The 106194-nt window shown below is 39.1% G+C and overlaps 2 protein-coding genes across 4 annotated transcripts; one reads left to right on the top strand and one right to left on the bottom strand.

The window, feature by feature from the left end:
- Positions 1-3211: 3211 nt before the first annotated feature.
- Positions 3212-34814, top strand: fgf16 (fibroblast growth factor 16). The gene is made up of 3 exons (XM_057850649.1): positions 3212-3820; positions 18029-18132; positions 34569-34814. The coding sequence occupies exons 1-3, from the start codon at positions 3499-3501 to the stop codon at positions 34812-34814; spliced, it is 672 nt and encodes a 223-aa protein (XP_057706632.1). The 5' UTR covers positions 3212-3498.
- Positions 34815-47993: 13179 nt separating this feature from the next.
- Positions 47994-101977, bottom strand: atrx (ATRX chromatin remodeler). Of its 3 annotated transcripts, XM_057850235.1 has the most exons (35): positions 101787-101977; positions 99185-99246; positions 99031-99077; positions 98830-98939; positions 98668-98748; positions 98080-98189; positions 97933-98000; positions 96992-97857; positions 95960-96868; positions 95411-95477; positions 92009-92142; positions 91751-91921; positions 91539-91659; positions 91355-91454; positions 90569-90745; positions 90284-90425; positions 88286-88395; positions 87517-87663; positions 87264-87441; positions 87033-87170; positions 86777-86952; positions 86582-86699; positions 83837-83967; positions 83597-83691; positions 83348-83487; positions 80983-81136; positions 80744-80844; positions 76288-76396; positions 76021-76198; positions 75604-75795; positions 62760-62909; positions 58883-58999; positions 55650-55745; positions 54556-54684; positions 47994-49165 (listed from the first exon to the last, which is right to left on the bottom strand). In XM_057850235.1, the coding sequence occupies exons 2-35, from the start codon at positions 99239-99241 to the stop codon at positions 48944-48946; spliced, it is 5841 nt and encodes a 1946-aa protein (XP_057706218.1). In that variant the 5' UTR covers positions 99242-99246; positions 101787-101977; the 3' UTR covers positions 47994-48943. The 3 variants fall into 3 exon arrangements, with proteins under 3 accessions (XP_057706218.1, XP_057706216.1, XP_057706217.1); XM_057850233.1 differs by having other exon boundaries at positions 95960-97857; XM_057850234.1 differs by having other exon boundaries at positions 80983-81133; positions 95960-97857.
- Between the last annotated feature and the right edge of the window lie 4217 nt (positions 101978-106194).

The following is a 106194-nucleotide window of genomic DNA, read 5'->3' as shown; positions in this document are numbered from 1 at the left end:
AATTATTAAGGCGTCGTTCACTAGCTGTCTAGCTTTGGAAAAAGTAGACGCTTCGGAGTGAGGACAGCATAGACAGATTTAAATGACAGTAGAGTGAAAAGCCCACTACAGTCTTTATGTACCATATGTTGAATGTATATATCCATCTTGTGTCTTATCTTTCCATTCCAACAATTTATTTTACAGAATATATATATAATTTACAGAAAAATATGGCATATTTTATAGATGGTTTGAATTGCGATTAATTGCGATTAATTACGATTAATTAATTTTTAAGCTGTAATTAACTCGATTAAAAATTTTAATCGTTTGACAACCCTAATCCAATTTAATGGCAAGTTTTTCCAGTCACTCACACCTTTGCGAAATGAAACCTCACCGTAGTGAGTGTGAAAATGGCGGCAGGCAAAACAGGAGACGGCATCCTTTTTGACTGAATATTCCAGCTAGGAATATTTGTAGTCATACATTGGAAATGAGCGTTTTTTTGTTTCCCATCATTTTTTAGGGGAATTCTAAATCAGGCTGTTTGGGACAACTATGCTTATGGCCAAGGACGTCGCCCATTGAATATGGTACGCCCGTTTGTGGTTCTATTGTACAATTTGTATCTTTAGAGGGGCAAACTGAAAGCCCGCTCACCATTTTGGCGGTGATCTTCGGCATTTCATGGTCCATATCTTCAATCTGGTTCCTGCTCAGTAGTTGTCGCTTTTGAAAGCTTAGTTTTGAAAAAAAAAAAAATCTATAAATATATGTATATCCATCTTGTTTCTTCTGTCCTCAGGTGGTTTTGGACAAGCAAAGCAAATACCCGTCTCTAATGTGCTAATGTATAGACTTCATAATCCCATTATCTGTTCAAAAATTAATTTGGGCCCATTTTAAAAATATTTTTTTGTCCATTTTATTCATCTTTGTTGTTTGTTTTATTGCTTTACAACTTTTAAAGACAGCATTTTACCGGCAAAGTCTTAATTTTAATTTTATATGTTGGAAAATCAATTACATGCAAGGACATTTTCGGCCACCGGGGGGGGGGGGGGGGGTGGACTTAATCTGCATATGTGAAACACTCTAAATTGTCCCTAGGGATGAGTGTTTGCGTGGCTGTTTGTCTTCCTGTGCCCTGTGATAGGCTGGCAACCAATTCAGGGTGTACCTGCCTACTGCTAATAGTTAGCTGGGATAGGCTCTAGCACCCCCGCAACCCTTGTGAGGATAAGCAGCTCGGAAGACGGATGAATGAATGAATTAGGGCTGTCCCAAATGAATAATTTTCTCCCAGTTAGTCAGCCAACTATGTTTACGATTAGTCGACTAATCTAATTTTTTATTTTTTATCTTTTTATTTATTTATTTATTTTACTAATGTAGCAATTAGCAATTTGAAATTGAATTTTTTTATGTCACTTATTAATTCACAAAAACATTTTGGAACACTTAAATTCTTTATCAAAGTACAAATAAACACGTTAGTAACAATTATAAATCACAAACAAAATGTAAAAATCTATTAGAGAAAATAACAGATGAACTTATAAAGTATAACTTTATTAACATTGTTTTGTTTGTAACAGAAAAGACAACGCGCATCAATTTGCCTGAATTTTTTTAAAAAAAGTCACATCCAAACTGTAAAAATACACTCAAGGTATATTTTTGACCATTTGATACTGAAAAATAAAATCAGTAAATAATAACAAATTCAAATTGATTAGAAACATTAACTCATGAGGTCAATATGCCAAAAAATTTGACCGAAAAAACAAAACTAAATAGAAGAACAAAAAAAAAAGTGTCTTTGGACAGAAGGACAGTTTCTATTTTCGCTGCTCCCAGTATCACCTCCAGTTTGCAATGATGTGGGGTTATTTTGCACTGAGCGTGCTAACAGTGCTCACTGGTTTACTGATATAACACTGACAAAGCGGGACGATTGCTGGCAATATTCGGCACGTTTTCGCTGAAAAACAACCAAGCAGTTTATCAATGAGATTGGGATCTTATGTCTTTAAGTGGCGTCTTAATTGACTTGGCTTCCGGCTGTCCGCTATAATCATTTTTAGACACAGTAAACAGTGGTCTTTCCTCGTCTACCACTGTATTAAATGTCAAAGCCAAAAGGCAAACGGCCCGAAAAAAGCGCACTCTCGGCGGCCGAGGGAGAACCGTGAGTGAGGGCGGTCGTCGTGACGATCCCAAGCCGAAAATGGCACTTCTCGGGCGGACACGTGAGAACCGGAGAAGACAGTGGGTCGCTGCGCGAGTCCGGCCGGAAAACGGCTTTCGAAAACGGTGCACAGCTCTCCAGCTCTCTGAGTCTCTTCCGTGTGCTGAGTGCTCTCGCTTACTTCAAAAATACTGCGTGCACTTTGAAAATGAGAGCGCCACTGCCACCCACTGAGTGGATGTGCAAGTACACTTTATTCTAGTACGGCAAAATAAATAAATAAATAAATAAAAGCATGTTCCCCGAGGTCACACGCGCCACCCCTGGCATCGCTCTGCGCCCCCCTGGGGGGGCACGCCCCACTATTTGAGAAGTACTGCTAACAGAATGTTAATTTCAATGCCATCTTGTTGATTTATTGTTATAATAAACAAATACAGTACTTATGTACAGTATGTTGAATGTTAATATCCGTCTTGTGTCTTATCTTTCCATTCCAACAATAACTTACAGAAAAATAGGGCTTATTTTATAGATGGTTTGAATTGCGATTAAGTATGACTAATTAATTTTTAAGCTGTGATTAACTCGATTAAAAATTTTAATCGTTTGACAGCCCTAAAATAAACCCTATTTTCTTTTTTTTTCTTTTTTTAACTTTTTAGTGGTGGATGAAGAGGGGGCACCAGTTGATATTTCAGTTTAGGCCTAGCAGCGGCCCTGAATTGTCTTACTTAAATCAGTCATTCGCTGCAGAGGTTCCACAGCAGTCGATACGAATGCGCTTCCCCCCCTTCACTCCCCTCCCTTTCTCGCCAGTAGTTGGCCCTACAAGTGGTTAAAGCTGCTGCCTGGTTGCAGCACATTGCAGACGTAGTGCAGAGGGGCGAGGAAGCACCTGCTTCCAAAGAGGAGGAGGAGAAGAAGGAGGAGAGAGAGAGAGAGAGAGAGAAAGAGAGAGAGAAGCTCCAGTTGTTGGCACTGACACTTGCGCGCAAGCTTGGATTGCAAATATGCACAAGTTATTTTCATCATCTTGTTGGGAAAGCAGGAGGTGTCGCGGCAGATGGAACACTTTTCCACAGGATGGTGTTTGAACGCACCTTAAATAAAGCGCACTTGCCACTGAGGAGAGGAGAATCTTTTCTGCACACTCTGGTTGGATGATCGGAAGAGCCCACGCTCGGAGTGAGAAGAGGATGCCAGCCAGGCGTGGCCAATGTGAAGAGATGTATATAATCCAGTCTTTTCCTTCTCATTAGCGCGCATATCAAAACGGATGAGGAGAGTCTGCATGGCTCGGACATTTTCACCACTTTTTCATGTTCCAAATGCCTTCGCTTAGTTTGAACCTGACGGCCGTGCACACCATGGCTGAGGTGGGGACTTTGTTCGGAGCGCTCGACTTGGATTTACAAAGTTTTCCTGCCTTCGGGAACGCGCCTCTGCAGCCGGAGTCGCCGCTGGGCTTGAACGAGCGCTTGGGGCAGATCGAAGGGGGGCTGCAGCGGGGCTCGCCCACCGACTTTGGACACCTTAAAGGCATCCTTAGAAGGCGGCAGCTGTACTGCAGGACCGGATTTCAACTGGAGATATTTCCAAATGGGACGGTTCACGGGACCAGGCAGGATCACAGCAGATTTGGTATGTCATTCAATTTATTGAGTGATTGAGCATGGCGCCAATTTCAAAATTTTAAGATCATTAGCTGACATTGACAGAGTTAGACGTCTAATCTATTTTAATTGATCATTTTCAGCCCCTCACAGTTGATATAGATTGGACATCTATTGCCGTCAATATCATCGGAGGATGGGCACAACATGTTGATGACCCCAAAACGCAGTGTCAGCAATAAAATTAACTTACAACAATATTCATAATAATAAGTTGACAATGAGTGTTTTTTGTTTCCCATCATTCTTGAGGGGAATTCTAAATCAGGCTGCTTAGGCAATACTTTACGCCACGATCGTCATCCATTGAATTTGGTAAGCCTGCCGGTGTCGTGCCAATGTAGTTACCCCAGTCAAAAATTGTATCCCCTGGGCGGAGCCATATGGAGGTAGATTTGTGTCTTTATTATTCAATTAAAAAATGTGTTTGAATGCAAAAAATAAATTTGACACTCAAAAATCTAAAAAAAAATGCACGTGAAAGCTATTTTTCTTTGATTATTTGTATTGTTTTTTATAATGTATTTATTTTATTGAAGTCAATTGTTTTTTGATTGAAGCAACTTTTTGATTGAAGTAATGTTGATTTATGTTTGGGTCACATTTTGGCTAGGACATTTTTCTCTATTATTCAATCAAAAATAAATTGCTTCAAATAAATATAGATTTTCAAAAAGAAAAGTCACTTCAATCAAAAAGGAATTTTTTTTTTTTTTTTTTTTTTTTTTTTTTTTAAATTATATGCAAAGCAAATGACTGTCTATGGTTTTCGAAAAATAATTTTGGTGCATTATTTTTGTTGTTGTTGTTCATTTCATTCATTTTGTTGCAGTTTTATTGCTTTACAACTTATATATAGGAAAGTCAATTACAGGCAATGACACTTTTCGCCCCCCCCCCCCCCCCCCCCCCACACACACACACACACACCTTAAAATCCGCTTATGGTCAATTTGTGTTTTCATCAAGGTTGTAGGTTTGGTCTCAAAATTGGTAGGGATGCTATAACAGCATAACCTGCATGTACACTTTTTGCTGGGGACGGGACATTAATGAGACCATACAGATTGGGTACATTTCTCAAAAATGGCTGGTTCCTACATAAAAATGAAAAAGTTAAAATTATTTTCATAGGGAGAAAGTCATTTTTAAAATGATTGCTTCATATAAAGGAAAATTAGAGTGGTTGCGCTTTTGAAGTTTTTTTTTTTCGGGGGGGGGGGGGGGTTAAAATATGCATAGGCTGCAAATAATTTTTTTTTTTTTTTTTGAATGATGTGGAAAATAAATACGTTTTAATTAATGAATAAATGCACAAAATGCACAGCTGGTTCAAAGTTGACAGTAAAAAACATACAGGAAGACTCCTCTCTAAGCAGCTTTCTACTCGAATTTTACAGGTTAGCAAATTCACATAGTTTAATGTTATGCTAACTCTGATGCAGGTTGGACTTTCAGTAGCAAAATTAGTGGTGTGTTCCCCACCTCCAAAACATTGACATCTTTTTACATTACTTACAGTGGCTGCTGCTGCTGCTGCTGCTGCTGGGAAAAAAAACTATTAATATCCCTCCTCTTCAAAGGGGGTGGAGGAGGCAGCATATTGACATGCATTTCTGTCGGGATTGTGTGAATGTGGGGGTTCTAGTCATCAGCCAATCAAATGTGCATTTGAGAGGAAAAAAATGGACTGGCACTACTAAATAGCAATTTAAAAGGGGTAAATGCAAGTCTGATCATAATGAAATGAATTCACTTAATAATGGTAGGATCAATTCTACCCTAACAACGCATTGGAAGACGATCTAAATTACCTTTATAGCTGGGTTGCTTAAAAAATGGCGGGGACAATTTGAGCCTCCTGAAAAGTTGGTAGTGTTATGTCCCTACCGTCCCTATGCAAACCTACGCCCTTGGTTTTCATTATCAATTTCTTTTACAAACTACCTCAAAACATACTGAGCTGGCAGTGAATGAGTTAAGCTAATGATAATTTGCAATCAAGGGCTTAGGTATGCATAGGGACGGTAGGGACATAACACTAGCAACTTTTCAGGATACTAAAATTGTCCCCACCACCTTTTAAGCAACCTTATTTGCATTATATAACTACTTCAGGTATATGGGTAATTTAGATGTCTTCCCATATGTTGCAAGGATAGAAATGATCCTTCCATTATTAAGTGAATAATTTTTATTATGTTCAGACTTACATTGACCTCTATTCACCTGCTGAATGTTTTCCCCTCAAATGCATGTTTGGTTGGCTAATGACTAGTCGTTTCATTAATTGCTAGTTATGGAATTTGGTAACACTTACAGTATTTGACAGTGGCGCCATAAGACTGTCATAAGACCATTATAATTCTGACATGACACTTCCATGAATGAATGAATTATCTCCTTTTTGAATGGAATGTAAAAAGATCCGAGCTGGACATAAATTGGGTTACTGACCTACTAGGAATTTGCCGTAAAATGACACTTGATGACATCTATCATAAGCATTCATTAATGCCCATGATAATGTCATGTCATTTTTATGACTGTCTTATGGCAGTTATTACGCTGCTGTCAAATAAAGTGTTACTTATTCATCTAAATACATTTTATTTTAAATTTTACAGCGGCATCATAGGACTGTAATAAGACCAAATGAACCACCATGATGCTTTGAACCAATTGGCTGCAAAGCTTCATTGCTTCAAGAAGTTTCTTTTGGCAATCACTGCTCCCTTGGGGGAGACAGTCAACCTCTGCTGTCACCTGCTTTCATCACTGCTGTTGTCCAACATGCCTCCAAGCATGCATTGCCGCGCTAAAGATGTAAAGAACAATCTAAATTCATGTTCTGTGCTAAATATTTATTCAGTTACTGTTCCAGTTGTTTCGTTAATTGCAAGTTATGGTATTTGGTAACATTTAATATGACAGTGGCGCCATAAGACTGTCATTACACAATCATAATTATGACATGACACTGTGATGAGCATTAATGAATGCTTATATTTAGTGTTATCCGGCAAATGATCTCATTTTTTAGTAGATGCAAAAGATCCGAGCTGAACATAAATAAAGTTAGTGACATAATTTGCCGGATGACACTTAATGACATCTGTCATAAGCATATGGTAATGGCAATGATAATGTCGTGTCAAAATTATGACGATCTCATGACAGTCTTATGACGCCGCTGTCAAATAAAGTGTTACCTAACAACCCAAATAAATCCACAAATAAGCCGCAATGGACTAAAAGCCGCATGATTCAAAATGAGGGAAAAAAGTAGCGGCTTATACTTAAAAAATTACGGTAATCGATTAATCATTTGATTAATTGTCCGATTATGGATTACAAAAGTAATCGTAAATTCAAGCCCTAGTCTATATTAGCTATATTAGCCTACAATCAAAATAACTAAGTTAGCTACAAATACATAATGAGCCTTCATGATTATGTTTTTATTTTCACTGCAATGCATCCTATAGAGAATGACGCACCATGTGACTCTGTTGTACGATGCCCCCTCAAGTTTAACTTCATTAGAATATTAATCAATTAGAAGAATGTTTGTGTCATGTTTGTCCTCCTATAGAAACCATATCAAAACAAAAATATATTTCCTTCCCCCATCTTTTTCCCATTTTCAAATATTTTTGAAAAAGCTCCATAGAGCCACTAGGGCAGCGCTAAACTGCCGCTGCTGGGCTGCTGACCCCGGACGAGGGGAACATGACTTTATACTTGGGTAAAAGGATACTCAAGAATCAACATTGGCCCGACAAGCCCCCCAACAAAACCGAACTAGTCAGCCACACTAAGCCACACGGTTGCTAACCATCATATGCTATTGTTGAGCCACAAATTGATTCATTACCTTATTACACTTCATCTTTCACACAGCCGCTGGAAACAAAAATGTCATTTAATCCATCTACAGGCACCGGGAAATCATGATTTTACAACACTGTGCGGGTGTGCGCTGGTCCTCGTGGGAAACGCAGTCATCCCTTAAGGCAAAACACTACTGCTTTTGTCCACCAACGTCGCTAAAATCGACCAATACTGAAAAGTTACCTAGTATAGTGTTGTATCAATGATGCAACTAGGGCTGCAGCTATCGATTATTTTAGTAGTCGATTAATCGAAAAACCATTAGTTCGAATAATCGAGTAATCGGATAAGGAACATGAAAAATTAAATTAACTGAGCTGAGCCTCAAACGATATTAAAAAAAAAAAAAAAAATGAGGATCTATGTACAACAAAAGAACAATTGGCAAACTTACATCGCAAAAATCCGCTAGTTCAAATGCTATAAAATGCTAAAACTTTTTTACAATGCTCTTAACAAATGGTTCAGACACATATTCCCACAAAAATAGGCTAAATATACCTATAAAATTAATTACGAATGCATTAAAAAAAAAAATTTAAAAATCCTCAAACAATATTTTGCTTATGTCGGTCTTAACAGGGAGCACCTGGATTCAGCCATGTGAACTGAGGCCGAATAGAAGGCAGTGTATCCACCCTAATCAATAAAACTAAATGCAAGCACTTTCAAAATAAACCATTACGTCACTTTAATTAAATGAATACTCGAATCAGCAAAATTTAATTTAATTTTTTTTCTAATCGAATACTCGAGTTAATCGATTTAATCGTTGCAGCTCTAAATGCAACAATAAAAAATTACAGAAACTAAGCTAACATTTTTATAATGAAGAATATGATAAATTGTTTAAAGGCTATAAAATAAGAAATAAAATCAGAATACAAGGATAAATGACAAAAACAAGTGGGAAACTCAGGAAAAACAATCTAATAAAATACTGAATTCAATACCCTAATACAAAAACATGGCGAGTCAACCATAGTCTTCCCAAACAGAACTATTCAAGTCATCTGGTGAAAATTCTTCTAGTTTTAATGTTGCGATATGTATCGCCAAGGGCGTAAGTTTGGTCTCAACAATGGTAGGGATGCTAAATCAATCAAATCAATGCAAAATAAATCTTAAATAATATCTTTCATATATATTGGTTTAGGTGAGGCACCATTCAATTCAAACCTTTGATTTGTCAAAAACTACTAAAGAAACATTTTGAAAACTTCCAGAGCAAATGTTTTATTTATTAGCAATTTTTAATTGCATTATTTGAGTATAAATTATTTTAATTTAAACAATAATTACAAACTTGTTAAATAATCTCTTAACTATCCAGGAATGCAAAAAATAAACATTTGTCTTAACATTGTCTGTCTAAATAAATAAATTAAATATAACTGAAAAAAAAACTCTTAGTCAGGGAATAACAAAAATAAAAATGGAGCCTTCCTTCCTTCTGCTTTTGTCCACAAGCACAGCCAAAATCAACAACAACAACAACAACAAAAGAAACATACAGTAAACTAAATAAAAATGAAAATTGGGGAGAAGGGGGTAAACCTCGGTTCACTACATTTCTCATAGTTTAATTAACATTATCAGTAGAAAACACATACAGGACACTTCTCTCTAAGCAGCATCCTGCTGCAAATTCACACAGTTTAAGGCTATGCTAACTCTGATGCAGGTCGGACTTTCAATAGTAAAATTAGTAGTGTGTTCCCCACCTCCACAACATTGACATCCTTTTGTGTTAATTATAGTGGCTGCTGCTGGATAAAAAAAAACAAAACTGTAATATCCCTCCTCTTCAAAGGGGGCGGAGGAGGCGGTATGTTGTTGAAATGTTGTCTGTCTCGGGGCTGTGTGCGTGTGTGTGGGTCAAGTCATCAGCCGATCAAACGTACGTTTAAGGGGAATAAAAATGGACTGGCACATTCAGCAAGTAAAAAGAGGTAAATGTTAGTCCGAATGTAATAAAAATAATTCACTTAATGATTCGATTTTTACAACATATGGGAAGACAATCTAAAGTACCTATAAAGCTGAACTCATTATATAATGCAAATAAGGTTGCCTAAAAGTTGGGCGGGACAAGTTGAGCATACTGAAAAGTCGGTCGTGTTATGTCCTTACCGGCCCTATGCAATCCTACGCCCTTATGTATCACAATATATCGCAAGCACCCAAAAAGTCGCAATATACCTGTTTTCCAGTATCGTTCAGCCCTAATTCATGGCACTGAAAGATGAGTTAAATAGACACTATTCTAGTGCGAAAAAATTAGTCTATGGTAAAATTGCGGTGGCAATCTACTGGTTCCTGTATTAAACAGTGACATCCTTTTAAAATGATATATCGATTCTTGGCGGGAGCATATCGATAACCTATTAGGGTACAAAGAACTGTGATATATCACCATATCGATATATTGTCACACTCCTATCATACATACTTTTGTGAGTATACAAACAATATACAGAAGCAAACATACAAATTATTTATTTGCAGGGGAGGCGACCCTCCCAATTAAATGAATATCCACTGGCGTCACTCTTGAGCTCTTTCCGTCCCCGGTGGAAATTCAGCCGTGCGTCACAGTCACCTGGCGTGCAGGAAAAAGCACGCCCACCCCTCCTAATAATCCCCTTTGGGCACTGGCCGCAGGTGTCTCTTCTCCTCGGCCGCAAACAAGTGCTGTATGCAGGTGCAAGCTGAAGCACAGGTAGCACTGGTAGGCTTCCAGCGGAGGCTTCCAAAAAACAGGACTGTGCGCATTAAAAAGATGGGTGGTCCGCATGTTTGTCTCTGGCCTGACTTAAGGTTCAGATGTGAGACCTTTTGTCAGACATGGCTCTGATTAAAAAGGCCCGCTGACAGTGTTTGGCACCCGGTGAGCTAGGGGGAAGATGGGACCCAGGTGGCCGCACGCCGGCCTCTGCCAGCTGGATCCTTTCTGACGACTAACCTTTGCGTCCCGGCATCCTGGCTTTTAATTTGACTGCCTGTTTCCCGCCCTTTGAAGTTCACGTACGCTTGCGCTAGGACATCCTGCGAGTCAGCATCGGAGGCGCGTGAGGCTCAGTTTCCTCGTAAAAGTCAATGCTAACTAGTGGAGTTTCTTTTTTGGGTACTGGGAAAAATCCTGGGTCACTAACCACTTAATGGACTACATGCTAGGGTTGTTCCGATCATGTTTGTTTTTTTGCTCCCGATCCGATCCGATCGTTTTAGTTTGAGTATCTGCTGATCCCGATATTTCCAGATCCGATTGCTTTTTTTTTTTTGCTCCCGATTCAATTCCAATCATTCCCAATATTTTTTCCCAATCATATACATTTTGGCAATGCATTAAGAAAAAAATGAATAAAACTCGGACGAATATATACATTCAACATACAGTACATAAGTACTGTATTTGTTTATTATGACAATAAATCCTCAAGATGGCATATACATTATTAACATTCTTTCTGTGAGAGGGATCCACGGATAGAAAGACTCGTAATTCTTAAAGGATAAATGTGACTTTGTATATTGTGACTAAATATTGCCATCTAGTGTATTTGTTGAGCTTTCAGTAAATGATACTGTAGCCATTTAACTGTTCTGCCCAAATGCATGATGGGCAGTGCAACCATGACTGTGCGTAGTGACACCAATTGATATATCTTCTCTACGTTGAGAAATAACATATGGTGTTAAGAAAAAGATCAACTACCACCTTTCTTCCCCACATTGCTTCCCACGATATTTTTAATTGTTAAGAGGGGATTTTAAGGCTTTAGCCAATTAAATAAAGGCTCCAAAGACTGCCTAAATTCACTCTACTCATTTTACACTGCCTTTTAGCTCTATATATAGGTAAAACGGCGTCTTTATAGATTGAACGCGACAATGCGTGAGTGGGTCGTGCAGCGCATGCGTTAATTGCATTAAATATTTTAACGTGATTAATTTTTTTAAAAAATGAATTACCGCTGTTAACGCGATAAATTTGACAGTCCTAATTTAAGCCAAAACTAAAGACTCTGGATGAGTGTAAGACATTTTGTCTGTATCGTGAAATACAATTAGAAAACGATTTAATAAAAAAATATATATATATTAAAAAAAGGCATGTCCGATATTTTTTTGCCGATTCCGATACTTTGAAAATGACGTGATCGGACATCTTTACTACATGCCAAACAATTTTTGTACAGTTCATACACATTTAAAGTAAAGATGGACGACTTAACTCAGAGTTAACTCACATATCAATTAACATAATTATTTTAATTGCATAATAAATCATTACGAGTTCATATAACTTAATTTTCGGACTATAGGGCGCACCTGATTATAAGCCGCCACCCACAAAATTTGACACGAATTCGGCATTTGTTCATAGATAAGCCGCACTGGACTATAAACCGCAACTTTCCTCACTGTATGTGATATTTACACCAAATATATTAACCCGTAGCACTTTTTTTGACAGCAGCATCATAAGACTGTCATGAGAACAAATGAACCACCATGAAGCTTTTGAACCAATTGGCTGTAAAGCTTCATTGCTTCAAGAAGCTTCATTTGGCATCAATCAACCTCTGCTGCCACCTGCTGTCAACACTGTGATCGTCCAACATGCTTCCTAGCATGCACTGCAGTGCTACAGATGCAAATAACAGAAAAATAAAGAATCAGAATTCATGTTCTGTGCTAATTATCTCTTCAGTTACTGTTCCACTTGTTTCAATAATTGCTAGTTATGGTATTTGGTAATAATATTGGCCCGAATATAAGACGGTGTTTTTTGCATTGAAATAAGACTGAAAAAGTGGGGGTCGTCTTATATTCGCGGTCTAGACGTTATACCCATTCACGATGCTAGATGGCGCCAGATATCATTGAAGCGATGTTCTGTCACGATAGATCTCAGCTACTCTCAAGTTTTTCCTTATTCAGTTTTGTTTTAAGACTACAGTTACAGTAAGACTTTACTTTGATGGTTAATGCAGTTATTGCAATTTTGTTGTTTTATCACAATAGATTAGTTTATTTACATTTCAAAAACCAGAAGCCATTCATTTACGAATGTGATTGCACTTTACTTTACATATTTAAATGTTCAGATATTAAGATTTGAATAAGCCAAAATAACACGCTTTTTCTCTCAAATATATTGTTATAATCATTTGTTTCAGATGTACTGTAATTATTTTCTGTATAAAAATTAATCTGGTGTTCAAAAAGTCTTTTTTCAAACTTGAGTCTTGAAAAAGAGGGGGTCGTCTTATAATCAGGGCCGTCTTATATTCGGGCCAACACGGTACTTCATTTGACAGTAGCGCCTTAAGACTGTCATAAGACAATCATAATTATGAAATGACAGTGCTATCAGCATTAATGAATCCTTCTGACAGTTGTCATTTTGTGTCATACGTTTGAATGGATGTAAAAGATCTGAGCTGGACATAAATGGAGTTAGTGACATAATCTGGTGGATGACACTTAATGACATCTGTCATAAGCATTCATAATGCCCATGATGATGGTCTTATGATGCTGGTGTCAACCAAAGTGTTGGCTATTAACCCAAATAAATCAACAAATAAGCCACACTGAACAATAAGCCGCAGGATTCAAAATGAGGGGGAAAAGTAGCGGTTTATATTCCGGAAATTACGGTAGATTAGTATTTCAATCCTATGACAGTACTTCTGCAAATTGGCTAGCAACCAATTCAGGTCATACCCCGCCTACCGCACATTGTTATCTGGGATAGGCTCCAGCACCCCGAGACCCACGCGAGGATAAGCAGAACAGAAGATATATGAATGAATGACTGTACATTCAAAATAAAAGTGTGCTAAATGCAACTGATAAATTAATTATTATACTGAATGTGATTAAATGTAATTAATCTCATGTTTAATTATTTTAACTCATTGTCTGCCATTGATCGACTGTGGGTAGAACACATCTTTTGAATCCAAAAAAATTTACAGAATGTGTTTAATCATAGTCTAAAACGATTAATTGCAATTAACATTAGCAGAGTTTGGTAGTAACGTGTTACATTTACTGTTACATTTACTTGACTATCTTTTTGAGAAAAATGTACTTCTAAGAGTAGTTTTCCTAAGCCATACTTTTACTTGAATAAATTTGTGAAGAAAAGACGTTACTGTTACTCCGCTATTTTGGACAACACAAGTCTTTACATTTTTCCTCTTTATTCTACATATTCGATTTATTAGTTTTTATGCCAGCGATGCCAAAAGTAGCACTACTAATTTCACCAATGAGACGTCGCAACAATAATCACATGACTCCATTACATCAATCAGACGCTAGCTTGCCATTCTATGATCACGCCACCCTGTTCAATCACATCACATCTGTAACGCACTGTAAAAAATGAAGTATTTGACATAGAGTACCATCGTCAAGATGACTCGAAAGCGTGGATTTTAATCTATTGACCACGGAAAACCAGAGATATGATACTTTTAATTTCATAATAGGAACTATGGAGGAACTATTCACTATTCAACTATTCCAACTAGAATGTATTTTCTCCACTAGAGGGCACTCATGCTCTTTGGATAAATTATACTTCAATTTTGTACTTTTTGGGGGGGTATTTTTTGGCTTTATGTGGTTATGTAATAGGTTATAGTACAGTACAGTATCATAATAACAGTTCATATAGATAACTTTAAACAAACAAACAAACAAAAAAATTGTTTTAAAAAAAATCAAACATCATAAGCAGTTACTCACAATGTTACTCAAAACTTGAGTATTCTTTTCACCATATACTTTTTTTGGGATGACTACATTTCCCTTACTTGAGTAATATTATTTTGAAATAACGCTACTCTTACTTGAGTAAAATTTTTGGCTACTCTATCCACCTCTGCTAAGTTCTGCACTGCCCGACAGCCAGCTAAGAATGAATGCACTTCCATAAACCACATGGCTTGGTCTTTTCTTGCTTTTATGGGAAGACACTTGTCTTAATATTGTGAAAGTACAACAGAAAAATACACATATTCAATACTCAATATACAACAAACACTTATTTACACAACTATTATACAGTGGGGAGAACAAGTATTTGATACACAGTCAATGGGAAAACCCATTGGCAGTGTATCAAATACTTGTTCTCCCCACTGTATGTATAGCATAGTACACTAGCTTGAGCTACTAAAGCATTAGCTGGATTCTATAACACAACTTATGAAGTTCTGTACATATGACCATTCACCACAGAAGTAAACTTATATTGCACATCCATATGTTATAGTAAACATAAAATACTTACATATATTTCCGAGGTGGAAACGTATCAGAAAGCATTCACGAATGTCAATGCTACCGCTAGACACTGCAATGTGTAAGTGATTGAACCAAACTACAGTAACAAAAAATAGATGCAGTGAATTTTTCTGACCAGCAGGTGGGAGCAATGCCCCGAAAAATGGTCAACTGATTTCCCATACTAGTGTGTAAATTGTAAAACCAGAACAGTACATATTATCGGTCCTATTATAAATGTTATTGGATTTATCGGGATGATGTCATAATTCCTATTATCGGACCGATAATTATCGGACCAATAATTATCGTGCACCAGTAGTGTTTACTAACCTTTAATTTTGTATAAATGCGAAATCATATTCGCGGTATTGCCTCGGAATCGGCAGCCACCGTCTGCAAACATGTTTTACCTCCTCCGTCTCTAACTTTTCCGTAGTCGATGTATTCCCATACCAGCGATTTTATTTTCTTCGATGGGGGAAAAAGTTCAGGAGTTTCACGATGATCCTGATCCATTCAAATCGACTGAAAGGCCAAACATCGGTTGAATCTAATAAAAATCGTACAAGACTGCGATAGTGGCCAATATCATATTTTCCAAACGATTAATATCGTCGTCAAATTGGCATTTTTGGACCCTTAGTTAACCCTTAGATGCACAAGTTACTGGACCCTACACTCTTCCATAAGTGGGTCAAAAATGACCCATATTAGAACCAAGGTGTTTTTATGCCCTTTTGGTGAAGAATAATCACTTGTATATTAATTAGTATGATATTTAGGGCCACACAAGAATTAGTTCATGCTTGAAATATATTTATGATTCAATTAACATTTTTTGGAAAAAAAAAAAGAATAAAATTTTAAAAAACTAAAAAAAAAAAACAGAACAGCAACAGACTTTATCCTTCCTTGTATTTTATCATCAATGATGAAGAGCTTCCATGCATCTTTTTGGTGAGACAGCGGTGCTAAGCCGTTGTGGAGGCACTGACCAATTGCTGAGGATATTGTGGCTCTGTGTTCTGCCCTGGGTGGAGGGTAATTCTCTCTAGTAAGAGCTGTACCAACTCATTCTGCTGGCCATGATGTGGACACTTTTTTCTTCAGAGGACACATTGGTGGAATCTCATGAGTCAGATTGATCCTGTTCAGTTGGATTTCCAGTTGGACAACTGCCACTGCCACCTGGACAATAGTCTGGGTGCTCATCATCAGAAATTTCGGACACTTGAGTCCAACCCGTCACTGCCTCTCCATCATCCAACATCTGTAGGACCATTTCAGTTGTAAATCTAGCACAAATCAGATTTTTTCGTGTTTTTTCCGACTCCACTGAACGGGAAAAGTTGCATAAAAGTGGACCATTTTCAAATTCGATCCAGGTCACTTTCGTATGTGGTTAAAATCCCATCCGGGCCACATTTTTCCAGAATGTGGCTGCGGTCCGAACTGTCAAGTCCCCCAAATTGGCATTAATGCAGCAATTAACATCAGCAAAGAGCGGGAGAGACCGGGTGCTACGGTAGCGGTGCAGCTGTGCATTAGCGTTAGCGCCTAGCTTGAACACGGCTTTTGGGGAAAGAGCGGGCTTGACAGCAGTCATAAAAAAATAAAATGGTTTGAGAATAAGCCTGACAATGCTTTTTTTCTCTCTGCTCCAATGCTCCTGCGAATGCGGGCCATTTTGCTCAGCGCATCTGGGACTGCGAATTAGAGCGCATGTGTGATACTTGAACAGGCTCAATGGACAAAGGCAGTCTGAACGGGTTCGCCCAAAAAACAGATATGGCAAAAAATCGGAAATGTGCATTACGACCTGCGGTATGAACCTAGCCTTAGTTAGCTTGCTAGTTATGAAATAGATTAATTTGTTGATAAATAATAATTAAGAGTCCTAAACGACACACACACAAAATACTATATGGACATAATACTTACTGTACACGTATCAGCTCTTTCTATTTAAAATAATCTTTTTAAGGGATGTCACTTTTTACAGACCTAGTCTGTGTGGTCCACGGTAAATTTATTCCTGACAGCCAAAGTTGATAGGAATGAAAGATTCCCGTTGGATTCCATAGAAAATGCATGTGGGTCATTTTTGACCCACTTGTGAAAGAGTAGGGTAGTAATACAAAAATGACAATTTCTTCAAATGTATAAAAAGTTCATCAAAAATTTGAATGGCATTATATCAAAAACATGTTTTTTGAGGAATACCTGGAATATGAATTGATAACAATTTTTCATGCTGAAGATATTCCAAGAAAACAACCTCACCGGGTCATTTTTGACCCACTTATGCATAAATACATCAATCTGGATCCATTGGTTAAGAAATGATTCTAAACCGATTGAAAACAAAACATTGATCAATATCATCTTTGAATAAAAAAAGAATGAGCTCAGCAACAAACTTGTCAAAAACGTCAAAATTGCTTTAGTAACTGATTATGTTAAAAAATTTGTACATATATTGAATTGATCGGAGGCCCTTGAATTTAGTCAAAATCGAATCGTGGCAGACTTATTGCAATATTGGCAAATATCACATTGTTGTCCAAAGAATCAATATCATATCGTCATTAAATTGGTGATTTACTCCTCCAGTAAGCACCAAAATTGCATTATATTTGTATGCCTTTCGATGAAATATAACTGATGATGTTAAATTTGTACATAATATCGTATTAAATTGATTGTGAGTCCTTATATGAAAATATCGTGATGGTGTCCATCGTCCAATAAATCAAATTGTCATGAAATTGGTGTTTTACACCCCTGAGACTAGGTTAACACATTCACTGATCATATTTCACTGCCATTGACAGTGATAGACATCCAATTCAATTTGATGGGGGAAAATGGATTGGACGTTTATCACCGTCAATGGCACTGAAACATAGTCATACATTATCCGAATGTGCAGGTGTCTCTTTCCTGACCAATGTGCATATTCAAACCCAAGGGATCCTGGAGTTCATCAGTCTGGCAGTCGGTCTGGTCAGCATCAGAGGCGTGGACGCCGGACTCTACCTCGGCATGAACGAGAAAGGAGAGCTCTATGGGTCGGTGAGTCAAAAGCCTCCATGTCTGCAAAACAGTCTAACGGAAGATCTTTTCTTCTTTGTTTGTCTTCTCGAGAGCGTGTGTTCGCAAATACGCCGCGTTTGGGTGCGTTGTCAAGGCTCGCGAGCTGATAGGAAAGTGCAGTCAGACAAAACAATTATGTCTCACGCATCCCTTGTGTAGATCCACCTTTTGATTCCTCACGCCTAGGAATGAACTCTGGATAGCAGGTGACAGAGCAACTGGGAAAAAAGACATTTTTATTCATTCAAGCTAGAAATATTGATCGACTTTTCCAAGTGGAAATTCAGATTGAACTTGATGGCCTCCAACGTAAAATATAGAAGCAGCAAGTTTGTTTAGTTCTCAACACCTCTTTGTCAAGCCTGCAGAGTGTTTTTATCTCAAGAGAGGAAAGAGAGGAAGACAAAGAGGGGGGGAAGTATGTGTATCAGGTGTCCCAAGGCATTACCTGGGGGCCTCTCGGGGCCCAGAACCCCCGCACAACACAAACTCCAGCCAAGAACGTTCCAAACAGAGGCCACCTTTCTACCTTTAAGCACATCCATTGTGTTGAGAGTGGAGATATTGTTACGGTGGGCTATCAGGGTCTGGCATCCTGGAGCTTTGACCTCTGGGGGAGGGGCATGTGATGGTGGATAGTGGGGGGCAGTCATTGAGGGAGTTCAATTTTACACCTGACCAATATAAATACATATTCAAAATGGAGTGTCAGCTCAGGTCATCAAGTATGTGTTGTGGTAGTTAGTAAATGAGGGAAACTGATATTGAAAGCACCTATTGACGGCAATAGACGTCAAATCCATTTCAACTGGGAGAGGCTGGGAGCGATTGTTCGCCCTTCCCAGTTAATATGGATTGGATGTCTATTGCCGTAAATGATAGCCAAAGAGTTCACAAGAGGTTTTTAAAACAAAACAATACAAATAAATCATAATATAAAATTTCCATAGCAATATACACAGTCTACACTTATCTGAATTTGTCTTTATTGTAATTATTTTGTTTTATTATAATTTTTTTATAATTAATTTCATTTTATTTAGAATTATTAAGTGCTGCAACGATTAATCGATGAACTCGAGTAATTCGATTAGAAAAAAGATTAAAATTTTGCTGCTTCGAGTATTCGTTTAATTAAAGTGGGGTTGTAATGGTTTGTTTTGAAAGTGTTTGCATTTAGTTTTACTTATTTTTGTGGACAGACTGCCCTCTAGTGGCAACAGTGAATATGACATAACTCATTTCACATGGCTGAATCCAGCTGCTCCCTGTTAGGACCAACATAAGCAAATTTTTTGTTTGAGTTAATGCTTTTGTAATGCATTCACAATTTAGTTTATAGGTATATTAAGCCGTTTTTTGTGGGAATATGTGTTTGAACCATTTGAGAGGCTTATAAAGAAACAAAAAAAGCATTTGCTATGTAAGTTAGCCAATTCTTCTTTTAGTTGTACTTAGATCCTCATTTATTTATTTTTAAATACTGTTTGAGTCTCAGCTTAGGTATTTTAAGTTTGTTATGTTCCTTATCTGATTACTTAATTATTCAAACTACCTAGTTCATCGATTAATCGATGACTAAAATAATCGATAGCTTCAGCCCCAAAATTATTTACATTTTTTATTACTCGGCACTTTTTCAATGAATTATTACTATTAATATAGTTTATTTTTTCCAAAATGCATCCTTCAATTAATTAAATCATTTTATTTGAAATTATTGAATGATTTTTTTTTTCAATTGCCCATCAAAAAAAGGCATGCGGGCAACAGTAATACTACAATTGTATGTTAAATTTTAGTTCCATGGGCCGCAATTGACCCCTGCGCCGCATGTTTGGGACAGCCGTCCTATATGAATGTCATAAAAAACTTTTTTTTTTTTTTTTTTAAATCATAATTCATGCATGAGAGGGTGAATAGCATATGCAAAGTTTAAGGAGGAGCCACGGGCCTTGCCCCCCCACAACCGGTGGCCAAAAAGTGTCATTGCATATAATTGACTTTCCTATATATACAGTAATTTTAAAATTAGGAGTTTTCTGGTAAAACATTGTCTATTAAAATGTAAAGCATAAAACAAACACCAAAAATAAATGAAATGAACCATTATAATGGGTCAAAATTATTTTTTGAACAGATTATGTGACTAGCACCTTAGACAGTCAATTTCTTTGCTTAGCCAAATCCACCTGAGGACGGAAGAGGCAAGATGGATATAGGTAATTTTTTCAACTACTTAGCAAGAACCAAGGATTAAAAATGTGGACCATGAAACGCCAGAGAGCACCGCCAAAATGGTGAGTGGGGTTTCAATTTGCCTCACTAAAGACGCTAATTATACAACAGAGCCACCACCGGTGGGTGTACCATATTCAATGGATGACAGTCTTGGCGAAAATTATCGCTGTCCTAAGCAGCCTGATTTAGAATTCCCCTCAAAAATGATGGGAAACAAAAAAAAAAACAACGCTAATTCTCAACTTAATATTATATATATTCTTGTAAGTTAATTTAATTGCTGACAATGCATTTTGGGGTCATCAACATGTTGTTCACCCCCTGCCCCAAAAAGTCAAACTCCGCCTATGGTTAATAGATGTCACGGCACAGTCATCAAAAGAGGAATAACTGCAATTACCACAATTCATAAAAGAATGAACAGCTAAGCTTATTTGGAAACTGTTGCAAACCAAAAAAAGTAAGCGCCTACAGAAGGAGCAACTACAGTGTTAGTGCATTATGTAGTGTATTGGAATGAAAATCTACTGGCAACCAACATCCGTGAAAGTTCACGTTTTTACAGGTCTATCCTTTTACTATTTGGCTCCGTACTCCAAGATATACTCATAAGGAAACTTGGAAGTCATTTGCCACAGACACAAGTCTCATTGATTGGCTTGAAATTGGACAGGCATGTCTGTCATAACGGCGGCACGGTGGCTGAGTGGTTAGCACGTCTGCCTCACAGTTCTGAGATCAAGGGTTCAATCCCGGGCTTCGGCCTTCCTGTGTGGAGTTTGCATGTTCTCCCCGTGCCTGCGTGGGTTTCCTCCGGGAACTCCGGTTTCCTCCCACATCCCAAAAACATGCATGGTAGGCTGATTGAACACTCTAAATTGTCCATAGGTGTGAGTGTGTGCGTGAATGGTTGTGTGTCTCCTTGTGCCCTGCGATTGGCTGGCAACCAGTTCGGGGTGTCCCCTGCCTACTGCCCGAAGTTAGCTGGGATAGGCTCCAGCACCTCCGCGACCCTCGTGAGGAATAAGCGGCATGGAAAATGAATGAATGAATGTCTGTCATAACATTTAGATCTGAGTTTTTCATGTAGTACATTTTTAATTTTAATTGGAGAATTATCTTTGATCGCCTTCTCAAAATGGTCGTTTTTTTTTTTTTTTATGTAATAATATTTAGTAATATTGTTTTACTAAGGTACATTTCTGAATTTAATTGAGCTAATGTAAATTTTTATTACTTTTGAAAGTCCAGTGTTGACTGTGCATAATGTTAAAGTGGCTTCCAATAATACTGTATATATTATTTAAGAATAAAGCCTCCGTCTCGTCTTGAATGAGCATTTAGGAATGCTACTCTGCCAGTGCATTCTAATTTATATCATGACTGTAGTACATGAAAAGAAAAGTGTTTTTCAAATGGTACTTGATGTAGAGAATATTGAGGAACTAATACAAAATTGAAGATTTTAACACAGGGGCGCAGAGTGATGCTTAGGGTGGGGCATGGGACCTTGGGAAACATACTTTTTTGCTGTGTTAGAATAAAGTGTACCACTCAGTGGGTCGCAGTGGCGCTCTCATTTTCAGAGTGTGCGCAGTATTTTTTAACCAAACAAGAGGAATATGAAGAGCTAAGATGAGGAAATATGACGACGCGTATGTTGCGTTTAGTTTTTGGCTTTGACGTTTACTAGAACTACCAAGGGTGGATCAGTTATTACAAATACCTTTTGTATCCAGAGAAGGGTCATCTGACCCTAATCAGCATATCTTTTGTGAGCATTGAGGTCCTCATTAGTCATCCCCATTTACACTTGCAAAACCACAGGGTTGGATAACTCCAATTAGCATCTTGAGTGTTTGCATGGCAGGGCTGCCTTGGTTTTGTTGGACAGTGGACCGCTCAGGCAGGCAATCAGGGGGACAACCAAGTTTACCTATACAAGGGACGGTGTAATAAAAAACAAAACAAAACATTTTTTATGTGGTGACTTATGAGACTTTGCCCTTTTCCCAGGGCTAGGTGTTGGAGGTTGTTGCCGAAGCAATTTTTCCTTCTGCACCTTCTTTGCACCCACATGAGAGTGAGCCATTTCTTTTGCAAGACCCACCAAGAAGTCCACCCGTCTTTCTTGCCTTCCGGTACATGTCTGATACAACACATATGCATTCAGTGCTGCCATTTCAATCATATTGTAGAACACGGCGTCTGGCCATCTCGGTGTTTGACAAAGCCAAGGGAGCCCTGGATTTGCAAATATTCAAGATGCTAATTTGAGCTATCCAGAGTGAACCCCCCCCTTCACACCTAGGCAGCAACTCCCCTCCAGTGTGTAGCGGGGGTTGTCTGCTTGATTGCTTGTTTGAGTTATCTATTGTTTGACAAAGCCAAGTAGTCAGTTTAGTATTGGGGTCATTTGACACGTTTCTGGTCTTTCTTTTTAGCCAAAATAAAACCGAGACTTCCAGTGTTTTAATACAATGGGAGTCGAGGAACGACCAGTCGGTTTACTGTATCCAAAGATGTTTTCAGCGGACAGTAGGAAGCCAAGTCAATTAAGACGCCACTCAAAGACATCAGACACCAATCACATTAATAAGCCGCTTGATTATTCTTCAGCGAAAATGTCATGCTTTGTCAGTGTTACCTCAATAAACCAGCGAGCACTGTTAGCATCATATCAGGTGGCATACCAAGTTGCTCAGTGTAAATTAATCCCACACCATAGCAAAGGAGCCGATACTGCCTGCAGCAAAAATCAAAACTGTCCCTCTGTCCAATGACACCGTCTTTTTTGTTTGTTTGATTTTTGTTTTCTTCGGTGAAATTATTTGATATACTCTATTGTCTTTAAGTTAATGTTGCTAATCAATTTGAATTTATTATTATTTATTGATTTTATTCAATTTTATGTTTCAGTATCAAATAGTCAAAAAATTTAGCCTGAGTGTATTTTACAGTTTGGATGTGACTTTTTTTTATTTTTTTATTCAGATCTAATTCAAATTGATGTGCTTTAAGTCTTTTCTGTTATAAACAAAACAATGTTAATAAAGGTATGCTTCATTGTAAGTTGATCTCTATTACTTTTTTCTTAGTATTAAAAAAGGACACAATGCTGTGCAGAGGTTTACTTATATGAATAATTATTTTATAGACGAATGATACTATTTACAGTGGCGGCAGAGAGTTGGGGGAAGGTGCGAAACGTTTACGTCTTCCTTGCGTAACAGAAAATAATTGAGAAGCACAGACTTAACGAAAGAAAAGAAGATATAAATAGATGCTAAAATGTAATTACTAGTTTTGCACTGATACAATTTTATGGGGGCTCCCGATATCAATTCCGATACCTTGGTTGTGTGGTACAGGTCGATGCTGAAACTACCAAAACCAAATTTTTCCAAAAATATATATTCTTTTTTTCCTTTTCTTTTAATACTAAATTACTACATAGTCACTTGAATGTAAAGTCATTGCAATCATAGCTTGCTTTGTCAGCTATTGCTTAACTGATTTAGCTCACATTGACAGCGCTGGACGTCCGATTAATTTAAAGTGGCAATGAATCAACTAAAGAACATCTAGTCTAGTGACTAGTGATTCCTTTCAATTCACGGCAGAAGCATGAAACGACCTTTTGTCACCCCGACCCTTTTGTCACCCTTAAACTTGTCTAAATTCTTGAAATTATAACATGCATATACAGTGGGGTAAATACTAAGTATTTAGTCAACCACTAATTGTGCAAGTTCTCCCACTTGAAAATATTAGAGAGGCCTGTAATTGTCAACATGTGTAAACCTCACCCATGAGAGACAGAATGTGGAAAAAAAAAACAGAAAATCACAGTGTTTGATTTTTAAATAATTTATTTGCAAATCATGGTGGAAAATAAGTATTTGATCAATACCAAAAGTTTATCTCACTACTTTGTTATGTACCCTTTGTTGCCAATAACGGAGGCCAAACGTTTTCTGTAACTCTTCACAAGCTTTTCACACACTGTTGCTGGTATTTTGGCCCATTCCTCCATGCAGATCTCCTCTAGAGCAGTGATGTTTTGGGGCTGTCGTTAGGCAACACGGACTTTCAACTCCCTCCACAGATTTTCTATGGGGTTGAGATCTGGAGACTGGCTAGGCCACTCCAGGACCTTGAAATGCTTCTTACGAAGCCACTCCTTTGTTGCCCTGGCTGTGTGTTTGGGATCATTGTCATGCTGAAAGACCCAGCCACGTCTTATCTTCAATGCCCTTGCTGATGGAAGGAGATTTTCACTCAAAATCTCTCGATACATGGCCCCATTCATTCTTTCCTTTACACAGATCAGTCGTCCTGGTCCCTTTGCAGAAAACCACCCCCATGCTTCACAGTGGGTATGGTGTTCTTCGGATGCAATTCAGTATTCTTTCTCCTCCAAACACGAGAACCTGTGTTTCTACCAAAAAGTTCTGTTTTGGTTTCATCTGACCATAACACATTCTCTCAGTCCTCTTCTGGATCATCCAAATGCTCTCTAGCGAACCGCAGACGGGCCTGGACGTGTACTGGCTTCAGCAGGGGGACACATCTGGCAGTGCAGGATTTGAGTCAGTTGTAGACTACAGTTATGTCAGGAAGCTGTAATAAAAATATTATTTTTGATGGAAATAGTCATTCATTGGTCTTCATTGTTACTTACAACATGCCTAAAACAACTTCAAGGTAAATTGTGAAGGTAATTGAAAAAGTGACATTTATCTTACTAATCCGTTAACCACTTAATTAATTGTCCTATTAATCGACTATGAAAATAATTGTTAGTTCCAGCTCTACGATTTATAAAAGATTATTTTATCAGTGTCAAAGCATCTGCTACTTACTCAGTGGTGACCTAGACGTTCAATCCATTTGAACTGGATTGGAAGACTATTAGTGAGAAACTCATTTAAACTCACAGCTGATTGGACGACACGATTGGACGTCTATCATTGCTTCAAGAAGCTTCATTTGGCCATCACTGCTCCCTTGGGGGAGACAGTCAACCTCTGCTGCCACCTGCTGCCAACACTGCTGTTGTTCAGCATGCCTCCTACCATGCGTTGCAGCACTACAGATGTCAATAATAATCCAATTTTATGTTCTGTGCTAATTATTTATGCAGTTACTGTTACAGTTATAGTTGTTTCATTAATTGCTAGTTATGGTTGCCTGGCATGGCCAGACAGTTCTCTTTGTAGTTTTCAAACACTGTGAGAATAGTCTAGGGACCCAGCTCCTTAATGGCCTCTCGAGTCGAACGAAATCATCCGTGCAATCAGATTCGATCATTTGCGTGACGTGTTCTTAAATTAATAAATTTTTTAAATTACCAAAAACACATCGTCACAAGTCATTGACAACAGTCTGTCTCGCGCTAGTTCCCCAATCTCCGCTCGGGCAGCACTAGTTTCTTGTCGCTTTACCAATGTCACGTCTGCCCGTCGCTGATTGGTCCACTCCGCTGTCTGTTTGCTGTGGCTTCCTCCGCCCTGGGAATTTGATCTGCGGGACGGTCGCCAGACTCAATCGCTGGAACAGCGGTGAGTCTGGAGTTCTAGGCTATAGTTGTGGTACTTGGTAACGCTTTATTTCACAGTGGCACCATAAGACTGTCATTAGACAATCATAATTATGATATGACACTCTCATGAGCGTTAATAAATGCCTTTAACAGACATCATTTTGTGTTATCCGGCAAATGATCTAACTTTCGAATGGCTGTAAAAGATCTGATACATAACTAGCAATTAATGAAACAACTGGAAACATTAACTGAAGAAATAATTAGCACACACCATGAATTTTGATTGTTATTTATTTGTAGTGCTGCCATGCATGCTAGGAGGCATGTGTTACCTATTAACCTAAATCAACAAATAAGCCGCAGAATTTAAAATGAAGGAAAAAAGTAGCTGCTTATAGTCCGAAAATTACGGTACATGTTTGACCATCTCTAGCATAGGGAGTAAAAGTAAAAAATTGTAAGTACAGTATAGAGGAAGTCGGACATCCGGGCATGTAATGACGTCACCAGCCACAACAAAGCGTCACCATATTGAAAATGGGGTAAAGGACGACTCACAAGCAGTTGCTCTGTCGTGCATTGTAATACCAACACGTTGAACTTTCGTCTTATTTGTGGTCTTTTTTTCCGTCAGAATGACTAAAAATTATTCAAGGAGTAGTTAAGGAAGACGGTTCCGTGGACTGTTTTCGCCTGTGGGACCCTAAATCCAAGCACATTTACGTTTGCAGCCGACATTTTATTACTGGTGAGTTTAATTGATTATTTTTTTGCCCCAATTAGCTGCTACGATTCAATAGACTAGGCAGTGGTTATTATTACCGTAATCGGCAACTCGCAAAGCTTTATTTTTCTTTTGCCGTGAACCGCTCTGATTAGTCAATCGGTATATTATTGGCCCCGTGACATGTTCACGGATAAATAACGTTTGAAAGCAAATTACCGGTTATGGCAGAAATAATCACTTCGTATATACTACCAATTTTCTCAGTACCGCACAGTACATATTCCACGTAACTGATAAAGGTAAACTTACTGGGTGACTTTATGAGGTAGTTGTAGATGTTTCCGAACTCCACTGCAGGCCATTCCTTTGTTTATCCAGCTATCAACTGCGACTTGGTATGGGCCAGTTTGCAAGCCAATACACAGTAACTTTAAATTGTATCGCCTCCTCGCGTCTGTTGGCATTGACTCGTGATAATGGTAAGCCATGTTTAAGACGTTTTTATGAAAAAAGACACAAAACACACCTGAAATATATGAATTTGAGACATTTGTCTACAGAATGTTAAGCTGTGCGTGCCCTTTTCGCAAAATTGCGACACGTTGCTAAGCGTGGTGACGTCACGCCGACTTCCTCCATAGGATTAAGACAGTGAACACACACAACAGAGCTTTGCTGTCTACCTCGATGGAAAGCGACTGCTGCTGCAAATACTTAAAACATCCATAAAGAATTGATGCCCACCTTAAAAGGGGTTAGTAATTGAGAGGCCGTGTATGTCCGCAACGCACTTAAAACAGAGAGGCTCTTAAAGCATCAACAGCATGCAATTAGCATGTAAACATTCACAAACACGTGACGTAAGCAACTATTTAGTAGTTAAATTATTTAACGCAATATACCACTTTCACATGAGACTGTTTGACTCATTTGCTGCCATTTTCATCAATAGAATGAGTCAGTAGTTAGTGTTAGCTTGCATGCTACACTGAATAAACATAGCTAGCATAAACAGTCATAAACATACAGTGTAAGCCAGGAGTTAAATTGTTCAACACAAATATATCACTTTCACATGAGAATGAGTTAATAGTATTAGCGAGCATGCTATACAACTATAAAAGCTAGCATAAACTTACTGTAGTATCACAAATATGGCAATCATGGATACGTGCTACTTACAATGAATAATTGATAATAGCTACTAAAAAATATATATAAAATTTCACAGCACTGACTTAACCCTTTCATGCACAAATTATGATTTATTTTTTCTTTAACCCTTACAGGGCACTCATTTAACTCATTGGTTTGCTTTGACTGTACTAGACTCCAATCCATTTAGACTGGGAGGGACGAATGAACGTTATTCGTCCCAATGAATTTAGTATTATGAAAAACTACTTTAGAGCACAAGTGAAGCGTGTTGGCTTTTATCAGGGAGGACAGGGTCAAAAGTTAGAGGGGCTCTTCCGCCACAACGAGCCACCAGACCTTGACGAGCTGGCGATGCTCTGAAGTTGGCGTCTAATAGGATGCTCGCTTCATGTGTCCTCGGGGTTGTGTTTACAGAAAACATCTCTGCCCGAGCTGATTGAACATTAACTAAACCCCTTCTCCTTCGCAATCACTTACACAAAACTGGCGCGCACCTTCAGCTGGGGTTTCTTTTTGAGGGGATTCTCGGCGTGTGTGCGTAGACCTGTTAAGCGTTCAAGTTGCATTACAAGGAGAAAAATGATCCCTCCTGTGCACGTCAAGAGGTCAGCGGGTCTGGTGAGCGAGTGAGGAATGTAAAGTGAAAAGTCAACTCTAATGACTCGCTCTCGTCATAATGAGCACCTGCTTAAATAAGTTTCTGCGGGTTATATAAAGCGAAGCATCATGCATCCTTTCAAGTTCCATTTTGGATTTTGATAGCATTCACAATTTTGGTAACTAACTGCCACTATCATGTCAAAATTATAGAAAACATTAATAGGCTACAATTCAAAATACAATCAAAGTACAATCTGGTACATGATCGGTAGTGTTTTAGAATCAACATCAACAATATGGTCCACACAAGAAGCTTGAGTTGAAGCTACATTCAGTTGCACTTCTCAGCATTAACACCAGATGGAGCTAGTCACTTAAACAGTGCCTCCCTATTAGCTCAGAAGTAAAAAAACGACAACATGTTGAAGTCAATGTAGGACACTGTGGAGAATTTCAGTGTTTTGTTTTACCAAAATTTTGGTTTGTTTTTTTGTTCAACAAATTTTGACTTCTTGCGGTCAGTGGTACAGTGAGGAAAATAAGTATTGAACACCCTGCGATTTTGCAAGTTCTCCCACTTAGAAATGATGGGCTGGTTTGAAATTTTCATGGTAGGTGCTTGTGCCCTGTGAGAGGCAATCTAAAAAAATCCAGAAATCAGAGTGGATGATTTTTTTTTAAACGATTTATATTATACTGCTGCAAATAAGCACCTGAGAAAATCAATGTTTATATTTGGTACAGTAGCCTTTGATTACAATTACAGAGATCAAACGTTTCCTGTGACTTTTCAGCAGGTTTGCACAGACTGCAGCAGGGATTTTGCACCACTGTTCCACATGGATCTTCTATAGATCAATCAGGTTTCTAGGCTGTCACTGAGAAACACGGAGTTTGAGCTTGACCAAAGATATTCTATTGGGTTTGAGTCTGGTGACTAGCCAGGCCCCTCCAGAACTTTGATATGCTTTTTACGAAGTCACAGTCACTGGCTGTCTACTTCAGGCCATTGTCATTCTGGAAAACCCAGGCACGACCCATTTTCAATGCTGTATCTGAGGGTAGGAGGTTATTCCCCAAAATCTCACAATACATTGTCCTGGTCATCCGCTCCTTAATACAGTGAAGTCGTCCAGTCCCATGTGCTGAAAAACACCCCCAAAGCATGATGCTACCACCACCATGCTTCACAGTCGGGATGGTGTTCTTGGGATGGTACTCTTCATTCGTTTTCTACCAAACACTATGAGTGGAATTAAGACCAAAAGGTTTCCTTTTGATCTCATATGACCACATGACCTTTCTCCCATGACTCCTCTGTATCATCCAAATGGTCATTGGCAAACTTAAACCTGGCCTTGACATGTGATGGTTCAAGCAGGGGAACCTTCCCTGCCATACAAGATTTAAAACCATGACATCTTAGTGTATTACCAACAGTTGGAAATGGTGGTCCCAGCTCCTTTCAGGTCTTTGACCAGCTCCTCCTTTGTAGTTTTTGGCTGATTCCTCACCATTCTTAGGATCACTGAGACCCTAGATCTTGCATGGAGCCAAATTCCGAGGGAGATTGGCAGTCATGTTTAGCTTTGTCCATTTTCTAATAATTGCTCCAACGGTGGCTCTTATATCACCAAGCTGCTTGGCAATTGCTCCGTAACCCATTCCTGCCTTGTAGAGGTCTACAATTCTGTCTCTAGTGCCTTTGGACAGCTCTTTGGTCTTGACCATGTTATTAATTGGAGTCTTCCTGACTGTATGGGCTGGACAGGTGTTTATATGCTGCTAACCACCTCAAACAGGTCAAAAAGACTGACTTAAAAGTCTACCTCGACTCCACTTATTCGTTGGACTTTTTAAAGGCGACTAACAGGTCTTTGAGGCTCACAATTCTAGCTAATAGACAGGTGTTTTAAATACTTATTTACTGCAGTTTAATACAAATACATTGTGAAAAAAAAAATCATACACTGTGATTTCTGGATTTTTTTCCCTTTAGATTGTTTAGATCTCACAATGGAAAAGCACCTACCATGAAAATTTCAAACCCGCCCATCATTTCTAAGTGGGAGAACTTGCAAAATCGCAGGGTGTTTAAATACTTATTTTCCTCACTGTACCTCTACTTACAACATTAATTGGTTCTGGAAGTAGTCTCGTAACCTGAAAATTTCGTAAATAGAGACACGTTTTAGATGCACATACTGTATGCCCTAATCCGTTCCAAGCACTACTGACACATCACATTAAATTTTACAGTTGGGTTAAAACCGGAATAAAAGAACAGCCAAACACATTTGAATCATTCCATATACAGTGTATCACAATAGTGAGTACACCCCTCTCGCATTTCTGCAGATATTTAAGTATATCTTTTCATGAGACAACGCTGACAAAAGAAAAAGAAAGCCCGCAAACAGTTTGCTGAAGACATGTCAACAAAGCACATGGATTACTGGAACCATGTTCCATGGTCTGATAAGACGGGCGGGCTTCCTTGTGTACCTTGTGTCTTCAGAAGAGGCTTCCTCCTGGGGTGACAGCCATGCACACCAATTTGATGTAGAGTGCGGCGTATGGTCTGAGCACTAACAGGCTGACCCCCCACCTCTTCAATCTCTGCAGCAATGCTTGACAGCACTCCTGTAACGAGTCACATGACATTTTGGAGGGAAAATGACAAGCAGTACTCAATTTGGACATTTAGGGATGTACGTAGTTTCTAAGGGCTGCACTCACTTTGCTGCCAGGGGTTTAGATAATTTATTATATAAGCTGAACACAGACTACTTTTAATTGTCTCAAAGTGTCGTTTTGTCAGTGTTGTCCCATGAAAAGATATACTTAAATATCTGCAGGAATGCGAGGGGTGTACTCACTTTTGTGATACACTGTGCCTAACTTAACAATTAAAACTGTAATGAAGTAGATAATCGAACAAAATGCAAAGAAACAATATAAATTTTACCTTTTGGGTGAGGCGATGTCTTCTTTCATGAGATCAGTGGTGCCTATCACCTAGCTCACTTTTCGTGTCACAAAAACACGAGGTGACTTATGCTCTAATGTGCTATGAATATAAGGAACTGTCTGTGGGCTTAAAAGAACTTTGTGAGACAAAAGCACGATGAGCATTGTGCTCATTTGGCTCAAACGTCAAACCGCTGTAGCAACAATAACACGGTCGCGCCTCTGCACGTCATCATACTGTAACACCCAAATTGAAACGTCATCAACAGTTGGCCAATCGGAGAGCGGGATTCCATTACTAAACATGATGGGAAATATTATGACCAATAGGGCAGCAGGATCGTATTGCACAACATTTAAAAGCAGAAAGCAGGAAGTATATGCCGTAATTTTCGGACTATAAACCGCTACTTTTTTCCCTTATTTTGAATCCTGCGGCTTATAGCCCAGTGTGGCTTATTTGTTGATTCATCCAGGTTAAACGGTAACACTTTATTTGACAGCGGCGTAATAAGACTGCCATAAAACTGTCATAATTATGACATGACACTATCATGGGCATTAATGAATGCTTATGTCGGTTGTCATTTAGTGTCATCCGGCAAATTATGCCACTTAATCCATTTAAGTCCAGCTCGGATCTTATACATCCGTTCAAAAGTGAAATAATTTGCCGGATGACACAAAATGACATCTGTTATAAGCATATATTAATGCTCATAACAGTGTCATGTCATAGTTATGAGTCTTATAACAGTCTTATGGCGCCACTGTCAAATAAGGTGTAACCAAATACCATCAGTAGCCATTAATGAAACAACTAGAGCAGTAACTGAAGAAATAATTAGCACAGAACATAAATTTTGATTGTAATTTACATCTGTAGTGCTGCAATGCATGCTACAAAGCATGTTGGACGACAACAGTTTTGACAGCAGGTGGCAGCAGAGTTTGATTGTCCCCCTCAAGGGAGCAGTGATGGCCAAATGAAGCTTCATGAAGCAATTAAGCTTTGCAGCCAATTGATTCAAAGGTTCCGGGGATTCATTTGGTCTTACGACAGTCTTATGATGCCGCTGTCTAATAAAGTGTTACCGGTGAACTCATTTGCTTCCAAAAACGTATAAATACATTATATTTTTAATTGTTTCAGTGTCCCAAAGACGTAAAATACGTCTTCTATGTTTTTTATCACAAGAGACACTCTAGGTTCTGATTCAATTTAGCTCGAAAGCACAATGCTGAAAATCCATTTTAAAGCAATAAAACTGGCCACTGGAGGGCAGTAGCGCATTTGGTAAGAACCGCAAGCTGATTCAACGGAACGAACGGCCGGGCTGCACAGCCGGGGCGCCAGCGGAAGACAACAAAATGGACGTCCAGGATGCCAGGTGCTGGACGACCGAGCAGAATGACCAGGACCATCAGTGCAGCGGACAATGCCGCTGAGTCCATGCTGCTCGCCGAGCAGAGCCCGCGCCGCCGTGCTCGGCCGCTCGCGTCCCCCGCACCTTCCAGTGTCCCATGACTCAGCCGGACACGCGCAGGGCCAAACCAGTTCCCCCTTAGGAACACAAGTTCCCCAGGCGAACTCCGCCGCAAGGCAGTGGTCACCACAAAAGAAGAACTCAAAAAAATTCATCTTTATGAGACAGGCGCCGATGAGGGAAAAGTTTACCCCGGCTGTCGCAGCCTCAGTTAGTTGTGTGTAAATAAATTGTTACTTTGCTATCAAAAGCTCTATTTGTCTTGTTGTTTATGTTATTTTGTAAAAGGAAAACATTATTCAGATGTTTGGGATGTAACTAAAGCAAAAAATAGCTGTGTTAAAGTGAAAGTTATGTTTGAAATGTATGCGTTTACAAAAAGCTCAATTTCTCAGTTTTTTCATCAGAAATTGGAAAATTGCTCAAACTATGCTATTTTCTAATGCTGATTTCTAAAGAATGGAAAAAGATATGAAGTAACCTTGTTTTCTTGCTGAAAGAAGAGATTCTAATCTTTCTTTTGGTGGGTTCCATGTCTATATAGCAATAGAATAGAATTTTCTGTGGGCCTTGCAAAATCAGTCAAAATCCAGTCAAACGGCCTGGAGCGAAGGGGGTTGCACCGGTGAAAATGGCTGGGAGTGAATGAGTTAATATCTTTTGGTGTAAATATCCCATGATACAGTGAGGACAACTTCGGATTATAGTCCAATGCGGCTTATCTATGAACAAATACCGCTTTCGTGTCAAACTTGGTGGGTGGCGGCTTATAGTCAGGTGGGCTTTATAGTAGGGTTGCAGCTATCGATTATTTTAGTAGTCGATTAATCGATGAACTAATTAGTTCAAATAATCGAGTAATTGGATAAACATAAAAAAAAATTAAAATACCTGAGCTGAGCCTCAAACGGTATATTAATTTTTTTTTTAAAAGGATCAATGTACAACAAAAGAACAATTGGCTAACTTACATAGCAAAACTCAGCTATCTTAAATGCTATAAAATACTATTTTTTTTGTTTTTGTTTTTTTGCTTTTTTTTGCAATGCTCATAACAAATGGTTCAGACACATATTCCCATAAAAAATGGCTAAATATACCTTTTAAACTAAATTACAAATGCATTAAAAAATAACATTAAATACATTCAAAACAACATTAGCTCAAACAAAAACCTAGCTTATGTTGGTCTTAACAGGGAGCAGCTGGATTTGGCCATGTACAATGAGGCCGACAACAGTGCAGTGTATCCACCCAAATCAGTAAAACTAAATGCAAACACTTTCAAAAACAAACCATTACAACACCACTTTAATTAAACGAATACTCGAAGCAGCAAAATTTAATTCGAATATTTTTTTCGAATCGAATACTTGAGTTAATCGATTCATTGTTGCAGCACTACTTTATAGTCCGAAAATTACGGTATGTATTTTTTACAACATTGTATAATATTTTTGCCTCTCTTAACCTGAAATTTCTTTCTGAAGAAGAGGCAATATTTTCTCATTTAAATGTGCCGTAACCTGAAAATAACGTTTGTAGAGACGTTCGCAAGTAGAGGTATCACTGTATCACAATTTTTTCCTCATATTTATTACTTTAATATAGTACTAATATTATGACTGATATTCCATTGTACATTATGTGCACTAATATGCATATTTTTCCCTTCTTCTCACAGAGAAAGCTGACGGCTGAGTGCGTTTTCCGGGAGCAGTTTGAGGAAAACTGGTACAACACGTACGCGTCCACACTGTACAAGCACAACGACACGGCGCGCTTCTACTACGTGGCCTTGAACAAAGATGGCTCGCCCAGGGAGGGCAGCAGGACTAAAAAGCACCAAAAACTCACACACTTCTTACCACGACCTGTGGAGATCGAGAAGATCCCTCAGGCCTACCGGGACCTCTTCCAGTACAGGTGACCGCAGCTCGGACACCTGGTCCGACTTAGCAGAAGACGTGACCACAGGGGTTTGTTTGCTCCAAAACTGTTTACCCTCCACTGAGGTTACCGCCCGGGCTCGCAACCAAGAGCGCTGATATAAACATCTTTGCGTGTTCCTGGATGTTGCTTCATCGCATCTGCAGCAAACCAACATTTCGAGAGGACGCGCCGATCGGGATCCTTCGTAACCGCTTGTCCTAGTGATGGATTAGCACTAAGGTGGCGCCCAAGCGATAGATGGTAACCACGTGATGGAAAGCACGTTCACACATGGACTCAAGAGGGACAGGAAGAAGGCTCAAGTGTACAGTACACACATCGGGCCACGTTCCTGTGATGCGATCTAAGCGGTCAGGTACTGAAATGTGAGAAGGATGTCTCGCTCACGCCGAAGAGAGAACATGATGAATGTGGTCTTGATCCCACAGCACTTACTCAACGCCCCAGCTGGATGCTTGCATGGAATGCCCTTTGAGCATTTGAGCATTGTGTCAGGAGTAGTACTTAGCACTAGGAGCGTGTACAGGGGTAAATCACCAATTTACCCAACCAACGATAAAATATCGGGTCTTGGATACATTACGATATTTGCTGATATTACAGTCTTCTACGATTTGAGCTTTCCAATGATGTACCACACATGCATATCGGACAATTTTGAAATTTGGCCAAATTGGAGGTCTCAGAGCGGTCAACTGAGTGTTTTCCTTATATGTCAATACAGATTTATTTTGCATTGATCATTTAGCTTATGAATTAATAAGTTCACATTCGTGAGAAATGTAGCCCTGACCCCCATTCAATAATCTGTTTGGTCTTATTTATGTCCCGTCCCCAGCAAAAAGTGTACATGTAGAGTATGCTGTTGTGTTACAATGTTGAGACAAAACCTACACCCTTGGTTTCAATTGAATTGATTGCATCATGGCCTAACAAATTGATATATCGATCCAGATCAATGTATCGTTACACCTCTAGTTTTAACTAGTGGTGTAAATTACCAATTTTATATAATTGAATGCAATATTGTTGTTGTTTTTTTTGGGACACTTATACAGTCCCTGCAAAAGTCTTGTCGCTTATCCAATTTGTAGAAACAATTGCTAATAACCTGACTTTTAATTATTTCATTGGTTTCAGAAATGGCTCATATGAAAGCTAAGACCCTCCCAAATGATGTTGAGTGTACAAAATATATTTGTTTCACTGAAAAAAAATGTATCAGTTAAAATCATGGTCTGCGGTTACATCCAGTATGGGGGTATGCGGGAGATCTGCAGGATGGAAGGCAACATAAGTACAGTGGTACCTCTACATACGATCGCTTCGACACACGAACTTTTCGACATCCGACGTAAAATTTGACTCGCCATTTGTTTCTACATCCGACGACATGCTCGAAATACGACGACAATGGCAGCACCGCAAACGAATGCACGGCGGATTTTCTTGTGTGACAAATCAACACGTTTCAGAAAAGGTTGGTACAGGTGGTGAAACAAGGAAAAAGTTGAAGCTTACCTTCTAAATGAAGATGCAAATGACAGAAAAATATGAGCGTAGGGTGGGCATCCGTGAAATGGCTCAACAATACATCTCCACTTTCCTCCTCCGACCATCGTTCGCCAGTCTTTATAAGTTAAGCTGACAATTCTTATTGTGGTAACATCTCCAGAGAAATCGCCAGCTTCGCCACGTTTTCATCATTTCTTTCACAACTTATTCAACACAAAACGCCTGCTGTCTGCCACAATTGACGATGTTCTCAAGAAAGCATTGAAAGCGAAAGTAAACTTTCACCCGCTCCCCTCCCTCTTTGTCACGTCAGCGCCGCGGTGCCTTCAGGTACAGAAAAAAACGTCCGCCTTATTAGAACCCGTTTCGTTACACTATTACAGGAATTATTATTATTATTATTATATTATTAATCCGATTTTTAGTTATTATTTTTTTGTTTTGCTATATGTAATTGCCATTTGTAATAGTACCAGCAGTATTTTTTAAGGATTTAGTGCAGGTTTTTGGGCTGTGGAACGAATTAATGGAATTATAATGTATTCCTATGGGAAAATCCTGCTCGACATACGACCATTTCGATTTACAAACAAGCTCCTGGAACGGATTAACTTCGTATGTAGAGGTACCACTGTAGTCTGAAATATCAACAAACCTTTGCTGCCTCTTACATTCCTAACCGTAAAAAGGGACAAATTCTGCAGCAGGATGGTGCTCCATCACATACTTCAATCTCTACCTCAAATTTCCTCAAGGCAAAGAAAATCAAGATCCTCCAGGACTGGCCAGCCCAGTCACCAGACATGAACAGGATGAAAGAGGAAGCATGGAAGACGAAACCCAAGAATGCTGATGAACTCTGGGAGGCATGCAAACTGCTTTCTTTGATGTTCCTGATGACTTCATCAACAAATTGTATGAATCCTTGCCGAACCGCATGGATGCAGTCCTTCAAGCCCATGGAAGTCATACAAAATATTAAAATTGGATCTCACAGCACCACTACTTAATTCGCTTATGTTATGTAACATATTTTTGTATTTGAAGTACATTTTTGTTCAATTTTCACACTACTTTCTGTAGGTGACAAAACCTTTGCCTTGCCAAAATTTGACCTTTATGTCTTCATTAAATGATAAATCTTTTTTCAGTGAAACAAATATATTTTTGTACATTCAAAATCATTTGGGAGGGTCTTAGCTTTCATATGAGCCATTTCTGAAACCAATTGAATAATTAAAAGTCAGGTTATTAGCAATTGTTTCTACAAAATGGATTAGCGACAAGAGTTTTTTCAGGGACTGTACAATATTTGCCAATAGTTGATCTGCCAAAATTTGATTCAAGCCCCCGAATATGAAAATCCCTAGCAATTTTTTATGATTTTGCGAATTTTGTTGCTGAAACATTTCAGAAAAAAGTTTTTAACAAAATGGCTTATCTATTAAAGAGAGAAAAAAAAATAGGTGTTGATCAATGTTTTGCATTTCGATCAATTTTATCGGATCATTGCTAAACAGATCGATCCAGATCGTAAACCATTAATTTCAAGTTGATATGTCATCAATTTTTGGGCCAGAAATACAATGCTGATATTACGTTTGCAGTACCAGGATGTATTGATCCAGATACACCATAGAGGACAGTCGCTACATGTGAATTGTAAATTTCTTAGAAAAAAAATGACACAACTTACTGGCACAGCCATTTTGTGACGTCAGTTATACCCACACACATACACAAGCATGAGTATTAATGACATCACAAGGAAAGGCGGGCAATTTGGGATACTCATTTGATTGGCTAAAACAGTCAAATGTACTACCTGGAGACATTGTTTTTTATTTTATCGTTTTTCTCCGCTACTAGACATCAGAATAATAAACTGCATTTTTCAATTTATTAACAACATTCTTTCCACTTGGATGGACGTGATAACTACGTAGCCCCTAAAGGGACATAGACAGACATAAAATAAATTTAATCCATCTGGTGCGCAACAGAAACAATCTGGTGAACATTAGCATTATATAGCATTTAAGCTAGCAGACTTTTGCTATGCAAGTTAGCCAATTGTTCTTTTGTTGTACTTAGATCCTTATTTATTTATTTTTTATATAATTTGCTAGTTGAGTCCAAGATTGAAGTAAAACTCAACTAAATCCTGTATTATCATTTTTAGCACGCCGAAACTGCTGGTGTCCAGAGGTGGGTAGTAACGCGTTACATGTACTCCGTGACATTTAATTGAGCAACTTTTCGAGAAAAATGAACTTTTAAGAGTAATTTTTCCAAGCCATACATTTTACTTGAACTTGAGTAGATTTGTTAAGAAAAAAACGCTACTCTTACTCCACTACTTTGGGCTACACTAGATAGAGTCGTTACATTTTCCTCTTTATTCTTCATTTTAGATTTTTTTTTTTGCCTGCTATGCAAAGAGTAGCTCTACCAATTTCACCAATGAGACATTGCAAGAATAATCACATGACTCCATTATACTAATCAGACGCAAGCTCGCCGTTGTATGATCAGCCCAGCCTGTTCAATCACGTGGCGTCTTTAAAGCACCGTAAAAATGACGTATTTGACATAAAGCGCTTCCCTCAGCATGACTCTAAAGCGCGGATTTCAACCTCACCTCCCAGACTTTATTTGGCACTGATTGACCACGGAAAACCGGAGATTTGACCCTTCTAATTTCATAGTACCGTACTGGCCCGAATATAAGACTGTGTTTTTTGCATTGAAATAAGACTGAAAAAGTGGGGGTTGTTTTATATTCGCGGTTTAGACGTTATACCCATTCACGACGCTAGATGGCGCCAGATATCATTGAAGCGATGTTCTGTCATGACAGATCTCAGCTACTCTCAAGTTTAACCAATTTGCATTATTTTATTGCAATTTTTTTCCCTATTCAGATTTGTTTCAAGACTACAGTTACAGTTAGACTTCACTTTAATGGTTAATGCAGTTATTGCAATTTTGTTGTTTTCTCACAATAGATTGGTTTATTTACATTTCAAAAACCAAAAGACATTCATTTACGAATGTTATTGCACTTTAGTTTACATATTTAAATGTTCAGATATTAAGATTTGAATGAGGCAAAATAGCATGCTTTTTCTCTCAAATATGTTGTTATAATCATTTGTTTCAGATGTGCTGTAATTATTTTCTGTATCAAAATTAATTTGGTGTTCAAAAATCTTTTTTCAAACTTGAATATTGAAAAAGAGGGGGTCGTCTTATAATCTTATATTCGGGCCAATACGGTAGTAACTATGAAGTTACGATGCACTATTCAAACTAGGAGCTATTTTCTCCACTAGAGGGCACTCATGCTCTTTGGATAAATAATGCTTCATTACTGTCGTTTTTTTCTCTAGCCGGAATTCAATAATTTTCTTTTTTTTTGTATTTCTTTGGCTTAGCGTGGTTATGTAATGGGTTATTTTACAGTATCATTGTAACAACAGTTTATATAGATCACTTTGTGCTGAGGAAAAAAAAAAATCCAAATTTGTAAGTTACTCACAATGTTATTCATTACTTGAGTATTCTTTTCACCAAATACTTTTTTACTTGTACTTGAGTACATTTGTCAAATGAATACTTTTACTTGAGTACAATTTTTGGGTAGTCTACCCACCTCTGCTTGTGTCCGATATGCGCCGGAACTTAGCCTCAAACGATATTAAAAAATCTATAAATGAGGATCTTACAATTGGCTAACTTGCATAGCAAATGTCCGCTAGCTTAAATGCTATATAATGCTAATGTTTACAAGATTGTTTCTGGTTCGCTCCACATATTATCTGTCCAGAAAGTTTCTAGTGTGCACCAGATGTTTTCAAATTATTTCTGTCAATGTCCCTTTCGGGGCACCATAGATAATGGCATCATATCTCGAAAAAAAAATGCTCAATCAGCTTTCCTTTGGCTTTGTTGTAAGAGGGACAGAAAAAAAGTGGTTTGTGTGACACATTGGTAAAAAAGGCAATCGGCTGAGGAGTGGCGATCCTATTTATGAGATGTACAATATATTTATTTTCGACATATAAAGTATAAATATAAATCTATATATTTATTTATTGCAAAGAATTTATTTTGTAATGAACTTGAAAGTATCCGGACGGTAGATTCTACTGAACTTACACCAATAAAACATGTTTTTAAAAAAAGGATAATAATGAAGACAATAAAATTGTCCTTCTATGTGACATTTTTTAGTAAGGCTATTTGTGTTTGGATCCAAATTTGATGTACTGATTAAAAACACATGTAGAATGTATAAGAGCATATCACTGTGTCTTTTTTTGTGTGTGACTTGACTAAATGTAATGTCATGATGTGAACGATCGTGTTTCAGTGCCATTGACGGCGATAAACGTCCAATTTATGTCAATGGCGGTCAAGGTTTGCTCCAATAAAATTAGACATTTTCTGTCCAAAGATCTCTTAAGACAAAAGGATTGTAATCTGATTTCTGCAAGGGTTGTAAACGATGACGACGGTCTCATCTTGAAGGTGTTGTGAGTCATCGCTCTTTGCCAAATCCAAATCAAAGCGGCGGCTAGTTGCGATGCAGCCAAGCGTTAAAACGATGACGGAATAGATTTAGTAATACATAAATTTGAAATAAAATTTTCATTGGTCGCTTAGATATGCAGTGTTTACATACACAACACACAGGGACGAACAGAAACGTTCAAGTCATTCACTTATTTTCTACTTATTTTGTTCATAGAGCTTTTATTTTGTTAAAGTGCAGCGCCACAAAGCAGAACATTTTTAGCTTTTAAATGTTCAAAATAAATTTGCACGAACACAAATAAATATTAATAGAACTTTGCTAATACTTTATCTGAACTCGGTGTCACAAGACTGTAATAAAACCGTCATAATTATGATATGACACTGTCATGAACATTAATGAATATAATGAACATTATGACAGATGTCATTGTTTCCTAAACCTAACACAGTTCTTACCCCTTTATTGCCAAATGTATCACATTTGATACACCTAAAATTTCATGATTTTGAGGCTAATTCAGAATGTTGACATTTCTTTTTGAGAAAAAAAAAATGATGGATGCAAGTCAACACATGCATGTGCAGGTTCCATGAGGGGGGAAAAAAACAGGATTTAGCAAGGGATATAGGTATTAGAGCGCTTATTACACATATTCATTTCGACTTTTCTTTTTACAAATTTGAAAAAAAGGTTTCATTAGGACTTTATTTTTCAAATTTTGGGAATCTCTGATAATTGCTTCATGTTGCAGCGATTTAAGGGCTAAACTTAGTCTTTAAGCCACTGTGGCGCCGCCTTATCAGCACAAAGAGTTTTTTAGGTTGAAAATTGTTGTAATTAAATGCTTAAATCCCTGAATTCTTTATAGATATGAACGTCAAACGGTCTCGTTTCTTGGTTAAAAGCAACAACAACAAAAAAACGGGCAGTTAGCATGTATTTAAATATTGCGAATTACGACACAAATGCCGTAGCGGTTAATGTCTCCCATTGATTTTTTTCACAATGTTTCAAAATGCACGCATGGTGCGAAAAATATAATGATGACCTTTAATCGTCGAACAAATTACTCCTGAGACAATCCTTCCTGTTTGTATGCGGTACAGCTTTCGTACTTTTTCAACCTAAATCCAGCATTGGATCGCTGCATGTGTTGGACAATAACTGCGACCGACTGAAGCGGAGTGTGGGACGGCCCCCTACTTGAAGGCGGGGGGCAGTGTCCGGGGAATGTGTCTCGTCAATATCATTATGAAGTCTATGGTTATGCAGAGGTGTACTAACAATAAAATTATATAGACCAATGATACTATTTACAGTGGCGGTAATTAGTTGAGAGGGTAGTGCAAAATGTTTACGTCTTCTGGAGGGGGATAATTGAGAATATTTTCTATACATTTTGCAACTCATTTGATAACTTAAAGTGTGACTTTTAATGGAAAACACAAAATTGTCCAGGTGAGCCCAAACTTTTGAACAGTAGTGTACGTATTCCTCCAATCCTTAAGATTTTTTGTTAAATGTACATTCAGGCATCATGGGGATTTTTTTTTTTTTTTTTTGTAAGTAAATATATAATTTTTCCTTTTTAAGTCGGCATTAGCTGATACCACACAGCTACACAGTTTACGCCGCATGTCACATTTGACAAATGATCTCGTCTTCCCATCTGAAAACGGCAAGATGGTTGTGTAAAAAGTATACGCAGCAGATCTTGTTTCCCAGAAGAGAGTACACTGACTCCCAGGCCAATTTGCCCCCATAAAGCCTTCAAGTAAAGTGCACAGGCCCCACTGGCTCAACAGTACGCTCTTAGTCGACCTCATCCACCGTACTAAATCAGATTCCTCATGCAACTGGATCCAAACTCCTAATTGGCTTTACACATCAGTGTGGATTTGGCTAGCGTTGGGATCCCGGGGGCCCCGCGGACTCAACTATAGTGTCGTCTACGCACAATGGACTGAGAAACAGCTGCCAGGCGAGCGGCGGAGAGGTGCCGCGAAAGCTGCAGGGCCGCTAATCTGGGAGACTCGCAGAGTGAACGGGATCAACATTTCAACATCTGCAATAGTTGTAAGGCTTCTCTGCTGGCAGATATCCGTGAGTGGCGAGAGTATGATTCCCAACTCAGGGGGAGAGAAGATGGAAAAGTCCAAGACGTGGAGGGGAAACTCCTGGCAGAAGCAGAAATGAAAATATTACTAGAATAGTGTCTTGTGTTAACTCACTGGCTGCCACTGACAGCGCAAGGCGTCCAATTCATTTTGACAGTGCCGTGCAGAGACCGATGGAGGGGCAGGTGCTCATAGATGAAAAGGGGCACATGAAAAAGTATTTAATACATCTTACAACAACGTAACTTTAACCATTTTAACCAGCTTTACAGTAAAATTAGCTGTGACTGTGACAGACTTTAATTGGGAGGGGGGGATTAGTGAATAGAAAGCAACACTGTCATCAACACTTTCTGACTGTGACTCTAGTCAGTCTTTGCCTATTTTCTTCCTTCAACCTCTATATCAAAACTTGTCCTCAACTTGTAGTTCATCTGAAAACAAACCACATCAGATGGTCACTGGGCCACCATTAGCACAGTTTTTTCAAAACTATTATTTCATTATTATCCATATTTGACAACTCTAGCACCTAATAATTAATAAAGTAATAATATAAAATGTTATAGAACTATAACATTGTAATTGTGTTTATAATTGTTGTATTTTATAGCTGAATATCCTTTCAAAAACTGTGTTATTCTTACCAATTTTGCTATTCACTTAGCTGATGAGGGATCCACTGCCTTTCGTAGCCTCATCCAGCTCTTTTTTAAAATTTTTTAAAATTTTCCCTCAACCTCCTTTCCTTACGAGGCATGTCCACATAATGAAATATAAATCTTAGATTGTAAAAATCAGATTCCTCCTCTGTATTTAAACTTTTATACAAATTACGTCACAATGAAAAAAAAATGGCGTCTGTAAAAAAGTCACGTATATCTACCTCTCAACTATCGATTAATTGTATTTTTTTGATACTGGCGCATTTTCCCCCGATATGTTGGATGATAAATAATCGATCCAAAAAAAGAAAATTTGAAAAGAAAAAAAAAAACGTTTAAAAGGGTAAATACAGTGGGGCAAATAAGTATTTAGTAAACCACTAATTGTGCAAGTTCTCCCACTTGAAAACATTAGACAGGCCTGTAATTGTCAACATTGGTAAACCTCAACCATGAGCAACAGAATGTGGAGAAAAAAAACAGAAAATCACATTGTTTGATTTTTAAAGAATTAATTTGCAAATCTGTATGTGGTCAATACCAAAAGTTCATCTCAATACTTTGTTATGTACCCTTTGTTGGCAATAACGGAGGCCAAACGTTTTCTGTAACTCTTCACAAGCTTTTCACACACTGTTGCTGGTATTTTGGCCCAGTCCTCCATGCAGATCTCCTCTAGAGCAGTGATGTTTTGGGGCTGTTGTTGGGCAACACGGACTTTCAAATCCCTCCACAGATTTTCTATGGGGTTGAGATCTGGAGACTGGCTAGGCCACTCCGGGACCTTGAAATGCTTCTTACGAAGCCACTCCTTTCATGCCCTGGCTGTGTGTTTGGGATCATTGCCATGCTGAAAGACCCAGCCACGTCTCATCTTCAATGCCCTTGCTGATGGAAGCAGATTTTCTCTCAAAATCTCTCGATACATGGCCCCATTCATTCTTTCCTTTACACAGATCAGACGTCCTGGTCTTTTGCAGAAAAACAGCCCCAAGGCATGATGTTTCCACCCCCATGCTTCACAGTGGGTATGGTGTTCTTCGGATGCAATTCAGTATTCTTTCTCCTCCAAACACAAGAACCTGTGTTTCTACCAAAAAGTTCTATTTTGGTTTCATCATACCAGAACACATTCTCCCAGTCCTCTTCTGGATCATCCAAATGCTCTCTAGCGAACCGCAGACGGGCCTGGACGTGTACTGGCTTCAGCAGGGGGACACCTCTGGCAGTGCAGGATTTGAGTCCCTGGCGGTGCATTGTATTACTGATAGTAGCCTTTGATACTGTGGTCCCAATTCTCTGTAGGTCACTCATTAGGTCCCCCCGTGTGGTTCTGGGATTTTTGCTCACCGTTCTTGTTATCATTTTGACGCCACGGGGTAAGCTTGCATGGAACCCCAGATCGAGGGAGATTATCAGTGGTCTTGTATGTCTTCCATTTTCTAACAATTGCTCCCATGTTTGATTTCTTTACACCAAGCGTTTTACCTATTGCAGATTCAGTCTTCCCAGCCTGATGCAGGTCTACAATTTTGTCTCTAGGGTCCTTCGACAGCTCTTTGGTCTTGGCCATAGTGGAGTTTGGAGTGTGACTGAGGTTTTGGACAGGTGTCTTTTATACCGATAATGAGTTAAAACAGGTGCCATTAATACAGGTAACGAGCGGAGCCTCGTTAGACCTCGTTAGAAGTTAGACCTCTTTGACAGCCAGAAATCTTGCTTGTTTGTAGGTGACCAAATACTTATTTTCCACTCTAATTTGGAAATAAATTCTAAAAAAAATCAAACAATGTGATTTTCTGTTTTCTTTTCCCACATTCTGTCTCTCATGGTTGAGGTTTACCCATGTTGACAATTACAGGCCTCTCAACTCTTTTCAAGTAGGAAAACTTGCACAATTGGAGGTTGACTAAATTCTTATTTGCCCCACTGTGTATGAAAAAGAACATCTTGACCACTCCTTGATGTCTGCGATTTCTGCATCGCGACCCTTGTTATATTACCATGTTTCCCCCCCATAAAATCCCCCAAAAGTCGGGCTGTGGCCATTCACACCTGTGTCCTGACACTCGATGATACTTGCTACATGGAGTTTTTGGATCGAAACAAGGTAAGTACGCGATAATATCTCGTTAAAATCATGGCATCCTTAATTCTGCTCTCGCGTGCTCTCGTCTCCAGATATGGTTTTGCTGTTTGCGGCCCAGAAAATATATATAGCCTATATATACAGTATATATATATTTATCTATTAATGGCGGAAAACAATCAGGTGACTTGAAATTCCGCTCTGAGACCCCCAATTTGACCAAATTTCAAAATTGTCCTACATGCATGTGTGATACATCATAGGAAAGCTTAAAATCTCAATTATCTGGAGGAAGAACACTTCTGAACAGGAGAGCATTTAAAAAAAATTTTAAACCCCTCTACACTAACTGGAGGTGATAGCATGCTTTGTTAGTTTCAGAGCACTTGAGTGGCTAAGCTGGCGCGAGTCAATGGTGCCTGCTTAGCATGCCAATACAAAACGATATTAACAGATCTAACATAATCAAATAAATTCAAAATGCAGATCATTGTTCTAAATACCTGTGCGGCCAAAACAATGTCACACCAAACTGCTGTAATTCATTTCATTCTGGAAGACTATTTTTTTTTTTTTTAGATGCGTAATGTGACATTAATAGAGAGGAGTGCTTCTGCCACTCGTGCTCAGTCTGCTGTGGAGTCACTTTCGTTGCCACAAAAAATAATCAGCGTTGAAAAAAAAAAAAGATGTATCACTCTGCCGTGCTTGCCGAGACAGCCTGTTCCCTGCAGAGATGCTGGAATACAAATGCTGCCGTTCATACTATTATTGACATGCAATGGTAAGTTTTAATAACTTTATCATGAAAGCATAACCAACACTATTGATTGCATGGGTCGCCGGTGATTCTCATGCGTATATGTTATTTCTTGGTATGCTAAGCCATAAACTTCATAATCATATTGATGGGACACGTGGTCGATTGATGGGGGCTTGCATTGTTGGCATGGCCGACAAAACTGACCGTGGGGAATCACAGACAAAAAGATTTTTTTTTCTTTGAAAATTCTTGTGAATAAATGCCTAAATCCCTGAATTCTTTATAGATATGGACGTAAAACAGTCTCAATTCTCGGTTAGAAGCAATTAGAACAACAAAAAAATAACAGTGCACTTAGCATTTATTTTACGTAAATATGTCGCAGAACAATGCTAGTGGGGTGGCGTGGCTCAGTAGTAGAGTAGTTGTCCCACAACCCAGGGGATGTGGGTTCAATTTTCTCCCCTGGTGCTGCGTCACCAGTAGGTGGATGGCGATGTAGTGTAAAGTGATTTGAGAGCCTTGAAAGGTGAAAAAGCGCTATACTGTCTGTCAGTCAATGTGCCGGCCGCCATTTGTAAACAGAGATTTTGCTGCGAAACTTCTTGTGAATAAATGCTTAGGTCCCCGAATTCTTTAAATATGGACATAAAACAGCCTCGATTCTTGGTTAAAAGCAAAAAAAAAAACGTGCAGGTAGCATTTATTTTACGTAAATATTGCGAACTATGAGACTAGTGAGTAAATTAGCGGCCGCCATATGTAAAAAAAAAAGCTTTTTTCCGTTGAAAATTCTTGAGAATAAATGCTTAAATCCCCGAATTCTTTAAAGATATCGACGTAAGAGAGTCTCGATTCTTGGTTAAAAGCAAAAAAACAAAAAAAAAACACACACAAAAAAACGTGCAGGTAGCATTTATTTTACGTAAATATTGCGGTGTATAATGCCAATGCTGTAGCAGCTAATTTGTCCCAGTGATTTTTTTCACGTTTCAAAATTCATGCATGGTACGGAAAATATAATTTCCTTGAATCCTCGAAGAAATCACTCCTGAGACAATCCTTCCTGTTTGTATGCGGTACAGCTTTCGTACTTTTTCCGCATAAATCCGGCGTTGGCTCGCTGCGACCGACTGCGAATAACAAGCGGATTGTGGGATGGTCCCCTATTTGAAGGCGTGGCGCAATGAAGGTCGAATCTGACCCGTCAATATCATTATGAAGTCTATGACTTTTGCTAGCTTAGCCACTCCGGAGGCCTGAAATTAACAAATAATAAACTGCACAGAATTTGTTGAAATCAATTACACCGATGAATTAAACTCCCGCTAACTCAAAAATGAAGCCTAATGTCAAAAATTCTGAATCTACCCTTTAAATTCATTGAAAGTCAATTACATGCAATGACATTTTTGAGCCACCAACTGGGGGCCTGGCAGTGAATCAGTTAGTCTCAACACGGGATTTGTTCATCCTTTTGGTCACTTTATTAAATGTTATATTAAATACTTAACAAGATAATAGCAGATTAGATCAACATGGCAAATTGTGGCTAACAGAAGAACATTCTTCATTCAAGAGGGCAAAAACAGTCTACACGTATATGAAATACAACTTGTGCAAACACAGGATCCGCGGAGACGCCCACGCGGAACCTCTCATCGACAGGGACGCCGGTTAAAGAACAAGAACGCCGTTCCAAAATCACCACCGGGTAAAACTGAAGCGCCACAAAGCCAGCCTGCGGAGAATCGGTTGTGCTTTGTGAGCGCTGGTTACGAAGCGGCAGCGGCGGCGTAGGACCAACGCGAGCGGAACGTAAAAACAATGACGAAGACACACAGTGCTATGCTAGACATCGAGCTAACAGTGAAAATGACGATACAAAAAAAATAAAAATAAAATGGTCGCAGAGACCAGCAGGCAGTTTAAACTAACACAAGCGTTCCGATTTGGGCTGTGTTAATAGAAATAATTAAAGCCTAATTGGGGGGAAAAAATTCTCCAAATTAGTCATTTTTTCCTTATTTTTTTAATGGAAATTTTATTTCTTTCCCAGCACCGACAGTGTATTGGTGAAGGAATCGACCGGTTTTCACAAACCGAACTGGTCCCAATGGGGTTTTTAAAGTGTATAAAAAAATGGATGAACCCTCTTTTCAGCGGGGGACAACGCAACGCTTGTAAGCGTTGCTAAAAGGAAAACAGATTTGACTTTAAATACAAGAAAAATGAAGATAGAACTTGAATAACATTAAGGCGATATATACACTTTTTTTGTTTCTAACCAGTTTCCCAAATACAACCCCTCAGTCTTTTTTTTCTTTTCTTTTTTACATTAAGTTCCGCTGGCGGACGGCAAATCGCGACTCCAGATTCATCTTCTCGCATGAGAAAAGACTGGGCGCACTCCGTTACAGGCCCTTAGAGGGCCCGGGATTCTTGCCAATGGCGGCGTGGGGGTTCAATCCGTGCAGCTGCTGGTAAAGGCCCAGCAGGTCCATTTGGGTGAGCCTGTTCCCTCCCAGCATGCCGTTCTGCAGGGCCATACTCAGTAGGTTGGTCTGGTTGGCCATGGCAAGTTGTTGCTCTTGGACTTTCCTGTTGTTCACTACCTTCTGGACGTACATCATCAGCTGACAAGAGACAAAAGCCAAATGACAATTACTTACGACAGGGTTCGTACACCTTTTTCAGATCCAAATTACAGCCCTGTTTGAGGACTTTCAAGACCAATTATTACATTTTTTCAGTAACTAACATAAATATTATTTCAATTTTGTTTTTTTCACAATGATGCAGATAATAATACGGTGCAATAAAATATGGTGCCTTCTCACAAGTACGCAAACGTCTTCCAAAACGTTGTACAGTCCTGGAGGCTCGGCATAGACTTGACTATTAGTTGATGGGAAACGGGGCCACTCCGTAGGGGACCTATTTTCAAACACTTAAAATTCTAATATTTTCAAAACCAAAGCCGCTAGCGGACTAAAACCCCTTAGGCATATATGAGTCTCCATAAGCAGCGGCATCAGAAAATTCAAAGTCGTTCCCTAATAAAATATCGATTAAATATTCTTTTATTTAAGTATAACAAAACTTAAAATGGCTATAAAAACTCTCAGATTTTACGCTAGATGCACAAGAATCACCAAACACAGATATAATCACCTATATTTTCAGGATCAATAGCAATATTCGACATTAGAGATGTCTTGTTCGGGTCCGATCACGTCATTTTCAAAGTAACGGAATTGGCAAAAAAATATCGGACATGCCTTTTTTCAATATATATATATATATATATATATATATATATATATATATATATATATATATAACGTTACAGACATAATATGTTACACTCACCCAGAATCTTTAGTTTAGGCTCAAGGTAGGGTTATCAAATTTATCCCTTTAACGGCGGTAATTAATTTTTTAAATGTTATTTTTCACGTTTAAATATTTAACACAATTGACGCATGCGCTGCACGACCCACTCACACATTGTCACGTTCAATCTGTAATGGCGCCATTTTACCTATATATAGAGCTAAAAGGCAGCGTAAAATGAGTAGAATGAATTTTGGCAGCCTTTGGAGCCTTTTTTATCTGGCTAAAGCCTTACAATCCCTCTCCCTACGATTAGAAATATCGTGGGAAGCAATGTGGGGAAGAAAGGTAGTAATTGATCTTTTTCTTAACACCCTATGTTATTTCCCAACGCAGAGAAGATATATCAATTGGTACCACTGCGCACAGTCATGGTTGCACTTCCCATCATGCATTTGGGCAGAACAGTTAAATGGCTACAGTATCATTTACTGAAAGCCCAACAAATACACTAGATGGCAATATTTAGTCACAATATACAAAGTCACATTTATCCTTTAAGAATTACAAGTCTTTCTATCTGTGGATCCCTCTCACAGAAAGAATTAATATTGTAAATGCCATCTTGACGATTTATTTTCATAATAAACAAATACAGTACTTATGTACTGTATGTAGAATGTTTATATTCGTCTGAGTTTTATTCATTTTTTTCTTAATGCACTGCCAAAATGTATATGATCGGGAAAAATTATCGGGAATGAATGGAATTGAATCGGGAGCAACAAAAAAAAAAGCAATCGGATCGGGAAATATCGGGATTGGCATTTACTCAAACTAAAACAATCGGGAGCAAAAAAACATGATCGGAACAACCCTATTCAACATACAAGGTTTTGCCCGAAATAGTGGCGTTTTTTATTAGTGCAATTTTGACTTTTCAACAGCTAATATATCACTTCAGTTTCACATGAGAAACTTGCAAATCATCTTACTTTTACTCAACAAAAGCAAATTTTGAATTTCTCTACAGTTCCTGACAAAAGTCCTGTCGCTTATCCATTTTATAGATACGATTGCTAATAACCTTAATTTTATTATTCCAATGGTTTCAGAAATGGTTCATATGAAAGCTAAGACCCTCCCAAATGATGTTGAATGTACAAAAATATATTTGTTTCACTGAAAAAAAGATTTATCATTTAATGAAGACATAAAGGTCCAATTTTGGCAAGACAAGAGTTTTGTCGCCTACAGAAAGTAGTGTGAAAATTGAACAAAAATGTACCTCAAATACAAAAATATGTTACATAACACAAGCGAATTAAGTAGTGATGCTGTGAGAGCCAAATGTAATATTTTGTATGACTTACATGGGGCTTTCGGCAAGGATTCATACAAATTATTGGTGAAGTAAAAAAGGAAAACAAATGAAAATGCATTGTCGGTAGAGATGCGACCGAATATTCGGCGCCGCCAACTATCGGCTAAAAATAGCTAAAAATGTATTATTGGTCTTGACCAAAAGTTGACCACTGAATAGTCTAAGTAACCTTGGTCTTTTTGTAATGACGTCATCAAAACACGGCGAGAAGCAATACGCTGGCCGACGCTGTACGGTTAACAAAACTAGCTCACAGCCAACACGTCAATGATTTGGAAGTTGTAGGGCCAACATGTCCGCGGTTTTGGAAAATACTTCCAAACCGCGGACTTGATTGATTAGTTAGCTGAAACTAATTAAATCAAGTATTGTAAACATCAAATGCATCACATTAAATTTAAATTCAAGAAGTTATTTTTAAAAACGCTAAAAATGTTACCATAGAACAGTACTTCTCAAATAGTGGGGCGCGCCCCCCTGGGGGGGCGCAGAGCGATGCCAGTGTCCTCGGGGAACATGCTTTTTTTCTTTTTCCGCCGGACTGGAATAAAGTGTACTTGCACATCAACTCAGTGGGTGGCAGTGGCGCTCTTATTTTCAGAGCGCGTGCAGTATTTTTGAACTAAGGAAGAGCACTCAGAGTCAGCACACAGAAAACAGATACGAAGAGCAGTGCGCCGCCGCCATTTTCGAAAGCCGTTTTCCGACCGTACTCACTCACGCAGCGACCCACTGTCTTGTCCGGTTCTCACGTCGCCGCCCGAGAAGTGCCATTTTTGGCTTGGGATCGTCACGACGACCGCCCTCACCTACGGTTCTACCTCGGCCGCCGAGAATGCGCTTTTTTCGTGCCGTTTGCCTTTTAGCTTTGACTTTTAGCACAGTGGGGTGATGAGGAAAGACTACTGTTTACTGTGTCTGAAAATAATAATAGCGGACTGCCAGAAGCCAAATCAATTAAGACGCCACTTAAAGACATTCGACCCCAATCTCATTGATAAGCCGATTGATTGTTTTTCAGCAAAAACGTGCCGAATATTGCCAACAATAGTCCTGCTTTGTCAGTGTTATATCAGTAAACCAGTGAGCATTGTTAGCATGCTCATTGCAAAATGACTCCACACCATTGCAAAGGAGGTAATACTGAGTGTGAGTAGCAAAAATAAAAACTGTCCTTCTGTCCAAGGACACTCTTTTTTTCCCTTTATTCATTTTTGTTTTTTCGGTCAAATTTTTTGGCATATTGTCCTCATGAGTAAATGTTTCTAATCAATTTGAATTTGTTATTATTTACGGATTTTATTACATTTTATTTTTCTGTATCAAATGGTCAAAAATGTACCTTAAGTGTATTTTTACAGTTTGAATGTGACTTTTTTTGTTTTTTAATTCAGGCAAATTGATGCACGTCAAGTCTTCTCTGTTACAAACAAAACAATGTTAATAAAGTTATACTTTATTATAAGTTGATCTGTTACTTTTTTTCTTTATTAGAAAAAAAGGACACAATGTTAGGCAGATGCGTATTTATAATAGTAATTTTATAGACAAATAATACTATTTACAGTGGCGGCAGAGAGTTTGGGGGGGCGCGAAACATTTACGTCTTGCTTGGGGGGGCGTAACAGAAAATAATTGAGAAGCACTGCCATAGAACTGCAGAGCTAAACAAGTATTGTGGTCTCCCTCTAGTGGTACTTAAAAGATTGAATTAAATATTCAAAGAACCTTTTTAAATCCTACAGAGCCCCTAACGGGACATCAACAGAAATAAAATTAAGTAATCTGTTGCGCACCAGATTGTTTCTAGTGGCACCGGAAACTATCTGGTAAACAATAGCATTATACAGCATTCAAGCTAGCGGACTTGTGCTACACCAGTTAGCCAATTGTTGTGAACATTAGCATTATATAGCATTTAAGCTAGCGGACTTTTATCACGCAAGTTAGCCCATTGTTGCAAACATTAGCATTATATAGCATTTAAGATAGCTGACCTACTGCGCGAATTATCCTATTGTTCTAAAAATTAGCATTATATAGCATTTAAGATAGAGGACTTTTTCTATACAAGTTAGCCAATTGTTGTAAACATTAGCAGTGTATAGCATTTAAGCTAGCTGAGTTTTGCTACACAAATTAGCCAACTGTTCTAAAAATTAGCATTATGTAGCATTTAAGCTAGCGGACTTTGCTACGCAAGTTAGCCAATTGTTGTAAACAGTAGCATTATATAGCAATAAAGCTAGCAGACTTTTGTTACGCAAGTTAGCCAATTGTTGTAAACATTAGCAGTGTATAGCATTTAAGCTAGCTGAGTTCTGCTACACAAATTAGCCAATTGTTCTAAAAATTAGCATTATGTAGCATTTAAGCTAGTGGACTTTTGCTACACAAATTAGCCAATAAGTCTAAAAATTAACATTATATAGCATTTAAGCTAGGAGACTTGCTACGCAAGTTAGCCAATTGTTGTAAACATTAGCATTATATAGCATTAAAGGTAATGGACTTTTGCTACGCAAGTTAGCCAATAGTTGTAAACATTAGCATTATATAGCATTAAAGCTAGCGGATTTTTGCTATGCATAGCAAAATGTATGCTAATGCTCTGGTTAGCTTGCTTAATTTTATTTATGTCGATGTCCCTTTAGGGCAGGGGTCTCCAAACTACGGCCCGCGGGCCGGATACGACCCGCCCCCACATTTGGTCTGGCCCCCTGAACAATTTTTTTTTTTCCTCCAAGAGTTATTTATTTCCTGGCTTTTTTTCTGTGAAGAACCCAGAGAGGGTTATTTGGTTATTATCTATTTAATTAATAGTGTTATTATATTATATTATATTATAATTTTTAAAATTGTATTTGTTCCGTGAAGAATCCAGAAAGGGTTATTTGATTGTGGCTTTCTGAAAAACAATAAATTTTTACATTTAGGCACTCCTGCAATCGTCACACCTATTCTGTTACAAACTGACCCCGGCCCCTCATCAGAGAAGGGAAAAATTATGTGGCCCTCACAGGAAAAAGTTTGGGGACCTCTGCTTTAGGGACTCCGTAAAATCCACGGTTGTACATTAATCAAGTACAGTCCAGTTGTACTCAACTTAATGTGTAAGAACCTTCATTTCGATGCATACGGTAAGTACTTTTAAGTAGAACACCATTTAACTTGAACTTTAATCACTAATATTCAAGTGTGGTATTCTGGTACAACACCACCTTTGGACCCAGTTTTGCTCTATTTGCCATTGCTGTTGTTGTGCCTTCACCAGGAATTTTGCGTCTGTAAATTCAATTCTCTTACCGACTGCTGCATGGTGAGAGTTTCTCTGTAAAAAGCTTCTCTGCGTTTGGCCTCCATCTCCACAGTGGCCATTCGGCCCAGAGCCAAAGACTGGACTTGATCCTCAGAGAGAGATGGGTTTTCTTTCCACTGTGAGTGAACAAGCAGAGGACACTTCACAGGTTAATGCCAAACATTATACACTTTCCACATTGATGTTAGGGGTGGGAACCTCGGGGTAACTCCCGATACGATCCGAGGCTCACGTTAACGATTATCTCACAATACTGAGACACGATAATTATTGATACATGGGTCAGGAAATTAATTGACGATACAACTATTTAAGAGAAAAATAAGCCATTTCTAGATGGAAAAATAAAGTTTATTTTTAAACATCGTTAAAACCTTTTGTCTCGCTCACAGGTAATGGGAATATTTCAGTGCAACATTTCTGTAAATAAGTACAGCCTACTATATTATTTCAACATTCTTCTACATAAATCTAATTCTTAACGCATTGCCTCAATGGTCATTATTTTTTACCCCCCCCCCCCCAAAAAAAAACGAACAGATACGGGAATGTCCCAAAGTCATCCAAAGGTCTCCAAAACCAACATAAAGTGACCTGAAATTAAGAGGAATTGATGCAGAAATGCCCCAAAATTAACAGGAAGTGATCAACGATCAGGAGCTGAACTTACATACCCTGAAATCAACAATAAAGTAACCCAAATTAACTCATTGCCCGCGGTTGACGATAGACGTCCAATTTATTTAAACTGGGAGGACTGGCTTTGAATGCTCATATGGGAGTGCTTTTGATGGCGCTCGACATTCAATTAATTTCGACTTGCCTGGAGTGGTCCTCCCAGTCAAAATGAATTGGACGTCCAGAACCGTCAATGGAAGCCAAAAAGTTAACAGACACTATGCTAATGGAACATTTTGGTCTTGTGGTTTTTATCAAAAAGTGACACTTTTAAAACGATATATTGATTCTGGCTGGGAGCATATTGATGACCTATTGGGATACAAACTCTCGTGATATATCACCATATCGATATACTATCATCCCCTAATTGATGTATGACTAAATGGAAAATACCACTTACAATTGCTCCGATGGTATCTTCCAGTGAGTCGCGCTGTAAACTCTTCAACGCATTTGTCGCCTCAATGACCTTCTGTCGCCCTTGGTTGATAAGCTCCTGTCCGCAAAAGAAGACAGAGGAACAGTTGAAACAACGCCTTTATCTCATAGCATCACGAACGCCAAAGCCCCCCCGCTGCCCCTCCGGCTCAGCCTAAACGATTCAGCGGCAGGACGTTGCCTAGCTCAGATTGCGCAAATAACGTGGATTGAAACGATTAATGTCATCAAGCATTGTTTATAGCGACAAAACCACAGAGGATTATTGAGCTCTGAAGATATTATGAGCTCATTTGGTTGTTACGGCCCGCAAGATTTACTGTATCATCCACTCTATGCGCTTCCAGCAACATATCATTTAATTGACTGCACATTGTTGAAACGTAACCGTTACTCACACCAGAACATGATGAAGTCAGCGGGTGCTTTTTTTAACCCCGCTCCAAAACCAAAGAAAAATTGATAATAATACCAAAACAATTAAGTACAAATGACCATCCACATTGACTACCCCCATGCAGTTCTGATATGCTGAATAGCTCAACAAGCAGGGCCTGTAGCGCCCTCTGTTGCTGTGGTATACAGTTCAGAGCCTGAGAATTACTTTGAATATCATGGCAACATAACGAAGTAGGAGAAAACCTTCTGAAATACAATACTGAAATGATCGGGATTTCACCAACGAAGAAATCTACATTGCCCTTAATGTAAGTGTCATATCACTTTGATGTAAGAGGCAATTACTTGAAAGGTTAATTTAAAAAATTTTAAGGTCTCCACTAGCGTTAGGCGATAACATCGGCCAATAAATGCATTTCAAAATGCTATCAGATATTATCGACATAGGTTTTTGGGCCAATATAAATGTGCATATGTGAACCAGCAGTGTCTTATTAGCACCTTGCTTTTGCACTTAATAAAAAACTGATGACTCTGCACTACTTTGATTTCATCAATAAATATAGTGTTGCAATATAGGCACATTTTCCTAAGTTTAGTAAAAGTTGTTCTCTTTTTTCCCCCACATAACGTTTATTTGGAAAACCTTGAAGTTGTTACATTTATCATTATTAAAGCATCCAGTGGGGCTTCACAATACAATTCGCCATAATATGTTAAGTTCATGACCACAAACTGTATATCGGTATCTTTATGTATTTTTATGGGCTTTTACACAATAGGTTTCTAGTTATGAAAGTGTTACCAATTAAAACTTCTGATGACAAAGCTACCTTTTTGTATCCACATACTCTAGCTAGCAACTTGCTTGATAACTGTCAGTTTAGCTTTTAGCCAATATAAACAGTCGACGTTGATAGTCACGATTTGGATGGGCAATGGTGTTCCAAGGATAGTTATGTACATTGTACAATAGATTTTTTTAACGCAGTAAAACAACAGCATGCAGTGTAGTTTGAGAACAAACTTGACGAACAAACAATTAAGAAATTTATTGTCAACAAATTAGATAATCGATTTTTTCCAGCAGCTACGTACAGTCCTGTTTGTGAGGCTGCGTGCGCGCCAGTGACTAGGGAAAGAGAGGGAGTTCACTGCTACACTCTAGTTGAGTTGCTTAGTCAATATTTACTATGTGCCGAGAGTTGGATTGTCTTGAGTCGTGTGTGTTTTTAGATCCAGTGTGCCTCCATCAGAAGTGAGTAATTGAAGCCAACTGTATTGTTTGTATTCTTTGTTGATGAGACGTTACTCCTTAGAACGGCGCGCTAAGCTAGTTAGTGATTATGCTAATCAGTGTCTTAAGTGTCCGTTTGTATTGTGTTTTGGTGAAGCATATTACACTTGAGTTATTGTTGGACAGTAAAGTAATGGTGAATGGTTTTATGTGTGTGGTTTCTTTACAAAAACTAAATTGTCTTACAAGAGTGTGCTTTGAAATTGGATTTGGATTGTATTTATGAATAACTTGGATAAAGAAAAATGATTGATTACAGTCTTGTTTAGTTTGTTTAAAGAAAATTCATTGAAAATTTATATCGGCACTTTGCCTACAGTGTAAAAAAAAAAAAAAAAGTAATCAGCAACACTTTTTATATTGAATGAACAGGTCTTTTGTCCAATTTGGAAATTATTAAAAACTTTTAAAGTTGTATGTACTTCACACAGTACCGTTGTGAGCTACAATTAAGTCAGGAAGCTCTAATAAATTATTAGTTTTGAAAGAAATACTCATCCATTTTGTCTTCATTGTTACAACGTGCCAAAAATAACTTCAAGTTAAACTGTGACTGTAATTGAAAAAAAAGTGACATTTATCAGATGATCGTTTAATTAATCATCCAATTAATTGATGAAAAAAACTATTAGTTAGTTGCAGCCCTAATAGATACAAACTTACAGTTCAGCATTTCACAACATGAGTATGTACAAAGACTGCTCGCGGACTGAATACGTACCATTGCACCCCTTAACACACACATTTATAACTGTAATATTGGAATTTTTGACTCCAAAAGTGTTCCAACTAACAGATGATAGTTTTCGATCATTTATAGACGCTTCCTTGTGTCCTACCATTATGGCCTGGGCTAAATTGTCTAGAAAAGTACAACTATAACCAAAGTGTAATATTCCCAATGGTTATTCAAAGAATTTCCGAAGCCAAGTTTTACACCATTTGTTTTTGGAACCCCTGATCTAAAGGCTTATTTTGGTGATTTCCTACATCTTGCAAGCAGGTCTAAACACATTTCCATAGAAACCACCAAATAATTTGAGTGTTTTGATTAGACCGACGTGTTATAGGGACCAAAAGGAATCCTCACATGGGTGGAACTCTATGTGCCATAGAGTTCACTTTAAGGAGGTGTTTGGAAGGAGCTATATTGTGTGTATCACGTCATCAATGAGTGATCATATCGCCCTGGAACTTTATTTGTATATCGTGCTATGATTATAATAATTGAAACCAGCCTAAATATTCTGCACTCTCTGCTGATCTTCCCGCTACTTTAGTCAGATGTGCCAGCACGTATAAATATCCGCCGGCCCAGACATGAGGCATTACGATGTGACGGCTAGAGGTCCGGGGGGCTGAGTAGGGCTTGCCGGCTGCATGACTTTTGTCACAATTAGCAGCGGGGACTGAGGAATGTGGTGCGACATGACGAGGGGGGAAAGGAGGAGGACGACGAGTGGGCGGCAGGAGAAGGGCATGTGGAGCTCATTACTTACTTCCAGCTGCTGGTTGGTCATGGTGGCCAAAGCCGCCAAATTGTAGTGGGAGAATAAGCTGGAGGCGCCCATTTGGGTGTATGGTGATGGCTGGTAGTTAGTCCTCACGGTCATACCCTGAGAGAGCAAAGACAACATGGTACTGTATTTAACAGAAAGTGACTTTAGTTGAATTTAATACAATGGACAACCAAAGAATAATCTTTTTTGTGAGTGAGAAAACCTGACAAGGTAAGCGTGTGAGGCATAGAGTCGTGGCCCAGTAAAGGCCAGCAGGATACTGATGTCTGCATGTAATTGAAACTTTGTTGCAGATGGTTTTCTTGTGCCCTGTAATCTGGCCATCCGGGGTGTGCATGTGTGTGCGTGTGTTGGGAGGGTGGAAGGTTGAGGAGAGAAGGTTCTACGGATCTGGTCAGAGACAGGTGTGGAAGACTTCACACTACAAAACCACGCACAAGCACAGACACACAAGTCCATGCTTGCAAGTAGCCTTGGAAGAGAATCCTAACATATTGAGGCAACATTTTACATTACATGAATCTTCAAAGGATTTTTACAGTTTTATCAGTTTTCTTCTTTAGAAGATTTGTGGCGTTTTATTGGAAGTTGAGGGGGCACAGTTTTCCACGAATTTAGCAGGCACAGAGAAATGCATTTTTTCCTCGAGTTTAAAGCATGATTTTATATAAGATCCAGAGATGGGCAATATGGGGGAAAAAATTCTAGCACAATATTGGCTATTTTATATATCACAATATTGATATACCATGATTTAGTATATTTTTAAATATATGAATAAAATAAGTTACTAAAAAGAGTTGACAATTATGAGTTTGTCTTTGTTATTGGCGGATTTTTTTTCCACAACAGTTTTCCGTCTGTCCGTTTTTTTTTTTTTTTTTTAGATTAGCATTAACTGTGTTTTATTTATGCACCATATGTTTGTGTTGTGTAGTGATTCCTCACTACTCAGGTTTTACTGGTATAGAGGAAATTCAGCATAATTGAGAAAATTTTAAAGGTATCAGCAATGTAAGTTTGAGTACTGTGCTATTAAATATTGATAGTGAAGATAGGAATTCATGGCGATACATAATTTGACGATGTACAGTATATCGTCATATAGTCCAGCACTAATACTCTCCTGACAGTTTAAAAATATGTTTATCTACTCTTTGCCGATTCACTGCCATTAACAGTAGAACAGAAACGACTACTCGAATAATTCGAGTAACTATTTTAAAAGTTGATCGAGGCATTTTCTCCACCTCGAGGAATCGTTATTATTTGACAGCTCTAACCATGACGTTTTGCCCAGACTACTTTTAATGCGACACAACGCGCTGACGTCACGTGTGAACAGGAAGAAGGGAGAGGCAGCGAATATATTTGATTTCAACCACGCAATATAGAGGTAACGACGAACACGCCGACGAAACCAAAGAGAAAGCCACCAACAAAAAGCTGAAAATGTCAAAAGTGTGGGAGCATTTCAAGCTGGAGACCAAGGCGAACACTGTTTCATGCATTCACTGTAAGACAGCGCTTGCATAAACTACCCGGCCCTGGCAACCCGCAGCCCCACCGACGCTTACACACCCCCGCCTGGACCCCACGACCGATGACCGCCCCATACACCAAGGCCGGCACCACGTTTACGCCAAAAGCGGAGGAGCGATACTCGGGACAAGGAAAAATTAAAGTAGCACTAATAAATAAGATTAACGTTACTGTACCTTGGTAACGTAACGTTAGCCCTGCGGAAGGCTAGGTTTCTATTAATTATGACAACTGTCGAAAACAGCAAATATCATATTTTTTATTATGAACACTACAAAAACTCAAAATCCAATCAGGACTTACAATTTAGACAAACTTAAAACTAGAACTTAAAGAACTTAAAAATGGCTTGACACAAATGGAAATTCAATTGAAACACATGGAAAAACTATTAAGTGATGCGTGTTATCAAGCCTAATGACATTTAAGGTAAGAAATAAGAATTTCTTCAAAATAAACACATTGTCTAAAAATGGTTCAATATTACCGTATTTTTCGGACTATAGGTCGCGTTTTTTTTTTCTTCATATTTTGGCTGGGGGTGCGACTTATACTCAGAAGCGACTTATGTGTGAAATTATTAACACATTATGATATCATTTCACATGATATTTTGGTGTTTTGGAGTGACACTGATGGTTTGGTATACTTGTTAGCATGTTCTTGCTATAGTTATCTGAATAACTTAATAGCTATGGCCACATTCACGTTCTGCCTTTGGCAATGTGTGTTCAATTGTATTATTGACTTTTTTATATTGAAATGCATATTTTTAGTTTGTGGCGCTTTCACACCCACATGGGGGCGCACTCGCACTTGTTTACGTGAAGAAGAGCGCTCACACGCCAGAAGAAGACGGACAGCTACGTAGCTGCGAGTGAGTGGGCGAGTTAGCGAGAGGAAACACGGCTGCGAACCTACGTTCATTGTTTATGCTTTTAAAATATCTCTACAGAGGCAACGCCCATGTGTATCACCTTTTCTGTTGTTGTTGTGTTTTTCACCTGCCGTCGGACACTTAGAGCCAGTTGTGTGGTTGTTTGAACGATGTGCTAATGCTAGCGAACGCATGCTAAAAGTTTATGTCATTGCTGTAAGAGCACCTTATTATCATTTATTTACGTTGATGCGAACCTGTTTGGTATCGAGGACCAAATTGATTCAGCAAATTATACGTACGTCCAGCATCGTCATTTGGGAGTTCACTGTATAGACAGGACCAAGTTGTAGTGTCCTGGTGAGGACAGTATATTCGCATTTCGTTGTTCATGCACTGTACTTTGTACACTTATTCAGCATGTTGTTCTCCATTGTATTTTTATATTAAATTGCCTTTCAAGATGACATATCTGTTCTATGTGTTGGATTTTATCAAATAAATTTCCCCCAAAAATGCGACTTATACTCCGGTGCGACATATATGAGTTTTTTTTCTCTTCGTTGGGCATTTTATGGCTGGTGCGGCTTATACATAGGTGCGACTTGTAGTCCGAAAAATACGGTAGGTGAAATGTCATGTTTTCTCATGTATATTTGAAGTTGCTCTTTGCCTAAAAAAAAATCATGTTTTATCAGATTACTCAATCGATGGAATTTTCCGTAGAATACTCGATTACTAAAATATTCGATAGCTGCAGCCCTAATTGACGGTGAAAGACATATCATTAATGGCAGCCAACGCGTTAAGATAACGCCTCACAAAGATGCAAAGACAATGAAATACTACCACTGGACCACACCACCATTGTTTCCCCTGCGAGTGGAAAACCCTGTGTTCTCCTGACAGGCAGACAAGCTCAGGGAAAAGCTGCTTACGGCTCACAGGGGGCAGAGGAGGGAGAGTGTGTTGGAAAAATAATCATTAGAGTGAATTAGAATCTAGAATTACATGAGGAGAGGGGAGACCTACTCACGCTCACTTGCACGATCAACCCTTCACACACACGTCTTCCAAATAAACACACTAATTGCCCTTTGATTTGACCTACAAAAAGACGGGAAAGGAGAGGAGGTGCAAGCACCGGCCACAGAAGGATAATGTTAACATGGGACAAGCCCCTTGTGGATGGATGTGGGCGTTACGGGTGGTTTGGCACGTGGTAGAAGTGTCATGACGCAAAAGGGTAAACACATTTGTGTAAATTGTCCATAAGCATGGTACTCAATTTAACCAATTTGAACCCATTTTTTTCACGATTTTCAATTTGCACGTTCGGCCGACTTTATGGTCATACTTTGTTGATCTCGCAGCAGGGATATTCACTGAAATTACAGATAAATGTTCTCCAATGCATGTGGTGCACATCAAACTGACCTTTTTCTCTGCTTCGTATTCAGCCCAGGCTGCTTTGCGATCCTCCTCGCTCAAAGCCTCCTCCTCCTTGTGGTCCAACAGGGAGTCGTGCTCATGATAGCATACAATCTGGTCCTTGTGGGTCTGCAGCAACTCAGCCAGGAAGAGGTCCTACAGTGGCAGGAGTGACACAAAGTGGCGAAATGTTAAAAGGAAGATTCTAAAGTCATCAAAGGAAGCTCGAACAGCAAGAGAAAAAAAAAAATAGTAACAGGTGTCAAAGTCGTGACCTAGGGGCCAAATCTGGCCTGACACATGATTATGCGTGGTGAGAAAAAGCAAATCAAGTCAATTGACTTCATGCTTCTTGATAAAATACCAAAGATTCCTGATTAGCGTTTGTCAAAACGTTGGGATATTGCAAGCATGTTTGAAAACCAATTGGGCTGCGGTTAATCGACAAACCGATTATCAAATTTTGGATCCAATGACTTTTAATTAAAAAAAAAAAAAAAGAAAAGAAAAGAAAAGTCTAAAAATAATAATACGTCATAATAAATATTTTTAAAACTACATTTTGAATCAAAAATGAAACAGTAAAAAAAAACTTGTACATGTATTTATTGTATGTATTTTTAATGCAATTAATGTATGTTATTCACTTTTCACATTTTTAGAATTTTAAATATGTTTAAAAAAGGACAAAAACCTAATTATTCTCCTTCTTATTCACTTATTTTGAAACATACATTTTATTTATTTCAGAAAAAATATACACCAAAAAGGAAAATAAAATAGAAAGTAAATTTTGCTAAAATTTTGTTTATTTTTACAAAAAAAAAAAAAAATTCCAACAGTTGTATGCGTCTGTTGTAAATACATACAACTTTTCTAGACCAGTCCAAGAAGTGGTGGCAATAATTATGTGAGCCGTGTTCCCACATTTACCATTTGGATCTACGTAGAAATAGTTTAAATTCCTTGCTCCATGCCCTATACTTGTAAAAAGCCAGTTTTTAAATGTCGCTTTTCCATAGCGACCAACAAAAACAAACCTCCTGCCTCATGTTTTGCGGAAGTAAACATAACGTCCTTTTTGGCAGAGGTTAAGAACTTCAATTTCCATGACGACACCATTATTTAATGCAATACCGGATTAAAATTGGGCAAGCAATGCCAGACTACTCTCGCATAAAAACGGTTCAAATTAATCTTGCTGCGGAGGCTTTTCTTCTTTGTCCTAGCTTAGCTTTACATTGAAGTGGAATTTTGGAAAGTGGAGACGTCATACGACTGCTGCATTATTAACCTCCCTTACGAGCCAGTTCACACAGCGGTACAACTCTGTCCCCCACTTTATTGTCCATCTACCTCTGAACTCTTGACAGTGAGTGTGAGGTTGCAAGGCAAATTAATCATAGATGTCACTGGCAGAAAGCAACAGGGACTACAAAACAGACACACAGTAGGATGAAAGCAGACAGTGATTGCAAATCTGTACAGAATAAGAGAAAAAATAAACAGTGGGCCAGACACGGTGAAACTGGATCTCTCAAATTAGAGATGTAAGACAAGCAGACAAGTTTGTATACACACACACACACAGAATTTACGTGGTTGAACTGCTCAGGCGACCAACCTGGGCTGACAAAGGCCTTGCTGGGGCGGAGAATGAATGAGCTGCGTTTTCTGACATTTTCTGGATAAGTGGTGACCAGCGTTGAAGGTCAAATGACAATACAGAAGCCCCCCGTGGAACCAAGTGCACACTGGGATATACTAGCACTGGCTCTAGGGTGGTCCGTTCCATCTCCTCCCATGAGCAATGCGCAAATGTGACCCAGTACTAATGATTGTCAGTAACCTGAGCCGGCCTATTGGCATCCCGATGGAGCTGGATAGTAAAGCCTATCACTTTACTGCAGGAGAACTGAAAACGTTGGGTGGGCAGATGCTCAGGCCAAAATGATGTAAAGCAACCCACTCAGCATGCTGAAGTTATGAATCCATACTTCTACAGGGTGATTTTTTTTTTAAAGTCTTGTGAGTATCATTTGACAATATCAACAATGGAATCTGTTAGGGACTATAGCTTTTTAAAGAATCAAACTTGTATATGTATAAATGTTATAAATGAGTCTTTAATGCAGTTTTCTAACAAACAAAGCGGTCACATCTCTAGAAATGAAAACTTGGGAGTCAACATAAGAGTCCATTTGGACTTTACGAGCTGGCAAGGTCATACAATTTGTACTTTACCAACAGACTTTAAAAAGGCCTCAAGCAATTAAACACCTCTCAGCATTAATTGTTTTACATGGCAACTAAGACAAGATTTATGGCCATTATCAGATACGTTCAGAAGTTCAACAAGTACCTTAAGTCCTGCACATCTACTTTTATTAGGCTCGAGCATATTACGTGGCACTCGCGAGGTTTCCGCCGCTATCGCCATTTTGGAAGCGGGAAACAAACAGTGAGGCATTTCAACACAGGCCGCTCTTTAAAAATGGTTGGAAATTATTGTGCGGTAAAGAATTGCAACAACCGATCGAATAGAAAGGAGAATGTACAGCTCGACGGAACACCATTGAGTTTCTTCCGGATCCCTACATGGACAAAAGGCGAGGGACAGGTCATATCTGAACTTACCAAACGTTGAAGAATGGCATGGGTGACCTCGATCAGAAGGAAGGGCATAACGTTTGATTCTCCAGTTACACACAGAGTTCGCTCTATGCACTTCCACTCCGGTAAGTTAATTTCGTTTGTTTACGCAAATTTCGGTAACTTTATGCCCTAAGTCGGCCTGTTGTTAGCTATAGCTACAGCTAAACAACTAGCATGCATACATGTGCATTGTCTTCATAAGACATAATTCCTGTCGTTGCTAAATGAAAAAGCTGTAATATTTTGACGTGAGAGAGTGGCAAAGAATTTGTACACAGGCTACATTTTCTGCAAAAAAAAATTGTACATCCGTGGTCACAGACTAATGTAAACACACACTGCCTACCTTTGCTAGAAAGATGGTGTTGCCGTTTGCTATGGTCATAATGTGCAGATCCTGCACCCATCCGCAGCAAAACTGTTCGTAGCTTTGTAGCGATTTGTAGTTTCGGAATTGCTGATGAGTGTAGTAACTTACACCAAACACTAAATACAGCATGATGTCCATTTCGCGTAGTGGTGGAAGCTTGTCGACATCTTTATTCCATTTGTGTTCGACTTGCTCGTAAGGGTCACCATTGTTCACATCCTTAAAATTGCTCACATATCTGTCCTTCGCCATGGTAACAAGTTTGTCTCTGTATCGAACTGGCAAGTTTTCCTTACTTTTTTCCATCTTTGGCACTCGTAGTTGAATTGTATTTGCCGTTAAGTTTAAATGTCCCGTGATGCAGACGTGCTTCTGAAATGGCTGCGTTGTCGCAAATCTCACATGATCCCGTGCTGCTGCGACGTAAACGCTCGAGCCTAATTGTGATTACTTTGAGCCAACCAGTACGCAGACATGTACTTTACGTAAGAATTACGCGACAAACTAGAAAATGCCCTTTCCGGAGAAATTGCGTGGTAATGCTTTGAGCTAGCCGGTAAACCTAGGTCACTCCTTATTGATTTTGAGGCATTTCCAGCAAGTTTTGGTCAACATAATGACCGGCAATGTTGTGTCCTTGGGAGACAGTGGGGATTCATTTGTGTGTTGGAGTTCAATATGAATGGGCGCCAATCAAGTTTATGGGGGTCCTCAAGTTTTAACCATGAAGTAAAGGGTCCACTGGAGTGATTTTTTAAAATGGAATTTTTCCTAAAGTCTTTTTCAAGAGGAGCAGGCAAACCAGTTTGAAGTTGGAATAGTTAAAATGAGCCCAAACATTTTTGTGGGTCCTCACCGAGCGCCAATGAGGTTTACTAGAAGGTTTGTGGTTAGAAATAAATCCAGTGGACATTTTTTGCATTGACGAATTGAAAAATCAAGGAGTAGAAATAGGGCGGTGTTTGTCAAATTTTGGTTGAACCACAGGTTTTTAAAAAATTTTTAAATGACTTTTGTGCACCTCAATTCTTATGATGGGTGAAATACATTAATCTGATTAAATTGAAAAACGCAGGACGAAATTTTGAAATTTTACAGATTAAATGGTTTTCCCATTGGAAATGAATGTGGCTTTTTTTGCCGAATACACACTTTTGGCACAACAGTGAGTTTTCGCAAAAATGTTAAAAATGTATCATATGAGTTTTTGGAACATGTCAAAGCCGGTGTTAGTTGGTCAAAGCTCGTCGGCCATGCGGCATGTTGAAAAACAGTGAGGGGGGAAAAATACTGTATATACTGTGTATGTGGGATGCTTTGCAAAGCAATCTCACAATAACATGAAAAGGACGTGGGGGAAAAACGTAGAATACAAAACAAATTGTAAATTCAAGAATTGTTCATATGAAAACACACACACATATTTAACAAATTACATTTCCACCATCTTCTATTGACAAATAGAACTTTGATTATCATTCTTGAATGAATTGTGTTTGACCTTTTCCACTATAGTTTATAACAGACTTGGACATTGCGGCTTTAAATGCACAGGTGTGTTAGCAACAGGGGGTCAAAGACAAAATCCCAAAAGCAAGAATGCAAGAAGCAGAGATATTTGTAATACCTAAACACAGCCAGTCAAAACTCCCTCGCCCACAGCTGCAGACGAATTAAACACACGCACACACCGACGTACAACGCTACCAGACAGTACTAAACAATTTCTCTGCAGAGATGCACTAAAATCTTGGAACTCTGCCTGACATAAAGAGGCTGAGACCGCCCACAGGACTTTACACCGTCCACAGCAGGAACACATGCCAGAGTTGTTTTTACGGCAATCAGTCAATTAACAAGGGATTGAAATCAAATTTTTCCATAAAGGGAGAAACTCACTGTATCTACATTGTGAGGACAAAATTCAAGAGACACCAATAAATATCAGAGGCTCCATACAAATGTAGCCCGTCTTTTAAAAAACCTAATAGATCATGGGCCAATCCATAAAGATTGAACCCAATAGAAAACTTGATGCAGTTTTATGAAAGCTTGGCTCGGTCTTGTCTCCATGGAGTTGTCGGCGTACCGTTTTGACCTTGAAGGAAAATACCATGACATTTTTTTTTGTTATGGCTGTGGTGCTCCAATGTTTAAGACAGCTGCACGTACCACTGTCTGCATTTTTGGATACTATTAGTTATCTGGTGTTGTATTTCACTTTTTCACATTGGAAGCAATTGAGCTATCACAACCTAACGTGAAACAACTTAACAAAGATTGATGGTGGAAATACTTCAGCATGATATCTGCAGACTTTTGGCGGTGCTAACGTTGGCTTCCCTGCAGGGGCAATCTGGAATAAGAAGAGTTTCACAGTTGGCTACCTGGAGTCACCACGGTGCGATTAGACTCAACCACAAAATGCTTGGCACAAATTCCATGTAGCTATCTCGCTGATGAGCATGATACTTTCGAATTACAGTACGTTGTTTTATGTTTTTGAAAGGGGGGGGGGCCAACAAAAACTCAAAAGATAAAACAACTCATTCTTGTGTTGAATTATTAATGTTGACATATTGGGGTTTAAGATTGATCTTTTAGAGTACAATTCCCATTTAAGCTTAAAACGTAGACGAACAAAATCACAGGAATCCCAAACGAACCTCATAAAACAACAGAACAGCAATGGAGATATTGGTTCTCATTTTTTACTCTCATTAAGTAAACTCTAAATAAATGCATGGATTTAACTACTGGTGGAGCGTTCTTTGATTGCAAATCAAGCAGTGCTTGTTGACAAGTGATATTTCTGAACTCATGTGTTTTACAATAGTCAGAGCAGCTTTAAAGGGATAGGAAAAACCTTGATCAGTTGCATGCCAGCAAAAATAATCTTGAAAAAGCAAAAAGACAATTTCATTTTTCTGATGTGTTATATGGGAGAAAAACATAACTGAAAGCCAATATATCTCTGAAGTAGTTGTAGTATGTTTATCTGAAATTACATACATACATCTGAAATTAAAATACCAGTAGTATTTCAGCCAATCAAATGGGAGTGCCTCACATTGTCCTGCTTACACATCACGCACTGGCTAACCTGTCCTACACACATCTGTGTAAATGGACCCAGGTGAGACGGGCTTCGTTTGAGTCTCACACCGAGAAAGAAGAATGACAGTGAAAGATTCAGCAGGTACAGTAACTACAAAGTGTGTGTGCCAATTTTCTTAGCGACCTTTGGTGTCTTTTACATGAAGGTCATTTAATTAGTTGGTGTCTATCGCTTTAAGGAACATATCCACTCATCTATTTGATTGGACTCCTCATTCCTGACACCTGAATTACCTAGAGGTTCACTTAAGGCGTATTCACACCAGGAAAGCCATAGTTGGCTTTCTTTGGCCCGTACCAAAATACATTTGGTCCCGACTTTTTGGATGCTCTTCCTTTTTACATTGCAATTTGAGCAAGCGGCCCAGGATTTGAAAATAAACCTACGCATGTGCAAAAATTGTCCAATAAATGGACAAAACGGTCTGAGCGGAGTAACCCAGAAGAATACGGAAGTAAACAATCAGGGAGCTCCAGAGTACTACAAGCTGTGCTCATAATGATTTGCTTTATCCAAATACAAGCGTTTGCAAAATTTGGAGCATCAGAGGCCACGTTTATTTTACAAGGACAGTAGACATTCCGCTCATTGCTCCACGTCGAACCCCGACTCATTAGCTGATGTACTGCTAGCCACAGACTGTGATACTAACCAAACAACATTTCCTTACTACAGAAGCCTGTTACATGCAAAAAGGTATTCAATTTTAGCTATGGTGCAGACCCCGGCGAGGTCGCTTTAACACCTATAGTGAACTGCACCACGGTCCGCTTGGAAGCGAACCGAGACCACCTCTCTGGCGACATTTCGGACGAGCTGTTTGGTCCGCACCAGAGTTTGCTGGTTTGTATTCACACCAGCTCAAAAGCTGCCCACCACTAACTATTTGGGTTTGGTCCAGACCGAACAGGGCAGGTGTGAATACGCCCTTAGTCTTTGATCCCTGTCCTGTGATTTCAATGAAACTGAAAACATTTGTTGTTTCTGTGTTAGTTTAATCAGACTGTTAATTATTGTGGTTCATATAAGATCCTACCATATTTATGACCAATTTATACAGAAATGGGTTCACACACACATGTTCCTCGCACTGTGTGGCTGTGTCCAATGATCACTTGTACCATTACCTGCTGAGACCGCAAACCATAATGTATGCGCGCAGCCTGGAGCTGCACCCAGCAATTGGACACATTCACTGAAACCAGCTAAGCAGTATACAGAAGTGTGTAAAACAAGCTGGGCGAACTGTTCTGCAAGTGGCTGCTTGCTCTATGGAATAGCAAGATGAGCAGGAAAGAGGATGTGACTGGAAGGGTGGGTGGGAAGTAAAAACCTCATGTCTGGGATGCAAAACCTTCTTTGTCATTAAGGGGAAGCACGCCTGCCTCTTTTGTCTTCAATTAGTTTCTCTGAAGAGCACAGAGACATCTTTAAGAGAAGGGTTTAAATAATGACCCCTCATCAGGCGGGAGGGGGTCCGAGGGGTGGATAAGAAAAACAACTTTACTGGCCTTGCTTTGAACACGGCAAGGTAGTGAAGTGAGTCAGCATAACAGATGGCTACAAAGATCATGGGGACAAGATGGCGATGACAAAAAGGGAGCATAATACATTCAGTTTTGGGAAGTTAGGTATGTACTAAAAACACAGGCGATCAAACTCTTGTTTCATTAATTTGTTAAAATCACTTTGCAGTGTAACGATCTTTAAACTATGACTTGACTTACTCTCCGTCTGTGCAAAAGGCAGTTGGCTCAAAGCAAACAGTCTTTCTGACTCATCTTCACATGAATCCAGACAGAATTCCTTCCATCATACTCTCAGCTCTGTTGCCATCATCATCATCATCATCATCATCTAGTTGCCCAAAACAGGCAGCTTGTCAATTGCTTCAGCCTCTGCCTTTTATGCTATTCAAAACAAATGAAGTTATCTCACTAAATGTCACATATCTAAATGGTCTGGACTTAAAGACATCAATTCAATACTTAACTTAAAAAGTGACAAGGTATTTAGAGCCTCAATTTCAGCTTTCGTGTGTATTGGTTCAGGGCCCCTACCTGTTCATTAGCCAATAGCGAAAACAGGGGGTGTTGTACTAAAAATCAACAACAGGTGGCTCAGAATAAGGATTTGCATTAGCAATTTTTGTTTAACTGCCCTGTTTAACCCTTTAACACTTCTTCGCAACCGACACGTTTACCCATATCATCTTTGAACCCTCGTCACGCTGCAATTACGTCACCCACGTGACGGTGGTTGGTCTCATTTGAAAGTGCGGAAGTTGATATCCACTACGGTTTTTATTTGAAGTCAATCGACCAAGTAAAACGGGAGATAATGTCATTTGTGTTTTATAGTTTTATTGCACTCATAAATAACCATTAAAACGCTGCATTGACCATGTGTTTATGTCCATATTTCCATCATTTCTTGTCCTTTTTCAAAACCGATACGAACACGAAAGACTACATATCCCAGGAGCCGTTGTGAGGTCAAGAAGGATAAACCTAATGTGAACATTTTTAATAAATTCCCGAGCGAGGCGCCACCTAAGAAAAGGGACCCAAAGGAAAAAAATTGAACCGAACTACTAGTCAAAATTTTTGAAGACTTTTTCAATGTTACATTTGATTTTTTTTCTTCACTATCAATCTTTTCAATTTGTATATACTTGTAGACGTGTGTGTTCGAGAAGCTTGATTGCATGTTCATACTTTTGATAAGGTGATGGGTACAATACCGAACCTCACAAAGAAATATTCTCCAAACCCTTTTTGTGTAAGATGATATATATGTATTTATTAGGGCTGTCAAAATTAACGCGTTAACGCGCGGTAATTAATTTTTTAAATTAATCACGTCAAAATATTTGACGCAATTAACGCACATGTCCCATTCAGACAGTATTCTGCCTTTTGGTAAGGTTTACAGCAAGGCTTTTTATGCTGTCTAACAGCGAACTCTTGTGGTCGCTTTGCGACATGGTTTACTTTTTTCTTGCCAGTTCTATATGGCTGCTCGACGTCTCTCTTGTGCTTATATGATCCTTGGACAAGATTTGTCCGTAAGTATGGTTGTTGTAAAGAATGTACATATTATGTTAATAAGCGAAATGTTATATTTTTTGTATGAGAGGCTTTTTGTTTATGTTTAGTTAACCTGTATAGCGTGCTAAGCTAACGTTGTTGCTAATGCAATGCTTGTGAACTTTTTTTTGTAGCTTTACGACGGTCTAAAGAGGACAATGGTTTGAGGCCATTTTATTAATAAATCAGATGAAAAAGAAAGAAGTCTGATTATTAAGGCGTCGTTGACGAGCTGTCTAGCTTTGGAAAAAGTAGACGCTTCGGCGTGAGGACAGCATAGACAGATTTAAATGACAGTAGAGTGAAATGCCCACTACAGTCCTTATGTATCGTATGATGAATATATATATCAATCTTGTGTCTTATCTTTCCATTCGAACAATTTATTTTACAGAATATATATATAATTCACAGAAAAATATGGCATATTTTATAGATGGTTTGAATTGCGATTAATTGCGATTAATTAATTTTTAAGCTGTAATTAACTCGATTAAAATTTTTAATCGTTTGACATCCCTAGTATTTATATATATATATTTTTTTCACTATTTTGCACTGTATATAACCTGTTTTGACCATAGAATGTGTAGGGTTAGGGTAGGGAATAAAACAATTCAGTCTTATTTTTTTCTGTTGAATGTTTATCCTAACTTGTTGAAAAAAATATTATCAAGCTTCAAAACAGTTGGTCGAGCATGTTTGGTCATCAATGGGACAAACATTACAAATTTTGACAAACGATTTTGGGATTTTTTCTTTCTTTTTGGGTCCCAAATATTGATTATAATTGATCAGTGAAGAAAACAACAGTTTGGACATAAAGGTTATGGTGCCCTGAAAAAAGCGACCCAACCTGGCCATGGTGAACATTTTTTTCTTTGAAATATAAAGGCAACATCAAAGGCATGCAATTTCGGACAAAACAGGCTTAGGTCAGGGGTGTCGAAACTTTTTGCAAAGGGGGCCAGATTTGGTGAGGTAAAAATGTGGGGGGCCCACGTTGGCTGACGTCCTTTACGTAGAACAATATATTTAAGCAAATTTTAGCAAGCCATTCTGTGTGTCACATTTTCTTTATTATCATTTTTTTTTTATTAATAATTTCAACAATCTCGCAACTAGCCTTTGTGGCATTCTCTTTCGACTCTTGGGATCTTGCGAAATACTGCTGCTGTGAAATTAAACTAGCTTCAAGTTGCTTCAATTTCTCGCTGTGTATCTTCCCTGTAATCTTGTCGTACATGTCAGCGTGTCTTGTTTGGTAATATCACCTCACATTGAACTCTTTAAAAACAGCGACCGTCTCTTTGCAAATGAGGCAGACACAGTTGTTGCGTATTTTAGTGACGAAATAGTCCAATTTCCACCTATCCTTGAAGCGTCGGCCGTCGCAGTCAACTGTTTTTTGTTGGTGATTGTTGCCATTTTAGAAAATTGGAAGTCAAGGGTCACACGGGGTAATGTTGCTTAGAGGGCTGCTGCCTTTTAGTGGATAAATGAGGAGAAGCATTTAATGTGTAAGCAGTACTGCTGACCAATTTAATAAATCTGTGTGCAGGCCAGACATTATTGATCTTATGACAGAGGCTGAGGGCAGGATGAAATTTGACCATGGGCCGCATTTGGCCCCCGGGCCGCACTTTGGACAAGTCTGGCTTAGGTGTTAAAGGGTTAAAGAAGAAACTTTGGTCAAAGCCAAACTAAGACAACAAAATGGAATGAACTTTATGGACTTTAAAAAAAAATTGAGTGAAGGCAAGAGGATGAATTAAGAGATCAACAACAAAGTAAATGACAGCAGGGAATGAGGTGGAGGAAAAAGTGCAGGTTTATAGCAGCATCGCAAAGAGGAGACTATTTAGTAAATAGCAGTAAACAGATGAGTGCAGCTGCGCTGCGCTGGACGGCTCATGTAAGTGCAGTGTGTTCTCATTAAACCTCAGGGGGCCTAAATAACAACGTAAACGTGGGTAGGGAAAAACAATTCCCGGGGGAATGCTGAATCATTTCTTCCCAAAAAAAGGTCATGTAAATAATAACAGTTTACAGAGGCAGCATTGCAGAATTCCTATGAAGTGAAGGCAACATTTCTGTAGAACCTCAAATGGATAAATGGATTGAAGTCAAGCACTGGCAAATAGTAGTGGGAACCTCTTGGTACCTCACGATACGCGATTCAAAGCTCACAATAACGAGGATCTGACGATATGGCGATACAACAATTATCGATACATTGGTCAGGAAATTATTCTAGGATATTCTACAAACAACTACTAAACAGAAAAACAAGCTCCTGCTGTGATTGGAATGAGTATCAGTAGTAGACGTCCAATCCATTTGAACTGGGAGGGATGGCAGCGAATGAACATTCGTTCATTCGCTGCCATCCCTCCCACTTCAAACGGATTGAACGTCTATGGCTGTCAGTGGCAGCTACTGCCAGGCAATGAGGTCATTTTGGGCCATTTAAGGTCATTTACCTGTGGATTTTCAGTTACTTCCTGTTGATTTTGGGGTATTTTATGGGTCTCTTACTGTTTATTTTGAGTTACAGAACAAAAAGTGACCTGGGAATTACCCAAAGGAATAGGCAGGAATAGGCACTCAACAGAAAATCACCTGTAAATGCCCTGAAAATCGGACAGAAAGACTGAATGCTCTGGTTTCGAATGAACAAATGTTCCCAGTCTAAATGGATTGGGCAGCCTTAGAGTTAATTGAGACACAATATTGGTGGAAGATTTTGGTAGCAACTTGTTGGTTCATTTTTACTCTTTTAGACATTGACACCTTTTTAAAACGATATCTCGATTCTTGGCAGGAGCATATTGATAACCTTTTGGGATACTAACACGATATATCACCATTCTGATATTTTGTCAAACCCCTACTGGCAAACAAAACTATCAGCGAAATAAAACGAGAATAGAAGGCAAAATGATGGAGGACCAATAACACCGATAGAGAATTTCACACAGCTATAAGGCTTTTGAGGTACAGGTAGTCCCCGGTTTACGAACGAGTTCCGTTCCTGCCCTGGCAAGGTAACCCAGATTTCTGTGTAAGTCGGGATTAACCCTTTAATACCTCAAAACACCCTCTAAATTAAAAAAAAGAAAAAAACATTTACAAAAACATGTATTATACGTCATTGTACTGTCCTCGCCAAGATGTTGGCGCTAAGTCCTAGCAAGACAGTAAGTTAAGCTCCGAAATGATCAAGACGTCCGTGTGGTTTGCTGACTTCATTCAGCTGCTCATGACATCAACACTTGCAGAATGCAACCAAAATAAAATGAGATCAAATCAGTCTCATCCTCAATTAACAGCAATTCAAATTTGTGTTTACAAGTACAGTAGCTGCTGATACAGCGGTAACAAACGATTAGCATGTATCATTTAGCATCTGCACATCATCAAAAACAATCACATAAACTCACCCCAAGCATTGGACCATAATTGAAAACACACAATAAACAGTACAAAAGGGGTTAGATACAGCCGTCGCCTCTGGATGCTTCACAAGCAACAAATGTGCGCAGGCTTAGCCTAGATTTTATTTATTAGTAGACTTGTCTGGCACATGAGTGTGATGTACATGAGAAGTAGTGTTACCTTTGGGAGCAGTGGTGTGGCTTTCTTGCTTTTCTTCTCTGAGGGATCGTCCAACATATCAGGTTCAAAAGTGTACAGCTCCGCCAGCTCGTTCATGGTAAAGTGCCTTTCAATCTGCTGCTGGTCCACTACCCGGTATGACAAAGACTGTTTGGTCACTTGCCGGTCATAAATCTTTTCTTCCATTGTGCCCTGAAAGGAGATTATGTAACCAAAGAAAATCTATTAAATTAAAGTTCTCGTGTTCCAAGTAGTAATAGTAGCTCGGTGATAGGTCGATCACTAAAAATACAATCGATCCCGTCCACCAACAGATAGCCACAATAGCCCGCTACCAACGAAATTATGATTGGTGCACTCCTATATGTTATATCTGTTGTTTACTAAAAAGATATTGTTAAAAACTATTAAGATCACCTGCGCCAGGAACCTGTAGACGAAGACAGTCTTCAACTGGCCAAAGCGATACACCCTGAATATACTCTGGATATCAAATGAAGGATTCCAGGAGGCGTCAAATATAATGACTCTGTTGGACGCCACCAGGTTAATCCCAAGGGAGCCAGCTCGTGTGGAAATGAGGAACAAACGACCCCTGAAATAATTATGAGAATGGAAAAAAACTTCTATAAATGATGCTTGAAGTGTTTTAATTGACATCAGGGATTTAAATCAATTAATCACCTTGTGTTGTTAGGGTCGTTAAATTCTTCAGCCCACTTCTTCCTGGTGGTCGCGTTGGTAGAGCCATCCAGACGATAGTAGTCAATGTTCCTGAACCACTTGCCCTCACCTTCACAGACACATGAGAGTAAAGCAACCTGCTATTCAATGTCATCATGAAACTGCCGAGGAACCTTCAGCAACACATGTCACCATCAACTAGGCCGTTTCTTGTCAAAGAGCAATGAGCAGATAGACGGTTATGGTGGATAGAGACATGCTGTATGTAACCTTCAAGATGGCCAACCCCTTGCTAGCCTTCATACGCAGCACTTCAGTATGTTTCCAATTAGAGTACTATGATCTTTTCATTACAAATTACAAACCCTTGAGCAAACATTTTTGGTGGAATAAAAAGTCAAGGTCTAATCATTTACAAAATGCAAGTAAAAACAGCTGCCGGAGTTTAATTAAGAACATGACCTCACACTAGTGGCACTGTGTATGTGTATGCACCCAGTCTATGACATGTGGTCAAGAATGCATGTTGCATGTGAGCTTGCTTCAAGGTATGCATGGGAAAATACTTCCTAAATAAATATATTAGCATTTTTAGTATCCGACAGAATCACAAAAATGAATGAATTTGTGGTACATAACCAAGCCCCTTATTTTATCAGGCATGGAAATGGTTCAGGGGTTAAAAAGGTGAGAAGGGTGTGGAGGAAATATGTTTTGGTACACTGTACAACTAGGGGTGTCCCAAACGACAAATTTTTTCCCGATTAGTCAGCTGACTGTTTTTACGATTAGTCGACTAATCTAATCACCCCCCCTTTTATTTTAAACTAATTTAGCAATTAAATTTTTGATGAGATGATGCTTATTACTGTAATTCACAAAAACATTTTGGAACACTTAAATTCTTTATGAAAGTACAAATAAACACGTAAACAACAAAAATAGATCACAAATAAACAATGAGGTCAAATGCTGATAGCATTAACTACTGCAAAAGAATGGAATGTAAACAGATTCAGAACACTGACTTCGCTTTTCCAACATGATTCAAAACAATTCTTAAAAAATATCTAGCATTAATATTATAGTATGCAGTATTCCTATTACAGGGTCCCCTCAGGATTGATAAATGTAAATTCAAGACTTTTAAGACATTTTTAATGCCATTTCAACTGAAAATTAATACTTTTCTCGTACCCATTATTTAGATCATATTGAATCATATTAAATAAATAAAGCACTGAACATCAAATTTAACCTCAATTACTAAGTGTGTTTGACAAAAGAATGCACATATATTGAAGATACAATTAAAACACATTTAAAGTAACATTATAAAGTCTGTCAGAATTTTTTTAAACACACAAACGCACACAATAATTATGGACAAAAAGAGGAGGAGGACAGGACTCAGACCAGTCATCTTCTGTAACAGGCTAGCCGTTAGTGCACCTGCCAAGACCCCAGTGAACATGGCTAACTCTCGAGTTAAACGGCGAAATTCACATTCATTCGAAAGGCAAACCGAAATGTTTAAGCAGGTCCACTGCCTTCGCATGACCCATAAACTGCAACCTAAAGTATCTGGATGTAACTTGAGCCCCTATCACATACTCCAAATTAACGGGAATATCGCGGGACTTAACCGTGCAGCAGTTGTGTGTGAAAACAATTTCCCGTGTCGACTGACATGGGAAGCAGTGTGCGTGAAAGCAGGCGCTAAATTCCCGGGTCACAGCAGATGGCTGATGACTTAAATATCATAGCGGCGGCCGATGTAATTTCCTCCCTCTTCGCAGTAAGAGGAAAAGCGGTAAACAAACATCGCAATTATAAACATAGCAAGCTGGAAACAGCTAAATTAAACTGAAAACATGATCAAAATGAAAATATTATATGTACTATATATTAACGATGTATGAATGATAAACTAAGGAATACTTGTTATAAAATAAATAATTTGGATTAAAAAAAAAAGAAGGCACTGTATGGTCATTGCAGAGCCAGAGCGTGCCTATACGCCCTTTTTAATCTTCCCCTCTGCGAGTCCGCAAAACCGCATTTGTTTATTCATATTTAACAAACTTTTCTAGCGTTATTTCGTTGTGTAAATAAATTTATGATCATAAAAATATGTAGTCTATTTAAACATTAAGAAAATGTGCGTTTTTTTTTCTGCCAACTGAGAATTCGTTATAAAAGTGATGTTATCACACAAAACGTGGGTCGGGCTTTAATACCCGCAGACCAGTTCGGGTTGGGCTGGACTTTTTAGGCCCGATTTTACTCTATGTTGAAGTCTTGATGAGCTTAAATTGGCTGCAGTTACAAAGTCGGGAATGCTCCCTCCGGCAAAAAAAACACGATTTGAGCAACATTATGTTTAACAAACTTTTCCAGCATTATTTCATTGTGTAAATGCATTTATAATGGCCATAAAAATATGTAGACTATTTAAACCTTAAGAAAATGTGCGCTTTTTTTTTCTGCCAACTGAAAACCCGTTACAAAAGACAGGTAAGACATCGGGAACGCTCCCTCTGGAACAAAACGCAATATGACCAACATTGTGACAGCCGATGCCGACCAAAAATGACGTAATATCCGAAAGAGATCACCAATGGACTCATTTGAAGTATATGAATGGTGGTCTGTTTTGGTGTTCAGAATCCACAATACTTCTGCCTGCAGGGTTTTCGTTCCACCGACAAACGGACGCATTCCCGATGCAGAGGTGGATGGATTCTCCGTTTCGCCGGTTGTGGTGGTTTGACACGCATGAGTCGCATTTCGATTTGTAGTTCATTCATTCATTCATTCATTCATTTTCCATGCCGCTTATTCCTCACGAGGGTCGCGGTGGTGCTGGAGCCTATCCCAGCTAACTTCGGGCAGTAGGCAGGGGACACCCTGAATTGGTTGCCAGCCAATCGCAGGGCACAAGGAGACACACAACCATTCACGCACACACTCATACCTATGGACAATTTAGAGTGTTCAATCAGCCTACCATGCAATGTTTTTGGGATGTGGGAGGAAACCGGAGTTCCCGGAGGAAACCCACGCAGGCACGGGGAGAACATGCAAACTCCACACAGGAAGGCCGAAGCCCGGGATTGAACCCTTGATCTCAGAACTGTGAGGCAGACGTGCTAACCACTCAGCCACCGTGCCGCCGATTTGTAGTTCAGTGCATCGTAAAAAATTTATGCGTCATCTTCATTATAGATTTGAAAAAAAAAAACAACAACAAAAAAAAGAACTTCACGGATATAATTTAGGTTGCACTGAGATGTTCTTGAAAATTAAGACCACGGTGAAAAAATTCCAGACTTACAACAGCTAATTTAATACTTTTAATACCTTAAATGATGGAAAACTAAATTCAATGCTTTTTTAAATACTTTTAATAACCCGCGGGTACCCTGTATTATATATAGTAGTATACTATTATAATCATAGCAAATCAGATTTTTCTGAGTTAAAGAGTGGAGCCTCGTTAGACCTCGTTTAAATAAGTTAGACCTCTTTGACAGCCAGATATCTCGCTTGTTTGTAGGTGACCAAATACTTATTTTCCACTCTAATTTGGAAAGAAATTCTTTAAAAATCAATGTGATTTTCTGCCCCCCCCCCACATTCTGTCTCTCATGACTGAGGTTTACCCATGTTGACAATTACAGGCCTCTGTAATCTTTTCAAGTAGGAGAACTTGCACAATCGTTGGTTGACGAAGTACTTATTTGCCCCACTGTATATGTACGCACAAATGTATGCACGCATGCGACGATAAAATGCAGCCGTGAAAATTACCGCCCTCATTTTTATTTACCGTGCGATAAATGGACTCATTGCATTTCGCGACAGGCTTAGCAGTTAGTTAGTTAGTTAGTTAGTTAGTTAGTTAGTTAGTTAGTTAGTTAGTTAGTTAGTTGGACTTCAAATCTGCCAGCTTGTAATTGTCTCGTCTTCCAAAATTACCAAATTCCAACTGGGTGACGGCAGTTTAGGTGTTCATTCACGGCCGACGTGCAGCCAAGCTTGGCATTGAAGAGACAGGAGAGTGTACCTTCCATTGTTTCTTTGAAGTAAGTCAATGTTTTGGCCACTCTGGTGCGCTATTTTGGCTTTGTGCCACTTTCCCCGCTTGCATACCAAGCGTCAGACATTAAAAAAATCTTGCGACCCCCCGCCCCCTTTAGAAATATTATCCTCGGATCTACACAATTCATGCAGGTCACCCTTTTTGACTTCAAAACGACGAATTTTGGCGAAAGGTATGAGATTTTCATGCCTGTTTATTCTATAGCTATATGACTAAGAAAGAAGTGCGTTACAAAGCTGAATATTCAGGCAAATACAGGATTGGATCATTCAGTGAAATAATTAACATAGCGCCAAGTGAGCTCTTTTTGAATAGAGACTAATACTACCGGGTTTGCAGTATAAAGCTTACCTTTGTATGGTGAGATCTTGTCTTCTTCTGCTGCTCTGCAAGACAGCTGCAGGAAATCTTCAATCAGGTCCAAAGAGATAAGAGACTGACTAAACACCAACCTGTGGATGGGCACAAAGATTTCTTGGTGTCACTTTACTTTTTAAAATGCTATCCCATTACACTACAAACCATCTACATACAAACAGCACATTCCATAGATGTGAGTATAGATATCCGTAGAGCCCAGATATACATACACTTTATCTTCCACTTCCTCTGCCATGCGCAGGATCTCAAAGAGGATTGTAATTTTTCCTGAGTGTTCCAGGACTTCGGCATCGGTCTCGCTGACAAACTCCTTGTGCCAGTCCGCGGTGGGGCTCCCCGGTGCCGAGCCGGAGGGTTGAGCTTCTTTTCAATAAACACACAAATTAGTCCAAAGTTTGTACTGAGCCACCAACTTCACAATTTTAAAGTGACCGTATTTTGAGGACAACAAATTGCACCCCCCCCCCCATAGTTTGACTGGGCCAGAGACTACTCAGGAGCTACTAATATAATGCGAGAGAAATGAAATTTTACAACAGCTGAATTTATTTGACACTGGGCGACCATAGAAGCAAAGAAGTAGCAATGAGTCCTCTTGACAGCTTTCCCCATGATTTTGTGTATATTGCCGTAATTTTCTGACTGTAGGGTGCACCTGACTATAAGCCGCCACCCACTAAATTTGATACGAAAACGGCATTTGTTCATACAGTAGATAAGCCGCACTGGACTATACGCCGCAGCTGTCCTCACCGTATTATAGGATATTTACACTGAAAGATATTAACCGGTAACACTTTATTTGACAGTGGTGTCATAAGACAGTCATAATTATGACAGGACCCTGTCATGAGCATTAATGAGTGCTTATGACAGATGTGATTTAGTGTCATCCACCAAATTATGTTACTTTTCAATGGATCTAAAAGATCCGAGTTGGACATAAATGGAGTTTGTGACAAATTTTGCCGGATGACACTTAATGACATCCGTCATAAGCATTCATTAATGCCTATGACAGTGTCATGTCATTATTATGATGGTCTTACGACAGTCTTATAGTAGTTTATAGTCCGAAAATTACGGTATTGCAAACCAATATATTAACGATTAGAAAGGATTACCACATTAGAGGTATACTCTTTATGAAATTCTACATAATTTGTGTAAAAAGGCTGTGTGCATGCAACAAAAGTTTAAGAAAGCTGACAAAGACACTGTTGACAAGTTTAAACGCTGCAACGTTGTAGCATGCTAAGCTAAAGCGAGCTTATGTTAACACTAAATAGCACTGTTGTGTGTGACTAGCAACAAGGCGAAAATGCCGTGGTTTCGGCAACTATTCATGTCTTTTGAACAGCTATTTTGTTGCATAAGTAATACTGGTGACTGTATCTTAGCAATTGGCCGATAAATGGCAGACGACATACATTTTCCCCCAAAATATTTATTTATAGTCTGGTACAACCTAAGTGTTTTTTTGTTGCTGGAAAGAAGCATTTTTGACTAATCTGATTTATACTCCTGAGCGACATATCGTTCGGAAAATACGGTAATAATCTTTAGAATTACTAATTGACTAGGGATGTCCCCGATTCGATCCCGTGACTGGAAATCGGGCCATTTTTTAGAGGATCAGAATCAGGTGAAAAGGATCGGATTTTTAATTTAAAACAAACTTATTGTGCTGGCTAGAGTCTCCAGTGTTAAATGCCAGGAGACATTTTACAGTACGTTACTGCCACCTTGTGGTCATAATAATTCATCGCATCCATTGTGTGAGTTTGGAACACAGACTCAACTATACGTCTATATATAAACTAAATGTACGTAATTATTTTACATTACCAACCTGTTAATTTGCAGTATATGTGTGTTTATGGGGAAAATCTATCGGAATGAAAATTGTCAAAGAGTCCTGCTGTATGGAAGCTAATCTATTCTTATAGCTTGTAGCTCAAGTGAAGTGTGGTGACTACATGTTATTTGTATACCGGTGTGTATTGAAAGGAATTGCTTGATATAAAAACAAGAAAAGACCAAGCCTTGTGTTTTATTGGAGGACAATCAATGTTAGCTGGCTGTCGGGCAGTGCGCAAGGAAACGCAGTTTTGGGCAGTCGACTTATGTATTTTTTTAAAAGGCTAAAAAGTAAGAAAATGCAATACAAAAAATACAATGGCCTTGCGAAAAGAAACAGAAATATATATGTTTTATAATCATCAACACTCCCGGAAAAAGAGGAGGAAGTACTGTAAACAGGAGTAAACTTTTGTTCAAATAAAACAAGAAAAAAATTTCAGTGTCGGATCGGGAGGAAAAATATGCGACCGGGACATCTCTATAATTGACACAGCTTCAGGTAATTGGAATGGACCTATAGGATAAGCAAGAGATGGGTGGGTGGATACATGCCCTCATTTTCTGCATTGTTAACAGGTCTAAAAAGCATTAAGCCACATCCGGCTATATGTGACCCCTCATTGTTCACCATCAAAATTTGTGCTTATTGCTTGTCAAGCTTAATTGTGTTTCACTAGAACATGCAAAATGGCTGTTGAGGCACCAACTTACGCTCTTCTTCAGGCTCAGGCCTATTTCGACCCTCTCCATTCCTGCCCCTAGAACTGCTGTTCCATTCTTTGATGACTTCCACATCATCGCTATCAGAGTCATCAGATCCTTTATTTCTTCCCTTGCCTTTCTTCTTTTTCCTATTAAGGAGGGACAGTGCAGTACGCAGGGTCAGCAGGAGTAACAGGCAGAAGAACAGGGGGAGTACAAATGTGTCTCACATCCAACAAAGAGAAGTGGAATCTTTACTTTTTTGGCTTTTCATCTTCTGAGGTCAGACTCATTGAGGACTCTATAGACTCTGTAGCGATAAATTCCTCCATACTGTCTTCGTCAAAGAAACCCTGAAAGAGAGATGATTCAATGATGCTCAAACGTGTAGTCTACCAAATAATGATATTTGATGCTTTGGGGCCGAACATGGGAATATGCTTTTCCAAAAACCTGTATTCCCTGTTTGTCCTATAGCGAGCTTTCATCTTGGCCTACCCTGTTTTCTTTACTGATGTAATCCAGCTGAAGGCACCAGGGATGGGTCCAGATTCTGCTGAGCATCTGGAAATCCTGGAAGAGTTTGGTCCCTGCGCGGCCTCGGCCCCCCTCCAAAGCATTTCCTACACCTGTAACATGAGTGAGGATGAGATGCAGGCGGTGAACAAGACTGACTGATAGTTCGTTTTTTCTAAACATGAAATGACAATGCAAACGGGAACAATTTATGCCTGTGACTTGCATACAACCCTATAATACCTTCATACATCCAAAATCTCCAACTTTTTGTTTGTCAGTTTTGGGGCAAAGATTTTGACACAACCAGCTAAGTGCTTGTCCCTTTCCCGTATGCCCCCACATTCCCAACTGCTGCCCCCCTCCCTCCCCCAGAGCTTTTCATTAATGAGACGTGGGAAACTGTGCTTAAACCCTGCCTGTGGCACTCTGCCAGCTGCCACTCTATGTACCGTACACATGCACGCACTCAGCAAAGTCTGTCAAACGACTTATCAGAGGAAAAGTGAGAGAACAGAAAAAGGAAAAAAAATAGCATCTAGGCAGAAAAACATTGCATCTAGTAAAAGTTTGGTAGTCACAAAACCAGCATTTAAAAATAATATCGATAACATCGACATTGGTTTTTCCTTTTCGGTTTCGGGCCAATATGCATGTTGCTTTCAATGTGAAGGTAGAAAACTTCTGCCTGCTTATGTACAAGGGCTGGTCACAGCTTAGCACTGTAGTTATGATTATTGACCATTAGAGGTCTCCAAACAAAGATGCTTGTGATTTTTTATGTGAGCATTATCATCATTAAAGCATCCAGTGGGGCGTCACAATACAATTAGCCATAATATGTTATGTCCACGAGCGCATATATAGGTATCGGTTTTATATCAGTATTGGATTTTTTTTTTTGAGTCAGACCGTATCGGGATATTGGTTAAAATTGGTGATTTCTCTTTCGTGTCGACTGGTGATACTCTCGTGCAGATGCATTGAAAATGATTTGTAAAAAAAAAACACAGTATGTACTTTGTTTTCAAAAAAGTAAACTAAATAGTTTGTGTTTCTATAGAAATTTAAAAACAGGGGGAATGAAGGCAGAAGTATCAAAGCGATGTCTCAGTTCTTGAAAAACAATTTAAACTTAGAGGAGAGTCAAGCTACACACTGCAGCTAAAAATAAAGTGGGGCAAATAAGTAGTCAACCACTAATTGTGCAAGTCCTCCCACTTAAAAATATTAGAGGCCTGTAATTGTCAACATGGGTAAACCTCAACCATGAGAGAGAATGGGGGGGACAGAAAATCACATTATTAGATTTTTAAAGAATTTATTTTGCAAATCATGGTGGAAAATAAGTATTTGGTGAATACCAAAAGTTCATCTCAATACTTTGTTATGTACCCTTTGTTGGCAATAACAGAGGCCAAACATTTTCTGTAACTCTTCACAAGCTTTTAACACACTGTTGCTGCTATTTTGGCCCATTCTTCCATGCAGATCTCCTCTAAAGCAGTGATGTTTTGGGGCTGTCGTTTCGGCAACACAGACTTTCAACTCCCTCCACAGATTTTTATGGGGTTGAGATATGGAGACTGGCTAGGCCACTCCAGGACCTTGAAATGCTTCTTACGAAGCCACTCCTTTGTTGCCCTGGCTGTGTATTTGGGATCATTGTCATGCGGAAAGACCCAGCCACGTCTCATTTTCAATGCCCTTCCTGATGGAAGGAGATTTTCACTCAAAATCTCTCGATACATGGCCGATACACATTCTCCCAGTCCTCTTCTGGATCATTCAAATGCTCTCTTGCGAACTGCAGACGGGCCTGGATGTATACTTTCTTCAGCAGGGGAACACGTCTGGCAGTGCAGGATTTGAGTCCCTGGCGGCGCATTGTGTTACTGATAGTAGCCTTCGTTACTGTGGTCCCAGCTCTCTGTAGGTCATTCACTAGGTCCCCCCATGTGGTTCTGGGATTTTTGCTCAGCGTTCTTGTTATCATTTTGACGCCACGGGGTGAGATCTTGCATGGAGCCCCAGATCGAGGGAGATTATCAGTGGTCTTGTATGTCTTCCAATTTCTAATAATTGCTCCCACAGTTGATTTCTTTACAACAAGCGTTTTACCTATTGCAGATTCAGTCTTCCCAGCCTGGTGCAGGTCTACAATTTTGTCTCTGGTGTCCTTCGACAGCTCTTTGGTCTTGGCCATAGTGGAGTTTGGAGTGTGACTGACTGAAGTTGTGGACAGGTGTCTTTTATACCGATGATGAGTTAAAACAGATGCCATTAATACAGGTAACAAGTGGAGCCTCGTTAGACCTCGCTAGAAGAAGTTAGACCTCTTTGACAGCCAGAAATCTTGCTTGTTTGTAGGTGACCAAATACTTATTGTCCACTCTAACTTAGAAATAAAGTCTTTAAAAATCAAACACTGTGATTTTCTGTGTTTTTTTTCCCCACATTCCGTCTCTCATGGTTGAGGTTTACCCATGTTGACAATTACAGGCCTCTCTAACCTTTTCAAGTAGGAGAACTTGCACAATTGGTGGTTGACTAAATACTTATTTGCCTAACTGTAAGTGATGCTGTATAATTACAGTACATCTCAAATTTATTATTAGAATATATTTTACGATAAACCATTCCAATTCAGGTTACAAAAGTGTAATAACAGTGCAATACAACAAAGTACTGAAAAATAAATAAGATTTCTTGCAGCATGCTTCTCACCAGTAAAGTGCTCCAGGTAGTATCTATAGAGTTTACATTGAAGTGGAGTAACTCTGATGGACAACACATACTCGTGCTTTGGAGGCAGGAACTTTGTGAGTGCCGTGTAATCTTTCCTCTGAGAAGGTAACCACAGAAGACACTTTAAGGGCAGCCCATGTAAAGACAGAAGACATTCGGAGGACTGTGTGTTACCTGAACACATCCGGCCAGCATTTCATACAAAATGTGAGCCCTCTTTTTCATAATGCGGACATCTTGCATTGTGGAGTCAGCACACTGTCCATTCTGAATGGGGTTGATGAACCGATTGCGGAACTCTTTAACTGACCCCAGCAGGTTCTCTTTAATGAAGTTCACCATGCAGTGGTCTAATATGGCGACATAGAGGTCAGAAGATCTTACAGTAGCTGTCAGATACAAATTCAATTGCTGGCAAAGCAAGACTTACATTCAATGAGGTTATTTTGAAGAGGTGTTCCAGTCAGCACAACCCTTCTCTTCGTCCTAATGGAGTTCATGGCTTTGGACACAGCAGACGCCTCATTCTTCAAGATGTGACCTTCGTCACATATCACCAAGTCAGGACCTTAACGAAGAGTAAAAGAAAATTTGATCATGATTAGGATTTGCATTCCATTTAAAAAAAATATATATTTGTATCCTAGGACTATAACAATACCTGGGTCTACCAGAGTCTTTTGGAATGTCTCTTTGAGCTTCTTACTCTTGATGTTCCTTCCTTGTGTCAGATTTCGGTACATCTCGTACCCAATAATCATAACACCGCCCGTATCCTGCCATTGCTGGAGGGCGAACGCTCGCTCTTGTGGCCTTTTGACCGTGGCCAACTCCGTCACCTGTTTAATACACCACCGATTAATCCTCCTAAAAGTGATGTTTAGTGAAGAACAGCTGCAAAAATAAAAGATTACCTCCAAAGACTCATCATCTTTCATTCCCTCTTGCCATTTCTCAAACTCATTGACCCAATTAAGGACTGTGTTGAGGGGACAAACCACCAGTGCAGTTGAAAAGTCAAGCTTCTCACAAAGGAGCAAAGTATGAAGGAATGTCACCACCTAGTGGGGGAAGGAGAACTGCGGTTTTACAACTTTAACGACAACTGGGTCAATTCAGTTGTGCAGTTTTATCTACAACTATGAATATGTAACCATTTACCCTTAACTCATTGGCTGACATTGACTGCGCTTGACATCCAATCCATTTTGACTGGAAGGGTTTACAGTTATCATTCGCTGCCAGCCTCTCCCAATCAAAATGGATCAAACGTCCAGCGCCGTCAATGACATCTAAAAAGTTAACAGTAAATATTTTACCACTCAATTTTCATGTCATGAGAATCCCAAATTTCCCCCCCTTTCTCGTTATGTCATCAATACCTGTGATCACATTCATTAGTGCTCGAGGACAATAGTTTATATGTGCGTGGGTATAACTGACATCACAAATTGGCTGCGCCCATAAACTCATTTTTTTGGGTTAAACATTATTTTCTCCATTATCAGAGGTCTAAGAAATTCACAATTTGCATACTTAAATACTTTGAGCAACAGTCTTTTATACGAATGTCATTTATACTAGTTGTCTTGTGCTTTCAGGCTACAAATGTATTGAATGTACCCGGGATTCTCTTATCAAACATTTTCAACAATTTGTTGACAACTTCATTCATGCACCTACCTGAAGTGTTTTTCCCAGACCCATACAGTGTGCAAGGATGCAACCAGAGCCAGGTGACTTTTCAATTTTTTTCACCGACTCACAGCAACAGTCCCACATAAACTGCACACCTATAAATATGATAAAGATGAAAGGGCTTCACAAGTACGAATTTTGCAATACCCGACATTCTGTGACAATATTTATTTTTATATTAAAAAAAACAACTCGTTGATTCCGTTCACACATATTAACCCTTTGTGAGGCACTCATTTCAATCTATTTTGACTAGGAGAGGCTGACAGCGATCATTCGCTGCCAGCCTCTCCCAGATTGGAAGTCTAGTAGACCTGTCCCGAATATTCGACGTAGTTGACGTAAAACCGTCGATGAGCACAACATCCCATCGACGGTGTAAATAAAATATAATAAAAATATGGTTCAGAATGTCGGACGCTCGGTATGCAAGCGGGGAAAGCGGCAAATGCCAAAAAAGTGCACCAGAGTCTCCAAAACATTTGACTTATTTCAAAGAAGCAAAGGAGGGAACACTGTTGTGTCCTGTCTCTTCAATGCCAAGCTTGGCTGCACATCGGCCGTGAATAAACAGCTACGCTGTCACCCAGTTGTAATTTTTGAAGACTACAGGAGTAAGTCCATCTAACTAACTAACAAACTAACTAACGATATGTTTTATTGAAGTTGCTAAGACTGTCGCGATATGCAATGAGTCAATTTATCGCACTGTAAACAAAAATGAGGGCAATAATTTTCACGGTTGCGTTTTATCAGCTGCGTGCGTGCTGATGGCAAATGAGACTCCAGTTCCTTTCTTTTATCAACACGCTGTAGAATTAAAGTTAAGACATACAAAATAAGAAAACAAATCTACATTAAATACTGTAAGCGTTAGCATTGCTACATTCAGGTGAATGGGGAAAAAAGACTACCTTCTTTAGCCTGCTGTAAAACATTGGCAGTATTCTCCAAAACGCAAACTTGCAGTTAAAAGGTGACACTTAAAACATGAAAAATCGCTGGTTAACAGCATTTGCAAACGAAAAAAATGAAATCTATTACTGACACCACATGCAATGACAAAAAGTTCTTTTTTGCGGAGCGTAAAGCTTAAGTTTGCTGTTTTGCGAACGTATAGTACTTCTGGTGAACATTTCAAAATAAAAGCATGTCATGTAAATAACGATTTTTGGAGTTAATCCCTCATACTTCAGAATTCAGTTTCTACACTAAGAATACCTTTAAAATGACACCCTTTAGAAAAATCTGATTGGCAATGAATAGTTATCATAATTATTATAATATTATTATATATAGTACTATACTATTATTTTAATTCTGGGTTTTTAAGAATTATTTTGAATCATGTTGCAAAGGTGAAGTCAGTGTTCTGAATCTGTTTACATTCCAATCTTTTGCACTAATTAATTCTATCAGTACTTGAACTCATTGTTTATTTGTGGTTTATTATTGTTATTTATGTGTTTATTTGTACTTTAATAAAGAATTTAAGTGTTCCAAAAATGTTTTTGTGAATTGATAAGCATCAACAAAAATTTCATTGCTAAATTAGAAGGAAAAAATTTAAATGAGTTGACTAATCGTAAAAATACTCGGTTGACTAATCGGGAGAAAATTAGTCGTTTGGGACAGCCCTAAAGTCTAGCACAATCAATGGAACTGAAATGTGAGGATTCACTAGCAGTCCTTCTAGTTCAAATGAATTGGGCATGTATCGTTTTAAATGGCTGGCAATGAGTTAAATACTACGTGAGGGGAAAAAGAAAATCAACTTTAGAGTGTTATTGGGGCCATAAAACTGTTTTCATTTCATTTGCCAATATGCAGCACTTATCTGATGTTTTCTATGTAATGTGAACTAACTGTACAATTTCCTATTTTCCATTAAACAAAGCATAACATTCTATGTGATTTGCAATACTAATTAAATAAAAGACAAACAGCAATAGGATTAAACTGGATCATTTGCCTTGTGCTTACCATCAACCTGGTGAGGTTTGAGTTTGGTGACAAGGTTCCTGTGGACCTGCACCTGCGGCTCCTTGGTCTCTTCATTTTCATCTAAGACTAGCTTGGTGGTAATCGGACACGCTATCTGGGAAGACTCTTCCACCACAATTGTCTAAACACAAAAATATCACACCATTCATTAAAATACAATGCCTTTCAAGAGCTTCCGCAGAAATTAGTTGCTACACGTTACATTTCCGGCTAAATTAAATCAATAGTGTTCATAAAACTGGGAAACTAAGACTTCGTTGTCACCTCTCTAAGTTTCTTCCTCAGTTCTTCTCTTTCCGCTATACGTTTTCTCCTATCTTCCTCCTCTTTAAGCGCATCCCGCGTCTCTGTTCGCAGCTTATCATCCTTGAGGATTTTGCGGATCTTTTTGCGTCCTTTGCGTTCGTCTCCATCTGGGTCGTCGCCATCTTCCTCTCCACTCTGTGGAAATGAACATTAACTGAGCTCTCAGATCTCCAGACTTCTTCGGTGGGGAGAGAAGGGAAACCTTTGATCAGTAGCCCGCAAGCCCTTAGTAACACACTCAGGGGATGGATTCAAAATGCATTTTGTGCGTCATGCATGACTGCGCGTGCTAAGGTTAAGCAATTCAGTCTTTAAAGTTCCTATATTTTGGGCTCAACTAGTAAATTCAGAAAGCGGTCGACATCAATCAATGCACTTACCGCCATTAAGAAACTCATTGGAAATGTCTAGAAGCTCATATTTTGTCAAAACAATGTATTGGATTTTTATTTTAATGTATGTATTTATTTTTGTTTGGGTTTCCCAAATTTTTGCACATGCATAATTTGTTTTGATGCATATTGCACAATTTCCATTAGTCCAATAAACTTTTCACTTCTGAAACAGTTCTCTGCAAAACCAAAGTTACGAATCAAACTATGGACCACCAGAGGGCAGTGCTGAGGGCATGGGCGACAGGATCGTTCAGTGCTTTCAGCACCTCCATCAGGCAAGAATGAAGTAGAACTGCAATTATGACCTCATTTATGTGGACAACTGTATTTACTTGGCTATATTACACACCTTCTCATTGCTGGAGGAATCCTGTACTTTGATCCTGCGTCTCTTCTTCTTCTGCTCCTTCTGACTTTTCTGCTTTTCGTCATCCTTTTTCTTTGAAGATCTAAAAATGTATCACAAAATTAGTGTCTGGGAAAGGTAAACTGAGAGAAGACTCAATATTCAATCGTTATGAAACATTTCTTGCCTCGTCTTTCGACGCTTCTCTTCATTGTCAGACTCGCTGAGCTCCTCGCTCATCCCAGACTCAGCACTGGACGATGCTGAGTTGTTGAAGTCAGAATCATCGGAATCATCGCTGTCCACCGCTAGATAGAAGACATACAGTTAGTAATGCAGCGTTCCAACATGAAACGGATCATCAGCTCATTATTATTGATGAGTAACTCGAGTAGGAACCTTTTTTCTTTTCTTTCTTCTTCTTAGCCTTTTTAGTCTTTTGTGCATTGTCTTCTTTGTCATCATCATCCGACTCCGCGTCACTGAGCGTGAGCTTGTGGCGAAGCAGTTTATGGCGTCGAACACTCTTCTTCACCTCAATATCGGAACCGGAGTCTTCAGAATCTTTATCTGTTCAAACCAAACACAAACATCGGTTGATGTTTAAAAAAAGAAAGAAAAACACAGAAACTATTGTTCTTGTTTAATTCTCTCTACCTTGCTGCTTCTCTTGATCCTTTTTGACTTTTTTGGAGGACTTCTTCACTTCCTCGCCTTCATTTTCAGAGGAGCTCTCAGCCCCGGAGGAAAAGTTGGATTTTATTTGTGCGAGAAGCAGTTTTTTGGCGATTCTGAAAGGCAAGTTAAAAGGAAAACGCTTAATATTTTTACAGAAAAACATTCTATGCTGAAAAGATACCCGATACAAACCCAGTAAAAAGGATTTAAACTGGAATTTAAATAGCACGCGTTGGTGTAGGTTTCAATAGCTTCACGATGTAAAACCATATCGTGTGCCATTTCTTGAAATTCATGAACTTCATCTGTATGGTATTTACAGTTCATGTTCATTGCAAGGTTTCAAAATGTATTAATCAAAAATTTTCAGTGGTACTTTTTTTTTTTTTTTTTTTTTAACAATTTCCCCCCCGCCCCCAAAAAGGAGCACTCCCTGCCAAACACCTCCTGGACCTCAGAGGGGATATTCAGCATTACTTTTCACCATTTTACTTTTTACCTCAGAAGGAGTTTCAACAACTTTTACCCACAAATGGAGCGCACTATTCCCTTCAAACATTTCCTGGACATCCGGGATCATTTTCAGTGTTACTTTTCACTGTTTTCACCTGCTTTGACAGCAACCGAAGCCTGCTAAAAACCACCAACATCGCTGGGGAAATTTTTATCCGCAAATGAAGCATCATATTCCCCCTACACGCGCTCTTTGCTCGTGAGTGGACCTACACGACATCAGGCATGAAAATGGGTCAGGGGTTAAAAAGGTGAGAAGGGTGTGGAGGAAATATGTTCCGGTACACTGTACAACTAGTGTTGTCCCAAACGACTAATTTTCTCCCGATTAGTCAGGCGACTATTTTTACAATTAGTCGACTAATCCAATAGCCCCCCCCCTCTTTTTTTTCTTTACTAATTTAGCAATGACATTGTTGATGACGCTTATTTATTCACAAAAACATTTTGGAACACTTAAATTATTTATTAAAGTACCTATAAACAGTTAAATATCAACAGTATATCACAAATAAACAAATGCTGTAAGCATTAACTCGTGCAAAAAAATGGAAAGTAACAGATTTAGAACACTGACTTCGCCTTTCCAACATTATTCAAAACAATTCTAAAAAAAATATCTATCATTAATATTATAGTATACTACTATATATAATAGTATTATAATCATTGCCAATCAGATTTTTCATAAAGGGTGTAATTTTAAAGCTATTCTTATTGTAGTATCTGAATTCTGAAGTATGTGGGATGAACTCCAGAAATAGATATTTATATGACGAACATGACGTTCTTTTATTTTGAAATGTTTACTGGAAGTACGTTCGTTAAACCGCTCACAGTTAGCTTTACACGCCGCAAAAAAAAAGCTTTTTTTGTCATTACATTTGGCGTCCGTAATCATTTTTTTTCGTTTGCAAATACTGTTAACCAGCGATTTTTCATGTTTGAAGTGTCACCTTTTAACCGCAAGTTTGTGTTTTGGAGAAGACTGCCAATGTTTTAAAGCGGACTAAAGTAGGTTGTCTTTTTTCCCCATTAGCCTAAATGTAGCGATGCTAACGTTTACAGTGTGTAATATACATGTGTTTCCTTCTTTGTAGGTTTGAACTTTAATTATACCAATAAACGTCTGTGAAAGGAACTTGAGTCTCATATGCCATCAAAACGCACGAGTACACGCACGCACAAATTTATGCACGCACGCGGCGATAAAACCCAGCCGTAAAAAATTACCGCCCTAATTTTTATTTGCAGTGCGATAAATGGACTCGTTGCATATCGCGACAGGCTTAGCAACTTCAATAAAACATGTCGTTAGTTAGTTAGATGGACTTACAAACTGGGTGACGGCGCTTAAGGTGTTCATTCACGGCCGACGTGCAGCCAAGCTTGGCATTGAAGAGAGACAGGATAACAGTGAACCCTCCTTTGTTTCGTTGAAATAAGTCAATGTTTTGGCCACTCTGGTGCGCTTTTTTGGCTTTGTGCCGCTTTCCCCGCTTGCATACCAAGCGTCCGACATTAAAAAAATTTCCCAACCCCCACCCCCTTAAAAATTTTCTCCTCGGATCTCCACAATTCATGTAGGTCACCCTTTTTGACTTCAAAACGGCAAATTTAGCCGAAAGGTAAGAGATTTTCATGCCTGAATATTAGAGGTGTGCAAAATTTCCGATTCTTAGATTATTCGCGATTCGGCCGTGGAAGATTCGAGAACGATTCACAAACATCCAAATTCCAATTATTGAAATATGCCAAGTAAAGCGAAAGTACAACACACTCAGTGCGCCGCGCGGTCTTCGGCACAATGCAGAACGGAGCGAGAGTAGCTAAACATCATGCTTCTCATTACCCGGCCCCTCGGGTAATGCCAATGCTCATCTCGCGGCTCTAGCTCAACTCATGCCACGAGATAAAAAACACTACAACATACCTGACTGCTGCCGAAAACCTGCTACAAAGTCCATCCACATAATGTTACGGTAGATATCATTTATATAGGACTAGATGCATTATAGATTCGATAGCGTTAGCAGCACATCTACAAAAAGCTAGATGCGGGCAGTAGTAAACGGCCGCCATCTTAAAGCAGTACACTTCCCTGCAAGGCTGTTGTAGCGAACCTTCCAAGCTAACCTAATTAACTTTTTATCTAAAATACTCCCAAATCGGTAAAATATTGACTTGAATCTATCTTTAAAATAGTTTTAAAACTTTCACATGTCGAAAGTAGACAAAAGGGAAATTATGGAATAACGGGAGCAATTTTAACAACTTTAACGGTTGATTCACAACATTAAATTAATTGAATGTAGTTTAAAGCTGCTGATGCAGAATGGGGACTGGAATTTTTTTTATTTACTGTTATTTTTGTATATTTGTTTACTGCTATATGTTAACTTGATACTGAAATAGTAGTTTGGTTTAGCCTGAGAGTATTTTTGAACAATTTTGGAACTAATGTATAAAACATATTTATAAAAAATATAATATAATTATATTTATTTATATTTATTTATATTATAAAAAAAAAAAAAAAAAAAGGAGGGGGTTGCATCAATAATCGTTTTATAATCGAATCTGAGCCTCTGAATCGTAATCGAATCGTTAGGTGCCCAAAGATTCCCAGCTCTACTGAACATCCAGGTGTGCCAAATCCACCCACGCATCACACAGGTACTGTAATTACTATAAACCCTACTTTGCAGTTTTTCCACTTTTCGTAGGGGGTTTTGGTCCCTATTAACTGCGAAAAAGGGGGAATCACAGTAGCAGATTGTCTCATGATTTAAGTTCATTTTACCTCTAAAAACGTGGAACATTTTTAACCCTTATTGTTAGTGAACAGTGTAGATTGGATGTTTGTACCTGTTTTCAGGGTCGTCGTCATAATCCTCACTCATTTGAGCTTCTTTGTTGGCAGGCATTTCATCTCCTTGACACAAATGAGCAATTATGTTAAGTTAGTTTTCATGCACGAATTATGTATTTTTTCTTATATGGTTGCATTGCATACATACATACATACATACATACAGGACAGGGGTCATAAGAGTGCGGCTCAGGGGCTAATTGCGGCCCACGGTACAATATTTTGTGGCTCCCATTTGACGTCAAACTGCTGTATTATTGTTGCCCACACGCATTTCCCAATAGGTGCTGGAAGCGATCGATTTATCCCTTTGAGCCCCACTCGGTTAAAATGGATTGGACGTTCACTTGCGTCAATAGGTGTTTTCAGTACCAATTTCACTATTTTACTAGCTACAACAACTCATAATCGGTGACCTGGGCTGGAAGTGAACGACTTAAAATAATGATAACTTCTACATTTATGTCCACTGTCCTTGAAAAGGTTAAGAACATGCAAATAGTTATGGTTTTGTGAGTTTAAGAAATCCACTGTAGCAAAATTACCTTCTGCTACGGCACCTTCCACCACGGGGTTAAACGTCTGCTGGCCACTATCATCTCCAGAGTCACTGTTAGTTTGTTGCGCGTCCTCATCTTCGCTAGAAGACGACTCCAGCTTGGAGGCTACCTTTGGGCTACTTCCTTTCCGCTTCCTCTCGTAGGACCTTTTAATATTTGCAGCCTTTTTCTCGGGGGTTCCTTCTCCCTTTGCTTTACCACTTTTTGTCACACGGCTTGATCGCCTCTTAGCTGTGCTCGCTTTGTCTTGTTCAGAGTCTGAAGAATTGGAGACATTTTGTTTTTTCTTCTTTGATCCATTCTTACTTTTAATTTCCACGTCTGATTCCGAGCCCTCAGACTTCCTTTTGCGCTTGGACTTTTTGTCTGCGTTTTTTGCTTTAACATTTTTGGAGCTTGGGCTTTCTTTCCCTTCATCGCTGCTGTTGTATTCTGCCACCTTTTCCAGTAATACGTTAGGAACCTCATCAGAGTCGGAGTCTACTGTATTACTCTGCTTTTTATCTTCTTTCCTGGTGCTGCTGGATTTCTCTGACTTGCCGCTACATTCCTTCTCCGACTCCTGCTCTGATTCAGAGGAGTTCTCGAGACTCTTATTATCAGCTTGCTTTCTCAACGGAGTCGTCTTCACTCTAGTGGGCCGCCGATTGGGTGGCGGGCTCGCTGGTTCGCATCCTGTGTCAGAACCACAATTTTCCTCACCTTGTTCTTTGATTTTGGACCTGGAGGATCTTCTTGTCGTCACAACTGGGACCGGAGTCAGTTTAACAATGAGGTTCTTCACCTTTGGTTCCCCACGTCCATTCGCCACGTCTGTGTCCGAAGTCTGATCACTCTGCGGTAGCAGGCTTGGATCTGCGAGACTTTCGACCATCTGAAAAAGCTCCTCGGGAACTGAAGGAGGAACAGACATAATGTCATGATCAAGTGATATTTCACCAGGTGGCAGCAGCTCATCATCAGACATTTCTTGTTTAGCTACATTTTTGGTTAGATCTGGCGTTTTGCAGTCTTTACCAACGGGTTCCTCGTTGTGTTCCTTCTCCGGTTCCTCCTCTGGCGCGCAAGCCAGCCTGTTATCAGCTTGCTCCTGGACAGTTCCAGTAAGTTGTTTTACATCATTTCGCTCAGTATTCTCCTCCTGAAGCTTATTGTGCTTCACTGATAGCTCGTCATTCTGCACCTCTTCCACAGTGTCCGACTCCTCCGTTGCATCCACTTCGTCCCCCTCATCGTCCAACACAACCACCTCCACGGCATTTGCGCTTTTTCTAACTTGCTGTTGCCCTTTGTCGCCATTTTGTAGTCCCATACTTCTGAACTCTGGCTCCAATGCCTCCTCCAAGGCAGCATGGGCTTTTTTCAAATCGGCAAGCACTGCCTTGAATGCTTTCAAATGCCTGTACCTGACAGTCGTGTCGTCATGCTCTTTAGCAGCCTGCTGCACAAACTGGATGAATGTATTATTCAAGCCAGTTGTGGTTTCAACCAGCTTTTTTGCTTTCTTTAAGAGTTCTTTGGGTATCAGCAGTTTTTTGTAAGAGAATGTTATGGTCCCTGAGCCGTCGGCGTGTTCCTTCCCGTTAACGACTGCTTTGTGCTCTTTGACTTCCCTGCGATTGTACGTTTTGCTCTTGGGTTCCTCGCTTTTGCCGGATTTACGCTGCTTGGTTTTCTCACGGTCAATCTTTGCAAAGATGCAGTTACACTTGGAAATCAAGTCTTGGAGGGGTTCCGCTCTGCACACGTAGCAGTGCCACTTAGAGTTCTCATCAGTGATGGCTGATAGTTCTTTTCGACCCAGGTTGCGCAGGATGCACTTCTTGCAGAAGGCGTTGCTGCAGTAGTCACAGCAGATGAGCTTTCCCCCCTCAGCACACCACCTGGCAAGTAAAAGTTTAGACTGATGTAAAAATGTTCCACACTAATGGGTTTATTCAGCTCATTTGATTTCTTACCTGCACTGCTCATCCATTCCATCCGAGTCTCTACTAATGTCATCACTCGTGTAGTATTTGTAGCATGACTAAAAGAAATGCACCACTGCCTCAGTAAAATGAAGGTAAAAATAACTTTGGTTGTAAAGATTACAGAAAAATGTGTACCTTGCAAATAAGTACTTTAAGAGCAGGGTGTTCGTAAACAGAGCTGCGCTGAAATTGGTTAACTTGCTTTCCACAGGCTGTGCAGTTGACCTTCTTTTGCAGTGTGTCGTCTGTGGGCAAACAGAAACACTTAACTCATTCACTGTCATTGACGGTAGTAGACGTCCAATATAATAAGTCTACATTTTACATAGTAATTACACAGTATTAACACAGTAATAGCACTGTAATAACACTGTAATAACACTGTAATAACACATAATACAGTGGGACACACTCGAACATTCAAAATGGATTGGAGGTCCAACAGTGGCAGAGCAGAGGCAGTGAATTGGGTTAAAAAAAAAAAAAAAAAAAAAAACTTTCTCCAAGGGTAGGAACATGCCCATACGCTTTAAAACTTTGGCTTCTGGCTCTCATGTTTGTTCAAATTCTCGTCTCAGTCAATTTATCGCAGCTGTCTAGTTTTCTTCAGGACGTGAAAATGTATTGATTGCCCAAAATTAGGCAAACAAACTAAACAGGTCATGCTTTGGGTGCATTCTATTGTGAGCGACATAAAAATACACTTCTGTGCCAAATTAATACCTGAGGTTTTCTGTTTGTAATCCACTCTGAACTTCACAGTGCCTTTATTTTCACTCCCTGCAGGCTGCAACACTAGAGTACCTTGGAGGAAATAAAGAACAAGATCAGTTTAAATGCAGTAAAAACATCCTAATTGGAAAATTCTAAACTTTTTATTCATACCTTTGGATGTGCTGCCTGCATTACTGTCAGAAGTGGCCCCTTCATTGTCGCTGTCATTTGAATTGTCAGAATCATTTTGTCCAGTAGACTTAGCTACCGAAGTAGGCTTCCTATAAATGTGGGAGCACAAAATCATGATGAATTATTTAATGTCGGAAAATTTCAAGAGTTTCATTTGTGATGTATAAAAAAGTTGCCCACTTCTTGCTTCGAGAAGAGGGGAGTGTCGTTTCTGCTGAGCTACAAGGCTGCAAAATGAAGGCGTGAAAAAGGTCAGCATGTACATGTCCAATATGGCAAAAATTTGAGTCTGCAGACAAAAACGTCAATACAACCAAAATGAAAGATGGTCTACCTGCTCTGTACTTTCCGCCATTGAGTCTCTGCTGGATTCAGGAATAGTCACACTCATTTTACCTGGGGGAAAATAAGCCATACCTTGTTATAATGACTTTAAATAATGACGGCAAGCTGTTGTCAAATAAGATTAAAATGTTGAAAGCAAGGGCGCAGGTTTGGTTTCAACAACGGTAGGGATGATATTACATGATAACCTGCATGTACACTTTTTGCTCGGGATGGGACATTAATAATACCAAACAGATTGGGTAAACGGGGGTCAGGGCTACATTTCTCACGAATATGAACCTAATTAATTGATATACTAAATCAGGGGTGCTCATAACGTTGATCACGATTGACCAGTCAATCGTAAAGCTAGTGTGGGTAGCTCCCGGCGCAGCCCCTCCAAAACATTTTTTTTAAATGTACATAATCAATTATGATTGTTGTGTGTATGTTGTGTTGTGTGAGCTACTTATGAGGTCATGCAGCACCCCTCTCTTTCTAGGCAGCTTTTTGCTAACGTTTGTCTAGTTCCATAGTTGTTACTACATTCCTCACAGTTTATTTAATGTTAACAGAAGAAAACACAAAGAGAAGGACACTTCTCTCGAAGCAGCTTCCTACTTGAGTTTTGCAGGTTAGCAAGTTCACACAGTTTAATGTTATGCTAACACTGATGCAGGTTGGACCTGCAGTAGAAAAATTAATGGTGTGTTCCCCACTTCCAAAGCAATGATGTATTTTTACATTTCTAACAGTGACTGCTGCTGGCCGAAAAAACAAAAACAAAAAAAACAACCGTCTCATATCGCTAATATCTACTGTGCATGTGTGTGCGGGTCAAATCATCAGCCAATCAAATGTGCGTTTAGGAGGGAAAAAAATGAACCGGCACATTCAACAAGTGAAAAGATGCACATGTAAATCTAAACATAATAAAAACAATTCACTTAGTAATGGTAGGGTCACTTACAATAAAACATATTGGTAGACAATACAAATAACATATATAACTGAAGTCATTACATAACGCAAATAAGGTTGCTTAAAAGTTGGTGGGGACAATTTAAGGATCCTGAAAAGTTGGTAGTTTTTTTCCCAACCGTCCCTCTGCAAACCTAGACCCTTGGTTGAAAGGTATTAGAAAGAATTTTGCTTGTATTACACACTGCACAAGAATGCCAAGCTGCTACTACATGATTACAGATTGATATTGCAGTAGTGGTGTAGAGCGTTATTATCCACACATTGTAGAAGTAAGTCTTCATTTAGCCCTTAATAGAAAATATTAACCGTACTATTGTTGTTGTTCTTAATTGTCAAGGAGTCTCTATAGCTTCTAATGTTGTCATCTTACTTTTACTCCTTTAGCATTATGATACTGGCGGGAGATATGGACAAATAATGGTTCACTATCTGTACTTTATTTATTTAATAAGAGCCCCCAAAACAAAGTGATAACTGTACACAGAGAAACAAACTATTTTGCGTGGAACAATCTAATGACTAACTAGTTGCTAGATGTCCTTTTTAGCAGAAAAGAACAACACAAAATATGTTTTTGAATCATTCACAATTAAAAAGACTCAATTTATCATCCAAGTCTATCGACATTAAATTTAATGGTGAAAAATTGTAGTCCTCTTGCTTACAACTAGCCCTGAAAAAAAGCGGCTTTGCATAAGAGTTGCAGGTCAGTTCATTTATTTTGCACCTCATACAAACATTGAATTCTATTTACTGCAAAGGAGCATCAACTCAAGGGTTGCCAATGATGACAACAGAATGCCAATTGGTGATCATTTTTCAGTACCAATGATGGCGATAGACGTCCAATCCGGGACAAAATGGATTGGAGATCTATCGAAATCAATGGCAACTAATGACAAGCAAATAATTTGCATCTTATCTGTTGTCCTCTTTTTTTCTAACTATGAGTTGCAACAGTCACCACGTGCAGTTCACGCTGCAGGAAAGCGTGCAGAAAAACTTCCCCTGCGTGTGTTCCCTTCTTCTCATTTGGACATGTTTTGACAACACTAACTCTTGTCCGTGATGCCAAGTTGAGGCAAGACTCGTGTTTAACAGCAAGCCATCGCGGTCGCCATGCGAGGAGTCACTTTTTCTCCTCTCCATCTGCATGTTACCCTGGCAACCTTGCAATCCGCCCTCCCCCTCCCCGCGGTGCATGCCAGCTTCAATGCATGGGCATGTACCACCAAAAAAAAAAAAAAAAAATGCAATGCTCGGGGCCTTGCATCTCTCTGACGATTCCACTGCAGGAACATGAGTGCTCAACGCTGACTGGCACCGCTCGCACGCTAACAACTACCAATTAGCCATTTTTGAACACGAAATAGACCGTGTCCGTTTTTACAAAGTCGGTTTGAGTTGCCGTAGAACACGGCGACCGTTCCGAAACACCCGCGAAAACATTGCAAGCTGCATTTGTTCGGAGTCGAACATTGCCGGTAGCGGCTAGTTAGCTTAGCTTGCTAAATACCAACAAGCACTAATGGTTCGTTGGCGTTTAGCTAGCAAAAGGTACCTCACTTTGGTCTAATCAATGTACAAGACACTTGTGTAAACACATTCATAAGAGCTTCTCCTACCTTCTGATAGCGGTCGTCATTTCTCAAGACACAAAGACTGGGTTTTTTTTCTTAGCGCGGACAAGTCAGCTACACTCAATGTGCCGATGTTTGGCGCTACGGAGGCGATAGAAGTCCCCGAATAAGCGTAACAACTCCAGTCAGTGGAGACAAAGCGAGGAGACCATCTTACCGGATGGCGGTGGACGCGCTAAAATGGCGCATGGAGCCGAAATCCTACGAGCGCTCCCATTGGTTGACAGCCGCGGATGCCCTCGTGCTCCTATTGGTCAACATCTGGGTGGGCGTAACGATGTAAACTGGATCACTTCGGCATGTCCACTCTGTATCCATCAATAGGGAATGGGACGTACTACGTCACTGTTTGGCTAGGCCGCCATGTTGGCAATATGCTTCCGGCAGGCTCAATGGGGATTGTAACGTGTGGTAGTGCTAACCTAATTCCTTCGGTGTATTAGAAAGAAAATATGGGTGTGCATTGTTGTGTCACCGGGTGCAACAGTGTCTCCTGCGACAAAAAAAAGGGCGAGGAAAACTGGACTCACTTCTCACCGTTTTTCTGCATGGAGGGCCAAATATCAGATCACGAAGGCACGACGGATGGCTGGGTTGCAGCGGTTCGTCGGAAAAGCATTTCTTTTGATCATATTTCTGCTGGAATGAGAGCGTGTTCCCGTCATCTCTACTCTTGTAAGTAGAACGATTTATCCGTTTTGGTTTCAATACGTTTTTTTATTTTTTTTTACCGTTGTGTAAATCTGCCTCGGTAGCAATGCTAACCTACTCCTCCTCCTCACCTACCTGTTGTGTTACTAGGAAAACCTGCATATGAAATGCTGACAACACATCCCGATTGGTCACCATATCTCTTCTTGGGTTATTCTGAGGTCAAGCGCACCACATCGGAGCGTTATGAGAGGTTGGAAAGGCGAAGAGTGCACGCTGAAACTTCAGTTTGCTCTGCTCTTACAAACACGATCCCAAGTGTTGTTGTGAAAAGTCAATAAAATATGAATACCAAAACATGACTTGAACAACTTCCTGACAAACTGTAACTGCTTGTTGTTTACTTCAGGTCTTCATAATAAACAGGTGTAATAATTACAAAGTCAGGTGACTTAATTTTGTTATTCTATTTGGAATATGCATTGACAATGTGTGGACAGTGTTGTAGACAAGAACTGGGACTGATAAGTTGCAATAGATTTATTTCAAGTAATGCAACTTCTCCAATACAATATTTGAGCTGACAGTTTAAAATCTTTAAATTAGTGCAAACAAGGCCCACCCTCTGATAGGGTCAGCAAATATTATATAATTATAATATATACAAGTTTAACATAAATGTGTCTTTGTCAAAGCAGTTTAAAAACTATTTACTGGCCTTGGGTAAATTGCCAGACAGAATAAATATGTGGTTTAAAGTTCTTGCATTTCCATTTTAGGTATTGCAAGTTCTCCAACACAATATTTGAACTGACAGTTTAAAATCCTTTTAGTGCAAAAATGGCCCACACTCTGACAGGGGGTAGCAAATATTATAATACATAATACATTATAAAAAGCTATATACTATATAAATACAAGATCACAACAAAACCTGTATTTTTCAAAGCAGTTAAAAAAACATTCAGTGGCCTCAGGTAGATACTACATTAGTGCAAACAAGAATAATTATAAATAATAATAGAATTTATCAATTCAACATTACAATGAAACGTGTCTTTGTCAAAGTGGTTAAAAAAAACAACACTTCACTGGCCTTAGTTAAATAGCCAGGCAGAATAAATATGTGCATTAAAGTTCTTGCATTTTCACAAGTTAAAAGCCCGCAGTTTATCAGCAAGAAAGGCAGACCCAGACGACGTCTGCTGCAGGGGCTTGTTTGATTCCGACACAAGACAAATGGAACCACTCAATTGAACAAATTTTCTTTGTCAAATAATCCAAGAAGAGAGATGGTGACCAATCGGGATGTCTTGTCAGCAGGTTTACCTAGTAACACAACAGGTAGGTGAGAAGGAGGAGTAGGTTAGCATTGCTACCGAGGCAGATTTACACAACGGTAAAAAAATAAAATAAAAAAACGTATTGAAACCAAAACGGATAAATCGTTCAACTTACAAGAGTAGAGATGACGGGAACACGCTCTCATTCCAGCAGAAATATGATCAAAAGAAATGCTTTTCCGACGAACCGCTGCAACCCAGCCATCCGTCGTGCCTTCGTGATCTGATATTTGGTCCTCCATGCAGAAAAACGGTGAGAAGTGAGTCCAGTTTTCCTCGCCCTTTTTTTTTTGTCGCAGGAGACACTGTTGCACCCGGTAACACAACAATGCACACCCATATTTTCTTTCTAATACACCGAAGGAATTAGGTTAGCACTACCACACGTTACAATCCCCGTTGAGCCTGCCGGAAGCATATTGCCAGCATGGCGGCCTAGCCAAACAGTGACGTAGTACGTCCCATTCCCTATTTAATCTTGGCATGCTTATCATTTCCAAATTGGACCTGCAAAAACCTCCAATGATAGAAATGTCCAGTGGTGGTGAACACTTTTAACAAAAAAGTCCTGGAATTTCCCCCAAATCAAAGGTGACGGTCACCGAAATGCCTTAAAATTAATAGGAAGTGAACTAAAATGTACAGGAAGTGACTAAGAATTGTCCAAAATCATCAGGAAGTGACCCAAAATTGACAGCGAGTGACCCATAAATATGTAAAAACTAACAAGGAAGTGACCCAAAATCAACAGGAAGTTACCCACTATAGTTTACCGACCAGCAGAGCAATGCATCTCCATGCAATGTTCCCAGAAATTGCATTTTCTAGTTTATTATATATTTTTAAATTATTTTTAATGAATCAAAATTGAATTTGAAAAAGTGAACCCGATATAGAATTTAGGTCATGTCCAGTCCCCTATTAAAGTTAATACATTATAATTTGTTGACATGACAATAGAATACGTTGTGGTTATTTATTTATATGTAAAACCAAAAATGAAAAGTAATAGTCAAGATTGTGTTTTTATTTACAGTGGGGCAAATAAGTATTTAGTAAACCATTAATTGTGCAAGTTCTCCCATTTGAAAATATTAGAGAGGCCTGTAATTGTCAACGTGGGTAAACCTCAACCATGAGAGACAGAATGTGAAAAAAACCTCAGAAAATCACATTGTTTGATTTTTAATGAATTTATTTGCAAATCATGGTAGAAAATAAGTATTTGGTCAATACCAAAAGTTCATCTCAATACTTTGTTATGTACACTTTGTTGGCAATAACGGAGGCCAAACGTTTTCTGTAACTCTTCACAAGCTTTTCACACACTGTTGCTGGTATTTTGGCCCATTCCTCCCTGCAAATCTCCTCTAGGGCAGTTATGTTTTGGGGCCGTCGTTGGGCAACACGGACTTTCAACTCCCTCCACACATTTTCTATACGGTTGAGATCTGGAGACTTGCTAGGCCACTCCAGGACCTTGAAATGCTTCTTACGAAGCCACTCCTTTGTTGCCCTGGCTGTGTGTTTGGGATCATTGTCATGCTGAAAGACCCAGCCACGTCTCATCTTCAATGCCCTTGCTGATGGAAGGAGATTTTCACTCAAAATCCCTCAATACATGGCCCCATTCATTCTTTCCTTTACACAGATCAGTCGTCCTGGTCCCTTTGCAGAAAAACAGCCCCAAAGCATGATGTTTCCACCCCCGTGCTTCACAGTGGGTATGGTGTTCTTCGGATGCAATTCAGTATTCTTTCTCTTCCAAACACGAGACCCTGTGTTTCTGCCAAAAAGTTGTATTTTAGTTTCATCCGAAGTAACACATTCTCCCAGTCCTCTTCTGGATCATCCAAATGCTCTCCACAGATGGGCCTGGACGTGTACTTTCTTCAGCAGGGGGACACGTCAGGCAATGCAGGATTTGAGTCCCTGGTGGCGAATTGTGTTTCTGATAGTAGCCTTTGTTACTGTGGTCCCAGCTCTCTGTAGGTCATTCACTAGGTCCTCACGTGTGGTTCTGGGATGTTTGCTCACCGTTCTTGTTATCATTTTGACCCCACGGGGTGAGATCTTGCATGGACCCCCAGATCGAGGGAGATTATCAGTGGACTTGTATGTCTTCCATTTTCTAATAATTGCTCCCACAGTTGATTTCTTTACCCCCAAGTGTTTTACTTATTGCAGATTCACTCTTCCCAGCCTGGTGCAGGTCTACAATTTTGTGTCTGGTGCCCTTCGACAACTCTTCCGTTTTTTAATATTTGCTCCCACAGTTGATTTCTTTACACCAAGCTTTTTACCTATTGCAGATTTAGTCTTCCCAGCCTGGTGCAGGTCTACAATTTTGTTGCTGGTGTCCTTCGACAGCTGTTTGGTCTTGGCCATAGTGGAGTTTG

Source organism: Corythoichthys intestinalis, chromosome 11 (genome assembly GCF_030265065.1).
Source record: "Corythoichthys intestinalis isolate RoL2023-P3 chromosome 11, ASM3026506v1, whole genome shotgun sequence".
Taxonomy (NCBI): Eukaryota; Metazoa; Chordata; class Actinopteri; order Syngnathiformes; family Syngnathidae; genus Corythoichthys; species Corythoichthys intestinalis.
Note: the sequence above shows the minus strand (reverse complement) of the source record. Positions and strands in the feature narration are given on the sequence as shown.

Coding starts and splice junctions, on each gene's coding strand:
- fgf16 (XM_057850649.1), top strand. CDS start 3,499: ATGTTCCAAATGCCTTCGCTTAGTTTGAACCTGACGGCCGTGCACACC. Junction 3,821..18,028: donor GCAGGATCACAGCAGATTTG/GTATGTCATTCA, acceptor TTCAAACCCAAG/GGATCCTGGAGTTCATCAGT. Junction 18,133..34,568: donor AAGGAGAGCTCTATGGGTCG/GTGAGTCAAAAG, acceptor TTCTTCTCACAG/AGAAAGCTGACGGCTGAGTG.
- atrx (XM_057850233.1), bottom strand. CDS start 99,241: ATGAGTGTGACTATTCCTGAATCCAGCAGAGACTCAATGGCGGAAAGT. Junction 91,660..91,750: donor GAAGAAAGAAAAGAAAAAAG/GTTCCTACTCGA, acceptor TCTTCTATCTAG/CGGTGGACAGCGATGATTCC. Junction 62,910..75,603: donor CCACACCACTGCTCCCAAAG/GTAACACTACTT, acceptor CTGCCACTGTAG/GACCTCTTCCTGGCTGAGTT.